Source organism: Crassostrea angulata, chromosome 5, assembly GCF_025612915.1.
Source record: "Crassostrea angulata isolate pt1a10 chromosome 5, ASM2561291v2, whole genome shotgun sequence".
NCBI lineage: Eukaryota > Metazoa > Mollusca > Bivalvia > Ostreida > Ostreidae > Magallana > Magallana angulata.
In genome coordinates, this window is record NC_069115.1 from 20,297,256 (window position 1) to 20,441,434 (window position 144,179).

At 33.6% G+C, this 144,179-nt stretch overlaps 7 protein-coding genes, 2 long non-coding RNA genes and 1 pseudogene across 10 annotated transcripts; 3 read left to right on the plus strand and 7 right to left on the minus strand.

The window, feature by feature from the left end:
• Positions 1 to 12,448: 12,448 nt before the first annotated feature.
• LOC128184706 (neuropeptides capa receptor-like) lies at positions 12,449 to 20,240 on the plus strand. The gene is made up of 4 exons (XM_052854279.1): positions 12,449 to 13,278; positions 18,646 to 19,206; positions 19,404 to 19,535; positions 19,759 to 20,240. Exons 1-4 carry the CDS (start codon positions 12,984 to 12,986, stop codon positions 20,007 to 20,009), a joined length of 1,239 nt encoding a protein of 412 aa, XP_052710239.1. The 5' UTR covers positions 12,449 to 12,983; the 3' UTR covers positions 20,010 to 20,240.
• Positions 20,241 to 22,750: 2,510 nt separating this feature from the next.
• Positions 22,751 to 33,867, plus strand: LOC128184720 (uncharacterized; annotated as a pseudogene).
• A 1,361-nt stretch (positions 33,868 to 35,228) lies between these two features.
• LOC128184719 (biogenesis of lysosome-related organelles complex 1 subunit 3-like) lies at positions 35,229 to 46,446 on the minus strand. The gene is made up of 6 exons (XM_052854298.1): positions 46,348 to 46,446; positions 43,513 to 43,627; positions 41,209 to 41,296; positions 38,305 to 38,324; positions 37,957 to 38,078; positions 35,229 to 35,628 (listed from the first exon to the last, which is right to left on the minus strand). Exons 1-6 carry the CDS (start codon positions 46,417 to 46,419, stop codon positions 35,497 to 35,499), a joined length of 549 nt encoding a protein of 182 aa, XP_052710258.1. The 5' UTR covers positions 46,420 to 46,446; the 3' UTR covers positions 35,229 to 35,496.
• Positions 44,670 to 46,078, minus strand: LOC128184722 (uncharacterized). The gene is made up of 3 exons (XR_008243766.1): positions 45,764 to 46,078; positions 45,454 to 45,590; positions 44,670 to 45,025 (listed from the first exon to the last, which is right to left on the minus strand). It is a non-coding gene; the product is annotated as an uncharacterized LOC128184722 (long non-coding RNA).
• A 2,920-nt stretch (positions 46,447 to 49,366) lies between the features above and the next one.
• On the plus strand, positions 49,367 to 51,417 carry LOC128184700 (E3 ubiquitin-protein ligase TRIM71-like). Its single transcript, XM_052854272.1, has one exon. The coding sequence runs from the start codon at positions 49,397 to 49,399 to the stop codon at positions 51,077 to 51,079; it is 1,683 nt and encodes a 560-aa protein (XP_052710232.1). The 5' UTR covers positions 49,367 to 49,396; the 3' UTR covers positions 51,080 to 51,417.
• Positions 51,418 to 65,200: 13,783 nt separating this feature from the next.
• Positions 65,201 to 77,638, minus strand: LOC128184724 (uncharacterized). 2 transcript variants are annotated; one of them, XR_008243768.1, is made up of 3 exons: positions 77,301 to 77,638; positions 72,694 to 72,873; positions 65,201 to 66,281 (listed from the first exon to the last, which is right to left on the minus strand). It is a non-coding gene; the product is annotated as an uncharacterized LOC128184724 (long non-coding RNA). The 2 variants fall into 2 exon arrangements; XR_008243769.1 differs by lacking the exon at positions 77,301 to 77,638 and adding an exon at positions 75,286 to 75,590.
• Positions 77,639 to 79,479: 1,841 nt separating this feature from the next.
• LOC128184699 (uncharacterized) lies at positions 79,480 to 86,354 on the minus strand. The gene is made up of 4 exons (XM_052854271.1): positions 86,214 to 86,354; positions 83,654 to 85,470; positions 82,915 to 83,013; positions 79,480 to 81,271 (listed from the first exon to the last, which is right to left on the minus strand). The coding sequence occupies exons 2-4, from the start codon at positions 85,218 to 85,220 to the stop codon at positions 81,009 to 81,011; spliced, it is 1,929 nt and encodes a 642-aa protein (XP_052710231.1). The 5' UTR covers positions 85,221 to 85,470; positions 86,214 to 86,354; the 3' UTR covers positions 79,480 to 81,008.
• A 434-nt stretch (positions 86,355 to 86,788) lies between these two features.
• On the minus strand, positions 86,789 to 95,196 carry LOC128184715 (N-lysine methyltransferase KMT5A-like). Its single transcript, XM_052854290.1, has 4 exons — positions 94,768 to 95,196; positions 91,415 to 91,550; positions 89,798 to 89,993; positions 86,789 to 87,119 (listed from the first exon to the last, which is right to left on the minus strand). Exons 1-4 carry the CDS (start codon positions 94,934 to 94,936, stop codon positions 87,051 to 87,053), a joined length of 570 nt encoding a protein of 189 aa, XP_052710250.1. The 5' UTR covers positions 94,937 to 95,196; the 3' UTR covers positions 86,789 to 87,050.
• A 1,769-nt stretch (positions 95,197 to 96,965) lies between these two features.
• On the minus strand, positions 96,966 to 102,811 carry LOC128184692 (uncharacterized). The gene is made up of 3 exons (XM_052854264.1): positions 101,010 to 102,811; positions 100,250 to 100,348; positions 96,966 to 98,604 (listed from the first exon to the last, which is right to left on the minus strand). The coding sequence occupies exons 1-3, from the start codon at positions 102,574 to 102,576 to the stop codon at positions 98,342 to 98,344; spliced, it is 1,929 nt and encodes a 642-aa protein (XP_052710224.1). The 5' UTR covers positions 102,577 to 102,811; the 3' UTR covers positions 96,966 to 98,341.
• Positions 102,812 to 106,288: 3,477 nt separating this feature from the next.
• Positions 106,289 to 114,824, minus strand: LOC128184721 (N-lysine methyltransferase KMT5A-like). The gene is made up of 4 exons (XM_052854299.1): positions 114,412 to 114,824; positions 111,074 to 111,209; positions 109,456 to 109,651; positions 106,289 to 106,506 (listed from the first exon to the last, which is right to left on the minus strand). The coding sequence occupies exons 1-4, from the start codon at positions 114,578 to 114,580 to the stop codon at positions 106,432 to 106,434; spliced, it is 576 nt and encodes a 191-aa protein (XP_052710259.1). The 5' UTR covers positions 114,581 to 114,824; the 3' UTR covers positions 106,289 to 106,431.
• Between the last annotated feature and the right edge of the window lie 29,355 nt (positions 114,825 to 144,179).

A 144,179-nucleotide genomic window follows, 5' to 3' on the forward strand; every position in this document is an offset into this window, starting at 1 on the left:
AACAATCAAATGATTCATTTTATGACTCATGCGGGTTATGAAGGTAGCGATCATTGCAGACAAATTTACATAACCCGCTTTTAACGGGTTATGTATTTTTCTTCAATGTCACCACCTTTATATTCCGCATGAATTACCAAAGAATGTTACTGGTTAAAAAGTATAGTATAGTTTATTAGCTCAAAACCACATGGTTTATAGGCATCGTATAAATACATGTAAATACATAATCAATGTGAGAAAAAAAATTTAGCAGTACACAGACACATCTGCCATTATGAGATATTACCATAGATGTACAATATGATAATTACATAACAAAGAATAGAAAATTAGAGAAATGTACATATATGTATTTTATAATACTTAAACTATCACAATAGGACGATAATATACATATTAATTAATATTAATTAATATACATATTAATTAAAGCAAATTATTTCTATACTCTGTGGCTTTCTTCAGAAAAATACATAGTTTGTTTAATTGTTTCTTATTTCTGGAACTCAGCAACTGAACAAGCTTGAAGGAAGAAGGCATTTGACCAGTAATAATTTTTTATATTAATACACTGTAAATGACTGAACTTTGGACATCCTAGAATGAAGTGATTTCCATCTTCAATCCTATTAAGAGTACAAAATCTACACATGCGACGCGAGCGTACAGTTTGATTATACCGACCTTGTTCTATTGGTAGTCTATGTGCAGACAATCTATATTCTGTCAAATAGTGAACAATATTTTCTGATAAACATTTTTTAAGATAATATACTGGAGACCAAAAGGGTCGTAAAAATATTTGTATACGTAACATTTAGAGGAACATGCAAAGAAGGCGTCTCTTTCCTGGATAAGGACATCACATAGTCTTTGCTTAATATCTAAAAACAATAGCAACTTCTCGGGCCTTTCCGGCAAGCTCGGAAAAACACCTCGAATGTATTACCTAGGCGTCCATGACACCCCCCCCTTTTTATAAAACTTGATATTAAATAGAACACAATTTAAGACCAGTTGAGATGTGAGCTATTTTTCATTAAAGTAAACGATATACACTAAAATATAACAGAGAAGCGATATACAAGACTGTCTAGCCGATACTTATTTAAATGGGAAGCGACTCCATTTTGTACATAATTCTAACATCCGGTGATGTTAATACATTCGAGGTGTTTTTCCGAGCTTGTCGGAAAGGCCCGAGAAGTTGCGATTGATCTAAAAACAGTTTTGTACAAACCAAACATTGCTAAAACCAGCAGAGCACAATGAATTTTTTACCATAGAAATCCAAGAGTTTTCACATTGGGTGGAATACATATCCTCCTATATGTTTTTTAATATACAATTTTGCGTATTTAAAATTTTCATCCAATATTTCAGTATTTTTAACTTTCTAAAAATAACTTAAGGGCAAACGACCCAGCTCCGTAAATATCATAAAATTTGGCGTGGAACTGAACACTGAGCTGAATAAGATCATACGGTAAAGCATTTGAACTGACCGATTATCGTATAAAAGTCTCGTATAAACGCAAATAACTGTCATTAAATTGTACACTTTTGGCTTTGTATAGCTTTTTCTTCCACCTATTTTTTTAAGGATAGATTAACCATTCAGAAATTCGCTAAATAAAATTTATTAAACGTGCTGAACCATCTATTTCTTTCAAATATCGTACAAACTTAATGAAATGCGTCTGTACGTAGTTGCATGAATCATAAATTTATAACCTACATGCATGCAGATTCATCAATACATTAAAATCCATGTCGAGTTATAAAAAGAAAAAAATTGACGCGATCACTGTAACCATGTGTCACCGCACAGAATCAATGAACGTCTTATCCGCTGTGTCTTTACCTCGTATAACACTTCCTTTTTCCGTTATTGGAATCGGAAAAGAGAGGATGATATATATGTATGTCTCAAAGAGAAAGCTCATCAGCACTGATCTCTGCTGAATGGATCGATCTGGACCACCCCCCCCCCCTCTTGCTTTATTCCTCCAATTTGTCACTGTTTTATTACATACAGGACTCCCTCTGGAACAAATGTGGCCCTCAACCGTTGTTTGACCTCTGCGTTATACTTCATGTTATATAGATGTAAGATGACATGTGTCAGCTATTTATAAGAATGAACACTGCTCTTTTTTTATGTTATCAACCTCAGAACCACCCCCCCCCCCCTAACACTACCACCACCACCAGAAAAAGTCTTAATTCTAAGACAGGAAAAATAGGCAAGGTGTGTCGAAATGTTTTTAAAAGAATGGGGTATGTGAAAACCGACCTCTGTTTTGTTTGTTTTTTATCTGTTTTTTTTTTTTTTTGGGGGGGGGGGGGGTGGGGTGGGGGGTGAGGTGGGATGTGTGGGTGTGAGTAAAGTGGGACATTTGTTATATCATTTTCTTTTAAAGTTTAAAACGTTCATCACAATTTTTTAAAGTGAACAAAGTGCCAAAGAGCTCGAGAAAGGAATACACGTCTATGTGATTTGAGTAGACTAATCATGGACGCCCTTGCATTGATCGGGGAAATTATCAGACACTATGTTTTTGCACCTTAAACTCACTGCTAATTAATCTCTAAATGCTTGCATAAGTGCATGTTTTGACGCATTTCATCCGTCTTTCTGATAAACGGGAACAATGCACGGTGCAGCAGCCATTTTTAATTGGTTTTGTGATTTATTATATCCAAACTTAATTTGCATGCTGATATATATAAGCTCTGAACTAATTACGTGAGCGTCGAGCCGATCGGGGGAGGGGAGGGGGGGGGAGAGAAAAATGAATAAGAATCACTTGAGTGCATATCTTATGAACTTTATTCTTGTACATTGAGAAGAATACATTGAGAAAATTTTAAGAATTATTAATTTTTTGAAAAATTCATATGGTAAATTTGATCATTTCTGGCGGTACAGTGAATCATTGACTTTCTAGCTTGCGAAAAAAGGAATTTAATTTGAACTTCTCTTTTCTTAACTTCATCATTTACACGAGGAAAAAAAATAAATGGAACTGGGAACAATGATTTCAACACTTGGCTCAAAGTAACCCGTAATAGAGGGTATGCACATATCTAGATCTGCTATATATAAAAATTATCAATTTAAACTGATTTATAAAATTTTATAAACTGTAATAGTTCAGTTTTTTAAAAAATTCATATATAGTGATAAACTATATTATATTGCCATATATTATTTTTTTTATATTTGATAGTACTACAAATCCTGTTTTCTTTCAATTGAAAGTTCTTTTTTTATGATACATTTTGAACATCTGCACTGTATAATAATGTAAGACAATACAAGAATTGACATATTATTCCCTTGACAATGTATATTGATCCTTTTAATACTGGCATAATACACATGTAGCTTTAATTTTTAGGAAGATTTATGAAGAAAATGTCATTAAATCTAAGTTTGATTATAAAAAAAAATATCAATAAATTCTTACAATTCGTCATATTTTCGGAATTTCTTGTAAAGTTACCCGTTATTTCCACAGGATACCATGCACTCTATTTGCATTAGTTCATGCATTTGTTTTAAAAGTTTGTTTGTTTGTAGCATATTTGCTTAATAACGGTTTTTGAAACAAGATGTATCGTAAAAACATTTGCCAGTCGCCGCTGAACTCCTGTTGATTATTCATTGATTGATATGGTTTTCGCAACACGAGCTTACCGATTTTTACACAATAAATCTCAGAGGCTGTGTCTAGCAGACAAACATCGCATTAGGGCCTGCTTAGTGTATTTTGACATCCATTACCATGAATTTTGTTGGGGATAGAGAGAAGGGAAAAGAGAGGAGAGATATGCAGAAAAAGAAATGGAGGTATCAAGAAAGCTAAGAGAGAGAGAGAGAGAGAGAGAGAGAGAGAGAGAGAGAGAGAGAGAGAGAGAGAGAGAGAGAGAGGGAAGAGAGAGAGAGACAGACAGACAGACAGACAGACAGACAGACGAGAGAGAGATTGATGGAGAGAGGGAAGGAGTCTGCACCATAATTCGGGTGGAACCAACAAAAGATTCATTCCGAAGATATCACATTAAAATGTGTTCTACAGGAAATCTGCTTGCTATCAAAAGATATAACAAAGTGGCTCTCTGAACTAAGGTACCTTTTATTTAAAGCTTTTCCTTGAGTTTGATGTTTGACGATAAATCTGGTCAACGTTAGTTTTATGGTGCAAATATTCTGTTCATATTAGTTTTAGCTTCATTAAGTAAAACCATGACCAGCTTCAGAAGATAAATATGTAGCTTCGTGATATAGAAAAAATGATTTGCATGCGTTTATATTTATATATCCCTCACTGCCACTTAACTTGACGTCCAGGACATTGTGTTTAAAGTATCAAGTCTATCGTCTTTAGACGGCCTGATAGCCAATCGTCTGCCACCATATTCTTTTGTTATATTAAATATATGTAGTTTACTGTAACGTTTGTAATAATCCATTTAGAAAGACTATCCATTAACAAGGTGTCTGTCCCCCCCCCTCCCCTCCCCGCCATTAGTGCACTTACGTAGAAGATCATCTAATTAGAATGTACAGACATGTAAGAAAATGCTTAATACATTTTTTTTTCAAAATATAACAATGACCGGGCTCATTAAACTAGCACTAAATATATAGAACGATCAGTTTATCACTTCAGTGTACTTTACAGTTTGATCGGTCTTTTGATGTGTTCATGAATCTATAATGACAAAGGTATTTATGCACAAGTCATTCTTTAACATCGCCGGCAATCTCTACCAATTTTATCAAAGCGACCCGCGTTCAATAAAGCCAGTCTTTCATAGATAGCTTTTAGATGTTTTAATCTCTCTCTCTCTCTCTCTCTCTCTCTCTCTCTCTGGTATCAAGTGTTCACTGTATGGTATCAAGTGGTCACTGTATGGTATCATGTGTTTGACTGTATGGTATCGTGTGTTCACTGTACGGTATCATGTGGTCACTGTATGGTATCATGTGTTCACTGTATGGTATCATGTGTTTGACTGTAAGGTATCGTGTGTTCACTGTACAGTATCAAGTGGTCACTGTATGGTATCATGTGTTCACTGTATGGTATCAAGTGTTCACTGTATGGTATCAAGTGTTCACTGTATGGTATCATGTGTTCACTGTATGGTATCAAGTGTTCACTGTATGGTATCGTGTGTTCACTGTATAGGATCGAGTGTTCACTGTATGGTATCAAGTGTTCACTGTATGGTATCGTATGTTCACTGTATGGTATCAATCGTCACTGTATGGTATCGTGTGTTCACTGTATGGTATCAAGTGTTCGCTGTATGGTATCAAGTGTTCACTGTATGGTATCATGTGTTCACTGTATGGTATCATGTGGTCACTGTATGGTATCATGTGTTCAATGTATGGTATCGTGTGTTCACTGTATGGTATCAAGTGTTCACTGTATGGTATCAAGTGTTCACTGTATGGTATCATGTGGTCACTGTATGGTATCATGTGTTCACTGTATGGTATCGTGTGTTCACTGTATGGTATCAAGTGTTCACTGTATGGTATCATGTGTTCACTGTATGGTATCAAGTGTTCACTGTACGGTATCGTGTGTTCACTGTATAGGATCGAGTGTTCACTGTATGGTATCAAGTGTTCACTGCATGGTATCAAGTGTTCACTGTATGGTATCGTGTGTTCACTGTATGGTATCATGTGTTCACTGTATGGTATCAATCGTCACTGTATGGTATCGTGTGTTCACTGTATGGTATCAAGTGTTCGCTGTATGGTATCAAGTGTTCACTGTATGGTATCATGTGTTCACTGTATGATATCAATCGTCACTGTATGGTATCGTGTGTTCACTGTATGGTATCAAGTGTTCACTGTATGGTATCAAGTGTTCACTGTATGGTATCATGTGTTCACTGTATGGTATCAATCGTCACTGTATGGTATCATGTGTTCACTGTATGGTATCATGTGTTCACTGTATGGTATCAATCGTCACTGTATGGAATCATGTGTTCACTGTATGGTATCAAGTGTTCGCTGTATGGTATCAAGTGTTCACTGTATGGTATTATGTGTTCACTGTAAGGTATCGTGTGTTCACTGTATGGTATCATGTGTTCATTGTATGGTATCAAGTGTTCACTGTATGGTATCATGTGTTCACTGTATGGTATCAATCGTCACTGTATGGTATCGTGTGTTCACTGTATGGTATCAAGTGTTCACTGTATGGTATCAAGTGTTCACTGTATGGTATCATGTGTTCACTGTATGGTATCAATCGTCACTGTATGGTATCATGTGTTCACTGTATGGTATCAAGTGTTCGCTGTATGGTATCAAGTGTTCACTGTATGGTATCATGTGTTCACTGTATGGTATCAATCGTCACTGTATGGTATCGTGTGTTCACTGTATGGTATCAAGTGTTCACTGTATGGTATCAAGTGTTCACTGTATGGTATCAAGTGTTCACTGTATGGTATCAATCGTCACTGTATGGTATAGTGTGTTCACTGTATGGTATCATGTGTTCACTGTATGGTATCAATCGTCACTGTATGGTATCATGTGTTCACTGTATGCTATCAAGTGTTCGCTGTATGCTATCAAGTGTTCACTGTATGGTATCATGTGTTTACTGTTAGGTATCGTGTGTTCACTGTATGGTATCAATTGTCACTGTATGGTATCATGTGTTCACTGTATGGTATCATGTGTTCACTGTATGGTATCAATCGTCACTGTATGGTATCATGTGTTCACTGTATGGTATCAAGTGTTCACTGTATGGTATCAAGTGTTCACTGTATGGTATCATGTGTTCACTGTATGAAGTGTTCACTGTATGGTATTGTGTGTTCACTGTATGGTGTCATGTGGTCACTGTTTGGTATCAATCGTCACTGTATGGTATCGTGTGTTCACTGTATGGTATCAAGTGTTCACTGTATGGTATCAAGTGTTCACTGTATGGTATCATGTGTTCACTGTATGGTATCAATCGTCACTGTATGGTATCATGTGTTCACTGTATGGTATCATGTGTTCACTGTATGGTATCAATCGTCACTGTATGGAATCATGTGTTCACTGTATGGTATCAAGTGTTCGCTGTATGGTATCAAGTGTTCACTGTATGGTATAATGTGTTCACTGTAAGGTATCGTGTGTTCACTGTATGGTATCATGTGTTCATTGTATGGTATCAAGTGTTCACTGTATGGTATCATGTGTTCACTGTATGGTATCAATCGTCACTGTATGGTATCGAGTGTTCACTGTATGGTATCAATCGTCACTGTATGGTATAGTGTGTTCACTGTATGGTATCATGTGTTCACTGTATGGTATCAATCGTCACTGTATGGTATCATGTTTCCACTGTATGGTATCAAGTGTTCGCTGTATGGTATCAAGTGTTCACTGTATGGTATCATGTGTTCACTGTATGGTATCAATCGTCACTGTATGGTATCGTGTGTTCACTGTATGGTATCAAGTGTTCACTGTATGGTATCAAGTGTTCACTGTATGGTATCATGTGTTCACTGTATGGTATCAATCGTCACTGTATGGTATCGTGTGTTCACTGTATGGTATCATGTGTTCACTGTATGGTATCAATTGTCACTGTATGGTATCATGTGTTCACTGTATGGTATCAAGTGTTCGCTGTATGATATCAAGTGTTCACTGTATGGTATCATGTGTTCACTGTAAGGTATCGTGTGTTCACTGTATAGTATCGTGTGTTCACTGTAAGGTATCATGTGTTCACTGTATGGTATCAATCGTCACTGTATGGTATTGTGTGTTCACTGTATGGTATCAAGTGTTTACTGTAAGGTATCGTGTGTTCACTGTATGGTATCGAGTGTTCATTGTATTGGATCGTGTGTTCACTGTATGGTATCGAGTGTTCACTGTATGGTATCAATCGTCACTGTATGGTATCGTGTGTTCACTGTATGGTATCATGTGTTTACTGTAAGGTATCGTGTGATCACTGTATGGTATCGGATGTTCATTGTATGGTATCGTGTGTTCACTGTATGGTATCATGTGTTCACTGTATGGTATCAATCGTCACTGTATGGTATCGTGTGTTCACTGTATGGTATCAAGTGTTCGCTGTATGGTATCAAGTGTTCACTGTATGGTATCATGTGTTCACTGTAAGGTATCGTGTTTTCACTGTATAGTATCGTGTGTTCACTGTAAGGTATCGTGTGTTCACTGTATGGTATCAATCGTCACTGTAAGGTATCGTGTGTTCACTGTATGGTATCAATCGTCACTGTATGGTATCGTGTGTTCACTGTATGGTATCAAGTGTTCGCTGTATGGCATCAAGTGTTCACTGTATGGTATCATGTGTTCACTGTAAGGTATCGTGTGTTCACTGTATAGTATCGTGTGTTCACTGTAAGGTATCGTGTGTTCACTGTATGGTATCAATCGTCACTGTATGGTATCGTGTGTTCATTGTATGGTATCATGTGTTCACTGTATGGTATCAATTGTCACTGTATGGTATCATGTGTTCACTGTATGGTATCAAGTGTTCGCTGTATGGTGTCGAGTGTTCATTGTATGGTATCGTGTGTTCAATGTATGGTATCGTGTGTTCACTGTATAGTATCGAGTGTTCACTGTTTGGTATCGTGTGTTCACTGTATGGTATCAAGTGTTCACTGTATGGTATCGAGTGTTCATTGTCTGGTATCGTGTGTTCAATGTATGGTATCGTTTGTTCACTGTATAGGATCGAGTGTTCACTGTATGGTATCGAATGTTCACTGTGTGGTATCATGTGTTCACTGTATGGTATCAAGTGTTCACTGTATGGTATCATGTGTTCACTGTATGGTATCATGTGTTCACTGTATGGTATCAATCGTCACTGTATGGTAACGTGTGTTCACTGTATGGTATCGAGTGTTCTTTTTATGGTATCATGTTTTCACTGTATGGTATCGTGTGTTCACTGTATGGTATCGTGTGTTCACTGTATGGTATCGAGTGTTCATGGTATGGTATCATGTGTTCACTGTATGGTAACGTGTGTTCACTGTTTGGTATCATGTGTTCACTGTATGGTTTCAAGTGTTGACTGTATGGTATCATGTGTTCACTGTATGGTATCAAGTGTTCACTGTATGGTTTCAAGTGTTGACTGTATGGTATCAAGTGTTCACTGTATGGTATCATGTGTTCACTGTATTGTATCGTATGTTCACTGTATGGTATCGTGTGTTCACTGAATGGTATCAAGTGTTCACTGTATGGTATCGTGTGTTCACTGTATGGTATCAAGTGTTCACTGTATGGTATCAAGTGTTCACTGTATTGTATAGAGTGTTCACTGTATGGTATAGAGTGTTCACTGTAAGGTATCGTGTGTTCACTGTATGGTATTATGTGTTCACTCTATGGTATTGTGTGTTCACTGTTTGGTATCTTGTTTTGGTATATCTTTTGTATGGTAATGTTTTTTAAATTATTAGTAGCGTATGTTTGCTAAATGGTATCATGTGTTTGCTTTATAGTACATCGTATGTTCAATAAGTTATTTTAGATAATCACTGTCTGGTATCGTTTGTTCACTGTATGGTTGTATGTCTGCAATACATCAACTAAACAGCATACCAAACCCACTGACTTTTGTTACCTTTTTCTAGCTCTTTTGGATTAAAGCCTTTCCTCTCAAACGATACAACTTTTGTATCATACATGTAATTGCATTCTTACTACTCTGAATGGCATTATTCCTTGTACATATGGTTTTTAATTCTTGAAATTTGGAAGTCACAAATACCATGTCACCACGGTGGCTATCACTGCGTGCTATATCAGCGTGCTATCATGTCATGCGTTATCAGCTTGCTGTCACTGCGTGCTATATCAGCGTGCTATCACTGCGTGCTATATCAGCATGCTATCACTGCGTACTATATCAGCGTGTTATATCAGCGTGCTATCACTGCGTGCTATATCAGCGTGCTATCACTGCATGCTATATCAGCGTGCTATATCAGCGTGCTATCACTGCGTTTTATATCAGCGTGCTATCACTGCGTTCTATATCAGTGTGCTATCACGGCGTGCTATTTCGGCGTGATATCATGCCATGCGTTATCAGCGTGATATCACTGCGTGAATGCACGCTCACGGAGCATCATCCTTTTACAGTCAGTGAATTGATCACTTGAAATAGATTTTGATAAATGGCTGCTCGTCGCAACTCCTGATGCAACTAATAGAGTTTTTACAACCGCAGCCCATTAAAAGCAAAGACAATAGGCCGTCTGACCGGCCGATGATCCCGCTATCAGAATCGGTCGTCCCGGTGTATACGCATTGTATTGCTGGTCATTGTACCAATAATTACTTGCAGTTGGATGAAAACGGGATGAAACACAAAAAAAATATTTTTACAAAATTCTATATAATTATTCTCTTTTTCTTCAATTTACAGTGCATGATCCTGCTAATTTTCAAATTTGTTATCGGCCGGTCAGACGGACTATTGTCCTTGCTTTTAATGTTCGCATCTAGAAAAATCTTTTTGAACACTTTTTAAAAAAATACTATTTTGATTATTGAGTCAAAATCTTTAAGTTTTATTTCTTCAGTCTGTTTAACCACTTTTTCGAGGTTTGTTCGCAATTTTTCAAAGGAGTTTGGTTTTTTTTTGTTAAAGTACACAACAAGTCGATAATTATGATGAAGTTTTTGCTTTGCTCACTAATTACTAGTAGTTGATAAATTTGATTGATTTTCTTTTCTTGTTTGAGTGCATGGGTTCTTTGATAGATCGAATTATGGTTATCAAATAAACTATGATAATTAGTTTGCCACCAAATTAATTATTCTATGTATTCCTTTACCTGCAGCATTTCTACCAAAAGGATTAACTTTTATTGAAGATTATGATTAATGCACTTTGATTTCTTTCATGCGACAATATGAAAAAAAAAAAGTTTACATTTGCAGGAAAAAAGCTCAGCAAGCTAGCGAAGGTGTGATTTGAAATTTTTCGAAAACATTCATATTAATTAATTTTGTTTCACAAATTTACAAAAAAAATTACTTGTCAATTTAAAATTTATTAACAATATTTCAAGTACATGACATGTATAAGCCATGACCTTTTCTGATTTCGGTCAAGGCTAAATTTAAACTTGTAAAGATACGTATACCCAGCAATTATATTAGTATATGATTACATGACCTTTCTAATTTTGGTCAAGGTTAAAGTCAATTTTTTTTATTATCTTGGATAAGGATCGCAAGATAATATTTTGTACCAGTTTAAGAATACGGTGTTTCACGCTTCGAGTCAAGGTTGAAATGAAACAATTCATATGTACCATTGGTAAGGATTTCAAAAAACGTACAGAAGATTCCTAGCTTTGTTAAAAGTTATATTTGAAATTTTTACAAACTCTTACAGACAACAGATTCGGAAACGGAACAAAGATTGTTACTAATTTTTGCGGGGATTGCTTTGTTTTGTTTTTGATAATATTCGTTGTTGTTTGTTTTGTTTGGTTTTTTTTTTTTTTTTTTTTTTTTTTTGCTTGTTTGTTTATTTGTTCGCTCTGCATCAAACAAACTGTTTCACAGTGTATTGCAGGAACAAATTATATTGATCGATGGAAAATAAACAAAAAGTTAAAAGAAAAACGAAAAAAATCCACAACAAATAGACAGCAGCTTATTTGAAAATAGCTAGATTTATAAGTCTGTTAATGCTCATTTTGAACTCGCAAAGGGATCTATAGAACTCATAAATGATTCAAAGAGATAGCTAGAAATAAATTGTATAATCTATACATTCTTTCCAGAAAAAACTTGAAACATTAGATAATCCATTTCAAGCATTATATCAGGTTTTCATTGTATTAATGCAATTAATTCTAAATTCAGTTTGCACGTGTATATGTCGATTACGTAATCGTGGCTGAGACGCCTCCCTCATAAATGTTTGTCGATTATACTCCATTCGATTGAGATATTTCAAAAACAGGGATTTCAAAAAGTGCATTCAAGCTATAAAGTTGCCTTGCGTTTTCTTTGACTTTTTTTTTTTTAAATGTTGACGAGTTCTTTAGCGTACGATTGAACTCTGTTATGTATCTAATAATTCTCCTCTGATGAATTATCTCCATCAAGTTCATGTTTACTTAATAGGCGAATATTTATTCATAATTGTTTCGATGATTTTCCCAATTTCGATTGCTGTAAGTCCAGATTTATCAAAACGTATTGCTTGTCTCTTTAACCCAGAGAACATACTAATTATTAACTTACCGTTTCAAAAGTTCAAAGAGTCAAGTATGAATTTTATGTGAAAGCGAATCGCATGTAAATCAATAAAAGATTATAGAAGCTGCACCCATTATTTAGATAATCGATTGAATTGGGGCTACTCATAAAGTACAGCATACATTTAAGCTTTAGCATCAGTTAATTGTATGACAGGGACCGACGACTGTTCAGCGGGTCTTAGATTCTAATGACTAAGTGATCAAAAGTGAGAGAAATAATTCATGATCGAGTGAAGTCGAGGATAATTCGAGTCCGGATCAATTCGGTGCAATAAAAGCCAGGCGCGTGAAAAAAAAGTGCGCTCACTAGATACATGTATATCTGATGCACGCTGCTTACTCAAGCGTGTCCAAGGAACTGACAAAGCTTTACCCCCCACCTCAAAATAAAAAAAAAATGGTCGACTTCAACGTCTCGGAGATATCTTTGTGTAGGTTCGGTGATCGTTCGGATAGGAAAGAGTTACTATGACTGTGCTTCAGATTTTGGGAAGATTATGAGATCTTTATGTCTTTTCTTTATAACATTATACTATTGATTTTAAGGTAAAAGATAAAAGGATAGCGTGCAAAGTCAACGCATTAAAAGAGTGCAGTACTAAAAGAAAAAGGGAGAAAAAACATAAACCGGCATGGATAACGTGAGTTTTGGTCCGTCTCCGGACTTTTCCAACGGATCCGGATTTTTAAACGGATCGAATTCGGATTTTGATGAATTCGGTTACCTGGAATCACACCTTGGACCCCGTTATTTAAACACCCCTGTACTGGCCGTTCTGTCCAGTGTGTATGTTGCGATTTTTCTGTCTGGGACCGTGGGCAATGTATGCACGTGCATCGTGATCGCCAGGAACAGGCACATGCACACGGCGACCAACTACTACCTATTCAGTCTGTCCGTCTCGGACTTGGCCACGCTGTTTCTGGGTATGTCTTTGATTTTGATTTTTAAGAGCAAATTAATTCTTCTTTTTTGACTGTTTTCTCTTTGATATTTCTTTTTACACTATATCATTTGTTGAATTGTAATTTCGAATGGCATTATAAAAATCTTGAAAAGAAACTGTTTCAAAAATCAATTTTTAATATGAGTCTTATTTATAATGATCATAAATTTTAAATATTCCAAAGCTAATTTCGTCGAAATTCTCTCTCTCTCTCTCTCTCTCTCTCTCTCTCTCTCTCTCTCTCTCTCTCTCTCTCTCTCTCTCTCTTCAGAGAAAAAGTTGTTAATTTGATTCAAATGGGTGAATTATAGTTAAATTTTGTGGAGTTCTTTGCCAATTTCCGGTTAATGATTTGATCGTAATTTATCCCAACATCCGTGTCAGCTTCATAATGCACACATCTCAAACGCTATAACACGCGAGCTCATCTTATTCAAGTTGACGGGAGAAATCTCGTTAATAATTCACTTTAAATTTTCTCCTTGCTGCATGTGCAAATCCCAAAGTCGTGGATAAAATGCTGGGTTTTTTTTTCATGTATTTATATTGATGCTCGTAAATTCTGCCATGAAGTAAAAGGGTATAGCGTTAAGAGCTATCGTTTAGAGGAAGAATTTTCATTCTTTTTTCTTTCTTTTTTCAATTTTAAAATATACGTGTATATGATTACTGATTGCTCCCATCGAATCAGAACGGTACCTCTACCCCCCCCCCCCTTCCTTAAATATTGAAAAAAAATAATTATCAAAATTAATTAGAAAATTTCATCTTAGGAAAAATGTTTCCATTCTATTCTGAATATTCTTTTGTAACAATTCTCAAATACACAGGATAAAATTGATTTTAAGATTTTACATACTCTTTTCTCTTTACCAAAACCGCAATGCGCATGTACATTGTACCACAAAAGTTCAATAAAAAGCAAAAATCGATCAAGTGAAATATTAATTACGGGATATATACGATAACCCAGCACCGAGTCGGGTTGGAGGAATGATGAATTGATATGTTCATGAACGAAAATCCTATATAACGCCGGCATCGAACTGTTGTCAGAAATTAGTTTCTCAAGAACCGAAACAATTTGGTAACACTTGTTAGAGGACAACAACAAAAATACATTCATAGTTATGTGTAAAACATAAAGAATCTTTTTTTTCTCTGTGTTTTAATAGTATATCAAGAGTATAACTACCTACAGTGGGGAACACTAATGACCCCAAACACTTGGAGAGCTGCTGGTTTCAATAAAACATCAGAAGAGACAACATGTTGAAACTCTTCTGAAATCCTGAACAAGGTTCTCCGCGTTACTATTAATTTGCGTACAATAATCAAAGTACTAAAGGGACTGAAAATCGCTTTTTATTTATTATCTTCAACATATTTTTGAGTTTATACTATGTTAATATTATCTGCAATATATTTTTAAGTATATAGTACAAGTTCTTTCAGAAATCGCGTTTATCGACCGCCTAGCTATGACGAGATTTTAGAAAAACATAATTCATTTATAAACTATATACTTAGGATTAATCAATTGAATTAAGATTCCTGTATATATACAATCTTGATGATTAACTCTAAGCATGCGTTAGTTTGCTTACACAGTTCTGAGTTCTTTGTATATTAACGTTTTTGATCTCGATTAATTATTTGCACTGCCTATGAAAAACATACCCGAGTTTTCTTTGAAGAAACATCCACTTATCATTTTCAATCATTTTTTTATCGAAATATATTGACGATATAAGTTTTCTTAATGCTTCTTTACTGCAATCGAAGAACTTTGATTTTGACACAGCTATCCTAGGCCCCGAGAGAACTGTTGCGGATATCATTAATCCTTTCATGGATCACGATTTGAACTTTTGAGATGCGGTCAAGCTCTCTTTTAGAAAGTGGAATCGACAATAGATTATACACGGCTGCTTCGCTTTCGTAATGATCAACTTATGGGGTTGTTTTAATAATTTGAATAGACGTAATGAATACTCAACCATCTAAATTCTTCTTTCGGTTCTTGTCAGGTGGTTTTTTTTTTAATAATTAAGAGAAAATTGTGAAAATGCATATTGATATTCTTTAGAAAACTTGTATTCGTTTACTCTCAAATTTGCTAAAATTGTCGGTAAGAATAACCCTAAAGACGAGAAATTACATTCGCTACATAACGCAGAACGCATCCCCTAAAACGTCTTCCTTGATTGCTGAATTTCCGCCAATCACCATTGTTACACAAATTCTGACAAATTAGCCAAGAACAGACCTCTCTGAATAGCGTTAAATACTTAAATGTGATTGTATGTATCGAAAATCGTTGGTGAAAAAAAAAAATAGGAAATTTTCTTGGAAACTCCGATGTGAGTTCGCTAAAAGCTGCTGATCGCAGGGTCTAATTACTGCGTCGTCGGCGCGTCGGAACTAACGTTGACGGCTCGCTTGACACTTTCTCTTTCAGTCGGTTGAAGTTCGTGCCCTTTTGCCGACTAGATTCAAAAGATGGCGGTGCCTGTTGATTAGTTTCGTTTGCACGATCTGTCATTCTGTATATATGATTGGCCACTTGTAGCGCCAGCAACAGGGGGTTAAATTGATATACCATTGATTACCATTTTAACCCCCTCTCTCTATCTCCCTCCCTCCCCTCTCTCTCTGTCTTTCTTTCTTTCTCTCTCACCCATCTTTCTCTCTCTCTGTCTCTGTCTCTCTCTCTCTGTCTCTCTCTCTGTCTCTGTCTCTCTCTCTCTCTCTCTCTCTCTCTCTCTCTCTCTCTCTCTCTCTCTCTCTCTCTCTTACTTTCTAATTCAATACCAAATATTTTTAACACTTCGACACACTTGTCAGGCCTTTTTGTACGAAGATACGAGATGTAGGAGGTGATACAGGGGTGTAACGTCTTTTTCAATTAAGAAGGATTAAGTCCGCATTATGTTTAAGCGGAGAGTCGTGTTCGTTTTAATAGCCTCTGTCAGATCCTGCTACTAACGATGTTTTCAAAAATTGACATGATCGAACTCTGCAACCCCCACCATATACATGTACTCTCTCTCTCTCTCATTCTCTCTCTCTCTCTCTCTCTCTCTCTCTCTCTCTCTCTCTCTCTCTCTCTCTCTCTCTCTCTCTCTCTCTTACTTTACTTACTTTTTTTGCTATGTAAAGTTCAGATCGGTACATTCAAAATAACTCCGTTTCTCACTTTGTATGTGTAAAATTAGAACGGACACTTAATTGCTCCGGATAAAACAAATAGAGCTTCCTTATTTTTATAAGGAAGGTGTTGATTTTCTTGAAAAAATATCTTGTGTGATCATTTTTCCTTTCGCAAATCTTATTCAGAAAAATTACCGCTTTAAAAAAATAATTATCATATTGAACGTTTATGAGATACATGTATTTAATAAAATTCTTTTTAAAAATAAGTATATATCAGATATCTATTAATTGTGAAGGGGTGAATTGTCCTGGAGTCTTAATTGTGCATTTAAAAGAATAAGATAAAATAAATGGTTTCTGCAGTGAGCATTAAGTGCAATGTAAACTCTACATGATATTGATTCTTTATTCATTGTCGGCTCACCGAGAATAAGTATTGTTTTGTGAGTTAAGCTCCTTATTGAAGTAAATGAAATTCGGATATTAAATTGAAAATCCAAAAAAAAAAAAATATTGATTAAAAATGCCGTCAAAATAACAAGTTTTTGCTGTGTACTTTTAACAGTTTTCAATGATCTCCATCCGATTAGCTGTCGCGAGCACACATTTGATGTACATTTAGGTAATATCAATTTTAGGATCATACTTAAACATATGAGATAAATGTTTATTATTTTCACGCTCTGATGAACATAGCAATAACAGTGTGTGATATATTGTCATTGTGTGGTGAGGAAAGAAAAACATGAATACCTTGTATATATCAAGGAAGGAAAAGAAAGGGGTAAGGGTCAGAAGACCCTTCCCATGAAAATTTTACACTTATTTTATTTATTCAGTATAACGTTATCAAATATACGCATCGCCCCAAACGCCTTAGGCAAACAAAACCATTTTGACCCCCCCCCCCCCTCCCTCCCGTTTAATCCGTGCTTGTTTTTTTTTCTTTTACAACGCACACTACTACATTAACTTGTAAGTTCAACAATAAGAAAGTTCGAAACATTATGACGAGGTAAAATTCTAGAAGAGTGTTAGTGACAATATTTCACCCCCAGAAAAAAGGGTTAAGATCAGGGGGCTGTTTTTTCTCTTCAACAAATTACAAATGTATGTTTCATTGAATTGGTATTTATTTTTATGAATTTGTCATGTTGTAAATTTTGAATTTACTGGGTGGGTGTAAATACAAAATTTACAACATGACACTGTTGTAAATTTTGTATTTACACCCACCCAGTAAATTCAAAATTTACAACATGACAAAATGTTCGTTATTGATGAATACATGACTATAAAAGTAATCAGCCATGAGTTCATGAACTTACTGATGATTGCATATTGTTAAAGTAACTTGCGCCAAATTTCGAAAAGAATTCATTGGAGAGAAAAAAAAGAACTACAAAAGAATAATGCACAATTTCTGATTACCGGTCTAAAGCAGTATTGTGAGTCTTATACTCAAATGAAAAATAATTCACTATACATAGATTGAACTGCTGCACATACAAAGAAAAGTGGCGCATTAGTAAAAAGGGCCGCTCTTTCAAAATTATTCCAATTGGAAGTCAAATGAGCTATTGATAAAACTCATCATAATTGTTATGCTCTTTTAATGATAAGGCAAAACAAATCATAATTCATCACACAATGTACTGTTAAAGAGCGAACATTTGTTGAACCATGGCCTAGATAAATTGGTTTCTTGATTTCATGAAATAACGTCTGTCTTGTTTGCACATTTTCTGCCATGTGACGTAACAATACCCAAATTGTGTGCAACCGAGACGCCCCGGATGTCTCATAATCCCAAGAATCACGTGATTAACGTTTGTGCGAGACATCCAAAGAGTTTCAATTGACAATTCCATGAACATGATGAATCAAAGTACTGAACGTACTGGAAAGACATTAGCAAGCTTGTTGGTATTATTGGCGTTAAGATTACATTTTCAGGTAATGTAGAGATCATGTAGAAGATAACAACATTTTGCTGTAAGACTAGCCAATAAATAATATTGCCTGGAATAAGGGTATACACTTGGAAAAAATTATTAGTACATGTATATATATATATATATATATATATATATATATATATATATATATATATATATATATATATATATATATATATATATATATGATAATTTTTTAATTGTAAAATGCAAATAACTTCTATTGATTTCAGCTCTTCCACAGGAGCTATACATGATTTGGGAGGCCTATCCCTGGCGACTGGGAGAGGGATTTTGCATCATCAAAGCATTCATTACAGAAATGTCTGCATACGCGTCCATCCTCACCATAACTGCCTTCACAATAGAACGATGGGCGGCCATATGTCACCCAATGAGATTCCAGAAGTTGTCCAATTTATCACGAGCTGTCAAAGAGATCGTAGTGATCTGGATTCTGTCCATTTTGTGTGCCCTGCCTTACCCCATTCACACACGGACGTTTTACGAGATGGCACACCCCGTGACGTTTCGTCCCCTTGTCGACTCCATGGTTTGCAGCATCCCCCATCAATGGCGGGAAACCATGAAAGTGTTCCTGCAGTTTTCCTCGTTCATATTTTTTGTCTTACCCATGACACTTATAACACTAATATACATTCGGATTGGGATAACACTGTATAATTCAGAGGTTATCGGCGTTCAGCAGAACTCACTGGGACCGGAAGGTGGCGCTCAAAGTAAGAAGTCGTTCAGTGCAACAAAGGCCCGGAAGTCCGTATTGAAGATGCTAGGTAATACCTACTATGATAACTTGTAGTCATTGGTTTTTCTTACTTGATGTCAAAATTTCTAAATTTTGAAAGAATATTCTTAAGACGAGTTAACTTTTTTAGAATTATGAAAAAAATCCCCTGTTCTGGAATGAAAGTAACTATATTAAAAGTACATTGCGATGGATTTAATGATTCTATTTCTTTTGTACCTTCAGTTGCAGTAGTGGTGGCCTTTTTCGTCTGCTGGGCGCCTTTTCACACTCAGAGGCTGTGGACGATCTACATGAAGAAAGAACACTGGACAACTGAGCTACTGGAGCTCCAAAATCATGTGTTCTTCCTGTCAGGTTTGGTGATATTTCCCTCTCTCTCTATCTCTCTTTCAATAAATTTATCTCTTATCATGTCTGTTTGTTTGTCCGTTTTTCTGTTTCCTCTTTATCTTTTTTCTCGGTAAAAGTTTTTAACAAATAATAAAAAAGACAAAAATAAAGTTTTGAAACTTGTATACTGGAATGGGAAAAAAATCAAAATGTTTGAAGCTACATGCTGATGTTTTGTCTTGCCTAGGTGTGCTCTACTTCTTCAGTGCCACGGTGAACCCCATTCTTTACAACGTCATGTCCAGGAAATACAGACAGGCGTTTAGACAAACTCTATGCGGGGGGCGTCCCCGAAACCCGGACCCCCGAAGTACCTACGTCTCTTCCTACAGCCCTTCCCGTCAGAAAACCCTCGGCTACAACAAGATGTCCAAGTCTGCAGTCGGACGGTTCAGCATTGAAGAAACGGAAAACACGTACGCTGAAAGCCGGTCTTAGTGGAGATGTTTGATACAGGTGTATGATACATGTGTATGATTTATAGGTGAATGATACAGGTGTATAAAATAAGTGTTTGATAAACGCGCATTATACATGTGTATGGTACAGGTCTTTGATACACTCAGGTATATAGTACAAGTGTAAGACACAGGAACTGAGTATATGGTACGCGTATGCGATACAGATGTATAGTACAAGTGCATGATACAGAAATATAATACTGATGTATATTACAGGTGTGTGGTGCAGTTGTATGATACATGTGTTTGATACAAGTGTATCATACCGACATTTGATACAGGTGTATATTACATGTGTGTGATTTAGGTGTATGATACAGGTGAATAATACAGGTGTCTGATACAGTGTATGGTACAAGTGTATCATATTGACATTTGATACAGGTGTATATATAACATGTGTGTGATACGGGTGTATGATACAGGTGAATAATACAGGTGTCTGATACAGTGTAAGTATGTTACAAGTGTATCATACAGGTATGCGATTATACGAGTGCATTGCTTATACCTGTATTAATGTTTATTATCTTTTTATGGGAGAGAGACAATATAAATGAAAGAGAATTGTTTGGCTTATACTTGATTACAGGTGTATAGGTAAACGCATACACACCTGTGTAATCTTGTGGGAAAGAATTGAATTCAAAATGTAATTTTAAGGTTTGAATGAAATATTTATTTGTTACATTAATTTTATGCATCTGTCTAGGGAGTGAAGTACTGATCACGTGCATGTGCACATTTTTGATATATAATTACATATGTTTGTAAATGAACAATATATTATATCATTGCTGGAATCTTGTCTCAATCAATATGATTTACCATAAATCTGTCTCTTTCCTTTCGTTACGAAAATTAATGTTCGCCTATATGTATACTGGATAGACCATTATGTTTTGACCATTTATTTTAATCAAAATGATGTTTCAAATAAAAAAAAAGCGTACATGCAACCGTTTTATTCTTTATTGAGTTCATTGAAACTTTTTGTTTAAGTTACTTCTCGGGTCTTTCCGTCAGAGCTCGAAAAAATCACATGGATTGTATTAACTTACCGGATGTTAGAATTTTTTTTTAAAATGGTGTCGCTAATTCCCACCAATTTTTCAAAAGTATTCATTTTGCTACACAACCTTTTATAAATGTCAATGCTGTGCTATATTTAGAGCATGTCATTGGCTTAAATGAAGTATATCTCACAGTCAACATATCGTAAAATGTATTGTATTATATATCAAGTTTAATAAAAACAGGATTGTCATAGACGCCTACGTAATACATTCGAGGTGTTTTTCCGAGTAATGTCGTGTAAGGCCCGAGAAATTACGACTAAGAATTTCGCTTGACTTGTGTCCATTTGGTTTATTCGAAATGAATAAAAAAGTCTATTCTGATTGGTCAATAATTAAAATATACAGAATTATTGATTGCGCTCTCAGGCGCACAGTAGGGCATTCCGGGAATACTACTGTTAATGAACTATAACATGTAAATTTCGTTTTAACATCAATAAATAATTTTATTATTTGTGGGGTATTTCGTCTAACCAGTACATAAATAACAATAAGTAACAGTAGCTTAGGTCTTATTATGGAAGTTCGGTAGATATAAGTTATTTCTGAAATTTTGATAAATTAATGGATAGCTTTTCTGAACTATCTTTCCTGAATCATTCCATCAAGACAACAGACATGTTTATAAGCTTGCCGGAAAGGCCAGAGAAGATACGATTACTACAAAACAGTAACTTTGATTCTTTTGATGCATTTTTTTTTTTTTTTTTACCTCAAATTGAAATTACAGTAAATACAGAATGATTGAAGCACAGTTAATGAGTTATAATGAGACCCCCACCCCAACACAATTTCAGTGCACCAACGTCACTTCCTTTTTAATTATTAATCGGTTCAAAAATTAAAGCAATGGTTTAGAAATATGATACATACTTCCGTGTTTTATGATTGCTTCAGTGGTAGCTCACCTATGAATAGATCATTTTAAACTTTTCAGTTTCTAAATTTTCGATTCACTGCGATTAAACTGGATGTAAATCAGTCAAGCGAAATTCTATTTAAGGTATTTTTAGGTTAATAAACATCTTTTTATTTGGTTGAACAACATTGGACCGGAACAAATCTATGCATAGATTTAAGTAAAGTATTTTCAACGATTCATCGCGACATTTCGATCGTTTAAGAAACGCCAAGAACTCCTCAAACCCGATTTTGCGTCAAAAAGAATGCACTACCCGGCCTTCTTTCTCAAACATGCACATACAATACATTTACAACAATTTTCAGTGCTTGTGAGTCGCTAAGAATTAATTTATTCATCATCTGTTGATCAATCTCTATACAGCTTATAATAAACTCGATCTGTAGTTTCTATGTGTGATGCTATATTACAAGTTTCAATTCAATTCACCAAACCAGAACGAAATTTAAAAAAGTGTGAAAAACGAATTTGAGAACTGACCGACATATATATTATCAAAGATTATATATACTCATTAAATACTAATCATCTCCTGTTAAAACGGTGGACTAAAAAAATTATGAGAGAGGGCTATTGGTACCGTAAAAAGCACAAAGGAGATTTAACACATGAATTCTATAATATTTTAAGGGGGAGGGGGGGGGTTCCTGTATTGAAAAACCAAGAGCGTTTTGTATGTTTGCCGAATTACTGAATCATGACGATCTACTTGTGCACAGTAACCAGGGAGCGGAGACACTGGGCCGGTTATTGCCAGGGTAAGTATTTTTATCTTTAAGCTGTGAAACTCTAGATATTGTTAAAGTGTAAATGACAGATATTTGTATTTATTTCATATCTATACGACATCCAAAATATCACAGATACCCCGATACCTAAAGCATGCATTTTGTGTTTACCTTTGTTCTCCGCTATACGTGGGGTATCCGTACGACAGCCCGGTGTCAACATAAAAACACGATTTTTTTTCTACTCTGTTTGGAAGTAGACAAAAAAAACCCCTGAAATATACCATTCATGTGTGCTTATGTAAATAATGTTGGTATGATAGAATGCAATTTTGAGCTATTATTCGTGTACCCAAAACAGATATGATCAGGATTATGCAAAGGGTTGGGATTTCATGACAGAATCTAAAAGGATTCAGGGGTGGTATCTTAACATCCCCTCCCCATCTCTGCTTATTTGAGATATTTTTGAACCACTTTGAAAATTTTCCAAAAAATAAAAGTAAACAATAACCAACCTTTCCAACTGTACTCCCTCGAAATTTTTCTGTATCCGCACCTAGATTTTCTTTACTAATTTGATTTGAGCATATTTTCATTGTTAAAAAAATACAACTGAGATTGGGCACAAGTTCAAAAACTTAGACCGCCCTCTCCCGATACAAGAATATTAATCAGTACAAATAATGTTCACACAACTTGTAAGGTCAATAGATCATATGACAGTTATATATAAAATTTGCAATGATCGATGTACAAACATCAACTAAATCTTTTTGTGTCATTGAGATAACGATAAACTAAAGGAAATAAATGTTTGTATTCACTGACACTAATTGAGCTGTCGCCCCAAAGTAGGATATGAGTATTTACCATGTTTAAATTTACAATATGGAAAATTTCATTAAGCAGAACATTTGTAGCCTCTTTATATTTGTTACAAGTGAAAAAATAATGGTAAGTGTCTTCAAGCTTTACACACGAACAAAGTGGAATTGTTAATAATACTACAACGAAATAGATCACTGATAAGTGCACAATTATGACGAAGTTTAGTATGAATACTATTCAAAATTGTTCACCATTAGTTAAAAAAATCAGATCTTGTTCTACAGGTAATATCATTCTGATTTATGACAGCAACATGTATTTTTTTTTAAAATGCGAATGGAGTCGCTTTCATGGACATCCGTTGAAAGCTCATTTCCATTCGTTATAACAACAGTTGGAACAATTAATGATTTATACAAATCTTTACGAATAATAACTTAAGGTGGCTCGATACACCAATATATTTCATGACGTATCGATATAGTTTATTTTGAAAAAAATCATAATTTCACAAATACGAGAAACTGATAGTTCCCCTATATCAATTCATATCATCCTTTTGTATTTTTTCAAAGAAATAAAAAAGAAAAAAAATGTATTGGTTGCTAAAAATTCAATAAGGTATTTTAGAGCTTTTGAATAATTCAGAATAACTGTACAATACAATTTTCTATTCAAACATGTCAAAGAGTTTTAATACATTTTGAATAAGGATAATTTAATGTTTAAAGAAGGCCGACTTAAGTATAATTGCGCATTCTAGTGTATTTATTCCTTTTTCAAATGCTAACAGATAATTTTTGACAGTTTCTGACAATATTTGTGTTACATTCAAATGATTTAAATTTCAGGTTTTTATGATGTTTATTTCAGTTGTTATGGGCATTTTTCCATTCATTAATTAAATATCACTTTAACAGCAATATGATTCTTTGATTACAAAGAAAAAAGACTAGTTAAGGACAATTTTATTTTATGTTTAATGAAGAACAATGTATGAGTGTGCTTCTATATATATATATATATATATATATATATATATATATATATATATATATATATATATATATATATATATATATATATATATATATTATGGTTTGCAATGGTATATGATTTTTATCCAACGAGTTGTGTGTTTACTATAGCATTGGCGAGAGGATAAAAAACACACAACAAGTTGGATAAAAATCATATACCATCGCAAATCATGAGAAATTCTTTTTATCACATGTTTTACCACAAGTTAAACCTCAATTTTTTGTTAAACCTTAATTTTTCTGTAAACATAATAATTGTTAGCCGCACAACACATAAACTTCAAGACGTCTACAACTTAACGGATGAAAAAGAAGTTCCTTGAAAAAAGAATTATTTTCGAATAAATTTTTATGAATTCATGACAAATAGATGAAACAACATTTAATGTTTCACATTTCAACTCAACACCCCTCAACTGAATTAATTTGTTTATTTTTTTCATTCTACATCAATCAACCGCCTAAACCTACGTAATGTTTAATATATATATATATATATATATATATATATATATATATATATATATATATATATATATATATATATATATATATATATATATATATACTAGTACATAATTTTTGAAGATATATCGTAAATTTATTGTTAAATATGAACTAAAATATTCCTTCTGTTAGATCCAATATGACATAAATATACAATTGCTTGGAATCCAGCTCTTATGAATTAAGTGGGACACTGGCTTGTAAGTCTGATTTTGATTGCCAGTAAATTAATTCATCTAAATCAATAGACTAAAAAAGCAGAAAATACCAAGTTACCTGTAAAACATTTTAAAAATTTTTAACATTTTTTTCTTCAGGGCATTTAGGACGGTGCTAATTTTATCATAATGAATTGCAGCGATTTGAGATAGGCGCCCCAGTCTTTAAATCCGCCACTATATATTATCATGTAAGGATCATATGGGGAGCTAGAGCGCCTGACCAGGCCAGGAATTTTCAGTAAAAATACCTGAATCGCCATATTGTGAAGTGGACTGTGAAGGTTCGTAGTTTGTTTATAAACTTAGTAACTGTTGCTAAAACTATGAATAATATATATGCATGTATATATGTATATAAAAAGTGTTTAGTAGATTTTATTAGAGAAATTAACGGGTTGTATACACTAGATGATGTCAAAATGAACAAAGACGTATCTATTTACGTATGTTTAAAGTCTATATTAAAGATCATGAACCAGTCTGGTATGCGTACATTTGCAAGATTTAACCTGGGCTTTTTTGTGACTGAGGGTAACAGAATAAGATCGCAGTACAAATTGACAATTGATTAATATTGGATAAATGAGTTGTTACAATTTTTTTCAGAAATAATTTAAAAGTCCATTAAAGTATTTGACCATGGACCGCCATACTTGGGCCCAGGATGTGTTACGGTGTCATCTCTGTGAGACCCCGGGCCCCCCTATGAACTGTGACATTTGTCACATACATCTGTGTAAAGCCTGTGTGGGGGAACATCTCTCTGATGAATCCAAAGAACACAGAATTGTAACATTCAAAATGCGGGGATTTGCTCCTGAATGTTCAAAACATTCCAAAAAACTATGTGAACTTTATTGTGAACAGTGTGGCATTCCTATTTGTGTGAAATGTGTCTCCTCTGATGAACATATAGGACACAAACAAGTTGAAATCTTGAAAAGTCTAGAAACCAAGAAAGAGTTATTACAAAGAGATTTACAAGAATTGGAAAATTCCATTTGTCCTACATACCAAGAGATTGACTCTTACATCTCAGTACAGAAAGCTGATCTGAATAAAAACTCAAAGAAATTTTCAGCTGATATTGACAAACATGGAGAGGACTTGCACAGAGAAATAGACATTGCCATCAAGAAACTGAAATCTGACATGGATGCAATAGAATCTAAACACCTGGTTGTCCTTAATAACCAGGGAGATGAAATCAAACGCACCATTTCTGAAATCACACAGAGCATTATGGACCTGACGAAACTACTAAACTCCAATGATGTCAGACTTGTCTCTACCTACAAATCCAGGAAAGCTGAATTCAGAAGATTGCCTCCTAAACTTACAGTTTCTTTACCGAGATACACCCCTCAAAAGATTACCAAAGAACAAATTTATCAGAAGATTGGTTCTCTATCAGAGTCATCTATCAAAACAGAAGAACTTGGCTTTACAATAGATTCTACTGGTGCTGAGTCCTCTCCTCTGGACAGACTGCTCATTGATGTACCACGGATCATCACATATATAAACACTGTGTATGGAGAATCTGATAAATAACACAGTGTGTCCTGTCTGAGTGATGATGAATTGTGGATGCGTGGTGAGGACAACATGTTAAGACTCTACAACCTCCACGGTAAACTAGTAAAGTCAATCCAAACCAAGTCAGGGGAGATACCATGGGACATAACAGTGATACAGAGTGGTGAACTAGTTTATACTGATGCCAATGATAGAACTGTGAACATAGTGAAGAATACACAGATACAGACAGTGATCAGACTACAGGGATGGAGACCTCTCAATGTCTGCAGTACCTCCTCTGGTGACATCCTGGTTGTCACCCTGAGTAATGATAGGAAACAAACAAAAGTTATGCGTTTTTCTGGCTAAGCAGAGAAGCAAACTATTCAATACAATAAGAAAGGACAGCCTCTTTATTCCTCAGAGTTCTCTGATCACAATAATTATCCTAAACACATCTGTGAGAACAATAATCTTGATATCTGTGTAGCTGACTTTAGAGCCGGTGCAGTAGTGGTGGTCAATCAGGCTGGGAAACTCCGGTTTACCTACAATGGTCCTTCCTCTATTTCAAAGAAATCATTTAAACCAGTCGGCATCACCACAGACAGCAAAAGTCGGATCCTGACAGCAGACCGTGACAGTGACTTTATCCACATCCTTGATCAGGACGGACAGTTCCTCCGCTACATTGACAACTGTGATTTAAAACTCCCATACGGTTTATGTGTGGACACCAGAGACAACCTGTTTGTGCCCGAGAGGGACACGGGTAAAGTGAAGAAAATTCAATATTAAGTTTAAACAAACAATAATTAATATAAAAAGTGACTGCATTGACGAAATTATTTGTTTACAAGCTGTTTTTATTTATAAAATTGATATAATATAGAAACTCGATATCTACAATGTATATTTAATGTAAATACTAAGATTGCGTGTATTTATAATATCCCAAGCATGCGCGGGAATTAACCATAATTCATATAAATATGATACAATGCTTAATTATGTTGAACCAGATATTTTGTCCATTTTTAGTATGTACTGTCTCCGAATTGTTTTCTAAATTTCTTTTCTTAAAGGGTACAAATCCATTACCCAGTCTAGAAATTTCACACCTCTTAACTGGTAAATGGATTTCTGAATAATTAGCTACTCTATTATCAGATAAAACAGACTGTGGAAAATCAGGAGCTCATATGCTACATGTAATACATGCGTATAGTGTGTCTTTCAGTGTTTTAAGAATCATGCATGAGACTATCACAACATAACCACTAACGTTTAAAATAAATGCATGAATTGTTACTTATTTACTTACTTTTAAATTACAAAATTTACAATTCAGCAATTTAATTTTTTTTTAAATGTACATGTAATTAAGAAATTATTTAGGAAGTAATTACGTTGATAATTTATTTAGTCTCAATTTCCTATCTATTAAAAATGATAAAGTGCAACTTTCTTTCGAGCGCTACATGGTTACCATTAATAAGTTGTTATACTGACGCCGAATCATTATGAAATCTGAATCAACTTGAAAAATAACAAAAGATGTAAATAAGTGTAAAATTAAATTCCATTACCTTTTTTTTAATGAATACGAGACAGACTTCATCATGCCCCATCTCGGATTTTCCCCCTGACTCTGTTTATTTATCATTTATTTTCCTGTATTTGTTTTTATATGGATTCAATTTTGATTGTTATTGGTTCGAAATTAATATTAATGAATAATCGACCGACAGAGTGGTAATTTTATGTCTCATACGAGGAATAGACCTCGCGTTACCTTTCACAAAATATGTATTATCAATAGTATTAGCTCATCTGAGCTGAAAGCTCAAGTAAGCTTTTCTGATCAAAATGTGTGCGTTGTCTGTCGTCGTCGTTGTCGTTTTTGTAAACTTTTCACATTTCCATCTTCTTCTCCAGAAACACTGGGCAGATTTCAATCAAACTTGGCACAAAGAATCACTTGGTAAAAGGAAATCAAGTTTGTCCAAATAAAGGGCCACATCCTCCTTAAAGAAGAGATAATTTAGAACTATTGTAAATGTGTTTGTATTTTCAAAAAATCTCCTTCTAAAAACTATTAGCAAGAAAAGCTGTAACTTGTATGGAAGCATCCCCAGGTATTGCAGATTCAAGTTTGTTCAAATCATGGTCCCTAGGGGTAGGGTGGGTCTACAATGGGGGATGCATTTTTACACAAGAATGTACAGAGAAAACCTTAAAAGACCTTCTGCTCAAAAACTATTTGGCCAGAAAAGCTTAAACTTGTGTGGAGTGATCCCCAGGTAGTGTAGATTCAAGGTTTTTTTTTTCAAATCATGAACCTCGAGGGTATGGTGGGGCCACAATGGGGAGGGGGGGGGTGGGAATTTTTACATAAGAATACACAGAGAAAATCTCTCAAAATTCAGGTTTGTTTAAATTATGGTCCCCGAGGGAAGGTTGAGCCACAATTGGGGGATGAATTTTGACATAGGAATATAAAGAGAAAATCTGTAGAAATCTTCTTATCAAAACTATTAGGCCAGAAAAGCTCAAATTAGAGTGGAAGCATTCTCAGATAGTGTAGATGCAAGTTTGTTTAAATAATGGTCCCCAGGGGTAGAGTGGGCCCAAAATGGGGGATGAATTCTTTTCATAGGAATATATAGAGAATATCTTTAAAAATCTTCCTCTAAAAAACTAATAGGTCAGAAAACTTTTGTGAAGGCCTCCTAAAATAGTGTAGATTCAAGTTTGGTTAAATTATAGTCCCCGGGGGTAGGGCGGTGCTACAATGTGGCTACAATGTAAATTTTAACATGAGACTATATAGAACACTGTGCCAGATAATTATGCCAGTGCCAAGGTGGCATTTTTGCACCCGTCTACGCTGCATATATCGAAAAATTGAAATATGCCATATGATAGACCAATGATAGACCATTGCTTAAATAGTTAACATCCACATTTGTTATCATTGTATCTCACCTGTCAGGTGAGATATTTACCTTTCAAAAATAAAATCCTTTAGGAAAATAATTTTTCCCATAGGAAAAACAATATTCCCATAGGTAATTTGAAATTTCCTATCGGAATACAAGAACTTCCTATAGGAATTTCAATTCCGATAGGATTTGATTAAATCCGAGAGGAAAACTTAATATACTGCAGGAAAACTACATGTCTGAATCAAATTCCTACAGGAAATACCATTCTCCTATAGGAAATATAATTCCTATAGGACTTTTTAAAAATCCTACAGGATTGTCAATATTTCCTGTAGGAGAATCAATTCTTCTATGGGAATTATCATTTTCCTATGGAATGTTAATTTTTAAAGGTAAATAGCTCACCTGTCAGGTGAAAAACACTATAAACAAAAGTGGTTATATACTCTCTAGACAATGGTCTACCATTTGATATATATGGATTTTTCCGAAACTGCATCTTAAGCGGATGCAAAAATGCCACCTTGGCACTGGCATAATTATCCGGCACAGTGTTATAGAGAAAATCTTTAAATATGTCATGGGAAAGTTTTAAGTCCAAAAAGCAATAACAGATTAAAGTTTGATCAAACCAAGGTTCTCTGGAGAAAAGTGGGGCCACAAAGTTGGAGGGGTTATATAGGAATAGAGACAAGCATTCCTTTTAAAGGAATGATCGGCAATAATGATATATAGATTGCTAGAAGCAATCAACATGATCAGTTTGATGTAAAATAATTAAAAAATACTGTAATTTTACAAAATATAGCCTAGAATATTTTGAATCTGTACACCATAATTTCATCATTATAAACCGTCAACAAATTTAATTTTAAAATAAATTTGGGGAAAGCCGTTTGATAAAACTCCTCATCTAGTTTTATATTTTTAACGTAATTATTAAATGTTTATGTATCTTCTTCTTCTTCAGATTACTAGGTAGGGCTCTTCAAAGAGCATTAACACGTATACAATGAAAGAGTTGTATTAAAATAATTTAATGCGACTGAAAAACATTGAATGTCATCATAACTTGCTATTGAGGTCGTATTTTAACGTAACCTTGTTTATAAATCAAGCCGTCTTCCTAGCTACTATTTTGCAACTTCAATAAATCGAAGTCAGTTCATGGAGCATCTTCTTGTGATCGAGGTCAGTTCATCGAGGTCAATTGCATTACTGAATGAATCTTTCGATCGAAATTCTTACGAGTGAGACAGAATGTGCATTCTTGAATTAACAGGTCGAACTGTATTTAATGTATGTTTGCATCTCTTATGGTAAATGAATTGATATAAAACTGAGTAAAATTTTATGTAAATACTAAACCAAAGCTTTAAGTTTTATAAGAACTACTTTGCCGGATGCCTCATATGGACACAACAGTGATCGGCCGAAGCCGTCTCAAGTGTACACCTTGGTATTTACATATGTACCATAACATATGTGGATAAGTATCGGCAGCAAGATCTACTGTACTTAGTGGTCAAGATATTTTGATTTTGATACTGTAATTCTAATTTGTTTAGAGTAAAGGCTATTGTTGCTCAGGTGAGCGATGTGGCCCTTAAGCCTATTGTTAATAATGTCATTGGTACCGTAAAAAATACTTTTCGGTATTAAAAAAAACCAAACAATACCTGTCAATGATAATCTGTGAGTTGTTAATCCTTTATTAATAAAGGTTAATTACAGGCATTTGTAATTTGAGTTGACTCCATTGCATATTGATAGTACGTCATAAAAAAGCATTAAGGATCGAGATTCTATGTGAATTTAAAGGGGGTTACTGCATTTAAAAACCAAGAGCGTTTTACATGTGTGCCAAATTACTGAATCATGACGAACTGTTTGGTAAACGATCCGTTTGTGTACAGTAACCAAGGAGCGGACCACTGGGCTGGATATTGCCAGGGTAAGTATTAAATTTTTATCTATAAGCTGTGAAACTCTAGATACTGATAAGGTATACATGACAGCTATTTGTATTTATTTCACAGCTATACGACATACAAAATATCACAGATACCCCGATACCTGCATGTACATTTTAAACAAGCATTTAGTGTTTACCTGTGTACGGATCTGCACGTGGGGTATACGTATGACAGCCTGTTGTCGACATAAACACATGAGTATTTTCTACTCTGAATAAAAGTAAAAAAAAGAACCAAACAAACAAAAATCTTCGAAAACCTAATCCGGGGGGGGGGGGGAGTATATAACTACAGTTTCACTCCTAATTTCCTTATTTACATATCATTTTGTTACATACTCCCAAAAAAGTGGGGGGGGGGGGGGGGGGCAACTCCGTGATAATTCAATTTTTTATTTGTTAATTTTCAAAAATTTGTTGCTGCGAGAAAAAAAAAAGGGGGGGGGGGGGCTGATGCTACGTGCCTGTAGCAGCTCTAAATCATTTCATATGATCCTATAATATTTTAATCAAAAAAAGTGAAAAAATTGTATTGGCTGTTAATAAGATATTTTGGAACTTTAGAATAAATTTAAATGAATGCGCAACAAAATTTTTGAATGAAACATGTCAAAGACGCTTAGATGTAAGTTTTAATATATTTAAAAAGAAAAAAAAATACTTTAAAGGCTAAAGCATAAATATATATGTAATACGTGATTTTAAAAAATTGGAAAATAACATGCGATAAATGTTAGGTGTATTATTTTTATCAGTTTAAGATTGCAATTTACTTATCTTATTTAATTGGCATTCGATCTACATCATGAACAAATTATGTCAAATATTCACATTTCACAGCAGGCGCCAGTTATTGACACTACACTGTTAGACAAATTAAATTAAAATCATACATGTACCATGTTTGTGAAGGATCATATGTTAACTTACTACTTTCACGACTCAATACAAATGTCATTAATGATTTATACAAACAACCTTTTTTTCATAGGCAATACAGATGGGAAAGAGAGATCTTCTTTGTCTTCTGCGGACATACCTGCAGACGCCACTCAAATCCCAGCCCACCTTATCTTACCACCAAGTAAACGCCCTCTACCGGGAGCCGGGCATCCTAACCGGATATCGCCCATCTGGGCATGGACTTCTGTACTATCTCGCCAGTGTCTTTCAGATTCACAATGAGACCGTCAATATCTGGACCCACCTCCTGGGCTTTCTCTTGGTCCTTTACCGGTGGCTTAGTCTGTCGGCCGATCCTTCCTTTGATCCTGCATTCCACCCCGTCCTGTCGGCTTTCAGCCTCTGTTGTCTAGCCTATACATTCTGCAGCACCATGGCGCACACTTTCCACTCCAAGTCGCCCGAGACTCACTACCTTTGTTTCCAGGTGGACTACGCAGGCATCGGCTTTTACACACTGGGCTGTAGCATCTACGTCTTTCATGCTAGCTGCCATCACCCTTATACTGACGTTCTGGGTGCTTATTACCTCCCTTCCGTGGTGCTAATGAGCGCCGCCGGATGCCTTTGTTGTTGTATTGCCAAACTTAAGTACTCACGACCTTACCCTTTCCGCAGGAAGTTATGGCAGCTGTTTTCGTTTGGAACTCAGACCATTCTTGTTTTTTCTCTTGTGCTTCCTAGATATGTTAACTGTTTTCGCCATCCCACGTGTCAGCTGACGTCACTGAATCACCATAGTTACGTGGTAGGCTTCATAACAGCGTCGGTTTTCTTTTTCTCCAGTCATTTACCAGACAAACTCGTTCCCGGAAAGGTTGATATAATCGGACAAGGCCACCAAATTTTTCACGTGCTCTGCACGATAGGGACGTTGTTGCAATTTGACGTCATAACATGGGATGTTCGTCACTATGCCACGCCCAATATGGCGCCTGATTCGGTCGCCATTAGTGTGGCAATGCTTTCTTATTTTGTTCTAATTTTATGTATATTATTTATTCTCCGTCCATTTGTTGTCAAAAGGGTTAAAAAGGATTTATTAATGCAGACACATATTGATTCCAAAGGCAAGTAAATAAAATATTCTACTTTCTTGCGTTTCTTTTTTTTATATTGAAAGTACTCTCTAGTAGTCTGTAAATCGCATCGTCTTGGGATTTTCCACAAATTATACAAATAACCATGTAGATATTATACTTTGATTTTCAGATTTTCCTTTATTTATCTTTAGTTTCTATATTTTTTATAAGATTTTTAAAGTGTTTCTATATATATACTTAATATGTAAAACCTGATCTCCTCATCGTGGCCCCACTCTACCCCAAAGGACAATAATTTGAATAAACCTGAATCTACACTAATGGTTTTACACTGGATTAATAGTTTTAGAGAAGAATATTTTTAAAGATTTTCTCTTGATATTCCTATGTAAGAATTTATTCCCTTCCCCTCCCCCCCCCCCCCCCTCATTGTGGGCCCACTCTTCCCCAGGGGACCATGATCTAAACAAACCTGAATTTATAATATCCGCGGATGCTTCAACACAAGTTCCAGCTTTTCAGGCCTAATAGTGTTTGAAAAGGAGATTTTTAAAGATTGTTTTTATTTATTCCTATGTAAAAATCTATCCTCCAATTGTGGCCCCACCCTATCCCAGGGGACCATGATTTGAAGAAACTTGAATCCAAACTACCTGAGGATGCTTCCACACAAGTTCCAGCTTTTTTTTACCATATTGTTTTTGGGAAGGAGATTTTTGAAAAATACTAACAAATTTTCAATCATTCCAAATTATCTCCCCTTTAAAGAGGATGTGGCCCTTCATTTGAACAAACTTGAATCCCCTTTATGACAACAACAATGACAAAACGACAGACAATGGACAAATTTTGATCAGTAAAGCTCCCTTTGGCCTTCGGCTCAGATGAGCTAAAAAGTGGTGGAAGCAGAAACAGTGGACATAGTATGCACCAGATTTTATTGCTATTAAATTTCATGACACCATTCCTTCACAATGCTGAAATTTTTCTCTGGTGCTTGTACATGTACATGTAACTAGTAAACTGGTGCCCAAGGGCATTCGATCCATTATTTTTGTATATTACTAAATTTTAACCTGTGCACGCAGAGGTTGATCGAGTTAGAGAAACAGAATTTGAAATAGCTATAGGAGATAAGAGAATAATTACTACAATAGTGCCCTTTTTACCATCTTTTCTCTTAAAAAGAGTGTTCTGTTAGACTTTATTTAGAAAAAAGAACATGTTAAAGAGTGCCCCCCCCCCCCCCCCCCCCCGCGGGTTGAATGGTATTTACATCCCACCCCCAAATATTCTGTTCATAATGTAATTTTTGTGCATGTAGATGGAACATAAAAAAATAAATTTTAATGCCTTAACCACTTCATCCAAAATATTAGTTTTCATTCTCAATATAAAAAAAAAAAAATTTTTTTTTTCTATAATATTGTTTATTACACAGGTATTATAAATTAAACAATGATATTTATAATCAATATACATGTAACTTAATAAGCAATTTAATTATTTTTAAATGATTTTTACATGTAAATACATCTTCGCTAGCCAAGGGTTTCTGATCCAAACCACTTCTCACAGCGGTGCGGATCAGAAACCCTTGGCTAGCGAAGATGATGTAAATAATGCTATATACAAATTTCTCTCTCTCTCTCTCTCTCTCTCTCTCTCTCTCTCTCTCTCTCTCTCTCATTGTGACACTGATGTTCCACTGACATTAATATTGATGTCTGGTAGGATCATACAGGAAGTTATGATGTCTACCCTGTCCTCCAAGTGAAACAAGTCATTGGTCAGGTTCCTCATATTGTGGGAGAGATCCTACAAATACATATATTAGAATGGTTATAACATGTAAAAATATAGAGAACATATTTAAATAACAATAACATATATATCTACAAGTACATAGACCATCATAAAGTTAGTGGGGCTTACCCTGCCTACATCCAATGCTTGACTTAAACAATTACTGAAGCACTTTAAACCTAATAATAATATGTACATGTACAGAGATTCTTCATTGGAGAGAAAATGGGGGAACTGTGTGTTGACTATTTCAAAAATTAGCTAGGTAATTTTCTGGATGAATTTACTTGTACTAACAATTTTTTAGACATTGAGAACATAAAACAATTTACAGGGTTCTAGTTTTAAAACAATTACCCATCTTCCCAAGTCAATGGTTTCTGATCTGTTCCGCTCTACATAAGCCCTTGATCGAATAGGTAGAGTTTTACTGGGTTAGAAACCTCGCATACTGGTTGGTGTCATACAAATTTGCATGATCCAATGAGAAATTTTGTTTCAATAATGATATCAATTGTGCATTGATCAATGTTGAACTGTTGTCAAATATATTTTAGACAGATTAGTAAGTACTATACTCTGTCCCAAGATATTCTGGATTTACATTTGGCTTAATTGCTTGATATTAATTAATACCTAAGGGTTCAAATGATGTTCATTCAAAAGTATGACAAATTTCCAAGATTTCTTAGTCAAAACGCCCCTCTTAGCTTATCAGATTTCAATACAATGCTAAAAAATGTGATGTCTATGGAGATTTTGTATTGCAGCAAGCCCGGATGATAATGTTGTAAAATTGCATGATGTTTTCCGAGTGTATTCCGAATGGAGAAAAGATGTAAACATTCCCAATTATAAATCTCCATAAGGAATCTGTTTTCGTTCCTGTGAATTTTTCCGAGTGAAAGATGATAATAAGTCAATGAAATTATCTTGGAAAATATCCCTTTTAACTATTTCAATTGCACTTCTTTCACAGGTATGTTTATTTTTATTAAAAATCGTCCAAATGTGCTGCATAAATATCTTGGGACAGACTATAGTAAGTATTTGACTTACTGCTATTGGTTTTTAGTCCAAGTGAATTCATCTACAATTTTTCTACAAATTTGATTTTGTTCATGGGAGCAGCCATATTGCTACATGTATATTGTTTCTGTTTATAACACATTCTCTGATTGGTCAGAACAAGAGGTCACAAAAGTTCCAAAATGAGTACACTCCATAGATGGCGTTATTGTTTACCCGCATATATATTGTCTTTTCGGTCAAGGGTGTAGAGCGGAGCGATCAGAAACCCTTGACTTGGGAAGATGACAATTATCATATACACATACTTCGTATATACTGGTTTTAATTATTCTATAATTTCTAAAAGCAGTGTTACTCTTTAAATACAAAGCATCTCCGGTAACAATAAATAGGTTATATTTGATGAATTATCCCCCTTTGTCCATCTGAACACAAACATTTCCATTACGATTACAATAAAAACCAAGTAAGGAGATCATTGATTCTTGATTAATTACAAATGATAATTGCAATAAGTTGATTTATGGGCTACATGTAACTACCCCAATAAGTCTCTTTGAATTGTTAGCTATATATACCTACCCTAATAAGTTCATTTGATATAAAGGCTACATATACTTTCCCCAATAAGTGCATTGAATATGTTGGCTACATGAACCTACTCCAATAAGTGCCTTTGTTATGTTGGCCACATGTACCTACCCCAATAAGTGCCTTAGATATGTTGGCTACATGAATCTACTCCAATAAATGCCTTTGATATATTGGCTACTTGAACCTACCCCAATAATAAGTGCCATAGATATGTTGGCTACATGAATCTACTCCAATAAGTGCCTTTGATATATTGGCTACTTGAACCTACCCCAATAATAAGTGCCATAGATATGTTGGCTACATGAATCTACTCCAATAAATGCCTTTGATATATTGGCTACTTGAACCTACCCCAATAATAAGTGCCATAGATATGTTGGCTACATGAATCTACTCCAATAAGTGCCTTTGATATATTGGCTACTTGAACCTACCCCAATAATAAGTGCCATAGATATGTTGGCTACATGAATCTACCCCAATAAGTGCCTTTGATATATTGGCTATATGTACATGTATCTACCCCAATAAGTGCATTACATATGTTGCCTACATGTAACTACCCTAAAAAGTACCATTGATATGTTGGCTACAAGTTACTACCCTTGATTTTTCGGCTACATGTACCTACCCCAATAAATGCCTTTAATATGTTGGCAACATGTACCTACTCCAATAAGTGCCTTTGATATGTTGGCTACATGTACTTACCCCAATCAAGGCCTTTGACTTATGGAGTTGGAGACTTGTGTTGTGTAGATCTTTGGCAGACACCAGGTACATCTGATGGACAGAATCCACCAAGTGTCTCCTCAAACTCGCATTCTTCTCTCCTATATGTCATAACAATATGAAAAATTGTGCACTGTGACCTTAAAAATTGCAGTTTTATATTCTAAATGATTCTTACATGTATATATTGAATATTTTAAATTCAAATTGATTGAAATTACTGTTGGAATTTAAAAAGAAAGTGTTTACAAAATTTGATGAAAATATGCCATTAAGTAAAATAGCTAGATGAATGGCAAAAAGTTTTTGCTTGGTCCTTGTACTTACTTAACTTCTTGTGGAGCAGACTGGAAAAAATCAAAACGAGCGATGAGCAAAATGTTAACTTAGAAACATATCTACACTAGTCTTATATAAAGCCATATTGCATACCTTAATATGTTTTACGGTGCGACCGTTGGGGCGAGCGCAGCTTGTGATCAAATAATGAATTATCACGGATAAATCAATAAAAATAAAAGTATCAACGAAACGTAAATGAATTTGAATGCAAAATAAAATATAAACATGCGGCATTGCCTATTTTTTCTAATAAAATTTCATTATTCATAATTTATAAGATTGTTTATTTATTTAAATAGAATTTATCTCAGATACAATGATGTTGAATAAAAAAGATTTTAACATAATGTTTACTGCAGTTTATTTCCTCTTTTCTAGCAGCAGACATTTTTCTTAAACTTACATATAAAAAATTGACTTATCACAGAGTCCCCCCCCCCCCCCCCCCCCCCCCGGTTTAAAAAAAAATATAATTTACGTATAAAAAAAAAATTGCTGATCATATAAGAAAAACGGTTTTGGACCCCCCCCCCTCCCCCCGGGAGGATGTAATAATGTAATAAATGTGAAAATAAAGATACCATTGAGCAGTTGAAGAGCTAAAGGCATACTACGCACTCCCCTTTTGCTTTTAAATATTTTTTGAATGATGCTGCCGCGCCCCTTTTAAAAAACGTTCCTGGAAATTACTGTAAATATATAGTGAATAAAATAAATGTGAGCATTCATCCAAATGAGAGCAAGTTACAACTGTTTCCTATTAAAAAAAAAAGGTATCCACATTCGTTAGCTTTGCAAGAGTTTGAGAAGATTTTGGTATTTATATTTCAGCAGATTTACAATAACTACTTTTGTTATACTTTCATGTTAAATACTGAAATCTGATTGGTTAAGACGCAGTTAATAATATTTACTATTACCCTCAGCGTTAGCAACGCACTTGGCAACGGGTAACATTATATAAATAGTGCCTGTTTGGGAGGGTAACAGTTGAAATTGACACCCCGAGAAAACCATTGTCAACCGACGCGAAGCGGAGGTTGACAATGGTTTTCGAGGGGTGTCAATTTCAACTGTTATCCTCCCAAACAGGCACTATTTATTTTGTTATACTAAATGTCTTTTTTAAAATTTTTAAGAAAATTTTACTGCTTTTATATAGGAATAATGTGAATTCTACAGCGAACCGTACGCGCATAATTTTCGCGCATGTAACATTTTTTAATGTTACCCGTTGCCAAGTGCGTTGCTAACGCTGAGGGTAATAGTAAATATTATTAACTGCGTCTTAACCAATCAGATTTCAGTATTTAACATGAAAGTATAACAATAAAAAATGTTACATGCGCGAAAATTATGCGCGTACGGTTCGCTGTAGAATTCACATTATTCCTATATAAAAGCAGTAAAATTTTCTTAAAAATTTTAAAAAAGACATTCAGTATAACAAAATAAATAGTGCCTGTTTGGGAGGATAACAGTTGAAATTGACACCCCTCGAAAACCATTGTCAACCTCCGCTTCGCGTCGGTTGACAATGGTTTTCTCGGGGTGTCAATTTCAACTGTTACCCTCCCAAACAGGCACTATTTATATAAGAGTAATTTCCCCTTATTGTGACGTCAAAGTTCACGTCGGTCAAGTGTCGTCTGTCTCTTTGAAAAAACCCTGAAAAAAAAAACTAAGTGAAATATACTAGCTGTTTTGTTTACTTAAAAAGCATGATATTCTTGAAATTACACAATTTATCTGTTTCTCAAAAGTTTTACTTTGATTCTCGCGAGAAGGAATCGAGTCTAGTGAGATCGTCCGACATTGAAAAATTGCATTGTGGGTCGAAATTTACTTACTGAAAAATTCTGTGGGATCAATGTGCAAGAAATCCATTGTGACGTCACTCGAAGGAACGACAACTCTGTTAGTCTTATGTAATGGAATTATTTTATTTACAATGCACGATGTATAGTCTTTTATCTTGTTCTCGTGAGAGTGTGAAATGGGAAACCATATTTACAGGGAATTACTGGGACGATTAAAACAAGGCATTACTGGTCCGATTTACTGACGCCAAAAAAATCTGTTGAATGAATGTGCAACTAGTCCGAATTTTCTATTCACACACGCCTTGCCGGTAGAGCTCGCTTCGCACCGGCGCTGCGCGCCGGCGAGCTGCGCTCGCTATTATTTTTGTCATTTTCACTCTTACTTCATTAAAACGGGGGTACTAAATTATTTGTTGTGGTTAAATTTATAAGATATATAAGTGCAATTTACACTTACTTATTTAAGATTATCATAAAAAGTAATATACATGTACTGTATTGTTATCAGTTTAAGCGTTACACATTTTTGAGATTAAAATAAAATACAGTTTGCAAAAGTTTTCATTTTCATTGAAAATAATAAACAAAACAATAAGTAAAATATTAAATGTATTAAACAACCATAATTGATTATAAACTTTTTCAAATCGATTATCTCTTAACATTGCCAACCTTTCCAACTTTCGACATAAAATTGATCAACGTGACAACACTGCTCTTACTTAACAAATTCTTTGTATATAACATGTTTCTTAAACAATGCTCCATTCAAGCAAATAAAACATGGACGGAAAAATAGTGTTAGCATCTCTTATATTCTTGAATATCCCTATATATCTTCATTACCTGGTACATGTACATATTGATTACTTACCTGTCATACTTTGGTTTACTGGAGTAGAGTCTGGTCACTGAATATGACCCAGTGTCCCACCCACCCCTCCCTCTCTCTCTCTCTCTCTCTCTCTCTCTCTCTCTCTCTCTCTCTCTCTCTCTCTCTCTCTTATTTTCTTGTATACACCTGTATATCTACATTATCTGGTACATGTACATATTGATTACTTACCTGTCATACTTTGGTTTACTGGAGTAGAGTCTGGTCACTGAATGAGATCCAGTCTCCTCTTGTCCGGTCCCACTATCTCTGTGTTCTACTATAAACATTAAAAACACACAATTCCATTATTCCATATTTTAAAAAATGTTTTGACACTTTCCCTGCTTGATCTATTCATGTATTGAAGTTTCTAAATCAAGCAGAACTAAGATAAGAGATTATGCAAACAATTTCAATCCTTCAGAATTAATGAATTAAAGGGGTACAAGATTTGTGAGAACATCAAAAATCTTGAATCACCATGTGTCAACATGACTTTTATTTAGCAATTGCTTTCTGCACAGTTTGGCAGAATTTTAATTTTCTTTTCTATACTTCTCCTTCCTACATGGAAAGATAGCAAGTAATGTATGAATACATGTATTATACCCACAAGACCCCTCATATATCAACTCAGAATGACCAAGTTTAAAACATGCATACAATGTAAACAGTATATTCATGTGAAGGGTACATATACATGCATAAATCAGAGCTAAAAAACAATTTTATTCAGTTTGGAAATTACTGAAATTAAAAATATTATAGCATTGAATCATGATTTTTTGAAGTATACACTCTCATAAATGCAGCGGTGTGTGCATACAAATTGAGTAACGCGCGAATAGGGCGTTATGAAAATTTGTATGCACACACCGCTGCAGTTATGAGAGTGTATACTTCAAAAAATCATGATTTAATGCTTATATTTACATTTTTTAACTTCTTGCCTTGTCTGCAAATGTGATTCATACATGTACCTTAAAATTCCTATCTTATCCTAAGGGTAAGTTAATATTAATGGAAGAGCCACAGTAACAGCCACAAGCGTGAACTTCGATTTTCGCTGGTGACGTTGCAGTTTACAGCGTTCAACGTTTTTGACGTCATAATAAAACTTGTCAATTTGACCTTTGACTACTTGTTGCATTTAGAGGCTTTGAAGATCACTGAACTTAATGGAAAAACAAAGTAGAATGTAAATATTTTTTTTTTAGATTCCTTATTTAACACGAGTACTTAATTCTGAAATTCAACCTTTCTGCATCAAATCAAGAGAATATTAAATCAAGAACCTCAAATGTTATCATAGTTTCATTTAATTAGTTCACTCTGCATGAAAAAAAAAAACAAGATTTTAAAATTTGCAAGATATGCTTCTCGCGATTTTATCTGGATATTAATTTGACGCACTTAAAGTAGTCCGAGTATCGCACTACGTCATAATACGGATTTTACAATATTGGTTCGACTTTTACAAAGCGTTTTTGATACCCGGTATTGATTTTGCTCTACATCGCTGTTGTAAACAATGGCAATAATAATCAATTAGAACGGTAATATATGTATTCTATGAGAGATAGAAATTATTAATGTTGAGAAACTCGATTCTGTTAAAGTAAAATGAAAAACGAAGTTTCTGATTAACCAGGATCTCAGGTATGCTTATGTCTTCTTTGTTATGACACCCCCCCCCCCCCGAATTTTTCTTTTTCTTTTACTAAAACCGGTTTAAATTTAGAGACAGAAGCTATTTCGAATTTAATCAATCGTCAATTAATTATTGTTTAAATGATATCTAACATTGTTGACAGATCTAGGCAGAAAACTGTTACAGTAGCAAAATGTGATTTTTACAGATTTTTTCGTCAGGGTCTACTTGGTTTAGAGCTTATAGCGTGAAAAGTAATCCGTCAACATATAATTTATTTTACCAAATCTTTTTTCTAAGATGTCAATCTATAGAAAAAACACCATGAATTTAAGTTTGAGTCCATAAAATAGTCAAAAAATTACCAAACGCGATACTAACATTGCATTTTTTGTATTCTATTTTGTTACATCAAGTCCATAAAGCGTTCTTACTTACAAAAATTTGCGCAAAATTATTGATGAGATATGGCTTAAATAAATATTTATACTCTATTTTGTATGTTCAGTTCTAATTTTCCCAAAATTGGTAATTATTTTTAGGAAAAAAGGACGTATGGCAAATTTCATAATTGTCAATAATTTTCGCAAGGGGGTACACCCGTCTGAGAGGTGATAACAAACAAACTAGCATGTAAACATACATATTTTCTTTTGTATATGTATTGCTAGAATGTATATTTATCATTTAAAGCTAAGCTTTTAATGATTGAGCCATTTAGTGCCGAGTATAGGACTACCTTAATTACATTGTAGGTATCTCAAGTATTCAACATTTTTTGCCTTCATTTTCCTCTTTACAAACTCAAGATATTGCACGAATCAGCTAATTGACAATGGTACCTCTAAGGGCGGGGATGGGTGGGTCTGTCTCCCCCTCGTCATCTGACTCCAGGGCCTCTCCCGATATAGATACAGCATTCACTAGGTTCTGGTCTGACTGTCTTACATCAGGAACCTAATGATTACAGAGAATTTATTTTATATCTTAATGTTAACTATATATCATAGGAATAATCAAAGCTGGGACATTGGTTCAAATCTTGCTATGGTCGCCATATTGTGAGATCTGTACTCAGAAAATATGTCACAGTCCAAGTAGCTGAAATAGTCAGATTCTTACAGCTTTAACATTTTTGTTTTATACAACTGTATTTATTAATAATAAACATTTATCTCATCACTATTTCACATCTATTTCAACATTAGACAGAGTGCACTGCATTATTGAGCATTTTGCCGTTTTGGTTTAGATAAGGAAGATTTCCATAATATCTAGCCTCAAGAAACCCAAGTCTCCTGCAATGAGAAAGTGCGTCTATGCTTAATAGAAAAGAAACACTAAGAAACAAAAAATAACTCAGACTAATTGCAAAAAACTATATTAAAATGGATATTTTTGTATTTTTTTTTTTATATCTTTGATGTTTTTAAATTCTGATCTATTTATCAATTTTGATTTTTATCGATTGCCTTCTTAAATAAAGGTCTTAATGATAGGATATGACAAAAGAAAGGGGATAATTTGTGTGTGTGTAATACAATGGTAAAAGCAATTGTCGTCCCAGGGAACTTGATGTGACCTCTGTAATGGGAGCGCTACATCATCCGGCACTAGTACAGATGCGATCAGATTTAGAAAAGTTTTGAAAAGTTGTGCATTTTGATAATGGTGAACGCCTTACACGGTATTTTTGTAACAGAATTTCTGATTCTTGGAAACAAAACAATACGAGATTCTTTAAAAAAAACAATCCTGGTCTGGTCCGTCATTATTTCTCCCTTCCCGTTACATTTGGTGTCGTGACCAACCCCTGGAACTGACAGATGAACTCCTGCCAGGGGAAGAGCCTGGGGTGATCTTCGGGGAGTGAGGAATGTGACCGTCAGACCGGTTCGAATACCGGCGCCAGATAGCTCAGTTGGTAGAGCACCTGACTAGAGATTCAGGGGGCCCGGGTTCAAATCCCGGTCTGGTCCGTCATTATTTCTCCCTTCCCGTTACATTTAAGGTGGATCTCTACACCAAATAAGTGTAGGAGATTTTTGTTGCATGCATTTGTTACTAATACTAGGCACAATATTGAACAATAATAGACCTCAAAATACAATACTCTATTTTCTAGAGAATTTTTAAAATATCAGTCTGGTTCCAGATAACCCCTTATCTATCATATTTTTAAACATTTCTGTTTTAAAATTCTTATGAAAGTGAAATGTCATTAAGTTTAGAAATAAAAGACAAAATCATCATGAATGAAGTTTGTATGATTTTTATTGGAATCCACATAAATATGAAACTTAAATATAAAAAAATTCTTTTAAGGCAAACTGCTGGACAAAATCCCACAAAAATCTGAAAATATAAACAATATTCATTGGTTAATAGGATGAAAAAAAGAAATTGAATGAAATTGAAAAATTAAAGAAAATACTGAATTATTGCAAAAATCTTGGTATGAAAGATCCTGTTTATGAGTTGTCTTTCTTTATTTTACATGGTCTCAAATATCTTGGGACCATTTCTTAATTAATAAAATTCACGAAGAAAAATTAAAAAAAAAGAAAGAAGGAACAAGTCTATGCTAAATATGTACATGTGTATATATAAGATTTGTAGTGCTTATGATAATATTTGAAGATGAAAAGTTATATTTTTGATGAACGCATTATACATGTATATATTTAACTATTCAAAACAAAATATTAGTAGTGAAATTGTCTTTTACTTTTTTATATACAATAGTAATTATAAACAACAACCAAAAGCATATTTATACATACATCAGATGTCCATATGATAGTGATACACATGTACGTGTGGAAATGAAAAACATGCTCTTTTTCAGAATTCTGTCCTTCCCTCAACTGGCTTGCAAATACGGGCTTCCACTGCTATTGCTACATGTACCTAGCTTTATCTATTTAAATCAAAATACATTAGTTTAATGTCTAAGTTTCAATGCAAGTAGTTTACTGCAAATGTTTTACATTTGGGAAATTGGGATTAATTCAAGAGATCGTACTTCGGTACTTTCGTTTTATATTCATCGTACATATATATAGTTTAAGTGAAAATATGATATCTGCTTACCTATATCGATAATCCGTCACAAATATATGATCGTCTGTTGCAGATGACATGACTAAAATGTATTGCCAATAGCGGTGAAACAGTAAATTATTTAAATTCCACGTTTTCCGTACAAAACAGCTGATAATCAATGTTAGTTGAAAGCTTTAAACAGGAAGAAAATTGACATACTTATAAGCGTTTTGGTGACTATTCCTATATCATCTCCCTCGTTAGAAGAGTTCAATTTAACGGTGTATAGCTAGTTTGTACCACGACAAAATATTATCAATCCGGAACAAAATGGCGTTTCGAACGGATGTCAGACATGTTGTGACGATGTAGCCTTCCACCTTAAAAGCATTTATTTGAGATAATTACAGTATTTCTATAAATGGGAAAATTTGCCTTTAAATAGGCATTAAAAGTTTTCCAAAAAAAATTCATATGTCCCAGAGAAAGGGGGGGGGGGGGAGGTTCCGACCCCCGGAACCCCCCCCCCCCTTTGGAACCGCCAATGGTCGGACCATTCATTTTTTCACCGAATCTCGCTGAGATTATTTTCAACACATTATGGATAGGTAACGTTAAGTATTGTAGGTCACCTCTTCCACTTCTTCCTCTTCGTCTGATTCTGACGCCTCTCCATCCACCACTGTTCTGATCGCTGGCTCCATCAAAGATCTACAAAGTATTAATTCATGAAACTGTGGGCAAGCTTACGTACGCGGCGCGGTACGCCCATTTCCATTAAAATCGAAAGTAGAAATAAAGCAACTGAAACCAATCCGGTAAGACAAGCGAATATCTCTAAATAATTCCGTAACATTGGCGGATCCAGAGGGGGGGGGGGGGGGGTTCCGGGGGTCGGAACCCCCTCTTTCTCTGGGACATATGAATTTTTTTTGAAAACGTTTAGTGCCTATTTAAAGACAATTTTCCCATTTATAATAGAAATACTGTAACTATCTCAAATAAATGTTTTTAAATTTGCTTATTTAAAGAATTTCGTACTGCGTCCCATAATTTTGTTCTTATGTGGAAAAAACCCTATCGATTTTTTATCGAAATAAAGTACATTGTACTCCCCTTCAGCATCCGGTGTTTACTACACTGAGTAAACATGTGGAAAATTAAAGAAAAAATTCATAATATTAAGCAGTATCGCTAAAAACACAGATTTATAGTAACATCTACACTGTATTTTCTACTCTATTTCTTTTAAAAAAATCATTATAGTTCATACAGTTTTGAACTGACAAGCCATCGAGTAAAACGACGTTCAAGTATGAGTACACGCATTCGTTTTAATTTAAAATGCCGCTTTCAAAATTGTTTAGTTAATTAACTTAAGTATTTATAATAGATGAGTTTTACTTCGTTTCAGAGGAAAACTACAAAGAAAATTACTTGACCCGCTTACGCGGGTTATGCTATTTTTCTGGAATGCTAGCTACCTTCATACCCACATGAAACACAAAAGAAAGCCGTTTTTGTTTTGTTTCCAAAAGTCGGAAATTCTGTTACAAAAATACCGTATAAAGGGTTTATATGTAAACTATTATGAAAATGCCCAACTTTTCAAAACTTTTCTAAATATGATCGCATCTGTACTCGTGCCGAATGATGTAGCGCAACCGGCCATTACACAGTTACAGAGGTCACATCAAGTTCCCTGGGACGACAATCGCTTTTACCATTGTATTACACACGTACCATCTATTCAGCACATAAATTATCCCCATTTTTTGTCATATCCTATCATTTAGACCTTTATTTAAGAAGGCAATCAATAGAACTCAAAATTCGATAAATAGTTCAGAATTTAAAAACATCAAAGACATAAAAAATTACCAAAATATCCATTTTTAAAATAGTTTGTCGTAATTAGTCTGAGTTATTTTTTGCTTCTTAGTGTTTTTTTTTTCAGTGAAGCATAGACGCACTTTCTCATTGCTGGAGACTTGGGTTTCTTGTGGCTAGATAGTATGCAAATCTTCCTTACCTAAACCAAAACGGCAAAACGCTCAATAATGCAGTGCACTCTGCTGTTGAAATAGATGTGAAATAGATAGTGATGAGATAAATGTTTATAAAATACAGTTGTATACGCACGGAAAACGTTAAAAAAGTCCTTGTTTATTGACAAATGATGAATTTTGCACATTTTGGTTTTCATCAAATGGAACCCCCCCCCCTTTTCCAAATTGCTGGATCCGCCTCTGCGTAATGAACAAAATTCTTCCTAAATGTCCAAGTATTTCTACAATCAAATAACTGACCCACTTATAGGCCTGCATGTACTATATAAATGTACTTATTGCGAACAAAGAACGGTGGGTCAGGGGTTCGGGCCCTCTGATAAATTAAAACTTTTTACTTTAAAATTTATTTAAAAAGAAAGTTTTGAATTGGTCACAGACATATGTTTTTGTGAAAGAACTTTTGTATTACGTATTTACGTTCCTACCTTACGATACAGTAATACAATTTCATGATCTAGTAGGGGGGGGGGGGAGGGAAGAGTCCGGAACCCATCGGAAACTTCAGACTCATTAAAACCACATAATAAATTACCAATCATAGGCCTCAAACACAAACACTAAAAAATCACCTGAGGCGATACGTATGTACTTTTCATGGATTCCCTCTTATAAGCAAACTATATTCTCTCTTGAAACTTCCCTGGAGAAAAATTCTGGATCCGCGCATGATATATTTACTGTAAATTTAATTTTTTATTTTCCGGGGGGGGGGGGGGGGGGTCTAGACCCCCTCCCCCCATCTCTAGATCCGCGCATGTGTATAATTTCATTTCTCAAATTGAACCACTACTATTACATGTAACTCATCTCATCATTATCAGAGTAGATCGTTCTTTTTTCAGAAACTTGGAAAAGTAATAATCAATCATAATATATACTCCAGCAGCTTTCCAATCCAGAAACTATCTTAACTTTTTAAAAATGTTCTTTCACACTTGTGACAGTAAGAGAAAGTTTTTTCATTATCGGTTTCTTGTCGGGTTTTTTTGTTGTTTTTTTTTTTTTTTTTTTTTGGGGGGGGGGGGTTAAATATACATGTATATGTATGTAAAACCTAAGACACTAACTTTCGCCAGAGGACTGTTTCTGATATGACAAACTTACAAACCTTATATCACTGCATTTTATCACGTGATGATTACACGGACAGGAAAAGCGCCAATCGCAACTTCTCGGGCCTTTCCGGCAAGCTCGGAAATGCCCGAGAAGTTGCGATTGGAAGAGCGCGTCACACCGCCATAGTTAGCAAACGTACAAACCAGGAAGTAGAAATACATGTACTGCCATGTTGGAGAGTCAAGGTTTGTGGTTGATCAATGAGTTATATATACAACATTTGTTTGTAGATTTTATCGGGGAAATTTTCTGTTTTATGTCTAACGCTACACTGTAAATAAGGTCATAAAAAATGAGCAAAGAATTTTAGACTATTTAAAGGTCATAATAAAGAACGTATACTGGTTTTTTTAACTTCCTAAAGTTCATTTGGGTTTATTTTCTTAACAATAATATCGGTTGATGTTGATATTGAAAAAATTATTTTATTTAACCTGATGAGTTATTATTTTTCTTCAGAATTCGCTAAACAAATCTATCAAGGTGTCTGATCATGGACCGCCGTACTTGGGCCCAGGATGTGTTACGGTGTCATCTCTGTGAGACCCCGGGCCCCCCTATGTACTGTGACATTTGTCATATACATCTGTGTAAAGCCTGTGTGGGGGAACATCTCTCTGATGAATCCAAAGATCACAAAGTGGTAACATTCAAAAAGCGGGGATTCGCACCTGAATGTTCCAAACATTCTAAAAAATTGTGTGAACTTTATTGCGAACAATGTAACATTCCTATTTGTGTGCAGTGTGTCTCCTCAGGTGAACATATAGGACACAAACAAGTTGAAATTTTAAAAACCCTTCAAAGCAAGAAAGATGTACTACAGAGAGATTTAGATGAATTAGAGAAATTGATTTATCCTAAATACCAAGAGATTGTATCTAATATCCCAGTTCAGAAAGCTGATCTGCATCAAAACTCCAAAAAATTAACAACAGCTCTAGACGAACATGGAGAAGATTTGCACAGAGAAATAGACATTGCCATCAAGAAAATGAAATCTGACGTGAATGAAATGGAATCCAAACACCTGGTAGTCCTTGATAAGCAGGAAAATGAAATCAAATACAGTATTTCTGAAATTGAACAGAGCATTGCTGATCTGAAGAAATCACTCAACTCCAATGATGTCAGCCTTGTCTCTGCCTACAACTCCAGGGTTGCTGAATTCAGAAGATTGCCTCCTAAACTAACAGTTTCCTTACCAAGATTCATCCCTCAGAAGATTAACAAAGAACAGATTTATCAGCAGATTGGTTCTCTGTCAGCGTTATCTATTAAAACAAAAGAACATGATTACGCAATGGATTCTCCCGGTGCTGAGTCCTCTCCCCCGGGCAGACCGCTTATTAATGTACCACGGATCATCACAGATATAAACACAAATTATGGAGAATCTAATAGATTACGCGGTGTGTCCTGTCTGAGTGATGATGAAGTATGGACGTGTGGTGAGGACAACATGATGAGACTCTACAACATCCACAGTAAACTAGTGAAGTCCATCAAAACCAAGTCAAGGAACGGGCCAGATGACATATCAGTGACACAGAGTGGTGAACTAGTTTATACTGATCCCGATGATAGATCTGTGAACATAGTGAAGAATACACAGATACAGACAGTGATCAGACTACGGGGGTGGATACCTGGCTATGTCTGTAGTACCTCCTCTGGTGACCTCCTGGTTGTCATGATCACTGATGATAGGAAACAATCAAAAGTTGTGCGTTATTCTGGCTCAACAGAGAAGCAAACGATTCAATACAATGACAAAGGACAACCTCTTTATTCCTCAGATTTCTCTGATCAAATTATTTATCCTAAACACATCAGTGAAAACAATAATCTTGATATCTGTGTAGCTGACTTTAAAGCCGGTGCAGTAGTGGTAGTCAATCAGGCTGGGAAACTCCGGTTCATATACACTGGTCCTCCCTCTATTTCAAAGAAATCATTAAAACCAGTTGGCATCACCACAGACAGCCAAAGTCGGATCCTGACAGCAGACCGTAACAATGACTTTATCCACATTCTGGATCAAGACGGACAGTTCCTCCGCTACATTGACAACTGTGATTTAAAACTCCCATACGGTTTATGTGTGGACACCAGAGACAACCTGTTTGTGCCAGAGAGGGACACGGGTAAAGTGAAAAAAATTCAATATGTTTAAACAAATAATAATTAATAAAAAAAAGTGACTGCATTGACGAAATTATTTGTTTACAAGCTGTTTTTATTTATAAAATAATATAATATAGATGGTTGATATCTAAAATGTACATATGTATCTTCTAGTATGTGTATTTAAAGAGGTTCGTTCCTCTGTTTGTGGGTAGCCATTTTGGGTTACCTCGAGTCTGAAAATTATGCATCATTTATAAATACTTCTTGATAATTCATATTTTATAATGCCAAATAAACTATTTTGAAGGAAAGAGTGAAGATTTATAGACTTTTGTAAGGGACTATATTTTGTGGTGGAAGGTTTTTTTTAAAGAAGAAAATAAACATTTTTCATAACTTAGTTGTTTTAGAGAACCGTAACTTAAGCTTCCTTATTTTCAGTACAGACCAAATTTCCAGATAGTTTTTGCATTTGTATATCTTCAAGTTGTCCGAAATACATGTTTACAATTTTTACAGTTTTTCAATATTTCTATCGACATATATTGGCATATTAAACTGATAAAGCATAAAATTCAAGGAAAAATGAATTCCAATTTTTGCCTAAAATCAGCTTATTTCATGCCATATCGCATCATAGACCCATACTTTTGGTTTTATTTTCTGAATTTAAAAGACTTTTCTGACAAGTCTTATTTAATTTGAGAAAAAAGTTCGAGACTTTTTAATAATTTTATTGCATGTTGAACTGTTAATGGCTAAAATAGTGTTTTATCAGTGCAAAAAGGTCAAAGTATCAATTAGGTGATAAAATTTCAAACTTTTTGTTTTTTTTCAATTTAATTTTATTTATTTTAAATACTATAAAATACTATAAAATTGTATTTGATGGCATGGTTCTTTCGGTTTAAAAAGTAACAGAGATTAAAATGATTTATGTGCAATTTGCACTTTCAGTGCAGAAAGGTCACATTAAATACACCGTAGCACCGAAAGAAGCGTATAGACTCCACAATTTTATTTTGAATATTTTGGTTAATCTATGTGTGTACATTTTTAAAAAAAAAACTTAACGACTTTTGATCGCAGGATCCAACGTCCTTAATGGAAATAATAAGATTGCACGTTTTTATACTGGATAATATCCCGAGCAAGCGCGGGAATTAACCATTATTCAAATTAATTAATATGATATAAAGCTTAACTATGTTGAACCAGATTTCTTTGTTAATTTATGTATGTACTGTCTCCGAATTTTTTTTTTCGAAATTGTTCTCCTTAAAGCGACGGAAGGACGCATCTTGTTAATAACAACCAACTTTTTCCAACCAAAAATTTTCCGATCGGGTTCCGTATTTTTGTACTACTCACAAATGTATAAAATATCGGAAAATTACAAATTTCTCCATTATATCAATTTGATTATTTCATTAAAATTAGTAATTGGCGGTCCGTTATTTGATATACATTTAGATATTGTTACTGCGTTTCTGCGGGATACTTCTTTTTTTGATAGAATTAATATCATGCTTATTTTTATATGAATTAAAAGTAAATTTGCATGTAGAAATATGTGTTATGCCTTTTAAAAAATATCACACATTTTTTGTTTTACTCGTAAATGAAAAATAGGTCATACTTAGTGAATTGTCGTGTTTGGTGCGTTTTTATCGAGACTATAATCTATTCGGAAAATTTCGGAGTTCTTCATTCTTTTCAAAACAATGTATTGGGAGCGGTATGCGGGGCATACTAAAAACCTGAAATATTAAAGACCTGAATGTCATTAAATTTTATATAAATTATATATTTGAATTTCTATGAGCCGTGTCAAGTGAAATGACTTTGTGTGTGTATTTATTATATTTCCATGTAAAATGTGGTAGAAAATATCATGAAATGACGCCCACATCAATTAGTTACGCAAAAACATGACCGAAATGAAAATTTGAATTGACTGGAAAATTGAACTTATCCATTTCTATTTTATCACGTGGTCCCTTGAAATCATATAAACTAATGCATTCAGTTTTTATTCAATACGATGCAACAACAAAAAAAAAAACAAAATGATTTGCAATACATAATCTCCAAGAGAATAGTAAAATTTTAAACTTCAAAACAAGTTGCTGAAAGTATATTAAAAATTACCATTAAAATTAGTACAACCAACTCTTATTTTTCTTCTTAGTGGTGTGTGCTTATGTAAACAACCAATGATTCATACAACAATTATATTTTTTGCGGCCCTTTTGACGCTTGCGTCAATATGATTTCTTGTTGTTTATGATCCTTAAATATATACATTGCAATGAGTTACGGGGTCCCGCCTTTTATACTTTTACGCATGCGTATTTACTATAAACAGAACATATGAAAGGCTCGCGAAGATTCTCCTGGACTTTGTGGATAGAAAATATGTCTTTTTTACTTCCATGTAATATTTGTTTTTAAACCAAGTTTTTAAAACAGAAGTATTATTTTCTAAGTATGCATTTTGCGTTTTCTTTAGATTATCATCACAGGAGTTGCTACAAACTAAATTTATTTCGTTAGTGAGGCCCATTGAGAGTTTATTTGACATATTTATGTCTTTAAAATACACTGAAATTAATTGGTTAACCATTTATAATTTATCAAGAAAGTGATAACGTGTTCCGTTAAGAGACTCCCTTTTATTTCTTATTCCATCATGACCGCATTCGGGAGAAGATCTTGTAGTTTTCAGCATGTGTCAAATTCCACGTGGTACAAATAAACGATATAAGATTTTTTTTTTTTAATAATTTATTTCTTTTTCAAGGAACAAACATACAGAAAAGACATTCAGTCACACACACACACACACACACACACACACACACACACACACACACACACACACACACACACACACACACACACACACACACACACACACACACACACACACACACACACACACACACACACACACACACACACACACACACACACACACACACACACACATACGTGTAAGCGGTGCCAATCCAACACCTGCATTCCCCACCCTCCAAATTGACACTATCATTTGTACTCACTCAAATTAAAAACGAAAAACACCATTGAACTCATTTTTGTTTCAGGATTGTCATGATCGGTTGCAATTTCTTCTATTTTTACTTTTCTTTACCTTGACTTGGCGCTAGCTAAATAAACACTCGATTTACACATCCAATTGAACACCTCTTAAACACACGTTCAAGTGAACATCTTTATACACACTTTCAATACAACTCCACAAATCCATATACACCCAATCAATTGAACACCCCATTAAAACGCGTCCAAAATCTCTATATCACATATATTCCAGAGTATTGCATTAAAATGAACTTTATTTATTTTACAACAATTGATTTACAACTTATATTATTATTTGTTGGCACGGATGTAAGCGCGAGCGGGTAATTGACGTGGGAGGAAGCCGGAGTGCCCAGAGAAAACCCACGTGTCCAAGCGGGCGACCGCCATACCCTTTCACATCCAAACACTGTCGATCATGGGGATCGAACTCAGGTCGCAGCAGTGATTAGCAAGTGCATTGTCAACTGCGCTTCTTGGAAAGTCAAATATTGCATTAACAACATTAAGAGCAGACGATATGTATGTGTACTCGTTCATGCTCCCTAATTACATGTAGTCTTAGAAAATGTATTTCTTTTTCATTAGCAACATCTGTATATAAACATTTGTCTCTTTTCACAAAGAATTTGATACATGATAGAATTCACTTTCATTTACCATATTATGTAACTTTTTAAAAACATTTGCATATTAATATCTCAATTTAAATATCAATGAAAAAATTAAACAAATGTATCAATCTAATATGGAAAAATAAAGAAAATGAATAGAACATTGATGGCCATTCCGTATACCTGTAAAGCCCCTAAAAATTAAACCTTCAAAATTAATTAAAGCCCTTTTCACAGTTGGCGCACGAGCTGAAGCGACAAAATATTCAAGCGACCGAAAAAATAGATATAGTTAGCAAACTGTTGCCAAACTAATCGCATATGAAAAAGTACTCTATGAAATTCGAACGATTCGGAGCGACCGTTGTGCGACATAAATGCATTGAATCTTGCGATATATATTGCGTCTATATGCAAGTGTTGTACAATGAAAGCGAGTGTTTAAGATAATGCGAAAGGATCGCATGAAAGACCAAATGATCAGACGATTGAACGTGCAGCAATGCCATAGGGCGAACGACGCTCGTCCGATCATGCGTATCATCATACGAATTCTCGTACGAGTCAGAGGGGATATCTACTGTATACCGCCAATTTCCGATACCCGTCAGTAGGGATAGTTGAATGCAAGACAAGATACCGCCCGATAAGATTAGAAAAGCAACAGCCAAAACCAAGGTTAATTGTGTCCTAAAACTGTATAAGGGGAACTATTCGCCTCAGTTTTATTTTCGCTCATTTTGCTCTTTTTGTCAGTAAGCGGATTAAAACTTGGCAAATTCTAATGTCTCATATCATCTCTATTTTACAACAACATTGTTGGGGCGAATGCAAGGCAAGGCAAACCCGTAAGTAGAAGCGAAAATATCCCGGTGCGAAAATAACACTGTATCTTGTACGTACTAGTGGCAAAGCATGTAAACTAAAACCAAAAATCTTGCATTGATAGTAAAACGTTGCGAGATTACATATTCACGTTGAGCAACAGTCTCATGATCGTTCTTATGAGAGTTCTTTTAATTGACAAAGTTAAACCAACTTTTAATTATAAAAAAAAACACACTTATACCCGTGTCCGGTATTTCAATGATTGTAAAGATAACCGTTCGTTGGTTTGACACGTAGTCAAAGTCAAGAACTGTCTGACTCGTCTATATCACAGCAGATAAAACAAACTGAATTTTATAGATGGTGTGAACTACCTACTGCAGGATTGTATATGTGTCAATTTCAGTCTAAGAAAGATGTTAATGAAGTGTAATGTCAAAGAAAATCTCTATTGTAGTAAGTTTTAAACATTGCTTCATTCTACCCACTTAGTTTACAAATTTGAGTATAATTTTTTCTATTACTCATACATATACAGACTTAAACACGTACATCCCAGGCACGTAGCATCGATTATCTCTCAAAAATAATTTGGATTACATATGAATCAACATGCACATGGAGTCCCCTCCTCTTTTTGGGAGCACGTAAGAAATTAAAGTAAATTGAAAGAAATTAACAATGAAAATGTGCTATAAATTGATAAATACGCCCCCTCCCATATATAGCAATACATATAATTTTCACGATTTTGAAAATTTGCATTATTCTCCATATTGTCAAGATTTTTTATATAAGGTCCCCCCCCCCTTCAAACATTATGCAAGCAAAAATTCAATTTCAAATTGTTGAACTTTCCGAATTTAGAAATATTTTCCAGCCGATTGAATTTTGATATTTCTTGTTACCGGAAATGCCGAGGCAGGGAAAGGAAATTCCGAGGTCTGTCTGTCTTGTATTAATAATTTTAAGTAAGGGACCAGTTAAATAATTCAATCTTAACATAGCACGGGAATCACAGATATCCAATTTTGAATGTTTACGATGCACAAAAGAGATTGATAAGTTGAATCAAAATTGATGTCTATATATATATTTTAAAAATTCCTCTAATGAAATGTGTGTGTCATTAAAACAAACCTGAAGTGCAATGATTTTGCTTTTGTTTCTTATAGTACCATCAATACAAATAAGTGTCAATAATACAATGTAACATTAAATCAAAAAATTAGACACATCGTAAAAATTCTTCATTTCAAGTCAAATCCGGTTCACCCCCCCCCCCCCCCCCCCCCCCGGTTTTCGACTAAATAATTCGCCGCCCCAATACGAAGTACCTTCCAAAGCTCTCTCTCTCTCTCTCTCTCTCTCTCTCTCTCTCTCTCTCTCTCTCTCTCTCATGTACAAATACTTTATATATGTTTAGTACTTCTAAATGTAGCATGCGGTAATATTGCCAGTGTTTAAAATCGTGTATTTCAATTTTTACTGATCATTGATTGTCTTGTCTCTGATTCGAAGTCCATGATAAAAAGTACTGTGTGTGATATACCTTGTATTGTCTCCTTTGTGTATCAGTACAGAACACATTCTTTTGTTTGTCTGGGATCAAGAAAAACCTCGGAAATAACAGACAAGGCTCAGACTATACACGCGACAGAGTGACCGCGGCGAGGATTGAATATTGGCCACCTATGTATATGTCTTGAAGTATCAAAATAAACAGCTGCAAACGACGGGGAATTACGGTTCACCGGAATTACACCGTAAAATAAAGGAGTTTGAGATTTTATGTTACTATAAAAAGTGATTTCGCCCGGGTCTACATTGAAATCAAATCATAGTAAAGGATATGAATTTTGAACAAGGACTACATTTATAAAGTGATCGCTCAAAATCGGGAATTAGAAATATGTATTGTAATAGCGATCAAAATCAGCATGATCAGTTTATTCCATATTTTATTCGGGTTTGTAAATGAAGTTCTATTTCGTTTTCTCTACCTACGAGAGAGAGAGAGAGAGAGAGAGAGAGAGAGAGAGAGAGAGAGAGAGAGTACTAATACATGGAGTTATTTTTAAAACCTCACAGCATTTTACTGTGTAAGCATTAGAATAGTTTACCGATCTATTTTTTCCCATACTGTACAAGAATATGCGATATGATATATACACTGTCTTGTTTCAAATTAGAAATACCGGTAATTGAACCTATGAATGCTCTTTAGTCAATTATGTTCTGATAGGGCGACTAAAATGATTAATTAAATGAATAAAAATGAACATGTTTTTTTATTTTAAAAACATTACATTTTACGGCCGACTACTATTTCATTTCGGAAGAATACTTTAAATGTAAGCGACTTTTTTAAATTTTTGAATGATAAATTTATTTAATTAAAACATATGAGGTCCCTTGCTTTTGGCATGTTAAACCAGTATACAATGTACATACAATAAGTACAGAATACATACTCATCCTTTGTGTTTCTGTATTTTCCCTTTACAATTAATTAAGGATGCTTTTTAAATGAGAAAGTCTGATCATATACAATTGCATCATTAAAATTTTTTTATACCAAATGAATGCAATGTCACTTATGTTTATATTTATTTTTAAATATGATTACGCCAATTGTTTAATAATGAAGGTTTTTTTTTAATTTTCGTATTAAGTGCCGACCTCAGGGTCTCTCAGGGTTTTCTCAGTACCCTCAGTGCAAACCTCAGGGTCTCTCAGGGTTACATCAGTATTTTCAGTGCCGACCTCAGGGTCTCTCAGGGTTTTCTCAGTGTCACTCGGGGTTTCCTCATGGTTTTTTTTTAAGTCTCAGGGTTTTTTTTATTACAGTAAGTGATATATTGATGTAATGCAAATACAAAATATTCCTATGTTGACTTTGACTTTAGTGAATTGTAAAAAAAGTAACACTTTCAAATGGGCATCACTTTTACACACGTTCAACTGAACACCATTCATTTGCAGTGTAATTAAAATGCTTCTGACCATTATAATAATAAGGATTATCCATTCAGATTTTCAAATTAGACTGGGTATCGTGTGTCCACTTAACCATGCTCAATGCATGTGAATATAATGCAAAGTTCCCAATTAACTTTGGGAAAATGACAAAATAAATTTACACTTCCAAATAAGCACCTCTTTTACACACGATCAACTGATCACTTCACACACAGTCCTCAGGTACACGTTCACAACTGAACACCTCAACATCAAATCTATTCATCATCAATGAAATCATTGACACAAATTATATAGCTAAATAATCTACTGCTTTAAGCTCCACACAAACTCATAAGATGCCCGAAAATATTCGTTTTATATGCAAACACATGTAACCATGTTAACAGATAAATATCGCTGCATCATTACATATATTACATATGGGAATGAGTTATCCTCTCCAAAAGATTATTGACATATGTTTGTTTTTGTCATGTATGGTTTTTTTTTTCATTTGATAGATGTATCATCCAATATTGAATGTCTTTAAAACAAAATATTAAGAACATTTCGCTACTTTTATCAAATGATGTTTGTTGCCTTAAAAAAAAGATGAAGCAATTCTTGATTAGTTGATTCAGATGGAATTTGAAGATATTGGGGAGAAATACTAAACTCGCTACTTTAATTGCAAAATTTAATACAAACTGTGTATATTTTGACTCAGACTTGAGTGAATTGTGAACAAAGTTACACTTTCAAATGGGCATCACTTTTACGCACGTTCAACTGAACACCATTTATTTGCAGTGTAATAAAAATACTTCTGACTTTAATAATAATCAGGATTATCTATTTAATTGTTCAAATTAGACTGGGTATCGTGTGTCGACTTAGCATACTCAATGCATGTGAATATAATGCAAAATTCCCAATTAACTTTGGAAAAATGACAAAATAAATTTACACTTCCAAATGAGCACCTCTTTTACACACGATCAACTGATCACTTCACACACAGTCCTCAGGTACACGCTCACAACTGAACACCTCAACATCATCAATGAAATCATTGAAATTGCATGACACAAATTAGATAGCTATATAATCCACTGCTTTAAGCTCCACACAAACTCATAAGATGCCCGATAATATTCGTTTTATATATATGCAAACAAATGTAACCATGTTAACAGATAATAATCGCTGCCTCATTACATATATTACATATGAGAATGCGTCAATATTCTCTCCAATAAATCATTGACAATTTTGTTTTTTGCCATACTTGCTTTTCATTTGATAGATGTATCATCCAATATTGAATATCTTTAAAACAAAATAATAAGAACATTTCGCTACTTGCTACTTTTATCAAATGATGTTTGTTGCCTTAAAAAATTTGAAGTAATTATTGATTAGATGATTTACATGGAGTTTGAAGATATTGGGGAGCAAAACTAAGCTCGCTACTTTCATTGAACGAATTAGCGTTCCAAAATTTTTCCCTACCATTATAATATTTCATTTTAAATATCGATGATATTTTATTTAATAAATGTATCAATCAAATATGAAACGATAGATGCTCAGTTTTGAACCAAATATCGAAATATCGAAGGCCGTTCCGTAAATAAACATTTAATGAGCTTGTAATTGCCCATTTGAGCTGTAAGCAGTAGTGAACAAACTTTAAACTTACAGTGAGCACTATGTTTAAACGCTTAACTGAATTTAATGAGCGGTTGGTAAACGGTAACGAAGTCAGACCGTGAACTAAGCGCAAACGCACGGCAAAGTAATCCTTTATTTCACACAGAATGCAAGCGAATTGTTCAAAATAATTCGGGAATTATTCTTAGACTGCAATAAAACAAGAAAAGAGATAAAACATTGAGTTGTTTTTTGTTTTGTTTTATTTACGGAATTAAACAAGAATATGGGTTTTGGATTTTAATGAAAAAAAATCGGCCATATCCAGGTTTATCCAATCGATTGCTCATTTTAGACTGTGAGTCGTTTTCAGATTTTCTCACGTTATAAAAAGCATATCTAAGGCATATGAATATAATGCAAATACAAAATGTTTCTATTTTGACTTTGACTTGGGTAAATTATTGGGTAAATTATCAAAAAAGCACCACGTTTACACACATTCAACCAAACATCGTTTAAATGCATGCAATCTAATTAAAAAGCCTTTGATTTAAGTTATAATCTGGATTATCTATTTCATTGTCTATACCAGACTGTGAATTGTTTACCGGTACATGCAAAATCTAAATATTCCAAGTTGATTTGGGTAAATTATGAGACAAATTACCACTTCCAAATGAGCACCTCTTTTACACACGTTCAACTGAACACTAATAACCCACAATTCCAGTAAAAGACATATTTTGAAATATCTCAGGCTAAATATCGATTAAACAATTGTTTGAATCCACTTTGTGTTAAGAACCAAAGAGCAATGCATCTACCACAGTGGCGTCGTAAGCAAATTGAAAGGAGGATAGACCTATAAAAAAAATCTTGACAAACAAAACAAATGGTCTTTGGTTCTGGTTAGGTATAACTTTGCAAAAAAATGATTGGGGGGGGGAGGGGGGGGGGGGTAAGCCCTCTCCCCAGCCCCTCCCTCGGTGTACTGACGCCTATGTACTGTATACATCCCGTGAAATGTTCCACGTTCCAACTTGCGCTGTGAGCGAACGGTGAGTATCGATGAGCGAATGCAGAGCGAACGGTGACCGATTACTGAACAGAATATGAAAAGCGGTGATAATGAATGGCGATTGAATGCAGACTCTGAACTGAGCGCATGCGCGGATCAAGAACATTTTTCAAGGGAGGGGGGGGGGTCCGAATTGAAAGTTGGGAGCTACACTACTCATCAAGCCAAAAAAAAACAACTAAATCCCAAAATCATGAACCTCCTAATCCGTGGGAGGGGATGGGGACGTAGTATACCTATAAAATTTCATAACCCCCCCCCCCCCCCCCCCGCAAAAAAAAAAATTCCCTTAACCATGAAATTCCTAATCCGTGGGGGGAGAGGGGGGGGGTGCCGACTACACCTTTAACTGCAATTCTCAATATATCTCTTAATATTTCCGCTTCCGATGCCTTTCCAAAACATATATGTGTTTTCCGGGGGGGGGGGGGGGGGGTTCCAAGGCATATTTGCGATAATTCTAAATTTAATAACTTTTCTTTTTCCCGGGTGGGGGGGGGGGGGGGTCCGGACCCCTCCCCCGGCCCCCCTCTAGATCCGTGCATGGAGCGCAATCGTCTTCATTCATTTACAGATTTTAGCAAAAATATGGGCTTTAGATTTAATGAATAAAATTTCGGTCATACTATTGCCAGGTACATGAACATCCATCTGACTGCGCAAATTTCGAAAATAAAGTTACACTTTCAAATGAGCCTTCTTTTACACACGTTCAATTAAACACCATTAACACAATCATCAATTCAATTTCTCAAACCCACACACAACTTAAAACTTCAATAACAAATATTTTAACGATCTCTGAAATTTATGAACAACTCAAAGATTTGATAATTTTCCATACCGTTAAAGACTTCTTGAAACATTGTTGGAATACGGTGAAGGGCGAACTGAGCGCAAACTTAAATGCGAATTTTTGAAAGAATTATCAGTTCGTTGATAATCTTGTTTTACAGTATCTTATTCACTGTAGGTAATGTGTTCGCCTTATTTCCATACCTTCTTAAGATATCAAACCTTTTTATATTGATTAAGAAACGTGCTATCATTATTAGAATAAATACCATAGCATCGGGAAAACTAGCCGCAATTATAGGCATAAAAATTAAAACAGAGTTAATAAAATTACACGCTTTCCTGGTCTTAATAATTTTCCTTATTGTAATTCTTAATTATGCAAAATACATGTATTGACTGACTTGACTTACTGACTTATTCCTGTTCGCTCCTTGGGGAGCATAGGGCCGCAGATGTAATACATGTATTGGTCAGGGTCAATTTCCGCCAGTGCAATTATCGCTTTTTATGTCCAATGCAAGTTTCATAGGTTAGAATAAACAATGAAGTATATGTAAATATATTAGAAACAATTTAATGTAACATGTAATAACGAAGAAAATTCCCAATTTTTGATAGTCTAGTTCTGTGTACCTGTGTTCACAGGCGTGGTTGACAGTCGGTACCTTTACAAAAGCATGGGGGAATGACTTGTACGGGCTACCAGCTTTTGTATTCAATCCACGACGATGTTATTTTTGTAGTACATTGACGACATTTTACTTATTAGAATATACATGTATTTTAACACCAGGTGTATGTGAGCGCGATTAAAGCAAACAGCACAAAATGCGGAAGTTGAACGCGCTTGAGCGCACGGCAAATAATTCGCACGATGAACGAATTGTGAGCTAAATCAAACATATGGGAATAATTGCGTTTTACGGATTGTAATTCAAACGGAGTTGATTAATTACATTGATACATTTATTAATTGATTTCTTCGATATTTTCCGTATGTATTTAGCACAAGTGTTATAAGGATTAAGCAGAATTTGTAAAGCATTGAACAACAAAGTTTATAAGAAATAACACAAAATAAATTAGATTTGCTTCAATTTTCCAGTGGCGTCGGAAACAAATTGAAAGGGGGGGCTAGACTTTTCATCAGAAGCAAAAATATTTTAACACGTTAAAGTTAAATTTAAAAGTGTCCCCAAATCATTAAAGTTTTAATCCGTGTGTGGGGGTGGGGGGTGGGGGGTGGGGGGGGGGGTGTTGTACAACAATAACAGCCATTTTCAATATCACTCTTAATTTCCTTATTTTTACCTCTATTCCTTACATGCTACCAAAACTGTGGAGGAGGCGAGCAGATTTGTGATACTTTAGCCCATCCCTGATGCTACGTGCCTGATAGTTATGTCAAACTTGGCAAAAAAAGTGGAGGTGGGCTCCCCTCGGTTCCGACGCTTATGCCTTCCTATGAGCTAGACAGTTAGATATGTTACAAAGGAAATGTTATTGTTATAGTAAACATTTTCTCCTTTTAAATGAAAAGAAAGTTATGGGAAACTTAACACACAGTGTAATAAGAACTTGATACATGTATATCATGTATATCATGATCATCGATATCTTGTTCTAATGAAATATCATGAAGCATCGTTATTTTTTTTCCAATTAAATGTGATACTCAGCCTTTAAAAAACATCGTTAGAGTAAAACCCGTTAAATCCTGTTGTTGTTGTTTTCAATTTGACTTCAACGGCTACATAAACACTCAACATATGCTAGTCTTTTACACACGTTCAACTGAACATCTATACATTCTCTCAACCACACACTTTAATTTGCATAAGCAAAATAAAAAGCTGATGCGATCCCCACTCGTAAAATAACTATTGACGGCTAGATTAACACGTCGAAAGAAAATCGCAAAGATGCATACGCATTCCAAATTTGGTCAGATAAGTTATACAGAGGAATTAAATCCGTCTTTTGATGAAATCATACCAGTGTTAATGCGGTTGTGTTTGATGTCCTGTCTGGTCATTTGACAGAATACACCACCAGGTATACAGTGTATATACATGTCATGTATGTATGATATACCTTGAAAACCTAGAAAACTAAAAAAAAATTGCATTTAATCTTAACTTTTATAAAAAGATCATGTGGAAGATCATTAATACCTCTTGGAGCCGATAAACATGTAAGGGCCCATTGCTAATTAAAATTCCTAGTTCAATTCAATTTTAAAAGTAGTCCGTCCTCATTATGAAATTCCATCAAAATACAAGAGCTGAAACATATAATACACCTACTTAATATTTAACAGGACATATTCAGACAGGATAATGCTCCAAACAATATGCAACCTTGATACATGTACTACCGATTTGTTTCAGAGGTTGTGATATTTACCGCTATATGTAAGAGAGTACATGTGCCCCCTTCACTGGATATGTACATGTACGTTTGAAACCCACACACAAGGAACGCAATGCTAGTGGCATATATATTGCATATATGTGTATCATTTTGAATCCAACAGTAATATCGCTTGAAATATTGAACCATCAAATCAAATATTGAATTTTGAGATTTAAAAAAATTGTCCCTTTTACATGTAGGATCAATTCTTGCTGTAGAATGTCTTTTGAACAAATTATGTTTGCGATATATCGTGAACCTTCTGATTTTTATATCCTATAAGAGAGGAGATACAAACTATTTTTCAATGCAAAATGTTGAATCCCCTTTGATTTTTAATTCTTAACGAAAAGAGGCTTCGATATTAAATATTTTCACCCCCTCTATTCCGTTCTGGTTTTTTAATCTTATGGGAGAAGGGTTTCAAAATATTTTAGTTGGGATAAAAGGAAGCTTGAATTTTAGATAAATTTGCTTCGTGTCATCTCTCACATCAAATCTGTCCTATACTATAGTCCATGTAAACTCAGAGAGTTTATCGCTAATCCACTAGTATCTTTTTGCAAAACATTAGTAAATTATTTGATTAGTGCCTCCTTCTTTTTTTCAAATGCTTCCATGTACACCTCTCAACCTTTGCTCTGTATCTAGGACCACAGAGCAAACTACCTCCTATATACACATGTATAGCAATAACAAAGATAACAAGTATCATTTACATTTATTGGATCAATTGGTACATGTATATGAATTAATATTCGATCATGAACAAAAACAATTACAGAGGAGGGGCAGTCTGTAGGGTAAGTGTAAAATGCAAACTTATTAACGTAGAATACTCATGTGCATAGGCACTGACCCCCCCCCCCCCCTTCCGCTCAAGAAAATGAAATGGGATATACCGTATACATTTTTCTAGTATATAATTATGTAACCATACCCCATCTGTCAAAATATGCTGCAGTTTACAAAATGAATTAATACAACAGATTTTATGGTGCTTGAAATTATCAGCAAATGCACAAACATATACAAAATGCAATTGTATTTGTGAACATGAACATGGATGAGTACAAGTAAATCAGTGCACACAGAAACCCATCTATGGTATATAATTCAAACAATATTGTTACTAGGTGATTGTATTATGGCCCCAGGAGACTACTATATATATAAGTAAAAGGAATCAAAGAAAAAAATCTCTTCGTATGTCCTTCATGACAGTAACTGTAAACAAAGAGTGAAAAAAATCATCTTTATGATACAGTGTACCATACACCTGCTTTCAAGATCCAACCTAGATAAAGTAATACAGAATACCTATACACATATTATCAATTCTGATTATATCCATGTCACTACATCAGCTATATATGTATACTTGATTAAAAAAGTCATATACATGTATTTATACATGTACAATCATGCATATGCATAAAAAACAACTGAGATGAATTGAATATATCTAAAGACTGTAATTTTTCCTTTACTTATAGGATCATCAAATTTTAAACTGTCTGACTTATATTTGTTAAATAATGCTTAAATGGTATACTAGGTTCATATTTGGCTATTGTGTTGACAAAGCTATTATCAACCACGTGTAAATTCAATCAGAATTAATATGTCTTTCCAGTCATCAAGAAGTCTTGTAAAATTCTTCATAATGATACTTTTAGTAATTAGGTAGGAGTCCTATACATGTAGCTTGGTGCTGACCCTGGACTGTGGCAAAACTGAGACGGTGGACCACTGCTGCCTTCCCACATTGTTGCTCAGAAAACCGGTACCTAGAACATAAAAAAATTACAAAAAATCAATATTATAATTATAAATACTGACAATCAGTATTTCACAAACATAGCATTAATTTACATGCATATAATAGTTTTCTTAAAATGTTATTTTTATGTACTTATAGTGGTACATGTACATGAAAGACAGTACACTTATATTTGCTTTATTACATGTAATATATATACAAGTAAATATAAGACTATGTGTATACCAAGCTGCATACAAATCAGTACAGAACTGCCAAGTTTTAGAATAGCTAGAGGTATAGCAGCCTCTTTCATAAAAAAGCTGTACACTTGTACATGTAGTATTTACTCTACACTCGATGTAAATCAAGACTTAAGGTGGTATGGGACACTTTCATGTTGTGATGTACTATTTATATAGTTTTTTCCCAAACTGCCACCAAACAGCGTAGCGTAGTGGGCGGTTAGATGGTTAACTTTTTTAAAACATACAAGTATATTTTGGTTAAATATATGGTAAAATTTGAAAATTCTAAACCGGTTAAAGTATTATAATTACATGCTTTTAATACTGACAGATGTCCAATAACACCTTATGGTGGTATGGCACACCTCCATTAATCTGGCATATTTCTGATCAAAATGAACAATAAATTAAGTTAGATCCCCCCCCCCCCCCCCCGAAATTGTAACCTAACAGCATTATAGCGCAATTAGTTAGAGCATTAACTACGAACCTGTCGATAAGTCATGAGTTCAAACCCGCTGGGGCTTTGAAACTTTAAACATTTCCAAAATTTAAAAAAATTGTTTTCTGGTTAAATATTGTGAAATATTATTTATCATAAGGTTGTCATAAATTTTGTTGTGAATGAATAAAAATGCAGAGGCTATAATAGACTGCTGTGAATTGTATGATACACTTTTTGTGCATTTCTACATGTGAAATCAATAAAAATCATGCATAATAAATATTTTTTTTTTTTTTTATTAAATTTTTATTGTCATTTTCATAATTATTACAAGGAATTCAAAAAGACAAAGCAAATATTTATTGGCACTCACACACCCTTTCATACACTTGCACACATAAATATCAGAAACACATTCTAATTGTTTACAGGAGAATTAAATTTCAAAAATATTTTTCCAGTTTGACCATTGTTTGTCAAATTTTAACATTTCACATGATTTAATTGATATGTATCTTTCAACCTTATATTTGAAATAGATATGTTGTAATAGTCCCTTTAAGTGAGGGATCTTTTTTTGTTTCAAACAGTTAAAAATATACTGTTTGGTATACAAAATTATAAAGTTTACAACTTTGTTACCCTGATTTAGAGGTATTTCACCAAATATTACATTATTAACATTAAATCCAATTCTATTTGTAGTTTTACAATAGATATGCATGCTGAGTTTATTCCATAATGGCAGTATTTCTAAACATTTAATAAATACATGTTGAATTGTTTCTACATCTTCTTTGCAAAAAGAACAACAATCATCAGTGCTTACATTAATTTTTTTAAGATAGTATTTTGTAGGCAACATTCTGAAAAGAATTCTGTACTGAAGCCATTGTACTGAGGTATCAGCACTTGTTTTAAAACATACTTTAAAGAACTCTTTAACAGAAACATTAATTTCTAGTTGCATGGATAGTTCAGTGTTCCATTTCTGAATGGAACTTGGTATAATATCTTTACTATTAATAAGATTGTACAAGATTTTCGAACATTTTTCAAACAGTAAAACATACTCAAAGTAAAATGGAATGTATGGATAGTAGTATTTTCTAACATCAGATCTTTTTATAGACTGAGATCTAAGGAAACTAGATATTGCATTAATAACACTGTTGTATAGCATTGTACATACATTAGACAGTCTATAATTTTGTGCAAAATCATGCTGTTTCAAAAACTGACCATCTTCATTTAGAAAGTCACCTATAGTTTTAATACCATGTTCATACCAATTATAAACAATGATAGGTTTATAACCAACACATATATTTGTATTGTACCAGATTGGCAAAGCACATACATTTGTTGTAGATAATGAATAGTCAATTGTTCTTAAAACTTTTAACCATGAGTGTAAAACATCTTTCCAAAAATTATTACTATGATTTATTATGTTTTGTACATATTTGTCACCAAAGTCTAACAAATGCTTTACCACTTTGTTGCCATGAATGTCTAAAAATATATCCGTCCATGGTTTGTTATCTTTTGTTAACCTCTTTATCCATGAACATTTTAATGACACTAAAAAATTGTTAATATCCAACATTTTAATACCACCTTTTAAGTAGTCTTGAGTAATGAGTTGTCTCTTGACTTTATCTATTTTTGAATTCCATATAAATTCATAAAAAAGATTGGTAAGGGAAGAAATAATTTCTTTATCTGGACTTGGTAAGGAAATAAAAAGGTGATTGAGTTTTGGAAGAAGTAATGTTTTAACTACAGTAACTCGACCAAAAGGAGTAAGAATTCTCCTTTTCCACTGTTGTATTAAAGCTTTGATTTTAGGTATTTGAACACTATAATTTAGACTAACAATTTTTTCTAACTCAACAGAGAATTCTATTCCCAGCAGATTGAATTTTGTACAACCCCACTCCAGTTTCCATCTTGTATGATGGTATACTTGTTTAGAAAATTTTTTTGAACCTATCCACACAATTTTTGTTTTTGAACTATTTATCTGCAATCCTGAAAAAGTTGAAAAAAGATCTATGGTATCCAGAGCAGCAAAAAGGGATTCTGAAGAACCATCAAGCACCAAGGTTGTGTCGTCAGCATATTGGGATATTTTATGTTCTTTTCCATTGGCTACAATGCCTCTAATATTTACATTTTGTTTAATAAGGATAGCTAATATTTCTGCACAAAGAATAAAAAGATATGGGGCAATCGGGTCGCCTTGTCTACAACCTCTATATATAGGAAATTGTTCAGATAGCACACCACACTGTAAAACAGAAGCTGTGATCTTGGTGTTTAGGATTTTTATCCAAGTGATTATATTTTCACCGAAACCAAAATATTTTAAAACTTTGTAAATAAATTTCCAGGATATAGAATCAAAAGCTTTCTCAAAATCTATGAGCACCAGTAAACCAGGTATATTTTTAGACTCAGTGAAGGATAATAAATCATAGACAAACCTAGTATTTTCACCAATATAACGACCCTTAATGAAGCCAGATTGGGTTTCCGATATTAAAAAATCTAAGGAGTATTTAATTCTATAACTAAGGCACCCTGAAATAAGTTTATAGAAAACATTCAAAAGAGTAATTGGGCGCCAGTTTTTTAAAAATTGCCTAGGTTTGTCACCTTTTGGAAGACATGTAATGATTCCAAGTCTTTGCGATATAGGCAGCTCCCTATTAGCAAAAATATGATTAACAGCTAAAACAATATGGTCTTTGAGATCCCTCCAGAAAAACTTAAAAAATTCTACTGTAAAGCCGTCACTTCCCGGTGATTTGTTGTTTTTCATATTTTTTAAAACAGTAAGTATTTCATTCTCAGATATACTACTCTCTAAAACTTTAGAGGTGTTTTTGTCCAACTTTGGAACCCCCAAATTTTGTATTAAATTCTCTAAGTTGCTATCTATGGTATCTGAATCTTTGCTAGCATAAAGGGTTTTATAAAAAGTTCTGACCTGATCTAAGATTTCAAACTGATCATAAATAGTTTTATCATCAGTTTCTACTTTTTTTATAGTTTTATTCAAAAAATTCCGCGATTCTAAAGAACAAAAATATTTGCTAGGCTTTTCCCCTTCTTCAACCCATTTTGCTCGTGATCTAATGATATGACCCTGTAATTTTTCTTTCCTTAACCTTTCGAGTTTCAACTCATAATAAATATTGATAATATCACCAGTATTAACAACAGCGTCTGTGTAAAGGAAACCAGTGGTTTTATTTTTGTCACAATATATTTCACTTAATAATGTATGATTCTATTTTAAGTTGATTACTATTAATACATTAAATCCATGAGAACTATCGAAAGGAATGCAGATCGTGACGTTTAAAAGTTAACTATGACATCATATCGTATGAGGTACAAACAAGTAGCTCGCAGGTTTACTGCTTGTGAGAAAGCCTTCCCTGAGAACTGCTTGTGAGAAAGCCTTCCCTGAAAATTTATAAGATTTGTCTGCGTGGTTATAATGTTATAATGTTTCAAACACAGTGTCCATGATAAAATCATTGGCAACGCCATTTCAATGAAACATACATAGTAAATTGCATATCTTAAACGGAAAACACATTTCAGAACTACGATTCAAACTTTTAAACGATTTAGACGTACTTAATTGTACTCAACACAACAACAGAAGAGATAATGTTGAATCAATTCATAAAGAATAATCAATATGTGTTCGCGGCCAATTTTTCGCAAAACAACTTCAAATATTGAAAAGATTTTGCAAAACCCTATATTATCATCATAACGTAAGCCCGACGTCATCATTTTCTTACGTCTGAGAACCAAAAAATAAAAATGAGTTGATTGACAAGACTAGCATATTTACTCATCATTAGAACATGTAAATACTCTGAGTCAATAAATGCAAAATTAATTACCATACAACTCTTGTCATAATCAGTTTGTAATCGCATACATTTATTAGCTAAAGCCAAATAAATTTTAATAGAACCTCTAGTTAGATCAGTGGTTGAAAATACAGAAGTTATAATTGTAATTAAAGAAGCGAAGCTTATGCATACGATTTACGGCAATTTATTTTCTTGTCTAAATATGATTTTAAATAGAAGAGTTCAAACGCACAATCATACCTTATTAAACAAAATGTAACAATGTATTTCACCTGATTTTAAATGGTTAGCATGTGATAATTATAAATGTTTATATAAACTACATGTAAGCTTTTTGAGATATTTCCTTTTATGTTTTTAGGGATCATTTGTCATTTAAAAAAAAAAAGTATGGGTTTGCTATGACCGATTGATGGTCAACATTTTATGTTAAATTCTATTGTGACATCAGCAAACCCGAGAGCTACCTTAAATCGGGAAGCCTTTACATACCTGCATTTGTAGTCCCCTATCTGTTTATGTACATGTCAGTCACTCTCTCTCTCTCTCTCTCTCTCTCTCTCTCTCTCTCTCTATCTTTCTCTCTCTTGGGAATTATGTTAGGAAACAGCATTTCAAATTTTGGACAATATGTGTATTTCATAGCATTGATAATTATACAACTGATGTTAAGCCGAGCTGTTCTGTGATTGGTTGAGCATTTAAGCTGATAACAATTTTTTATTTTAACAGGTACGTGTTGTTTTCTTTTGTCAAATACTTATATTATACATGCAATGCTTAGTTTGATTGCTCAAAATCATCAATTTATCATCAACCATTCAATAAATTAATCACATTATAAAAAAGATGCATGTGTTTATCAAAATCCAGCTTTGTATATTTTGCTAATACAGTTATACTTCGATATGTCGAACACTGAGATTTCAAATACAATAGTAAGTGTCGAAGTGATTTTTAGGTCCCAACCACTTTTTGAAGTATATCACCCTCGATATCATAAATACTCGGATATCTCGATCTATCTAAACAGTCCCATCTAGTTTGAGATAGGAAGTTTGACTGTAATTAAATTTAATGCATTAATGTGATTAATTTTAAGAATAATTTAACAAAAAGACATGTTTATTATTTTACTCTGAAAAGTTATTTTATCTATTTATGCATATTTCCTATCTTACTTTATTATCAATCTATTTTTTTCCTCTCATTTCCAATTCAAATTGTTTTATTTTGAAAAAAAATGTTGGGGACAGGTCGTGTACAAAAGATAACCACATTTTAAATGAATTTGAAAAAAAATTACAGTTAAGATTAGTTTTGATTTTTTATAATTTTATATAAATACCAAATCTTCGACTTTTAGAGTTCTTTCAAAATTTACAAAGTACATGTCATAGCAAACAAAACTTGGGTTATGGGCTATAATTAATATGCACTCAAATAAGGCTAGCTGATCTGATAAAAAATTAACTAGTACTTTATTAAAGTTTGGTTTTTTTTTTTTGGAGGGGGGGGGGGGGCATAAAAAATATGAAAACTAATTTAAATGTTGCATGCTAAGTAATTCAAGTTAGGTAATGGGTTGAAAATTACTTTCAAAGTGTTTACATAAACCTGCTATACAAATTGAAATGATTTGAACCTCTCTGCTTGGAAGCTAAAGAGAGAGAGAGAGAGAGAGAGAGAGAGAGAGAGAGAGAGAGAAGAACCACTGGACAGACATACAAACTGAGAGAGTAAGACTACATATTGCTTTACCGGTACTTATATAATAATATATGTATATTAATACCGTACTCTAATCAAAACTTTGTTTTAATCTATTTCTGGAAAATGACTTACCAGCTCAAGATAGGTTTAGTCCATTGATACACAAAGTGATCGACATATTCACTTCTGTCCAGACTCCTAATTTTTTATTCTGCATTAGACCTCTTGAGAAAAATCCCATGAAAATCTCTATTCTTTGTCCAAATATGTGGGTAAGATCCATCTTTGAGCAAGTATCAAATACTGATAAATCTGTTCAAATAAATAAATGGATGCATGTCAACATTGAAACTTTTTCCCTTACCATTCATTACATTTTTAAAAAATTAATTAAATTAAAACAGATTTTATTGTGCAATTCCTATTTCAAACATATTTGAAACATTAACTTCAAGGTAATAGATGATTTATATGTATAAGGGATGTCCATTTTACTCGGTTGACTTAGTCGATTAATTGGAGCATTAAGTCAAGCAATGGTTAAGTACTCATTGATTTATTTGAAACTGTGTGGGCTCTTTTAAAATCAAATAATGCTACTTATATAATAAGTAGCTTCCAGCTCCTGCACTATGTATCAAACCCTGACTACTATTTAGGCAAATACATGCACAAAGCACAACATAATACTATTGTTATTATTATGCAGACTGTTAAATATACTGACATGCTTTGCTATAAGTAGCTGTGACGTCTAAGTGTTGACTAGTCCCTAAAAATAATCACCGGAAAAGCAAGCGTTTGTTGTTTTTTTCTTCAAATTAATCAATTGATTTGATTGTTTATTTAATCAACAAGTTGTTGTAAAATTAAAAGTCAACAAAGGTTTATATGTTCTTTTCAAGAAATGAGAGACGTTTGACCTTACCGAGAAAACTCGAAATGTTTAGCAGACGAAATCTCATTGAATTTTTTTCTTGTACATTCATTATCAAGTGTCATTTAAAAAAATGTTTTTGTGATCCTCATGTAGAATTTCTTTGACAAATATGTTCAATCAATTTGTTCAAAAGTTTATCAGAAACTTTAACTTTAAAATTACCATCAGTAATGAAGTGTTTTAAAAAGATTAATAATTTTAATTGCTTGATGTCAGTCGTATATATCTACGTTTTTTATATATAGATACCGTCCATTCATTATCAGCTAATATAGCGTAGCGGTAACGCATTGGGCTTCATACTGGAATGATTGTAGCGTCGTGATTTCGAAACCCGCTGTCGTGCTTGGAAGTTTATCATTGAAAACATTTGCCGTGCTATGGAATGCACCTAAAGTTTTATGCTATAAGGCAGCAATGGCGTTCCATACCGTGCTCTATTTCGGCTATATGCTTACGCTATATAAATCTTTTGTATATTATGCGAAAATAAATAAGTATTGAATATATATAGCGACAAACTGACATAAGGCATAATAATGTCACATACAGTAACACCATGTCATAAACTCAAAAGCATTAATAGTTTTAAAAACTTTTGATAATTTGCATCGGATGCATGATTTCAAATAAGTTGTAAAGTTATTGTTATGAAAATATTCATTAGCAAATGTCATAGCTTTTTATACCTTTTTCTTAATCTGATGCTTACACATAATTGAGGTCTGTCCATATCATCTTAGACAAATCAAATGTGACCTGTTTCATGTTATGTCATTGTCCCGTGCCAATCAAAGATTAATTATTAAAAAAACAAACGCCTTGAGATGACATCTTTGCAAGTTGAGGATTTAAGATCCATTCTGCTCCTCTTCACAAGGCAATGGTTTATCATAAATCCTTGACTTGCGAAGATGTGAGATTAATATATATACTGATGATTAATACATTAATACTAAAATGATTATACAATTATCTAATCCAATACATAACTGATTTGGAGTGCTATTCTACTAGTACTGACTGATTTTATTTAACTGGAAGAGGGCAGAGATTGTTATGCTACGACATACTGGTATATGTCAGTGACACTGCATGTATAGATTTATTTCTCTGATATCGGCAAATACATGTATACTGGTGTGCGACCAGTTCTCATCGAGTACCATTTCTCGCCAGTACATTGTGATGTCATATATCAACATATAAAATCATATACGAAAAATGACATCACAATGTACTGGCGAGAATGGGTTGCACGTCAGTACAGTTTTTAAACATTTCACAAGTTATTTTTGTAAAGGTAGTGAAAAGTATTATTTATTTATCAATTATATGTAAAGATGCATGAAATTATTTCCTAAATGTCTTAAAAGGTACATGTAAAATATATCATAACTTATAGGATCAGGATGAAACAAACTGAGCAGTATCTGCGACAGTGCTTGTTTTAATAATAAAAAAAGATGCATCTTTCCACAGATTGGATTTTCAAGAACACCTGCATGTACATGTATAAACAAACTATTAACTGAATAAATTAAAGACTTTACATTGAATTATAGGGCCTAGCATGAATTACATGTATATTGAACATACAAAAGTAGCATCTTGTCACCATGGTCAAGATTACATAAGAATTAAATCCTTTCCACAACAAAGTGACAGCTTGTAGAGAAAATTCGAACAATTAACATAACAATAACAGCTGTAGGCAATTTTCTCAACGTGTTGTACATTTATAAACACGAACGACCACCTTATAATAGGAATCATGTACTCACCACTAAAAAAAACAACTGTCCCAGACTCTTAATTTGATATATAATCTCCGAACACATGACTTCCTTCGAAAATATAGGTTTTACGGTGTTTTGACCAATGGCTGATTCGCCCCGGGTCATTTTATCCTAACTATTTTGATGTATACTTACTTGTACATTATCGCGGTGGTATCAGTTTCATGATGTGATTTATTCATATACGCTCAGAATTTTGTTTTACATTTTAATCTTTTCTAAGAGTGCATGGAAGAATTGTACATGTACACAGAGGCATACTATTATGTTATTCATGTCTCTGTTCAGAGCGAATATGATATTTATTCCATAAAATTAAGCACTAGAGCAGGACAAATAGCTTCTGTTCTCATATTTTGAAATTTTAGTGTTGTTGAGAAGTAAAGTTGAGATAAAACTTTGAATATTGTTACAAAACATTGCATTTGATGTTTATAATTTATATACATGTACAATGTATATGTGTATATCTATTTTAATTTTTTGTTCCGTTTTAAATTTTGTTTTATTTACAAAGTAAACTTGTAGTCAAACAACAAGAAAGTAAAACTTAGTATGGCATGTCCAGATGTAGTAAATTACATCGTAAATCTGGCATGTACAATGTATGTACATGTGTTAGTATATATATCTCTATGAATAAACCTACACCATCTAAAAGGGTTACAGATCAATTTGACCATGTTTACTATAACTTTGTTCTAAAGCTTTTTTAAATTTATTTTGTTTTTATATTTAACCAATACAGCTTCTGCCTTCTCCAAAAATATGATTAATGAAATGCTAAAATTTCAATTCTTATCATTATTTCTGTTTTAACAACAACAACAACAACAACCCCCCCCCCCACCCCCCCTCCAAATACCATTTAATATATGAACTACATTATTCAAAGATAAATCTGATGAATTGTTATGTATGACGTGGTAATACATGTACAAATTTGGTGTTATATGTATCCTCAGCATGTATATGATTTATAATCAGCGAGACTTAGAGTCAGAGTGAGTGAATCCATTGCTTCAAAATGATTATATTAAATAACAACCTTGTCCTGTTTGTATCTGTCCATGTTTATATCATTGATTATTTTTCATATTCTATAACTGTCTGATCTTTGAACACGTTCACCAAAACTTCTTTTGACCAATAAACAAGCACATTGCATTGTAAAAAAAAAGTTAGTAGCAAATTCACAAGGGACGAAAGCACCCGTTACCTATATCGAAAGTACTCTGTCGATTTTAATCCATTGTTTAAAAAAATAGCTACATTTCTCATTTTCTTCAAGAACTAGACATATAGTAAAGCGGTTTTCATAAAAGAAAACACAAATGCAAAATAGAATAATTATTACATTACTTCAATAAAATGGTTTTGCTGTATCGTCTGACCAGGCAAAACCACCGTACACTTACACTTTATATTGTATTGAAGCATAGTTTTACGAGAATAATCCTGTAATTCATTGTTAAAACATACCTAGCATTTATCTTCCTAATTTACTTTTTTCTCCTTACTTTCAGACCGTAGAAAGTTTCCATTGGAAACGGAAGACGTTAATCATATGAATATAAACAAATGAGTCTATAGCTAGATCTAGTGTTATATTTATATATTGTTTGTTATCTTTTGCCTTGGGCTTATATAATCCACATTTTTTTCAATGCTTATATATCTAAATGTAGACAATTTTAAACATCGTCTAAGTAAACAAACACGATATAATGAAAACGCATTATCAATATTAGAATATAAGTCGTTGTTTTAACCAAGTGGGAATAAATGATGTAGATTTTAGTACAAAAATTATCTATTATAAATGTTTTACAATGTAAATATTTTGTTAATAGATAGAATCTATCCAGCTCGTAGTTTAGAAAAGGAAATGCATTCGTGATTTGTTGTTAAAAAACAGTTTTAGAAGCGATACACGTGTATCATTAATTGATTTCTTTAAGCCATCATTCGAAACTAAATCATAGAATTCAAAAACTTACCTTTAAACATCACTGTGACATCAAATATCCAAGGAACATGTCACTTGTAGGTCACAACATATTTCACTTCCGCCATTATAAACAACTTTCGATATGACATTTGCGCATGCGCAGATTTTTCTGTGTAAAGGGGGAAAATGGAGCATAAAATTTCACACACACTGTGTGAAAAAAATTAGGAAATTGGTGTCAAAGAAACACTCATACTTTTTTTATTTTTTCTGGTGGAATTTAGTGAGAGGAACACGAAAATGACGTTATTTCAACTGAACACCTGAGTTCGGGTGTCCATTTGATTTTCAGGTGATAAGTTGATTGGTGTGTAAACTTGGTATTCGGCCAACTTCACAGGGCATACAAACACACACACACACACACACACACACACACACACACACACACACACACACACACACACACACACACACACACACACACACACACACACACACACACACACACACACACACACACACACACACACACACATACGTGTATCAACCCCTTTTTGGGGACCTTGTCAAAATATCTCAAATTGGGGACCAAGAGATTTCACAGCATAGTTGACATTGTTCAACTCATTTTATTCTGTTTGTATCCTGATTTGAGTAGATAAAGTGAATCGTTGTGTTTAAACGAAATATCAATGGATTTTGAAAACGGGGACCCGGAAGTGCCAATCTGAGGACTTGAGTGTAAAGTATGGGGACCCTGCTCCTTATAATCAAACAAAACTGAGGACCTTTTCTAGATTAGACTAAATTCTTTAAAAAAATAATGGAAACGTTAATTGCAGAAAAAACTTACACTACCAACGTTAGCGTTTTATGTATTTTTTCTGCAATGGCGCCATCTTAATATCCCACATGGATCCCCATTTTCTGAGGATTCATACAATGATATATGATTAATTGATAATTGATCATTTCAACATTCAACAAATGAGATTTAAAACGTTTGAAAAATGTTATGTGATTAAAATCTTAAATCGCGAGGAATACTTGTACTGATAACATAAAAACCTGAAATCCTAATCCTCACATAACTACGTGTATAGTTTGGGAACTTAGGCATGATAAATCTATTTATTTATTTTTTTAAATATATTTAACTGAGAGCCAATAACACACACAGTACACCTTTTGATATTGACATATGAATCCAATTTAAATTAAACTGAGGACAAAACACACACGGTACAACTTTGGGGAATTACACATGAATAAAGAATACACTAAACTGAGGACCTAATACACACGGTACAACTTTGGGGACTTACACATGAATAAGGTATACACTAAACTGAGGACCTAAAACACACGGTACAACTTTGGGGACTTACACATGAATAAAGTATACACTAAACTGAGGACCTATTACACACGGTACAACTCTGGGGACTTACACATGAATAAAGTATACACACTAGACTGAGGACCTTATACACACGGTACAACTTTGGGGACTTACGCATGAATATAGTATACACACTAGACTGAGGACCTAATACACACGGTACAACTTTGGGGACTTACACATGAATATAGTATACACTAAATTGAGGACCCAATACACACGGTACAACTTTGGGGACTTGCACATGAATATGGTAAACACTAAACTGAGGACCGAATACACACGGTACACGTTTGGGGACTTACACATGACTATAGAATACACAAAGTAAACATTGCAGACTTTAACAAATATTAAGCTTTATATTGAAATTATGAAATATAGACGATTAAAGTCACAATTTACTGAACTTTCAAACGTTTCCAGGGCAATTTTGCACCTTTTTTTCGCCGATCCTACATTCACCACTAGAAGCAGTGTGCATTTAGAGAACATTAACATGACAAATTATGCTGTAAAACCTTCCGAGATATCTAATTCTGGTCCTAATACTGAATTTAAAAAAATCATACATGTACAATTGTAATTTCTTTTCCACTTTGATCCACGGATTGTCAACATCCCCACATTCATTATGCTTACAAATCTGCCTGATAAGAAACTACAGTATTGCGCGAAACTTAAATGGCAATAAAAATTATAATTTATAAACTTTTGTTCAGAGTATGTGCTAAAGGCTATTCAAGGTATTAGCTGAAAGTTGCATTATTCTTCTTCCGTAGTTATTATAACAAAAATAAGTATTTTAATGTCATTCAAATCAAAATTTTAATTGTACGCAGCATGATCACAATACCACGTTTTTGCAGCACAATAAATTTCTGAACATTACAGCTCATGTGAGCCTCGTATTAACATATTTACATTTTGATGTAATGAATAAATTTCTTACTGCTCTACAACAAATTAACACTAATATAAGTAATCAAAATTTATTGGCAAATATTTTCATACAATTGATAAAATTGCAATTAAAGTTGCAATTATAGTTATCATTTATCATACACTTTCAATCCATTCATGTCAGTTTAAAACTCCACTTAAACATAGCATTTAATGCTGTAAGAAGTTTAAATTTAAAAAAAAAACATCTCCATCCAAATTAATTAACAAATTCTATGTAAAACAATATACTATTTGATCATACATAAATCATTGATAAAATTGTAGTACTTAACAGTTAATTAACATTCTCTGCATATTGATTACAATACTTAAAATCAGCCAATTATTTATTTCCAAATCTCCAAATCATCCCAAACAATCAAATACCTCGTATGTATAGTGCATGTGCATACTAGCTGTAAACGATGCATCATTCATATCATTGTCAACTCTCAACATCCACAATGAAGTAATTCATTTCAACAGTATGAAATATGTCAATATCTACTTCTCCAACATTTCATCAGTGCAATTTGCGAATTTACAAATTCAAATTATTCAGAGTTTACTAATGCTGTCAGTTCACTCCAAAACCGAAATTGTAAAACACTATATATATATACATGTACATACAACATATTCTCTACATTTTGATTAAAATAACCAATTCTTATATCTATCATTAAAACATTTCAACAAATCTACAATTCTTGTGAATACAGTACACATTCTGTTGTTCATACAACTATCATCAATGCACATCAACAGTACAATTAATTTTTATATAGCAAATCTAGCTCATTAATATAATTTGCAGTATGCAAAGTTACTAAATATTTTCTTAATTTCTAGTACATTATATATTTGTCAAAATCTATTTCCAAACATCAAATCAAATCAATTACCAATTATTGTATAATTCATACAATTACTAACTGTAACCATAGTCATTCATACAACCAACAATGAAGGTAGATATACCGGTACACAATTTGCTCATTAATACTACATGTCCAGTCACTGTAATATTTATTCCAATCCCTCTGTATTTCAATGAAAATGCTAAAATTAATCAAGGTCTATACCCAAAATATCTGGAAAAAAAAATTTGTCATTTCAAGTTAATGTCAACTAAAAACACAAAACCATATTAGTTTTACAGTTGTATTAATCAATTCCAGCTAAAGTTATCATGGCCCTTATTCTTTAGTTATTTTACAAAGGTGAATGCTCATCACAGCAACAAACATGACAACAGTATGTATTGGTAAAGCTATACATGGAGTATTTTCTACAAATTTGCTATTCCTCACACTTCTGTGCTTTATACAATATATGAAAATTGATGTCCACAAGCTATAATGAACTTGTAATTACTTCATTATCAAAGTAAATAAAGACAAAATATCAGCATTTTCTTTGTTTTTTTATAAGGTTGTACACTTGATCTTTCACATTTCTCCAAGTTCTTTTGGAAAGGATTTTATCCTTTTTTAAAACATTCTCGATATCGTTCTTGCCAGGAACTTTGGACATTGCAATAAAATGGGAAAAATGCTTGTTGACTGAATTCATTTCAGATGGATTCCATGGTTTTTTCTGTGTTTTGTGACGTTTGCCTGCAGAATTTTCATCGGTAGATCTGCCATCAGAGGGTGCTTTTCTTTTCCCTAAAATTACGAGTTTTACAATATAAATTGGTTGATGATATGGTTGGAATGTGAAAAATGCAAATAACTAAGAAGACATACAGTACCGCAACATTTTTTTTCACAAGATAAATGATAGAATTTACGCACGATAGGACAGGCTTAATGCATGATAGAACAGGATACATGCATGATACAATAGGATTTATACACCATAGGAAAGGATATACTATGCATGTTCATAATTAACGAATAATCACGATATATGATCTTCACGATTTACCCGAAAATGGCATAATTTGATAAAGAAAATGTAGGAAATAAGAAATATTATGCAGAATTTCATTTTATTAAAAAAGTCAAATTATTACGAGCTGCGTCGTTAGAATAAATTCATTGGAAAAATAAACTAAAATGATGTATGAATTATCTTTATCAATAATCAAAATATAATGCGTGTTCTTTAATAATATATAATCTATCTAAATATTATCATTTTTTTTTATTGAATTAAATAAACAAATTAGATGACATGCAAGTTAATGTTTACACAGTAATTCAAAACACTCTCTGCGTACGATTTAATATGTCAGACATACAGTTACATATGTTATCTTGTTCCAAAGAATTTTCGATTGTACACATTACCCTATCATCTCCAAATGTTACTTATGTCTTCTTTTTAAAAATATCTTTCGACTTAAGAACTTCAATACATATAGCTTAATATTGTTAATTTGATGGAATGTTTGATAAAGATTTGCATTATTTGTTCCAATATTATTGTTAACGGAGCGATGAACGACTTATAACTTTAAAATAAAATAGCTTGCTTACGAAAAGGCAGGATACAGCTAACACAATAGGATACATGTAAATAGAGAAACTGATAAAATATAACGATAAACCTGATAAGATTACTGTACGTTAGGATAGGACTAATGTATGATAGAACAGTTTACACGCGCGATACAATAGTATTCATACATTGATAAAGGATTGTAAAATAAATAACTTTGCAGGTACCATAATTTCATCTCTCATTCTGGCTAAATATTTTTAGAGAAGTAAAAAGGAATTTGTCATCTGCATCTATCATACATGTGTATGTAATATGAAAGATACTAAGTATATAAAAACTTTCTGTATAAATTACATGGTCTTGACATGTACTTGATTTTTGACTGAAAATTCTTCACATTATGAGCAGACAGAAAATATGGTAATGCCAGTGTCAACTTTATTCATGAGTCGTATTTAAGCTTTGTTTTTGTCTTGTTTTAAGAAAACAAATTAACTAAGAAAATTGGTTGTTTTTTTTGTAAATCAGAATTTGAAATCTTTCCACTCAATTAGAAACATATTTTCTAACAAATATATTCTTGGGAAAAATGTCAGTATGATAATTAAAATACATCTGTTGGGAACTGTTTTGTTATGGATGGGGGAGATGTAAGAAGTTTTTCAAAGATGCATATTGTTCAATAAACATTTAGTTTAAAACTATGACCCTGTGTGGACTGAAGCTTGACTGTTAATGTACCCAACATTTAATCTTGAGAACTGCTTTTTTTTTTCATGCATCTAGTTTAAAGTAGAATTATAATATACCGGAAAAGGAGAATATACCAAAAATAAATGTGTACTGAAATAAGGGTACAGACCTTGAGCGCTTTTATTATGAAGACTGTCTTTATCAGTCTGGTAATCCATTTCTCCATCACTCTCATCAGCACAGGACCCGTCAATTTCCTTTACCTCCTCTGGAAAAAATAATCAAAAAACGATAAGAGTAAGTTATGAACATTAATTCTTATATCATATATACAAGAAATTAGAATTCTTACCTTCATTAACTAATAAGAGGCCTACAGGCCTTGACAGTCACCTGAGTACCATATCATTTAGATTAACCTGGCTGAGGGTCTCGTTTTTGCATTTTAAGCTTCATTTTGGAGTCTAAACCCTAATCCAAATTTTAATTTTGGTTAAAAGAAACTTGCAGACTTTAACGGTAAACTTTTATAACACTCAGTTTTGCTAATAATGCACACGTGCAGTTAATTCCTAAATTATGGCAGCAATATGTTACATGTACCCATGTGAATTAATTGACCTAAAAAAAAGTCATTCACTATACGGCCAAATTAATTTATCCCCCCCCCCCCACGAAAAAGCCCCAGTGAATTTCACAATTTTACAGTACAACAGTCCACAATAAACATACTATACTAAACCAAATCTAAAATCAAATGTTATCAAAAGTCTATAGATCAAACTTGCACAGGAGGAATAAATAATCACCATTGAAATATAACAAATGAGTTCATTTTAATAATCTATTCACAACACTGAATCCTTCCCTGTCTATATGCCTATGATCATTTAAAGAAAACAACTCACCCTGATTATTAAAGAGCATCTCTGTGACATTTTTCCCCTCGTTAATTAGCATCAACATCTTGGAGATCTTTGTTTTTTGAATGATATCCAATGGTTGCCGATAAATTTCTCTGTGGACTCTTATGTCATGGCCAAGGAATTTGGCTAACTGATCCTGACCGTTTTCACTAAGCTCATGGATTTGTGCCATTGTGGCAATGTGTTTTCTGAGGTTTGTATAGGTTATAATGTTTCCATAGCGCAATTCTATTTTCCCACATATTTCATTCAATACGTCACTTGCCCTTAGTGTTCGTGTGGAGGGTGATGGTCTAGCAAATAAATATTTTCCACATACATTTGCATCACTTCTTTTCTGCATTAAGAGATCAATGCATTTAATCATCTCTGGAGTAAGTAATATTGCAACTTTTCTTTCCTGTTTGCCTTTGAGTTCAATTCGAGTCAAAGAACGACAAAGCTCAATTTCCACGTCTGACAAACTTGATTTAAGTTCGTCATCGTAGGGAACACTGTTTTGTGCTTCAATAGCTTGCTTGTAATTGTCTACAGTAATACGCTGCACATCGCCTCCACGCTTCCTGTTAAAGAGAGTTATGTGACATAGCGTCATCTTTGCCAGCTCAATGTAGAAAGCTGAATCATTCGACAATTTCATCAAAAGTTCTTTGATTTTTTCTTTTAGGTAGGAATTAAGCTTGTACACATCCTCGCATAGAGGTAACATTTTTGGCGCATTATACTTTTTCTCACTCAAAGTTTGTCGTGCACGGGAAGAGATGAGATCGTTCCAATCAGACTCATACAACTGAATGAAAGCTGAACCATTCTCTTGTTTTGTTATATCTGACTCAATAATTCCGTCTGATCTATAAATCCTTGCACATCGTTGAAGACTATACCCTATTTTCAGTGCAAGGGAAGGAGTTGCATACATATGTGTATCTTCACTAAATCCAGCAAGGGACTTCACACATGACACAACATTGTTAAATTTCTCAGGACTAAAACAATCCTCAATCTTCTGGATACCCCATACAGGTGTCTTTTTGGCTTCTCCTATTAGTCTGCCTAGTTCTCTCATTCTGCAGCTGATGTGGTTAGATGTATGTTCCTGGATGTCCTTATTTTCATACAGGCGCTTTCCAAATTTCAGTATGAGTGGATCGCGATATATATACATATAAATGTCATCTTGAGACATGGATAATAAAACATCTTTGTAAAATCCTCCATTAATATGTTCTGGAATAGGTAGTAAAAAACGACCTTCTTTCACTCCTTGATTTTTTTTATCAGTCTGCTTACTAACACATGTCTTAAAATGATCACTCAATGAAGTTTTGGAGTACAAACCCTTGCAACCACTACATGGTATAAATTCACTATGTGCTCTGGTCTTTTGCTCTCTATACTTCGGTATTAATGTTCCAGTTCCATTTTTCAGAACGTTGAAGTTGTGATCCCAGTCTCCTTCATTTCTTAATGTTTTCCAAATTTCTTTTCTTTCGGCACTGTTTTTGGGTAAGGAAAGAGCCTTAGCTACAATAACTTCATTTTTGTGCATTGTTTCCAAGTGTCTAGCCAGTTTTGGGTACAATTTTCCACAAAATTTGCATGCATGTTTTTTGTCCCATTTCTGCTTTCCTTTCTCTGTGTTGGTTTTCTGTACAGTGATAGTTTCCAAAGGGATAGATATTGGCACAACAATACTTTTCTCAGAATCATTACTGTCACTGACATAATCGGGAGGATTGGATGAATCTTTCAAATGTAGCAAGGAATGAACTGCATTGTCATCTGTATCACTAGAACCCCTATCAAAAGGAATTGTATTAATTCAATCTGACAAATAGCAAAACTCATGTTTCTATAAAGTTCACTACTGATGTACTTAAATTTAGCAAATTCATAAAAATATAAGAAATACTAGACATGATCTCATTGCGAGCAACACATAGGTTTTCTGTTTGATTATGAATTAATGACAGGGTTCAACTAATATGTTGACATTATTTCATTTCTAAAATTTAATAAATCCACCTTAATTGGGCAAAATCATAACAAATACAATAATTTTATTAAAATCCAAAAATCTTAAGAAGGGCTTAACTAAAAGCCCGAATGATTTTATGCATTACTTAACAAAAACTGGGAATTAAAAGGCTTAATATAAAACAAATCATTTTACTAGGTACAAATTAACAATTCTTCTGAATCAGATTTGGTACGAGTTACTATATTAATTTTCTCAGACTAATTTTTGGCCCAACACTGCAGAATTAAGATTTCCAAAAAAGGTCATTTTTAAGAGGCAATATCTCTGCAATGTGTTGGAATCACTTCCAGTGACATTCAGAACTGACGGACAACCTGCCCATAATCAAATTTGGTAAGTTTAAAACATATTTTGATGAAGAAAAAAAATCCAAATTTTTAATTTGAAATTTTTTTAAAACAGTTTTCCAAAAATGCCATTTTAGCAGACCAGAAGTGACGGATGATCAGGGTATTAGCTGAAAATAAGGAATCTACAGTATATTCTTGTTTTTGTACATACCTAGTTTCAAAAGGGATAGATATTGGAACATCAATACTTTTCTCAGAATCATTACTGTCACTGACATAATCGGAAGGATGGGATGAATCTTTTAAATGTAGCAAGGAATGAACTGCATTGTCATCTGTATCACTAGAACCCCTATAAAAAGGAATTGCATTAATTCCATCTGACAAATAGCAAAACTCTGTTTCTAAAAAGTAAAGTACTGGTGTACTTTAACCAATAAATTTATAAATATAAATAATATTGAATTTGCTATAGGTATGTTAATTTTTATAGTGATTACTAAACAACAAATTAAGACTGATGAACCCAATTCTGTATAAAATTCAAATCATTAATTATACTCTTATTTTTATACAATCCTTTATAGACTTTACAGAACCTATTCTTGTAAATAATGATCAGGTAGAAAAAAAAGAATCTGCAAAATTCCATTTTTTGAAGTGTCTACTTACTGATCAGTATCTTCTATAGGTAAATAATCAGAATCATTGGAATCCGAAAAAGAAAACTGATCATCATCACCAACAAAATCATGGTGTATAAAGCTGTCAAGTTTCTCTGGAGAATATGTGGCATTCTCAAGTACACTGCTGTCAACTTTTTCTGCAGAATCTTTGGCATTCCCAGGAACACTGCTGTCAGGTTTCTCTGGAGAATCTGTGGCATTCTCAGGTACACTGCTGTCAAGTTTCTCTGGAGAATATGTGGCATTCTCAGGTACACTGCTGTCAAGTTTCTCTGGAGAATATGTGGCATTCCCGGGTACACTGCTGTCAGGTTTCTCTGAAGAATCTGTAGCACTCCCAGGTACACAGCTGTCAGGTTTTTCTAGAGAATCTGTGGCATTCCTAGGTACACTGCTGTTAAGTTTTTCTGGTGATTCCGTAGCATTCCGAACTAAAAAAAAAGAATATATGTATGTCACTTTTGGACAAAAATAAAATTAACTAAGGTTGTCTAACCAATCACGATAAACAGTTTTATAAAAAAGAATGCAACATAATTATAAGATGAGGGCTTTATTTATTTAACTGGCATGGTAAGAAAAAATCAAATTTAATAGCTAATTATGTAAATTAATAAAGAGGACTTATCTAAAATCGACAGGGGTCTTTTTAAGTATCCGAATATCTAAAATCGACAGGGGTCTTTTTGAGTATCCGATTGCAAAGTTGTATAGTGAAAGTTTATTTTGAAGCTGACAAAATATATTTTATTAATATTTCTATTTAAATTTTCACTTAACCAATTGGTCAATGAAGTTCCTAGTTTCACTTGCTTCTAATAAGATTTTACGTGCCCCAAGCAATCGAATAGTTGTGAATATACCGGTAAATCCCTGAAGTCTTTATTCTTCATTACTTCCATTTTTTTCAATGTTACACAATTTATTGTAAATGGACATGTATGTATGACTTCTAATAGCAGCTGTATGCTTGCAATACAACAAAGTGGACAACTGTATCTTTTTTACATGTCTTAATGGTAACTGATTAAACTGACAAAACTTAAAATGAACTGGCGGGATTTATATCAAGGGTGATAATTGGTAACTAGTTAATTACCTGGTACATAACACAGCTTATTCAAGTGCAAGTCCCCATAGCTGTACCGTGTGTATCAGGTCCTCAGTTAAGTGTATACTATATTTATGTGTAAGTCCCCAAAGTTGTACCATGTGTATTAGGTCCTCAGTTAAGTGTATATTACATTTATGTGTAAGTCCCAAAGTTGTACCGTGTGTATTAGGTCCTCAGTTTAGTGTATACTATATTCATGTGTAAGTCCCCAAAGTTGTACCATGTGTATTAGGTCCTCAGTTTAGTGTATACTATATTTATGTGCCAATCCTCAAGTTTTACCGTGTGTATTAAGTCCTCAGTTTAGTGTATTCTATATTCATTGTGCAAGTCCCCAAAGTTGTAATGTTACTCAACATGATGGAAACAATTCAAAATTGAGCAATTGGTTAATCAGATGAAATAAATAAACTCATGCAAATATAATCAAAAGAAAAAAAAACCTCTTCACAATGCTTAAAAACTTTAAATTCAGCAGGATTTAGACTGCTACTGCATATATAGCTTTCAAATTGTCATATACAGTCTAGACTGCCATAGCAACTCTCTGTCTTATGCGACCATATCAAGACCCACATAACATATTTTTCATTGATAAATTATGTCTTGAAACAAGTTATATCTTATTCTATACCAATATCAAAGACAACAAAAATGCTAAACCGGCTAATCTTATAATTGCATGGTTAATCTGATAATTTTTCTCGGGCAAATTGACTATCAGATTAAGTGGAACCCTCGGTATCTAGATTCTCATCCTGATTTGGATTAAATAATGGGGCGGGTGGGTGGATTTATTTTATATTATCTTTTAAAAACTATTATTTTCACCATTCATGTCCTAGAAATTACAACTGCTCTATTCCTGAAATATTTAAATTGTTAATGCTAATATGAGTATACAAACCCATTTGTAATCTTTTAATTTCAACTTAACTGCACATGCAGAAAGACATTTGTATCTTTATTATAAAAACATGACTGGAATCGAATGTTTATCCATGTTAAGCAGCCATTGCAATGTTTGTATGTACCGAGCTTGATATTTTTTCCCTGAAATACACTGGAGCGGGTCATTTTCAGAGAGGTGGGCGGGGATGAGAATCTAAAAAGTAATTTTATGTTGCCTAATGGCCATGAATTTTAAAATACAGCTTATAATTAAATCCTAGTTTTAAGATAAAAGATACCGTACATAATATTTTATCTATTTGAAACAATGTACTAAGTTAATAATGATTAATGTTGGATTGTCACATAAGACAGTCTAGATTGTATATAGATTGACTTTACTCCAAAGGACAAGTACTGTGAAATCATTAGAATTTGTGGTGGCTAAATATTTGTAGTATTTGTGTGTAGCACTCCCCCACAAATTTACACTCTTGACGAAAACACATTTTGAAAGAGTACCTGGGTAAGTCATCATACTTAAACTGAAAACCAATGCATCTATGAAATTTCATCCCCACAAATGAGCAATAACCCATAGTTCATGAAAATTGGCCCTCACAAATTCAAATAATACCACAGTAGTCTAATGATAACGAGTTACAACCTGTAACAAAACAAATAACAGAATATAATGCACAAAAAATGAAAAACGTTTTAAGGATGTGTATTACATGCACCTCTTTTGGACATCTACAGAAAAAAAATATATGTTGTCATTGGACAGCAAAAAAAGAAGGCCACATGCTATATCTGGTATTTTTTGCCTGACTTTATGACGTCAGGCATATCAAAGGTTTAAAAGTTGCCTTCTCAGAAACAGTGCAGACAGTAAGAGCAAGCAATATCAAGATTTTCAAAAAAAAGATTGACAGACAGACTAACTGGGGTAACAACAATAACATTCTTTACAAAGTGTGGGTATAATTATGATTACTTAAAGTGTAAAATACATACAAATTTAAACATCAACATGTGAAAATCTTTCATCGACTATTAAATCACAAAAACTTCCACAATCAACATATGCAATGGAGTAATTACCTTTCCTCTCCAAGGATAGATGTTGCCTGGGCCATAGTCATATACCAGTTCTGTATTTGAGGATAATGGCCTTAGAGAGAAAAAACAAATGACTGGCTTTTCATCAATCTCCATCACTTTTGGTCTACAATTTGGATGGATATGATCATCATTTAACAGACGTCCAAATGATCCATCTTCTTTTGAAGCATCAACCCTTGATGAAAATAAAATAAGCAACATAAATTTGAACCTTGCATAACTGGTATTGTCACAGTGAAAGATATGAAGACAAAATATCTAAAATTGCAAATCACTTCATAAGTTCTACATATATATGTGTATGTAATAAAATATAAAAACAAGGCTTTATATACCTAAAAGGGTATACTGAAACATTTTTAGAGCTAGATAATCACAGTTCACTAGGGCTGTGTATTGGTAAAGATTTTCTGATACATTACGATACTCGCTAGACTTATTGAAAGCAACGGAGTTTGATGCAAACTATCCATGTAAACACTGAGGAGATCCAAAAAAATACAATAAACCAAGAGGTTTCTCACACAGCCCACAGATTTTTGCTCTCTCTGGATTTATCATACGTTTTCAGAACATCTCAGTGATTATATGGAGAATTTACGTCACTCAAAAGTAACCTTCCTATTTCTTTCGACAAGTTTGGCAAGTATCTAGTACATTTTGGAACGATGTGTTTATTATGCGACAGACAGATGTAGTTAGACGATAGGGATAATTCATTTGATCATTTTCCCACCTAGATCTCATCAGAAATCGTTGGAGATATTAATATAGAACTTGTTTAAAAACATATGTTGAAGTAGTGATGTTCTAATCATTGATTATAATCTAAAATTAGTAGATTATTACCGCATTCTAAGTGCTCGATTATAAAAAGTTTCATTACAATTAATTGGTTGGGTTTTTATTTCCCTCTCAACAAGCGCATATCATATAGCAGAATATTTGAGACCCAAACTATCAATACACCAAAAAGGAGCTGCGGTTTAAAAATGGCTGATATGTCAGACGTGCGCTATCCCTACCCGTGAAATAAAGCACAATCTCTTGTTTGGACATTTTTTTGTTTCAAGAAATTGAGTGTTGAACCGTCTAGCTACTAAAGAACACCTTTTGAATACAGCATTTTTATGGCAAGAAATATTAAATAAATTGAAATATCAAAGGCCTATTAACAAGTCAGTTAATTGTATCTTGTTTCTTTACATTTTTTTAACACTTAACTAAGAAATATGACAAATTTTGATTATTATCGATAATAAGTTAGTTGCAGAGAGTCGATTATTGATTATGAAAATCTCACCGATTCCTATCACTAGCTTGAAGTGAGGACCTCCTATAAATCCAAGACGGCGGGTGTCGTCCTTTTACTTTTCTAATTTACATTGAATATACTTTTTAACATGATTGAGACTGGGGTTTTCAGTGAATTTTATCTATTGCAATACACACACCTTAGATTACCAATTTTAATCAATTTTTCCTTCAACAAATATCTAGAAACTCATTCTCCAACAACCAAGCCCTTGTATTCTTAACATAAACAATTAAACATGGTGAACATGATGTACAAATTAAGCAGCAAAAATTTCTTACCAATAAGGCTTTCCTTTGAATGTAAATTCAAAAATATATGTGTCATCTACATCTGGTTCTTTCTCTAATAACTCTCCTTCATACGGTAATAGGAATTCATTTTGTCCAAATTCTTTCTTTGTAAATACACCTCTTCCTGAAAATAAATAAAGAACTTCCATTAGGGGTTGAAATTTACAAGATATACTTGCTGTATGCAAATTAAAAAATGAAATTGTGCGCTAAAAGAGACATGTGGTTGCCAACTTTTGCGAGTTACAAAATAATGGTCTAGCTTTTTCGGATTTTGAGGTTTATGATTATCCATTCAGATTTTAATTCAGAAGCTTACACTAAAGAAATTGTAGATGTAGAAACATTAGTTAGGGTGTTTTGAATTATCCCAGAATTAACCCTGTTAAACACAATCAGTTGTTCTCTTCTATCTTTATCCTAAAACAAAGTCTCAATACAAACCCTAAAATCATTGAATTTCACAATTACAAACAAGTTCAAACTATACTCAGAAATACTAAATAGAATTCAAATGTTGGAATATTGACAGACTGTTTCCATGTACAAATTGTTAGGTTAAGAAATTATTTATACCTTCACAAATTAACAGAATCATGATATCACTGCATTTTTCACAGCCCCTTAGGCATCTGACAAACACTGCATTTTAACAGCCCCTTAGGCATCTGACAAACATTTTATTATTTTATGTAGTAAAATGATCAATTTTAAAATTATATACAAGAATGGGTTCCTCAAATTATACAAAAAAAAAGATTTTATTCCAATGCAACCTAGTTCAAAATCACTTTATTGTATCTAATTGTTAATGATATAAACAATTTTTAGGATTGGTCTAATGTGTGGAAAACATTTTTTCCTTAAATTTAAATTATTTTGCAGAATATTTTTGTTGTACTCAATCATTAGGGCCTATATATTTTTACAAAGTTCCCAAGATAATTTCATTGTTTCCTGACTTTTTTCTAAACATTTTTAGGGTTTCTAGACCCTTGAGATCAACATGGGACCTATCAATATGTAAACCATCAAATTGAATTAAAATATTTTATCCTGCAACTACTTCTTGCATTGACCAAATAAAGGTAACCCAATAAACCAAAGCTATATTCGGTAAATGCCCCAATATAGCCTCATGCATTTAACTAACGTTCAAATACACTATGACATCATTTTTCTTGCTTGGTTTACGCCATGGTGTCATGGTTTCAACTGCAGATAGGCAGCAAAATCTGACGAATTAAGCTTATTTGAGATGCAAAATGTGATATTATGTTACAGGATAAACAAAATACATGATGACGTCTTAAAATATGGGCGATATTTGGGCTCAGTCCAAAAACATGAAGAACGCCTGGCAAGCTTTCTTTCCCTTGCCCAAATACCATAGATTACTAATTAAATGGAGGAATTAATATCCGCGTAAAATCGCAAGAAGCCCCCTCCGCAGAATTTATAGTCTCGTCATTATTTTCTGAGAGTTGAGAACCATAAAAAATATATATTTATTCGTGCAATTTGATTCAAACCAGTGGGATTGCATGGTCATGATCCATCACTTCTAGTGTTGTCAAATTGGTTGGAAATGATAATTGATTAATCGGTCAATCGGTTGTCTCTTACAAACTGATGATCGGCAAATAATTGAATCCATTACAAATTGTCTTCAATTCATTTAAATGAAACACTAAATAAAAGCTAATAAATAGGATGTATGCTGTATTGTTATCAATGAAAGTGTTACATATCTTTTGAGATTAAAAAAAAACTAGTTTGCAACGGTTTTTATTTCACTAAATATATAATTATTTTATTTATCTCAATAGGAACTCAAAAATATTGTTAACAATGAGATTTTTAAATACAATTGAAGGTCAAAGGTGATCATTGCATGCTTTTAACATTAGATTTGTTATCTCTGTCTAAAGATATCCTTGATTCACATTTTGCTTATTTACTTGATATTTGTTAAAACCTCTGGGTTCAAAACTAATGACATTCATTCAACAGTATGAAAAATTTCCAAGTTTTCTCCTTTGAAACACCCCCACTAGCTTATCAGGTTTCAACACACAGCTAAAAAATATGATGTCTATGGGGATTTTGTACTGCAAAGTGACCCGCATGACAATGTTGAAAATTCTGTGAGGTATTTAAAGTGACTTCCGAATGGATGTTAACATTCCCCATTTGGCCCTATAATTATCTTGTTTACCATAACTGACCTTCTTTATATTTCATGCAAGAAGTAACTGGGAGGCCATTATACAATTGCCCCAAAACTTTTAGAAGTTTGAATGCAAAGTCTATGAAAGAGACACAAATTGATGAGTAAAAGAGACACAAATTGATGAGTACCCGTAATCTTTACATTGCATTGTTTACAGACACAGTTCAAAGTTGAAAACTATCACTGCTCTAAAAAGCGATTTTGTTTACATGCTGAAAAAAATACACATATATGAAAATTGTATGTCAAAATAACTAAACCACGCTATTTTGAATAGCTTTATTATCTACATAAGTTTTAGAAGCTATACTGGCGTGCGACCAATTCTCGCCAAGTACCATTTCTCGCCAGTACATTGCGACATCATTTTTCATATACCGGTATTATTTTTTGTTTTGATAAAATGACTTCACAATGTACTTGCGAGAAAAAGTACTCAGCGACAACTGTTCGCACGCCAGTATAGCTAAATCAGGAGATTGTGTTGGAGCTGTATAAGCCATAAGAAATAAATTTTGTTCCTGTGAATTTTTCTGAGTAACAAATGATATTGTTTCAATTAAATTATCTTGACTATTTTCCCTTTCATCTATTTTAATTGCACCTTTATCACAGGTATGTGTATTTCTATTAAAAACTGTCCAAATGTACTGCATAAATATATTTGGACAAACTATAGATAGATGTGGTATGTTCACAATTTTTAAACGTTTTAAATAAATTTCTAAGGCCTATCCCCCCCCCCTGGAAATTAAAATTTCTTAAATTTACACAGTAAGATGACCAAATGTATGCCTTGGAACCCTCCGCCCCAACCCCAGGGAAAACTAGGCCTAGCATACAACCGAGAAAAAATCCTGGATCGCACTTGAGCGTAAAATGCACAAAGATATTTCTTTCATGATTTGCAAGGGGATTTTAAAAAGTATACATTGTGCATTTCTCGGAAAGTTCACTATACAACCCGTCTTAATAAGATTTTCATTTCTAATGTTATGCAAATCGTTGGAAGAAAATCACCGAGTGCGAGTACCCCCCCCCCCCTTCCACAGCACATCGTATTTCAAGTTTACATCATAAATGCCATCGAAACATGTAATCAACATACCTTTATTCGGAGTTTCTTTAATATAAAAGGCATCCCGGTCAATGATTCTTTGACCATGTTGACCTGGCCTTCCCCGTTCCCTCCGACTTCTTCTCGACATACTTTTCCCCCGCTTCAACAAAATGGCATTTCCGTTTTCTATACACACGCGCATGCGCATTTCGAACATGTGTATCGTCAGAGGTGCGTAAGTGAAGATGGCAACTACAATCCGCACGGTATCTGTGTAATCACATGTCTGATGAAAACCCGAAAATGGGACTAGATACTTTTCGATATTTTTTAGGTTTAGAACATGCTATTTTTTTGATTTAAGCAATAAAAAAATATGGGGACTTAAATCAAGTCCCCAGACTATTTGAGGTCCCCATTTTACGACTTGCGTATCTGAGGCAGGCCCCCAGTTTGGCAGAACCACACACGCACACACACACACACACACACACACACACACACACACACACACACACACACACACACACACACACACACACACACACACACACACACACACACACACACATACGTGTATCAACCCCTTTTTGGGGACCTTGTCAAAATATCTCAAATTGGGGACCAAGAGATTTCACAGCATAGTTGACATTGTTCAACTCATTTTATTCTGTTTGTATCCCGATTTGAGTAGATAAAGTGAATCGTTGTGTTTAAACGAAATATCAATGGATTTTGAAAACGGGGACCCGGAAGTGCCAATCTGAGGACTTGTGTGTAAAGTATGGGGACCCTGCTCCTTATAATCAAACAAAACTGAGGACCTTATCTAGATAAGACTAAATTCTTTAAAAAAATAATGGAAACGTTCATTGCAGAAAAAACTTTCACTACCAACGTTAGCGTTTTATGTATTTTTTCTGCAATGGCGCCATCTTAATATCCCACATGGATCCCCATTTTCTGAGGATTCATACAATGATATATGATTAATTGATAATTGATCATTTCAACATTCAACAAATGAGATTTAAAACGTTTGAAAAATGTTATGTGATTAAAATCTTAAATCGCGAGGAATACTTGTACCGACAACATAAAAACCTGAAATCCTAATCCTCACATAACTACGTGTATAGTTTGGGAACTTAGGCATGATAAATTTATTTATTTATTTTTTAAATATATTTAACCGAGAGCCAATAACACACACAGTACACCTTTTGATATTGACATATGAATCCAATTTAAATTAAACTGATGACAAAACACACACGGTACAACTTTGGGGAATTACACATGAATAAAGTATACACTAAACTGAGGACCTAATACACACGGTACAACTTTGGGGACTTACACATGAATAAGGTATACACTAAACTGAGGACCTAATACACACGGTACAACTTTGGGGACTTACACATGAATAAAGTATACACTAAACTGAGGACCTTATACACACGGTACAACTTTGGGGACTTACACATGAATAAAGTATACACTAAACTGAGGACCTAATACACACGGTACAACTCTGGGGACTTACACATGAATAAAGTATACACACTAGACTGAGGACCTTATACACACGGTACAACTTTGGGGACTTACACATGAATATAGTATACACACTAGACTGAGGACCTAATACACACGGTACAACTTTGGGGACTTACACATGAATATAGTATACACTAAATTGAGGACCCAATACACACGGTACAACTTTGGGGACTTACACATGAATAAAGTAAACACTGAGGACCCAATACACACGGTACACGTTTGGGGACTTGCACATGAATATAGAATACACAAAGTAAACATTGCAGACTTTAACAAATATTAAGCTTTATATTGAAATTATCAAATATAGACGATTAAAGTCACAATTTACTGAACTTTCAAACGTTTCCAGGGCAATTTTGCACCTTTTTTTCGCCGATCCTACATTCACCACTAAATTATAATTTATAAACTTTTGTTCAGAGTATGAGCTAAAGGCTATTCAAGGTATAAGCTGAAAGTTGCATTATTCTTCTTCCGTAGTTATTATAACAAAAATAAGTATTTTTATGTCATTCAAATCAAAATTTTAATTGTACGCAGCATGATCACAATACCACGTTTTTGCAGCACAATAAATTTCTGAACATTACAGCTCATGTGAGCCTCGTATTAACATATTTACATTTTGATATAATAAATAAATTTCTTACTGCTCTACAACAAATTAACACTAATATAAGTAATCAAAATTTATTGGCAAATATTTTCATACAATTGATAAAATTGCAATTAAAGTTGCAATTATAGTTATCATTTATCATACACTTTCAATCCATTCATGTCAGTTTAAAACTCCACTTAAACATAGGATTTAATGCTGTAAGAAGTTTAAATTTTAAAAAACATCTCCATCCAAATTAATTAACAAATTCTATGTAAAACAATATACTATTTGATCATACACAAATCATTGATAAAATTGTCGTACTTAACAGTTAATTAACATTCTCTGCATATTGATTACAATACTTAAAATCAGCCAATTATTTATTTCCAAATCTCCAAATCATCCCAAACAATCAAATACCTCGTATGTATAGTGCATGTGCATACTAGCTGTAAACGATGCATCATTCATATCATTGTCAACTCTCAACATCCACAATGAAGTAATTCATTTCAACAGTATGAAATATGTCAATATCTACTTCTCCAACATTTCATCAGTGCAATTTGTGAATTTACAAATTCAAATTATTCAGAGTTTACTAATGCTGTCAGTTCACTCCAAAACCGAAATTGTAAAACACTATATATATATATACATGCACATACAACATATTCTCTACATTTTGATTAAAATAACCAATTCTTATATCTATCATTAAAACATTTCAACAAATCTACAATTCTTGTGAATACAGTACACATTCTGTTGTTCATACAACTATCATCAATGCACATCAACAGTACAATTAATTTTTATATAGCAAATCTAGCTCATTAATATAATTTGCAGTATGCAAAGTTACTAAATATTTTCTTAATTTCTAGTACATTATATATTTGTCAAAATCTATTTCCAAACATCAAATCAAATCAATTACCAATTATTGTATAATTCATACAAATACTAACTGTAACCATAGTCATTCATACAACCAACAATGAAGGTAGATATACCGGTACACAATTTGCTCATTAAAACTACATGTCCAGTCACTGTAATATTTATTCCAATCCCTCTGTATTTCAATGACAATGCTAAAATTAATCAAGGTCTATACCCAAAATATCTGAAATTTTTTTTTTTGTCATTTCAAGTTAATGTCAACTAAAAACACAAAACCATATTAGTTTTACAGTTGTATTAATCAATTCCAGCTAAAGTTATCATGGCCCTTATTCCTTAGTTATTTTACAAAGGTGAATGCTCATCACAGCAGCAAACATGACAACAGTATGTATTGGTAAAGCTATACATGGAGTATTTTCTACAAATTCGCTAATCCTCACACTTCTGTGCTTTATACAATATATGAAAATTGATGTCCACAAGCTATAATGAACTTGTAATTACTTCATTATCAAAGCAAATAAAGACAAAAAATCAGCATTTTCTTTGTTTTTTTATAAGGTTGTACACTTGATCTTTCACATTTCTCCAAGTTCTTTTGGAAAGGATTTTATCCTTTTTTAAAACATTCTCGATATCGTTCTTGGCAGGAACTTTGGACATTGCAATAAAATGGGAAAAATGCTTGTTGACTGAATTCATTTCAGATGGATTCCATGGTTTTTTCTGTGTTTTGTGACGTTTGCCTGCAGAATTTTCATCGGTAGATCTGCCATCAGAGGGTGCTTTCCTTTTCCCTAAAATTACGAGTTTTACAATATAAATTGGTTGATGATATGGTTGGAATGTGAAAAATGCAAATAACTAAATAGACATACAGTACCGCAACATTTTTTTTCACAAGATAAATGATAGAATTTACGCACGATAGGACAGGCTTAATGCATGATAGAACAGGATACATGCATGATACAATAGGATTTATACACCAGAGGAAAGGATATACTATGCATGTTCATAATTAACGAATAATCACGATATATGATCTTCACGATTTACCCGAAAATGGCATAATTTGATAAAGAAAATGTAGGAAATAAGAAATATTATGCAGAATTTCATTTTATTAAAAAAGTCAAATTATTACGAGCTGCGTCGTTAGAATAAATTCATTGGAAAAATAAACTAAAATGATGTATGAATTATCTTTATCAATAATCAAAATACAATGCGTGTTCTTTAATAATATATAATCTATCTAAATATTATCATTTTTTTTATTGAATTAAATAAACAAATTAGATGACATGCAAGTTAATGTTTACACAGTAATTCAAAACACTCTCTGCGTACGATTTAATATGTCAGACATACAGTTACATATGTTATCTTGTTCCAAAGAATTTTCGATTGTACACATTATCCTATCATCTCCAAATGTTACTTATGTCTTCTTTTTAAAAATATCTTTCGACTTAAGAATTAACTTCAATACATATAGCTTAATATTGTTAATTTGATGGAATGTTTGATAAAGATTTGCATTATTTGTTCCAATATTATTGTTAACGGAGCGATGAACGACTTATAACTTTAAAATAAAATAGCTTGCTTACGAAAAGGCAGGATACAGCTAACACGATAGGATAAATGGAGAAACTGATAAAATATAACGATAAACCTGATAAGATTACTGTACGTTAGGATAGGAATAATGCACGATAGAACAGTTTACACGCGCGATACAATAGCTAGTATTCATACATTGATAAAGGATTGTAAAATAAATAACTTTGCAGGTACCATAATTTCATATCTCATTCTGGCTAAATATTTTTAGAGAAGTAAAAAGGAATTTGTCATCTGCATCTATCATACATGTATATGTAATATGAAAGATACTAAGTATATAAAAACTTTCTGTATAAATTACATGGTCTTGACATGTACTTGATTTTTGACTGAAAATTCTTCACATTATGAGCAGACAGAAAATATGGTAATGCCAGTGATGAAGTTTATCAACTATATTCATGAGTCGTATTTAAGCTTTGTTTTTGTCTTGTTTTAAGAAAACAAATTAACTAAGAAAATTGGTTTTTTTTTGTAAATCAGAATTTGAAATCTTTCCACTCAATTAGAAACATATTTTCTAACAAATATATTCTTGGGAAAAATGTCAGTATGATAATTAAAATACATCTGTTGGGAACTGTTTTGTTATGGATGGGGGAGATGTAAGAAGTTTTTCAAAGATGCATATTGTTCAGGAAACATTTAGTTTAAAACTATGACCCTGTGTGGACTGAAGCTTGACTGTTAATGTACCCAACATTTAATCTTGAGAACTGCTTTTTTTTTCATGCATCTAGTTTAAAGTAGAATATACCAGAAAAGGAGAATATACCAATAATAAATGTGTACTGAAATAAGGGTACAGACCTTCAGCGCTTTTATTATGAAGACTGTCTTTATCAGTCTGGTAATCCATTTCTCCATCACTCTCATCAGCACAGGACCCGTCAATTTCCTTTACCTCCTCTGGAAAAAATAATCAAAAAACGATAAGAGTAAGTTATGAACATTAATTCTTATATCATATATACAAGAAATTAGAATTCTTACCTTCATTAACTAATAAGAGGCCTACAGGCCTTGACAGTCACCTGAGTACCATATCATTTAGATTAACCTGGCTGAGGGTCTCGTTTTTGCATTTTAAGCTTCATTTTGGAGTCTAAACCCTAATCCAAATTTTAATTTTGGTTAAAAGAAACTTGCAGACTTTAACGGTAAACTTTTATAACATTCAGTTTTGCTAATAATGCACACGTGCAGTTAATTCCTAAATTATGGCAGCAATATGTTACATGTACCCATGTGAATTAATTGACCTAAAAAAAAGTCATTCACTATACGGCCAAATTTATCCCCCCCCCCCACGAAAAAGCCCCAACCCCTGCCCCACTCCCAGTGAATTTCTCAATTTTACAGTACAACAGTCCACAATAAACATACTATACTAAACCAAATCTAAAATCAAATGTTATCAAAAGTCTATAGATCAAACTATCAAACTTGCACAGGAGGAATAAATAATCACCATTGAAATATAACAAATGAGTTCATTTTAATAATCTATTCACAACACTGAATCCTTCCCTGTCTATATGCCTATCATCATTTAAAGAAAACAACTCACCCTGATTATTAAAGAGCATCTCTGTGACATTTTTCCCCTCGTTAATTAGCATCAACATCTTGGAGATCTTTGTTTTTTGAATGATATCCAATGGTTGCCGATAAATTTCTCTGTGGACTCTTATGTCATGGCCAAGGAATTTGGCTAACTGATCCTGACCGTTTTCACTAAGCTCATGGATTTGTGCCATTGTGGCAATGTGTTTTCTGAGGTTTGTATAGGTTATAATGTTTCCATAGCGCAATTCTATTTTCCCACATATTTCATTCAATACGTCACTTGCCCTTAGTGTTCGTGTGGAGGGTGATGGTCTAGCAAATAAATATTTTCCACATACATTTGCATCACTTCTTTTCTGCATTAAGAGATCAATGCATTTAATCATCTCTGGAGTAAGTAATATTGCAACTTTTCTTTCCTGTTTGCCTTTGAGTTCAATTCGAGTCAAAGAACGACAAAGCTCAATTTCCACGTCTGACAAACTTGATTTAAGTTCGTCATCGTAGGGAACACTGTTTTGTGCTTCAATAGCTTGCTTGTAATTGTCTACAGTAATACGCTGCACATCGCCTCCACGCTTCCTGTTAAAGAGAGTTATGTGACATAGCGTCATCTTTGCCAGCTCAATGTAGAAAGCTGAATCATTCGACAATTTCATCAAAAGTTCTTTGATTTTTTCTTTTAGGTAGGAATTAAGCTTGTACACATCCTCGCATAGAGGTAACATTTTTGGCGCATTATACTTTTTCTCACTCAAAGTTTGTCGCGCGCGGGAAGAGATGAGATCGTTCCAATCAGACTCATACAACTGAATAAAGGCTGAACCATTCTCTTGTTTTGTTATATCTGACTCAATAATTCCATCTGATCTATAAATCCTTGCACATCGTTGAAGACTATACCCTATTTTCAGTGCAAGTGAAGGAGTTGCATACATATGTGTATCTTCACTAAATCCAGCAAGGGACTTCACACATGACACAACATTGTTAAATTTCTCAGGACTAAAACAATCCTCAATCTTCTGGATACCCCATTCAGGTGTCTTTTTGGCTTCTCCAATTAGTCTGCCTAGTTCTCTCATTCTGCAGCTGATGTGGTTAGATGTATGTTCCTGGATGTCCTTATTTTCATACAGGCGCTTTCCAAATTTCAGTATGAGTGGATCGCGATATATATACATATAAATGTCATCTTGAGACATGGATAATAAAACATCTTTGTAAAATCCTCCATTAATATGTTCTGGAATAGGTAGTAAAAAACGACCTTCTTTCACTCCTTGATTTTTTTTATCAGTCTGCTTACTAACACATGTCTTAAAATGATCACTCAATGAAGTTTTGGAGTACAAACCCTTGCAACCACTACATGGTATAAATTCACTATGTGCTCTGGTCTTCTGCTCTCTATACTTCGGTATTAATGTTCCAGTTCCATTTTTCAGAACGTTGAAGTTGTGATCCCAGTCTCCTTCATTTCTTATTGTTTTCCAAATTTCTTTTCTTTCGGCACTGTTTTTGGGTAAGGAAAGAGCCTTAGCTACAATAACTTCATTTTTGTGCATTGTTTCCAAGTGTCTAGCCAGTTTTGGGTACAATTTTCCACAAAATTTGCATGCATGTTTTTTGTCCCATTTCTGCTTTCCTTTCTCTGTGTTGGTTTTCTGTACAGTGATAGTTTCCAAAGGGATAGATATTGGCACAACAATACTTCTCTCAGAATCATTACTGTCACTGACATAATCGGGAGGATTGGATGAATCTTTCAAATGTAGCAAGGAATGAACTGCATTGTCATCTGTATCACAAGAACCCCTATCAAAAGGAATTGTATTAATTCAATCTGACAAATAGCAAAACTCATGTTTCTATAAAGTTCACTACTGATGTACTTAAATTTAGCAAATTCATAAAAATATAAGAAATACTAGACATGATCTCATTGCGAGCAACAAATAGGTTTTCTGTTTGATTATGAATTAATGACAGGGTTCAACTAATATGTTGACATTATTTCATTTCTAAAATTTAATAAATCCACCTTAATTGGGCAAAATCATAACAAATACAATAACTTTATTAAAATCCAAAAATCTTAAGAAGGGCTTAACTAAAAGCCCGAATGATTTTATGCATTACTTAACAAAAACTGGAAATTAAAAGGCTTAATATAAAACAATTCATTTTACTACGTACAAATTAACAATTCTTCTGAATCAGATTTGGTACGAGTTACTATATTAATTTTCTCAGACTAATTTTTGGCCCAACACTGCAGAATTAAGATTTCCAAAAAAGGTCATTTTTAAGAGGCAATATCTCTGCAATGTGTTGGAATCACTTCCAGTGACATTCAGAAGTGACGGACAACCTGCCCATAATCAAATTTGGTAAGTTTAAAACATATTTTGATGAAGAAAAAAAATCCAAATTTTTAATTTAAAATTTTTTTAAAACAGTTTTCCAAAAATGCCATTCTAGCAGACCAGAAGTGACGGATGATCAGGGTATTAGCTGAAAATAAGGAATCTACAGTATATTCTTGTTTTTGTACATACCTAGTTTCAAAGATAGATATTGGAACATCAATACTTTTCTCAGAATCATTACTGTCACTGACATAATCGGAAGGATTGGATGAATCTTTTAAATGTAGCAAGGAACAAACTGCATTGTCATCTGTATCACTAGAACCCCTATAAAAAGGAATTGCATTAATTCCATCTGACAAATAGCAAAACTCTGTTTCTAAAAAGTTAAGTACTGGTGTACCGTATTTTCCCGACGATAAGTCGGTATTTTTTTCTCTGAAGCAGAGCACTCGACTTATCGTCTTTATCGACTTGTCAAAGGCTTGAGGTCAGAAAATTGTGAAAATAGTATTAAAAACCTTGGTTTTAATCATCTTGAGCAGGCTGTGTTATCGAAAATTACGTTGTTGAATTCAATGTTCATCTTTAATTATTATCATTTTCACTCATCTGTTAACACTAGAGTACATATTAATAACAGTTATTGAACAATGGTGCATTGTCTTTAATCAATTAAAAGTTTTACCGTTCCGTTTTTATAAACACATTGTCACATGATTCCATATATCACTATAGTGGGAAGATAATATTGCGCAGTAAAATTGAAACCAAACTTGAATGGAAAAAAATATTGCAGTAGGTCCGGGGAATGTTTCAAAGTTTTATTATTTTATTAGTAAAGAGTTGTTAGTGGAAAGTATAAATAAGAAATATTTTATGGTCAAAATCAATTTTAAAATACGTAATCGGCAATTATCAACTCTACTGTTTATACGGTAGACTGATCCCGGTTGTGTTAATAATCTTGCTAAGGCTGACATCTATAGGCCTACGGCAATTTCACTCCCTGTGTACATAAAGAGTACCGTTATAAGAGTGATTATAGTTCATTAATTAATTATTGTCCAATTCTTTATAAAAAATTTAGGAAACGTATGTATGTCGTATATAGTCATTATCAAGTCGTACAAATGATCGATCTATTCTAACAGTGTCTCTGTAAAACAATAGCGTGTAACTGTATTACTGGATACAAAGTAAACAAGTTTCATCAAATCATAGTAATTGCTAAGCTTTCTGCACTTGAAATCCCCCTTTGAAGTCCGACACGAGACAGGTGCATGCCTCTGACACCGGAAATTGTTAAACAAACATTGACCACGCGCCGAGTCAACAGGTGGCTGGTTACGTAATGGCGAATACACTGGCGATGGTCATAGTGGATAATTATTTTAATGCATGGGAATAAAATATTTCTGTCAAAGTAAGTTTAGTTTTGCATAACACGCGATATCGGGAATTGTTTACAATGCAAGCGACTTTGTAGATGTTGTCGGTATTTGAAAATATGATGCATAAGTATAAAGAGTAATTGTCTAAATGTTAATCATTAATAATAATTGGTAGCAATATCGGGGACATAGTGGTATTATACACTGATAATGTTACTGCAGTTTTATACACCATTTTGAAGCGATAAGTTCGACGTGTCGTGTGAATCGACGTATCGCAGGATTTTGTTAAAATTTTGGCTAAAAATGAGCAATTCGACGAGTCGTCCACATCGACGATTTGTCGGGAAAATACGGTACTTTAACCAATAAATTTATAAATATAAATAATATTGAATTTGCTAGAGGTATGTTAATTTTTATAGTGATTACTAAACAACAAATTAAGACTGATGAACCCAATTCTGTATAAAATTCAAATCATTAATTATACTCTTATTTTTATACAATCCTTTATAGACTTTACAGAACCTATTCTTGTAAATAATGATCAGGTAGAAAAAAAAGAATCTGCAAAATTCCATTTTTTAAAGTGTCTACTTACTGATCAGTATCTTCTGAAGGTGAATAATCAGAATCATTGGAATCCGAAAAAGAAAACTCATCATCATCACCAACAAAATCATGGTGTATAAAGCTGTCAAGTTTCTCTGGAAAATCTGTGGCATTCCCAGGTACACGGCTGTCAAGTTCCTCTGGAGGATCAGTGGTATTCCCGGGTACACAGCTGTCAGGTTTCTCTGGAGAATCCGTGGCATTCCAAGGTACACTGCTGTCAGGTTTCTCTGGAAAATCCTTTGCATTCCCAGGTACACAGCTGTCAAGTTTCTCTGGAGAATCTGTGGCATTCACAGGTACATTGCTGTTAAGTTTCTCTGGAGAATATATGGCATTCCAAGGTACACTGCTGTCAGGTTTCTCTGAAGAATCCGTGGCATTCCAAGGTACACTGCTGTCAACTTTTTCTGGAGAATCTTTGGCATTCCCAGGTACACTGCTGTCAAGATTCTCTGGAGGATCTTTGGCATTCCCAGGTACACTGCTGTCAAGTTTCTCTGGAGGATCAGTGTCATTCTCAGGTACACTGCTGTCAAGTTTCTCTGGAGAATATGTGGCATTCTCAGGTACACTGCTGTCAACTTTTTCTGGAGAATCTTTGGCATTCCCAGGAACACTGCTGTCAGGTTTCTCTGGAGAATCTGTGGCATTCTCAGGTACACTGCTGTCAAGTTTCTCTGGAGAATATGTGGCATTCTCAGGTACACTGCTGTCAAGTTTCTCTGGAGAATATGTGGCATTCCCGGGTACACTGCTGTCAGGTTTCTCTGAAGAATCTGTAGCACTTCCAGGTACACAGCTGTCAGGTTTTTCTAGAGAATCTGTGGCATTCCTAGGTACACTGCTGTTAAGTTTTTCTGGTGATTCCGTAGCATTCCGAACTAAAAAATAGAATATATGTATGTCACTTTTGGACAAAAATAAAATTAATTAAGGTTGTCTAACCAATCACGATAAACAGTTTTATAAAAAAGAATGCAACATAATTATAAGATGAGGGCTTTATTTATTTAACTGGCATGGTAAGAAAAAATCAAATTTAATAGCTAATTATGTAAATTAATAAAGAGGACTTATCTAAAATCGACAGGGGTCTTTTTGAGTATCCGAATATCTAAAATCGACAGGGGTCTTTTTGAGTATCCGATTGCAAAGTTGTATAGTGAAAGTTTATTTTGAAGCTGACAAAATATATTTTATTAATATTTCTATTTAAATTTTCACTTAACCAATTGGTCAATGAAGTTCCTAGTTTCACTTGCTTCTAATAAGATTTTACGTGCCCCAAGCAATCGAATAGTTGTGAATATACCGGTAAATCCCTGAAGTCTTTATTCTTCATTACTTTTTCCATTTTTTTCAATGTTACACAATTTATTGTAAATGGACATGTATGTATGACTTCTAATAGCAGCTGTATGCTTGCAATACAACAAAGTGGACAACTGAATCTTTTTTACATGTCTTAATGGTAACTGATTAAACTGACAAAACTTAAAATGAACTGGAGGGATTTATATCAAGGGTGATAATTGGTAACTAGTTAATTACCTGGTACATAACACAGCTTATTCAAGTGCAAGTCCCCATAGCTGTACCGTGTGTATCAGGTCCTCAGTTTAGTGTATACTATATTTATGTGTAAGTCCCCAAAGTTGTACCGTGTGTATTAGGTCCTCAGTTAAGTGTATATTATATTTATGTGTAAGTCCCAAAGTTGTACCGTGTGTATTAGGTCCTCAGTTTAGTGTATACTATATTTATGTGTAAGTCCCCAAAGTTGTACCATGTGTATTAGGTCCTCAGTTTAGTGTATACTATATTTATGTGCCAATCCTCAAGTTTTACCGTGTGTATTAAGTCCTCAGTTTAGTGTATTCTATATTCATTGTGCAAGTCCCCAAAGTTATAATGTTACTCAACATGATGGAAACAATTCAAAATTGAGCAATTGGTTAATCAGATGAAATAAATAAACTCATGCAAATATAATCAAAAGAAAAAAAAAACTCTTCACAATGCTTAAAAACTTTAAATTCAGCAGGATTTAGACTGCTACTGCATATATAGCTTTCAAATTGTCATATACAGTCTAGACTGCCATAGCAACTCTCTGTCTTATGCGACCATATCAAGACCCACATAACATATTTTTCATTGATAAATTATGTCTTGAAACAAGTTATATCTTAATCTATACCAATATCAAAGACAACAAAAATGCTAAACTGGCTAATCTTATAATTGCATGGTTAATCTGATAATTTTTCTCGGGCAAATTGACTATAAGATTAAGTGGAACCCTCGGTATCTAGATTCTCATCTTGATTTGGATTAAATAATGGGGCGGGTGGGTGGATTTATTTTATATTATCTTTTAAAAACTATTATTTTCACCATTCATGTCCTAGAAATTACAACTGCTCTATTCCTGAAATATTTAAATTGTTAATGCTAATATGAGTATACAAACCCATTTGTAATCTTTTAATTTCAACTTAACTGCACATGCAGAAAGACATTTGTATCTTTATTATAAAAACATGACTGGAATCGAACGTTTATCCATGTTAAGCAGCCATTGCAATGTTTGTATGTGCCGAGCTTGATATTTTTTCCCTGAAATACACTGGAGCGGGTCATTTTCAGAGAGGTGGGCGGGGATGAGAATCTAAAAAGTAATTTTATGTGGCCTAATGGCCATGAATTTTAAAATACAGCTAATAATTAAATCCTACTTTTAAGATAAAAGATACCGTACATAATATTTTATCTATTTGAAACAATGTACTAAGTTAATAATGATTAATGTTGGATTGTCACATAAGGCAGTCTAGATTGTATATAGATTGACTTTACTCCAAAGGACAAGTACTGTGAAATCATTAGAATTTGTGGTGGCTAAATATTTGTAGTATTTGTGTGTAGCACTCCCCCACAAATTTACACTCTTGACGAAAACACATTTTGAAAGAGTACCTGGGTAAGTCATCATACTAAAACTGAAAACCGATGCATCTATGAAATTTCATCCCCACAAATGAGCAATAACCCATAGTTCATGAAAATTGGCCCTCACAAATTCAAATAATACCACAGTAGTCTAATGATAACGAGTTACAACCTGTAACAAAACAAATAACAGAATATAATGCACAAAAAATGAAAAACGTTTTAAGGATGTGTATTACATGCACCTCTTTTGGACATCTACAGAAAAAAAATATATGTTGTCATTGGACAGCAAAAAAAGAAGGCCACATGCTATATCTGGTAGTTTTTAGGGCTGGGACGATACTGTACTGAGCCTATTCTGTACATATCACGATACATGAGGTGCGATACGATACATATCACGATACATTGCAATTAAATGAAAACATGAATAAAAGTTTAAAATTTATTCAACCTGCCGATGTATTACCGCATGTCCAAAGTTATTTTGTTATATTCATAATGAGCGTTGCACAATTTACAAATTACTTTAGTCTCGTGTACACTAGTTTTTCATAAACAAGTACTCCAAAAGTTTTCCACACTCCATATTTAGCTTCCTAACAGTTTTGACAACTTTACGAGGTTTTCCGCCATCTTTGTACTTTCATATTAGGCGCGCGGACTAAAAATAGCCGATATATGAAGCTCGGATATTTTTGAAAAATTAAAAAAAGTTCGGTAAGGTATCGTTGTATTAATGGTAAATGTATCGATCCAAATATCGTCAAAATAAATACCGCGATGCACCGGTGCATCGGTGGATCGTCCCATCCCTAGTAGTTTTTGCCTGACTTTATGACGTCAGGCATATCAAAGGTTTAAAAGTTGCCTTCTCAGAAACAGTGCAGACAGTAAGAGCAAGCAATATCAAGATTTTCAAAAAAAAGATTGACAGACAGACTAACTGGGGTAACAACAATAACATTCTTTACAAAGTGTGGGTATAATTATGATTACTTAAAGTGTAAAATACATACAAATTTAAACATCAACATGTGAAAATCTTTCATCGACTATTAAATCACAAAAACTTCCACAATCAACATATATGCAATGGAGTAATTACCTTTCCTCTCCAAGGATAGATGTTGCCTGGGCCATAGTCATATACCAGTTCTGTATTAGAGGATAATGGCCTTAGAGAGAAAAAACAAATGACTGGCTTTTCATCAATCTCCATCACTTTTGGTCTACAATTTGGATGGATATGATCATCATTTAACAGACGTCCAAATGATCCATCTTCTTTTGAAGCATCAACCCTTGATGAAAATAAAATAAGCAACATAAATTTGAACCTTGCATAACTGGTATTGCCACAGTGAAAGATATGAAGACAAAATATCTAAAATTGCAAATCACTTCATAAGTTCTACATATATATGTGTATGTAATAAAATATAAAAACAAGGCTTTATACACGTAAAAGGGTATACTGAAACATTTTTAGAGCTAGATAATCACAGTTCACTAGGGCTGTGTATTGGTAAAGATTTTCTGATACATTACGATACTCGCTAGACTTATTGAAAGCAACGGAGGTTGATGCAAACTATCCATGTAAACACTGAGGAGATCCAAAAAAATACAATAAACCAAGTGGTTTCTCACACAGCCCTCAGATTTTTGCTCTCTCTGGATTTATCATACGTTTTCAGAACATCTCAGTGATTATATGGAGAATTTACGTCACTCAAAAGTAACCTTCCTATTGCTTTCGACAAGTTTGGCAAGTATCTAGTACATTTTGGAACGATGTGTTTATTATGCGACAGACAGATGTAGTTAGACGATAGGGATTATTCATTTGATCATTTTCCCACCTAGATCTCATCAGAAATCGTTGGAGATATTAAAATAGAACTTGTTTAAAAGCATATGTTGAAGTAGTGATGTTCTAATCATTGATTATAATCTAAAATTAGTAGATTATTACCGCATTCTAAGTGCTCGATTATAAAAAGTTTCATTACAATTAATTGGTTGGGTTTTTATTTCCCTCTCGACAAGCGCATATCATATAGCAGAATATTTGAGACCCGAACTATCAATACACCAAAAAGGAGCTGCGGTTTAAAAATGGCTGATATATGTCAGACGTGCGCTATCCCTACCCGTGAAATAAAGCACAATCTCTTGTTTGGACATTTTTTTGTTTCAAGAAATTGAGTGTTGAACCATCTAGCTACTTAAGAACATCTTTTGAATACAGCATTTTTATGGCAAGAAATATTAAATAAATTGAAATATCAAAGGCCTATTAACAAGTCAGTTAATTGTATCTTGTTTCTTTACATTTTTTTAACACTTAACTAAGAAATATGACAAATTTTGATTATTATCGATAATAAGTTAGTTGCAGAGAGTCGATTATTGATTATGAAAATCTCACCGATTCCTATCACTAGCTTGAAGTGAGGACCTCCTATAAATCCAAGACGGCGGGTGTCGTCCTTTTACTTTTCTAATTTACATTGAATATACTTTTTAACATGATTGAGACTGGGGTTTTCAGTGAATTTATCTATTGCAATACATACACCTTAGATTACCAATTTTAATCAATTTTTCCTTCAACAAATATCTAGAAACTCATTCTCCAACAACCAAGCCCTTGTATTCTTAACATAAACAATTAAACATGGTGAACATGATGTACAAATTAAGCAGCAAAAATTTCTTACCAAAAAGGCTTTCCTTTGAATGTAAATTCAAAAATATATGTGTCATCTACATCTGGTTCTTTCTCTAATAACTCTCCTTCATACGGTAATAGGAATTCATTTTGTCCAAATTCTTTCTTTGTAAATACACCTCTTCCTGAAAATAAATAAAGAACTTCCATTAGGGGTTGAAATTTACAAGATATACTTGCTGTATGCAAATTAAAAAATGAAATTGTGCGCTAAAAGAGACATGTGGTTGCCAACTTTTGCGAGTTACAAAATAATGGTCTAGCTTTTCGGATTTTGAGGTTTATGATTATCCATTCAGATTTTAATTCAGAAGCTTACACTCAAGAAACTGTAGATGTAGAAACATTAGTTAGGGTGTTTTGAATTATCCCAGAATTAACCCTGTTAAACACAATCAGTTTTTTTCTTCTATCTTTATCCTAAAACAAAGTCTCAATACAAACCCTAAAATCATTGAATTTCACAATTACAAACAAGTTCAAACTATACTCAGAAATACTAAATAGAATTCAAATGTTGGAATATTGACAGACTGTTTCCATGTACAAATTGTTAGGTTAAGAAATTATTTATACCTTCACAAATTAACAGAATCATGATATCACTGCATTTTTCACAGCCCCTTAGGCATCTGACAAACACTGCATTTTAACAGCCCCTTAGGCATCTGACAAACATTTTATTATTTTATGTAGTAAAATGATCAATTTTAAAATTATATACAAGAATGGGTTCCTCAAATTATACAAAAAAAAAGATTTTATTCCAATGCAACCTAGTTCAAAATCACTTTATTGTATCTAATTGTTAATGATATAAACAATTTTTAGGATTGGTCTAATGTAGGGAAAACATTTTTTCCTTAAATTTAAATTATTTTGCAGAATATTTTTGCTGTACTTAATCATTAGGGCCTATATATTTTTACAAAGTTCCCAAGATAATTTCATTGTTTCCTGACTTTTTTCTAAACATTTTTAGGGTTTCTAGACCCTTGAGATCAACATGGGACCTATCAATATGTAAACCATCAAATTGAATTAAAATATTTTATCCTGCAACTACTTCTTGCATTGACCAAATAAAGGTATTAAACCCAATAAACCAAAGCTATATTCGGTAAATGCCCCAATATAGCCTCATGCATTTAACTAACGTTCAAATACACTATGACATCATTTTTCTTGCTTGGTTTACGCCATGGTGTCATGGTTTCAACTGCAGATAGGCAGCAAAATCTGACGAATTAAGCTTATTTGAGATGCAAAATGTGATATTATGTTACAGGATAAACAAAATACATGATAACGTCTTAAAATATGGGCGATGTTTGGGCTCGGTCCAAAAACATGAAGAACGCCTGGCAAGCTTTCTTTCCCTTGCCCAAATACCATAGATTACTAATTAAATGGAGGAATGAATATCCGCGTAAAATCGCAAGAAGCCCCCTCCGCAGAATTTATAGTCTCGTCATTATTTTCTGAGAGTTGAGAACCATAAAAAATATATATTTATTCGTGCAATTTGATTCAAACCAGCGGGATTGCATGGTCATGATCCATCACTTCTAGTGTTGTCAAATTGGTTGGAAATGATAATTGATTAATCGTTCAATCAGTTGTCTCTTACAAACTGATGATCGGCAAATAATTGAATCCATTACAAATTGTGTTCAATTCATTTAAATGAAACACTAAATAAAAGCTAATAAATAGGATGTATGCTGTATTGTTATCAATGAAAGTGTTACATATCTTATGAGATTAAAAAAACTAGTTTGCAACGGTTTTTATTTCACTAAATATTTAATTATTTTATTTATCTCAATAGGAACTCAAAAATATTGTTAACAATGAGATTTTTAAATACAATTGAAGGTCAAAGGTGATCAGTGCATGCTTTTAACATTAGATTTGTTATCTCTGTCTAAAGATATCCTTGATTCACATTTTGCTTATTTACTTGATATTTGTTAAAACCTCTGGGTTCAAAACTAATGACATTCATTCAACAGTATGAAAAATTTCCAAGTTTTCTCCTTTGAAACACCCCCACTAGCTTATCAGGTTTCAACACACAGCTAAAAAATATGATGTCTATGGGGATTTTGTACTGCAAAGTGACCCGCATGATAATGTTGAAAATTCTGTGAGGTATTTAAAGTGACTTCCGAATGGATGTCAACATTCCCCATTTGGCCCTATAATTATCTTGTTTACCATAACTGACCTTCTTTATATTTCATGCAAGAAGTAACTGGGAGGCCATTATACAATTGCCCCAAAACTTTTAGAAGTTTGAATGCAAAGTCTATGAAAGAAACACAAATTGATGAGTACCCGTAATCTTTACATTGCATTGTTTACAGACACAGTTCAAAGTTGAAAACTATCACTGCTCTAAAAAGCGATTTTGTTTACATGCTGAAAAAAATACACATATATGAAAATTGTATGTCAAAATAACTAAACCAAGCTATTCTGAATAGCTTTATTTATATCTACGTAAGTTTTAGAAGCTATACTGGCGTGCGACCAATTCTCGCCAAGTACCATTTCTCGCCAGTACATTGCGACATCATTTTTCATATACCGGTATTATTTTTTGTTTTGATAAAATGACTTCACACTGTACTTGTGAGAAAAAGTACTCAGCGACAACTGTTCGCACGCCAGTATAGCTAAATCAGGAGATTGTGTTGGAGCTGTATAAGCCATAAGAAATAAGTTTTGTTCCTGTGAATTTTTCTGAGTGACAAATGATATTGTTTCAATTAAATTATCTTGACTATTTTCCCTTTCATCTATTTTAATTGCACCTTTATCACAGGTATGTGTATTTCTATTAAAAACTGTCCAAATGTACTGCATCAATATATTTGGACAAACTATAGATAGATGTGGTATGTTCACAATTTTTATACGTTTTAAATAAATTTCTAAGGCCTATTCCCCCCCCCCCCCTGGAAAATTAAAATTTCTTAAATTTACACAGTAAGATGACCAAATGTATGCCTTGCAACCCTCCGCCCCAACCCCAAGGAAAACTAGGCCTAGCATACAACCGAGAAAAAATCCTGGATCGCACTTGAGCGTTATGCACAAAGATATTTCTTTCATGATTTGCAAGGGGATTTTAAAAAGTATACATTGTGCATTTCTCGGAAAGTTCACTATACAACCCGTCTTAATAAGATTTTCATTTCTAATGTTAAGCAAATCGTTATGGAAGAAAATCACCGAGTGCGAGTACCCCCCCCCCCTTCCACAGCACATCGTATTTCAAGTTTACATCACAAATGTCATCGAAACATGTAATCAACATACCTTTATTCGGAGTTTCTTTAATATAAAAGGCATCCCGGTCAATGATTCTTTGACCATGTTGACCTGGCCTTCCCCGTTCCCTCCGACTTCTTCTCGACATACTTTTCCCCCGCTTCAACAAAATGGCATTTCCGTTTTCTATACACACGCGCATGCGCATTTCGAACATGTGTATCGTCAGAGGTGCGTAAGTGAAGATGGCAACTACAATCCGCACGGTATCTGTGTAATCACATGTCTGATGAAAACCCGAAAATGGGACTAGATACTTTTCGATATTTTTTAGGTTTAGAACATGCTATTTTTTTGATTTAAGCAATAAAAAAATATGGGGACTTAAATCAAGTCCCCAGACTATTTGAGGTCCCCATTTTACGACTTGCGTATCTGAGGCAGGCCCCCAGTTTGGCAGAACCACACACACACACACACACACACACACACACACACACACACACACACACACACACACACACACACACACACACACACACACACACACACACACACACACACACACACACACACACACACACACACACACACACACACACACACACACACACACACACACACACACACACACACACACATGTGTGTGTTGGTTTTACCGATGCTCCGAGGACGCGAGTGTATAAAAACACCTTTACTCCGAGGACGTAAATTTCTCCCGAGGACTTTTTTCGGGTCCTCGGAAAGATTCTGTCCCAATCAACTCAAAATGACGAAATATATCATGTGGTGAAATTTGGTGAAAGTCCTCAGAAGGTCGGTAAAATGTGAATGTGCGTTTCCCGGTCACACAGTTTTATCGGACGCCATAACACACACTTGTTGTTTTTCGATGCGCGCGCATCTCGGCGGCGGAAGTGATGATCAATCAAGATCTCTGGAGGTCGTAGTAAGTATTTACAATATTTTTATATAATATAGATTGTTTTATCAATGGTTTAAGAAGCGAAAGTGATAATTAACAATAGTTAGAATATTCTTATACATGTTTAGTTGTAATTCAAACGCCGGGGTGTTAAGGAAGCATATGGAATCTGAGTTACATGCAATTCCGTGAAATCACAAATCTTAGTTATTATGTACATATTTAAATATCTAAGCAACGAAACGGAGATCAAAAACAAATAAAAAATACTGAAGACAATTTTTTTTTTCCAGAAATTAGTTTGTATTACATGTACGTAGATTTACACATTGATGACGTCATGACTAAAAGTTGAATGTCGTGTGAATTTGATCGAAAAACATTGTAAACATATTCAAAATATAACTAATCTAAGAACTCTAATAAAGTATTGTGGTGTGAATTATTGAGAATTGAACATAAGAATACTTGGGGAGATGTTAGTTTTATCAATCATTCGCTAAAAGGTATGTAAATTTGCTTTTATTTCTCGGCCAGGCTTTCCTCTGTCGTTGTTTACGATATAAAAATCCGACTAGAACAACACTACCCCGTATATATTGAACTTGAAATTTTATACGTATCGTTAGTTTGATCAATGCTTAAATTGAAAATAGCTAGAATCCCATGTTGTGTGTTGTTTTGATGCAATTTGCCGTTTTCCGTGCAAACTATAAAAAGGTTGGGAAGGTTTTTCGAGAACCGGATAAATAACTTTTTAATAAGGAAGAACATAGAATTCTAGCAGGGGTTTTGATTAAACTAAGATGTTTTGCTTTCACTTGTTATGTTTATTTTATTTTTGAAACCGCGGGGTAGTGTTGTTCTATCTCATTTTATGTTAAGGAATATACGTAAGCTATTTATAGTTGTCACGTGATAATGCACCAATGTGGCAGTTATGTACAACCCGATTTTATTGCACTGACATCTATTTTAAAGGATAATACTAAGTGTTTGATCTTATTCAAAATAATTATTAAATTTCACGATTTTGAATATAACAGTCAAAATAAGACGCGAAATTGCCCATATGCTTCCTTAACACCCCCGCGAACGTAAACAAATCCAAATGAAATGTTTTGAAACCTACATACTCTCTATGATTATATTGATCTATAGTTTCATTGTGCTTAGTCTATCGTTTAAAATCTTTTTATCCGGTTCAAATTCTTTATTCGATTAGACTAGTATATACCATACAAAGTATTTCTTTATTTTTTTAATTACAAAACACTAATTCCATAATTTCAGTTACAAAACGAGAGAAAATGTGCTGTTTGAAGGGCATGGTCATTACATTAGCCAAATATTTTCATATTTTGATGTTTAGAATACTTCTTTGAGGAGTTTTCATAGCCAGCAAAAAATTGATTCACTCGTCGGATTATAAAGTGATAGAGAGCTCACAAATCCTAGTTATATAAACATATATCAAGCCATGATTTCGGTTACATATTAAACGCCGAGTTCAAAATGTAATTATTTTTTAAACAAATTCTAATGTATCAAACCCTGATAACTGTTAATTTGTGTTAAAAACGAAACAGCAAAGATAAAACAGAGTTAGAAACAGAATATTAACTGGATTATTTAACAAAAGATCTGACATCTACCCTCCTGCCCCTCCCCCCTGAATAAATAAATAATAAAACACTATCATACTGTGACTGATATTGTACCAGAAAATAATATACAAACATGTTCATTTATTTTAATATCATTAATAATTAATATAAAGGCATTAATATTTATTTGTTTTCAGAAACTATAGAATTTATCAATTATAGTGAAAAACATGTGCTTTTTTAAACTTTAGTTAGTATCATGAATTCTAACGCATCTCAAAGAAATATTGGTCATATAAAATCCTTAAAGCTGCTTTGTCCATTTTTTTGGTTTTTACAGTATCAAATAATTTTCCATAAAAACCAATTATCTTAGAAAGTTATGCACTTTCTCCTATTTACACCAGCAGAGTCGGTCTCCTTTCAAAGTTAGAAATATTCAAAGTAAAAAAATTAAGGTAGCTCCATACTCGTAAAATTCTCTGAGGAAAGTTGAAAAACCGAACTGATTTCGACTTAATAGACTTAAATGTCATCAATTGTTAGAAAAAATATACATGTCATCACACTTTTTGAGATGCCAGATAAACATAAACTAAAGCATACTTTAGCATTAGAAAAATGTATTTTTTTCTGTTTAAAGTAAAATCTTGTAGGCAGAAATTTGTTTTTCTTGTTTAATTTTAATGTCAACTTTATCAGAAAACTAAAATAACAAAAATATTTTAAAATTAATCATTGGAATAAGAAAAACTATAGCATTTAGACATACAACTGAGAGAAAGGTCAGAAAAAGAGTTATTTCCCCTTTGCATAGATAAAATATATAAAAATTTGGAAATTTAGAATAAAATTAAGTGCAAAAATATCTTTAACCTACCAATAATTCTAATTACATCCATGTGATTATATTCACATAAAATAAATAAAACTATCTTGCACAATTTTTAAAGAATTCAAAGTTTTACAAAAAAGTGTGACGTCACAGAACACTGGATCTACTTTAATTTCTTTTTGGGCAAATGAAAACACAAACCAAAATGCATCATGGGAATGTTTAGAAAACGGAACCGTTTAATTTACTAATTTCACAAACTAATTTCACAATATTTTTTAATACATGTAGATATATTTATATTCATTTATTTATTTAAAATTTAGCCTATTGTAGTTGTAAACTGTGGCTATCATTCATGTGCGTCGCGGATCTACAGTGAATCAGGGGTCCCCCCTCTACCTCTGGAAATTTCTGCATTTTAATTGAATTTTACTCTTTTACTCCCACTGCACAAAAAAATTCTCTTACACCCCTGATTGTGGAAAAATGCAGGGTCCGTGCATGGCTCGATAGTTTGTCAGCCCGAATTTTCGCGAATCTTTTAACAAACATTCGTTTTAACATAATGCTATTAAGTAAAAGATTTACATCTATGTAAATGTCAAGATATATATTGTGAATTAATGGCGAGTTGATTATTATATCAATCCCCATGTTTGTTTACATATCGGAAACATCCCTAGTACGAATTAATTTTTTTTTCGTCAGAAACGCCGCCACTGTCCAGTTGACCATAGCATCACAAGTTACTGTGGATTCTGGTTATTTTAAAAGTGAAAATCATGAAGAACTTTCGTGTATTATTTAGGGATGGAGGACGGGTGCCATGTTTACATTCGCAACGTAAGTAGGTCAGACTTGGTCAGATTACAATATTCAGCTGTTACACATACTTGATACTTATTCTCTTTTGAGAAGTGGACAGGCATAGCCTACATCCACTTCTCTTCGCAAGCCCTCATGTTTTGATTCTGGAAAACGTGTAAATGTCGGAACCAAAGACGGTTTACGCTTCGACTCATGTTTCGACTCCAGTTTCCCTGAATTTTCGTAACAGACCTACTATTTCTACATTTTAAACATTATTGCATCCATATATCACAAAAAAATCAACACTAACCCGCTGTCAAATCATTTTCGCAACTTCTACATCCCGGGTTTAAATTTTGTGTATCACATTGTTTATCTAGGTCAGTGCAGATTAAATGTTTATGTTTCGGATAAAATTGGAAACCTATTTAAAACAATAATGTCGAAAACGTAACTGAATCAACTTAATCTTACAATGTGCAAACAAATACTGAGTTAAATAATTACAAAGTGGTATTTCTTCCCTTTTTAATCATCTCTTATGGTGACAAATTTTGTTCTACATCTGTTTTTAACAATAAAACGAACATTGATTAATATAGCATACAAGAAAGATTAAAATAAAAGAGTTTTCATTGTTTTATGTGACAAAGTTACTTGTTTTATCGTATGCATTTTGTTAATTTGTCTTAAATTGTAAAACCGTTCTGTATAGCTCTGTAAATTTTAAGAAAAATACCTTTAATCTAAAGTCTACAATCGAAACACTATTTTCCGTTTTTTCCGACTCTAAATTTTCTACTTTTTAAACCACCTTATAGCGAATGATCTCATAGTTTAAAACCGGAATGTAGAAGTTGAGAAAATGATTTGAAAGCGGGTTAGTGGTGATTTGTTTGTAATATATGGATGCATTTATGTTTAAAATGTAGAAATAATAGGTCTGTTACGAAAATTCAGGGAAACTGGAGTCGAAACATGGGTCGAAGTGTAAACCGTCTTTGGTTCCGACATTTACACGTTTTCCAGAATCAAAATATGAGGGCTTGCGAAGAGAAGTGGATGTAGGCTATGCCTGTCCACTTCTCAAAAGAGAATAACTTGATACTATGATATTTGTTAATCAGCTGTTCAAGTTCCTGCATTTTTTACTAGGGAATAACAGTTAATATAATATATTCCATGTTGAACTGTGCAAGACGAACTGCTACACATGCATGATCTATGAGTAATGTAATTGCAGGTTTTGGTAAATGTGAAATTAAGAAATACAGGTAAACAGAATGAATTTAAACATTTTCCAATCATGAATTAACTTAATCCATAAACAGGTTAGCATATCTCAACCTCAAGGCTTAATATTTTAGACCTAAATCATATGTGATAGAAGATGTCTGTGTATAAAACATGATTTTTTATGCTTTGAACATGTTGAACAGCTGTTGAACATGGGTGAGGCAATTTATACATATACTGGCGTGTGACCAGTTCTCGCCGAGTACCATTTCTCGCCAGTACATTGTGATGTCATTTTATCAACACATAAAAATTAAAATTGGTTTTTGGTCACGTGACACGGGGACGTATGACGGTGCTTATATCGGCTCTGTGTTTTTGACATTTTCTAAAGGATTTATTGTGTATTTTGATAATTCCTTTGGATGTTCATTTGGATGCATAACTGTGAGTGAAACTTTGGTGTTTTTTCAGTTAAATAATATTTTTGAAAGCCAAAATTAACTGAATTGAAAAACTTTTGTGTGAGCATCGCTCATACCTGTATTACCTGTATTATACTGGTTACTTACACGGGCTGCCGACCCTAGATACACTAGGTACGCTCAGTGACCAGTGACTATCTAACGGTACTATGGATCTCATAAAACCGGTTTATCTGAGAGACAGGGAGATCCAATGTGGGTCTACCCGTATCTCCGACTTTGATCTATCTATGTCTGTAACCAAAAGCATCAGTGATCTCACTTGCGTACAAAAAGATAGAGACTTGTGGAGGATATATGTAAAATCTAAAGAAAGCAGATCAAAAATTCTAACAGAAGGAATTGATATAAGAAACACAAATGTCAAAGTTTATGATACAAATCCTTACTCAGCCGGTCTTAATGACCCATCTGATAACGTCATCAAAATTACAGTCAAAGGTGTACCATTGTCCGTCGACGACAATGAAGTTCTTAACATGCTAAAAAACTTCAATGTGTCATTCACTAGTGACATCAAATATGAGAAAATCCGCCATCCGGTAACCAGGAAGATGACGAGCATCCTTAACGGCAATCGGTTCATTTACGTGAAAGCGTTAGACGAGGGCGTCTTCCTTCCACGTACATCCACCTGCGCCGGTCTGCGCTGCTCCATCTATCACCATGGTCAACCCTCTACAAAACATAACCCCCGTTGCACCAACTGCTGGGAGGATACTCACTTTACTAGAGATTGTCCTAACAATAAAAGATGCAAAGTTTGCAAACATGAGGGTCATCTACCAGGCGACGAATCGTGTGAATTCCACGTTGAATCTGAAAACAATGTGCTTCCCTTCGCCGGGCGTGATAATTGTCTTTCCAATTTCTACCCCTGTGAGTTGAACGTGTTTGGTATCTCACACAAATCGGCTGAACATGCATTCCAGTACATAAAGGCAATGCGCAGCGGGGACATCCCTAGAGCAACATCAATTCAATCAGCTGCTACTGCACTTGATGCCAAAAAAATCGGAAAGCTTATCATTCCGTCTCCAAGCTTTATGGAAAAACGGATAGCCATTATGACAGAAATTCTGGAGGCAAAAGCTGATCAAATCCCCGAATTTTCTGATTTATTAAAAAAACACAAAAAGTCCGTCTTTGTTGAGACCACGTATGACGATTTTTGGGCGTCTGGACTAGACAAAGAGGCCACCATCCACACTCGTGCATCCGCTTGGCCGGGAACAAACAAGCTTGGCATTATCATGTCTGAAATCGCTGGGCGCCTACGTCGCTCTCCAGGTCGTTCTCACTCTGCTAGCGGACCAAAGACCAGGACCGCGTCGAAGGATAAATCTAAAACTCAACAACTACAGATCTCAGAGATGATCCAGGACATTCGCAAGACTCAAAACTCTGGCGGCTCAGTTACCAAAAAAACAGCTACGACAAGCCAGGTTCGCGATTCGCACGCGCGCACCGCCGAAGGTTAACGCTGGACTCGATCCCTTTCGGACTCTTACAGGAACTCTGACCACTATTGTGATTTAAGGACTCAGATTACACGGTAAACTAAAACTACCTTAGACTTTTGTTTATTATCGATTGTTTCATGAGTAACATGGCATTGATCAATTTTATATCTATTAATGCAAGAGGCCTTAATACGAAAGAAAAAAGATTAAAGTTCTATAATTGGTTACATGATTCAAAGATAGATATAGCTCTCATCCAAGAGACTCATTTTACCCAAAAGAACGAGTTTAATTACAATTGTAACTGGCGAGGAAAATCTATTCATTGTTTTTCAGACTCTACTTATAGTAAAGGTGTATCAGTTCTATTTAAGAAAGATTTAGATATAGATATTATTAATAGGCACAGTTCTAATGATGGACGTAAAATCTTGATTAATGTAAAAATAGGCGAAACTGATTTAACTTTGGTAAATATATATGCCCCTAATAATGAATCACACCGTATTCAATTTTTTAAAAGAATGAAAACATTTATTAATAATAATTCGAATAATATATCAAATACTATCTTGTGTGGTGACTTCAACTGTAAGCTGAATAGTACTACTGATAAGAGTTCAAAACTTTTGAAAGAAATTATTAAGCAAATGAAATGTTTAGATCTATGGGAAGAAAAAAATAAACACTCCGATGGATTTACTTGGTGCGATGCAAATAACACACCAAGAAGTAGGATTGATTATAACAGAGTATTATTTAAATTCGGAATTAGTTTAATTCTTGGAATTTAGAGAAACAGTGAAAAGTAGCCTTAGTCACTACTAATTCATCAACTAACCGTGAATTTTAAACAGTCAGTGTAATACAGGGCATTACTTCAAATGCCCTTAGTTTCTTGATGTGGAAACTTAAATTTATCAATATCATTTATATTACATAAGTATTCAATAAAAAAAAAATTAAAATGTCTGCAGCTATTGATTAATAAAAAAACATTCAGTCATGTATATTTTACACACTGTATTTATTCTTTCAAAAATATATATGTATTTTTTTTTGTAGATGGTATGATCTAAGTTCTTTTGTTAGGTGCTTGAGTAAAAATTCTTCAGGATTCACTGGAAGTTAGTAAATCCAGGATTTGCTAACCCCTATTGGGCGCATGCCTTAGGTTTTCTTTGGGGTTAGTAAATCCAGGATTTGCTAACCCCTATTGAGCGCACGCGTGCGCTGTCTTTGGTTAGTAAATCCAGGATTTACTAACCACCCCCCCCCCCCCCCCCGACCCTCTTGACACACGTTCCAGTCCGTCCTTTTAAGCATTCAGTTGAAGAGATAATCTCCGACTTCTTTAACATATCCTCTTTTATTGGTCAACAAAGATGCACTTCCCAATCGCTCTCGTAAAATCATAAAATGATAGCCATCATACTTCGCCATGTGCACTACAATGTCAACACATCCGCATTGCCGATTCGATCGCCCGTTTTGTTGTGAATTACAATATGTACCTACCATTGTTTACCTTACATAGCGATATCATTATCCTAGCGCGGTGGAATATATAGCAAACTTGTAACATAAAGCCCCTGTCAAACAAGCAGCCATCACTGCAGAAGGTAGTAAATTTAGCGTCACTTCCGCATTTCCTGACGTCATATTCAACAGTGAAAAAAAATTGGCGGATCACGATAGGCCTAGTTATTTTTATCGTGATGATAATAAATGCTATAACTATATGCTTCAATCCTCTTTCTCTATTATTTATAGATAATTTTATGAAATATTTCTATTTTTTCAACTACAATCATTATGATATAAAGGGTTACGATAACCAGTTGAACTGTTTACTTTATACATACCCCCCCCCTTCCCCCTTTCCCCATGCATCTACGTCTGTACGTCTGAATTTTATTTCCGTCTTTTATGACAATCAATTTTCTGGATAAGCAAACTATTTTAATATAAAGTGTTTTGTGTCTTTATATAGGTACATGGTAGATGTTTAACAAGCAGTGGTAAAATCATTCAGAACATTTGCGTTATTTTCATACTTAAACACCACCATTACAGTTTTAACCCCCCCCCCCCCCCCCCAACTACCTCATTGATTTGTTGGTATACATTTTGTTTATGTGTTTTGTTTTTCTGTTCTTTTAATTCGTTTTGAATTGTTCATTTGCATGAATTTATGGGCTGCTTTCTTTTTAAATATACATATAACACGTTATAGATATATAATTGAGGAAAAAAAATCAAAATGAAATTTTTGATAATACACTTATCATTTAATATTTATTCATTTGATGAGATATCGGCGCTTCTGATTGGTCGAAAAATTTCTTTGATACCTGCATCAATAAAATTTTTGCCGGATCTACTTTTCTCAACTGTTCTGATCTAACACTATTTATAGAACGGGAATTTCCAAGATAAACATTGTCAAGAAAATGTAAAGTTGTGTCTGTTTTATTGTCAGCAAACAAAATGCAACCTTGTGAATATAAAAAATTGAAAGTTTAACCTTCAAAAATAAACAAAACACATTATTTGATTCACGAAATAGAAAATTAAGCGTCTTCCCACGATTTCGTCTGCTTGAGATCAATCAACATTTACAGCGAGGCTGGCTGCTCCTTTTCCATGAATATTATAACGAACATATGGGCCTATAAACTTTCACGGTAACACTGCTGTTCAAGTTTGGTAACGATAACTTTTAAATTTACACACGTACATGATCGGTCATCAGAATAAGCGTCGTAAAGAAAATCTATGAGATGCATCAACTCCTTCTGCGCATTCCAAGCGGCTGATCTACCATTTAAGTACATCACTGGCTATCTATTTACCACAACGTTTACAAAAGTCGCTTATACATACTATTCTCTGTCGACATATCAGCTATTTTCATCCACGATCGCCTTTCCTTGGATGGTTATGTCAAGTTGCATGTTCCAGCGATCTCACATGAAAACTGGTTTATTACGAGTTTTTATGCACAGTGAATACTATCACAAGCTATCGCATGTATTTTCCTTTCGTTTTCAATTCAGCCGGTTCAGATTTTAACTCACTATTTGTGTTTAATCCTTTAATTCAGCTCAATAGCTCTGCATCAGCTGAAGGCGCATCCATTTTGAATATTGTTGCTGTTGTTGTTTTGTATTCATACGCGTCGCTTCATTTACATTATTTACATTTTTGATCAATGACACATCACATTTTTTTATTTGAAAATGTTTTATTAAATGATAAGAAATGAAGATAATAATTTTTCTATTGATCGACGTATCAAAGAAAAAATTGACCGGAAAACTTTTTCATCAATGCGCTACGCGCATTGATGAAGTTTTCCGGTCAATTTTTTCTTTGATACGTCGATCAATAGAAAAATTATTATCTTCATTTCTTTAATCAGTGCTAAAATGATGTATTGTTAACGTTATACGTTGTAATGCATTTTTGAACTGTAACTATAACTTTATCTTTTTTCCCTCCATTTCCACAAGCTGACGACATTTCCCATTGTTAATGTGAAAAGCTGTGTCAAGGATCTGGCAGAATCTGCACCATTCCCTATCAAAATATTAATTCAAAGTTTCGAATTTCAGGATCCGCCCATGGATATTTCTACCAAATAAGAGTGCCGATTTAGTGTGCACATCTTCCAAAACTTACTTCAAACTGACGTAAGGCTTACTGTTACGTCATGAAGCTAGCACTGAGCTGTTCAAGATCGATTCGGCTTTACAGCAGCGCACCAGAGAGAGAGAGAGAGAGAGAGAGAGAGAGAGAGAGAGAGAGAGAGGAGTTAAAACATTATTTTCAAACTTCATTTTCAGATGTAAGTTAAGAATCATGGATTTGCAGTTAAAGACAAATAACTAATTTGTCCAAAAAAAAAAAATCCGTAGCCTAATTCAATGTATTCCATACAATTGTATTCCAGTGCATGCCATATAGCAATTTGGATTACTTATTTACCGGTAATATACATGTACAACGAATGTTGGCTTTCAATTAAATTTACTATGGGCATTTCTATCAAGTAAATACACAGAAAAATTCTGAGGTTCCAAAAAAAGTTGATATAAATTCAAACGAAATATATATTAATAGATCTTTAAATGTGGTAAATCAATTGAGCACGACAACAAATAATAACTGGAAGCCCAAATACCCCACAGAATTTCAATTCTGTTATTTCACGAGGTGTTTCTCCGAGCTCTACCGAAAGAGGTGTTTACATTAGAAAATATCTATAGCCTGTTCCAAGATATTTTTGCCGCATTTTTCTTTAAATTATTCGATATTTATAAATGCCTCTTGGTTCAGATGATGTTCATTCAATAGTATGAAAAAATCCCAAGATTTGAAACGCCCCCTCTATCTTGTCGGGTATCAATACACGGCTAAAAATAAAAAGTCTATGGGGTTTTTCCATTGCCAAGAAGATGAAGACGCCCGGATGATAAGGTTGAAAAATTGCGCGAGGTGTCCCGAGTACTTCCGAATGGAGAAAAGATGTCAACATTCCCAATTATAAATTTCCGTAGGAAACCTGTGAATCTTTATGAGGGAAAAATGATAATGTGTGAATAAAGTTATCTTGGGAATTTCCTCTTTCATCGATTTTAATTGCACTTCTGTCACAGCAGGTATGTGTGTTTATATTAAAGATCTTTCAAATATGCAGCATAAATATCTTGGGACAGATTATAGTACTCCTTGCAATATTTTGAATTTATTCATATTTCTTTGTTTTCCTTCATTCTTTTTTTTGTCGTCCTAAATCCAACATGCAGTCGACTCCATTGTTGTACATGATCACTTCCGGGTACATGTGTATGTCCACTTCTCGGTATTTCTAATCACCTTGTAAAACAACGAGTTATATAAAATATTGACCCCCCCCCCCCCTTGCACGTAAAGTCAGTTTCGTCCAAAAGAAAAGTTAACATTTTGGTAATAGCATGTAAATAGAAAAAAAACGTTTGTTTAATACTCTTCGCCGGGGGAGTATTGGCAAAGGCAATGCCAAGTAGGACTTTTTTGTCTTCAACAAGAAGTAACGGCTTTTCGACATCCCCTTATTCCTTTATTGTTTAAAATATCAGAAAAAATCAAATAAGGTGTCGCTTACGATTTTGCATATTATAGCATGAAGCATCTAATTCCAAAACTTCTTAGTTTATAATTAAAAAATAAAATAGATACAAGGGTCTTTTTAACATTTTGTATTTTTACATGTGTTGACCGGAAGCATATAAACTGGAAGTCCAAAAAGGGACATACGGGAGAACTAAGATATTGCTACAATAATTAACATTAAATTCATATTTTTTAAAACCGAAGAAACTTTGTCAAGAAGAATAATAACAAAACAGAACGAAAAAAATAGGTTTTTTCGACCGATGGTCGAAAAGCCCTAATTACTAGTATATCATAAACCTAAAGATATAAACATATTCATCTTCGCTAGCGAAGGGATTTTGTTCCACTTCGCTCCCCATAACCCTAGGGTTTATGGGGAGCGAAGTGAAGGGTTTTTGGTCCACTTCGCTCCCCATAACCCTAGGGTTTATGGGGGAGCGAAGTGGACCGAAAACCCTTGGCTAGCGAAGATGAAACATATTTGACTTTAAAATGAGTTGTTGTCAATAAACTTTTTAGTCGAAACAACGAATCATTGAAATATCCGACATGATAGCATATATTTTGTCAACTAAATAACAACTACATTTGTATGAATATACATGTATGAGAATACCAGTATGTTTATTATCTGTTTACCCCAAAGAACAGAGGCGTACAAGGCGTTGCATATCCCCCACTCGGAGCAATGAAGACGAAAGAATTTTAATTCAAGTTAATAAAATATTATTTTTTGACTTGTATGCATTGTTTTCATGATAAATTTCACGATGTAAGTCAATATTGTGCGTTTATTCTCTAAAAACGACAGGTATTGGTTTCCAGATTAAGCTGCACATCATTTTTTGCCTAAATCATGGATCATTCACCGTTTTTAATTGCAAAATTAGGTACGAATGGGTCTTGACTCCATCCTAAAAGTACTTTTATTTAAAGAATAAGTTTGTTTTCATTTTTATTATTGATTTAATAAAATGGAATATAGACCCATGATGGGTCCAATTTGTGATTTTCACCTGAATCGTTTTCCTTTATTCATTATTGTAAAAGAGTTCAATTTATTCACCCGTGCTTTTATGTGTCAACGTAGCTCAGTGTGATATGCGGAGGCTCGTAGTCCATCCTTCTCTTTGGAGACGGTGTTCGAATCGTAGAGACGTTTTATTTTTAATTCATTATCCTTTAAGTAAAACGTGTTTTGCTTTTTTATTGATTATGAGAAAAGTATCTAATACCATTTATATAATGACAACAAATACGTAATGTTCATGTTCTGTACATATATTATCGGGAAAAAATAGCGCTAGCACAGATATGAAATCATTCTGTAATGCTTAGAAAGCATCAAACAAAACAAGGGATGTAAGTACCAAGGACATGTATTATTGTTTATTATGTATTTGTCAGAGAATGCAGTTCTATATTATACATGTACATGTTCTGATGCACAGTTTCAAATGTATAGATATTTTTATATGATCATATGCCATTTCAAAATCCTCGGTAGGGGGGATTTGTCAGGCCTTGTACGCTCTTGTCCTTTATCAATTTTTCATAAGAAAGATTTTAATTATTTTGAAAATGTACAATGTGATTTGAAAATTGCTTCAATAAAAAAAACCTAGTAAACAGTGTATATGACTCTTGGATCTGGCTTGCGTAGTATAGTCAATAATTTTATGCTTCATGTTTAATTTTCAAATTACTGAAATTCCCGACTTCTTGTCAATTACATGCACACGAAAAACTGCTTTTACGAAATCTACGCTGTTTTTTTCGTCGAACAAATTAGTTTGCTGGTATTCCCCGCAATAGGTCGACTTTAAAATCATCACATACGAGTATTTGAGGACTGAAATTCAGCATGAAACAATACACATACATTGAACTATATATGCTTTCAATAAGAATACTTCGTACATTTAGTTTTTAAGTTCTTGACCAAGATGATTCCCCCAGGACTTCGTGTTGAATTAAAGAACATCACAGACGGAATTCTGTATAAAGAAAGGAAGAGCTCTCTTTCGGAACTCCACTCTCTTACCACCATCAACAACTTAAATATATCCAGGGTCTTCAAAGATCAAGAAAAGAACACAAACACGGATATATGTATATGCATGATTTAAAAATCATTTGGGATTTGGGGATCCTCGGGCATAACAGTTTCAGCATTCATACTTGATAGCCGCAGACTTTTTTTACATCACAATTAGTAGAGTTGATCTGTCATCTCGATGGAAGTGAATGTGTGATGTGTTGGGACTTAACACTTACTAATGCACCTACAGGGGGGGTCCAGAACCCCTGTGAAATTCAAATTTCTTTTAATTACATTATAAAATTACGAAAAATATTCCTCGGACCCCCCCCCCCCCCGGGCAAATACAAATAGTCGTCGGACCTCCCTGGAAAAATTTCTGGATCCGCGCATGTTTACTAGTTCTTACCCCTGAGAATATTTTAAAGTGGGACAACTGTCATGTTGTTAATTTTGAATTTACTGGGTGGGTGTAAATTCAAAATTTACAACATGACACAACCCCCACCCCGCCCCACCCTACCAGCGAATCCAAAGCTTATGCGTGTATTTAATAAAAATGCTGGTTCGCTGTACTAGAATTAACCATATTCCTTGCCTTCATATGTTCTATAAAAAATGTATTGTGGACAGCAAGATTCCTTTTAAGGTGTCATTACAGTAATTCACTGAACGTTCACGTCAAAACATGGCTGAAGCAAAATAATTCCCGATTTATAATTATTTGTATATTTATTATATACTTTGAATTTGGGGCGTTCCGCCTAGGACAGGAGCTTTTTTTATGAGATAAAAAAACAACGTGTAAGAAGTCTAACTGTCCCTGTTTTGTAACAATGCGAGGTCATCTGAATATATCATTTTCGATGCGTGTTTCCGGAGGGGGGGGGGAAATATCGGGCTTAATTTTCGAGCACACGTGTAACTTCGACGTAAACAAGGTATCATGCTTTGCTGGATGCACGTGTGTTTTTTGCTTTGCTACTAGATTGTAAATAAAGTATTGTTTAAAACGATGCTAAGAGGAGTTTTCCCAGAAGTTCGTTTTGAATTTTTAATCTGTATCTAAAGTTGCGCAATTTTGGTAAGAATTTATAAGTTGAAATTGATATTTATAATATTTTGCAAGAGCTTGGTGTCTGAGATATTTGAATTTGAATGAGTTCGCGCTATAGCGGAGGAGTTAACACTCATAATATCACATGATACTCAATATCGCTGCTCAAGAAGGAACTTGTTTCTAATTCATGACAATCAATATCACATGCATGACGTTTTTTCTTTACACTCCCCCCCCCCCCCCACCGCACACACAGATACACATACCCGATCCTTTTCAGCACTGCACCATAATATCATATATTTACATTATCCAGTGTCTTTGCCTGTGATAACACTACGTATCGATTTTGTACTTAATATTAATATATATAATACAGATGACGCCAAATTGAGGCGCCAGCGGGGTTTGTTTATTTATATTTCGGGCTTTATTAGATTTGATCACGCCCTGACCAAAATTATCACGTCATAATACTCAAAGAATGATTCCTTATTCCTTTTTTAACCCGGAATGCAGTGACAAGATTAACTCAAACAAGTAGTACACATTGCATGACCAAGTCAGCATTTTTTTTCAGCCGGACATTGTAATTTTTAAGAAATTAAAAGGACAGTTATTTGCGTTAGCTGATCGTTCATTTTCATAGGGATTTACTGTTTTACCTAACTTTTATTACTGGCAATACTTTACTTACATTATTTAAGTTAACAAACTGTGTTTTTATTGAGTTCGCGGAGTTCATGAATAGCTCTCAGTGCGCTGTTCTTAAAATTCATCGCAAGGACAACGATTTCTCGGAGTGAGGCAGTAACAGATTTCCCTTACCTCAAACTCTCTCTGAAATTTTTATTATGTACGGCTCACCGTTGAATGTAATTTTCACCTTATAAAAATTGAATCTAAATCAACAGAAAATGGACTGTTCTATATATATGCTAAAAATACCTTGATCTACTGTTGTTTATGATATTGGTATTATTTTATCAGTTGGCTTTATTTTCATTTTGAATTTCCTAATTTCACAAAGTTTGCATTCAACTGAAGAAAAAACATTGAATACAAAAAAACTCCTCGAAATCGAACGATGCCACGCTAAACTTCACCTTTGTTTGAGTAATAAGATCAAGAGCACATCAGTCATCAAAGAAAAACACCATGATACAAATGTGATGTGATGGTGGTGTAGATATTGAACCTTGCTGCAGAAATTGAAGTTTATATAATATATTAATTTTAAGATTGAAGTATTGGGGAGAAGGGGTCTGCGGAATGGTATTGTTTGCCTTGTTTACATGACAAAGAATTGTGAGCCATGTATATTGCTTATAACTCTACGACTGACTCAAATTTTATTTGATTATTAAAATGCATTACTTAAGCATCTATACTACTATATCACATTTGCATGAATAAACCCAGAAAGTCAAACGATGATACAAATACGTGTAAATTTTCATTCAATCATTGAAAATTCGCAATATTTTCTGTTCATCAAAGAAAATACGGGAGATAGCTCTAAATCAGTACATTTAATATGAAAATTCCAGAAAGTTCCGAATGTCAACGTTATTTGAAAATTTGAAGCGAGTAAAAAACGAATGTCTTCCGAATATAGTCTCTGTAGCAAAGAAAATAGGGTACGTTGATGAAAAAGTGTTGAATTCTTCTTTAATATGAATTGTATTTCAGATGAAAGGAATTTACAGCTTCAGAATGGTTTGTTATGAATAATTTGACGGTTATTTTCATTGCAGCTTCATTAGCTTTCCCCAAAATCGTTTGGAGCTATTCTACAATTGCTACATTACGGGTATGTGGGATGCATTTTAACTGTGGTAAAGGCCTGTCCCGAGACACAGATTATTATAACTAAGCAGAGGGTAGTGAAATTAATGGCATTAGTGTAGGCTTAAAGCTTTTAACATCAACAATATACATGTATCGATGTATCTATTTCGTAAAGGTCCAATGTCATATGCAATTTGAACATGTGCACGCACGGGTCAAAGCAGGCACGTAGCATCAGGGGAGGGGGGGCTGCCCCCCCCCCCACTATTTTTTTCCCTTAAATTTACATACAAAAAATTGAATTAACATGCTTTTTTGCTTTTCAAGATTTTTTGGATGAGTCTGCCCCCCCCCCCCCCCTTTTCAAAAACGATGCTACCTGCCTGCAAAGTATAGTTGTAAATAAAACCAGAAAAAAAATTTGACTATGCTTCATTTAACATGAACATTTATACCGAGCGCAGCGAGAGGCGGGCGAAGCCCGCCTCGCGAAGCGAGGATTAATGGTAACACGTATATATAAGAAAATCAGTGAAAAATGAAAGTTGAATCAGGGGTACTAAGGCCAAAAAAAATTTCTTCCAGCCCTGGGCGCCGCCATATTGGCAGCCATTTTGTTTTTAAAAAGTTAGTTCGATCATTGATTGACTGGCACTTATCGATGTTTATTGCCCCTAAATTCGATTAAATAAGTTCCAGTGTTTCAATAGAAGGTAATTTGAATTAAAAGAAATTAAAAAGGAAACCAGATAAGTTTCAATGGCGCTTCAATTATGAAACACGACTTGTTCTATGTATGTCTTATCAAAATATCAGATGGAAAATAAAAACATTAACGTCAAGGAACTGATCTTTTTGATACTGAATAAAGTATTCAATTTCATTACATTGGCATTCATATGAATTAAATTGATGAACAATAAAAGAAGAAATTTAAAAAAAATCGGAATCACGTAACTCTCTTCGGTTATTTCCGAAGACAAAACTTGAACGTTATACGTCTGAAATATGACGTCATAATGTAGACTGAGCACGCGACGTTTAGTTTAACTTTGACGAATGATTTGAGTAGGCAACCATGCTAGCGGATCCTACTTTTTGCGTTTTAAATAGATTTTATCTGCACTGTGTTAAATCTGCGCTCGGTCCAACGGTCACACCGTTTACATATTAATTCTTATTGTAACATACTAAACAATTTTTAAACTCTACTGCAGTATATCCTCCTCCGATGTTGATTATAGACGGGATGACTATTCGGGGTTTTTTTTACCTGTCAAGATGCTGGGGTAGTTCTGGCACCCCCCCCCCCCACCCCCACGCACACACACTAAACTTGCCAAATAAAGCAACAATTTCTGACGCTTTGATTTTGTGTGCCTATGGTCCCGTAGGTAGCGACATATTTATGTAGCATTTCAGTAAAGTGATATAACAATATTACGTAATTCTGTTTAGATTCTCTCTCTCTCTCTCTCTCTCTCTCTCTCTCTCTCTCTCTCTCTCTCTCTCTCTCTGGTGCGCTGCTGTAAAGCCGAATCGATCTTGAACAGCTCAGTGCTAGCTTCATGACGTAACAGTAAGCCTTACGTCAGTTTGAAGTAAGTTTTGGAAGATGTGCACACTAAATCGGCACTCTTATTTGGTAGAAATATCCATGGGCGGATCCTGAAATTCGAAACTTTGAATTAATATTTTGATAGGGAATGGTGCAGATTCTGCCAGATCCTTGACACAGCTTTTCACATTAACAATGGGAAATGTCGTCAGCTTGTGGAAATGGAGGGAAAAAAGATAAAGTTATAGTTACAGTTCAAAAATGCATTACGTACAATGCATAACGTTAACAATACATCATTTTAGCACTGATAAGTGTATTATCAAAAATTTCATTTTGATTTTTTCCTCAATTATATATCTATAACGTGTTATATGTATATTTAAAAAGAAAGCAGCCCATAAATTCATGCAAATGAACAATTCAAAACGAATTAAAAGAACAGGAAAACAAAACACATAAACAAAATGTATACCAACAAATCAATGAGGAAGTTGGGGGGGTTGGGGGTTAAAACTGTAATGGTGGTGTTATTGTAAGTATGAAAATAACGCAAAATGTTCTGAATGATTTTACCACTGCTTGTTAAACATCTACCCTGTACCTATATAAAGACACAAAACACTTTATATTAAAATAGTTTGCTTATCCAGAAAATTGATTGTCATAAAAGACGGAAATAAAATTCAGACGTACAGACGTAGATGCATGGGGAAAGGGGGAAGGGGGGGGGGGTATGTATAAAGTAAACAGTTCAACTGGTTATCGTAACCCTTTATATCATAATGATTGTAGTTGAAAAAATAGAAATATTTCATAAAATTATCTATAAATAATAGAGAAAGAGGATTGAAGCATATAGTTATAGCATTTATTATCATCACGATAAAAATAACTAGGCCTATCGTGATCCGCCAATTTTTTTTCACTGTTGAATATGACGTCAGGAAATGCGGAAGTGACGCTAAATTTACTACCTTCTGCAGTGATGGCTGCTTGTTTGACAGGGGCTTTATGTTACAAGTTTGTTATATATTCCACCGCGCTAGGATAATGATATCGCTATGTAAGGTAAACAATGGTAGGTACATATTGTAATTCACAACAAAACGGGCGATCGAATCGGCAATGCGGATGTGTTGACATTGTAGTGCACATGGCGAAGCATGATGGCTATCATTTTATGATTTTACGAGAGCGATTGGGAAGTGCATCTTTGTTGACCAATAAAAGAGGATATGTTAAAGAAGTCGGAGATTATCTCTTCAACTGAATGCTTAAAAGGACGGACTGGAACGTGTGTCAAGAGGGTCGGGGGGGGGGTGGTTAGTAAATCCTGGATTTACTAACCAAAGACAGCGCACGCGTGCGCTCAATAGGGGTTAGCAAATCCTGGATTTACTAACCCCAAAGAAAACCTAAGGCATGCGCCCAATAGGGGTTAGCAAATCCTGGATTTACTAACTTCCAGTGAATCCTGAAGAATTTTTACTCAAGCACCTAACAAAAGAACTTAGATCATACCATCTACAAAAAAAAAATACATATATATTTTTGAAAGAATAAATACAGTGTGTAAAATATACATGACTGAATGTTTTTTTATTAATCAATAGCTGCAGACATTTTAATTTTTTTTTTATTGAATACTTGTGTAATATAAATGATATTGATAAATTTAAGTTTCCACATCAAGAAACTAAGGGCATTTGAAGTAATGCCCTGTATTACACTGACTGTTTAAAATTCACGGTTAGTTGATGAATTAGTAGTGACTAAGGCTACTTTTCACTGTTTCTCTAAATTCCAAGAATTAAAATAATTCCAAATTTAAATAATACTCTGTTTTATGTATTTATGAGTGAAAACTTATCTTTAAAAACTAATAATTTAGCATTACAAAAAATTCCCGGCACCCATTCTAACGGCAATAGAATGTCCGATCATAAATCGATACAATTTGATCTAAATATTTTTGATAACAAAAAGGGGGGTGGTTATTGGAAGCTTAACACGTCTCTTTTAGAAAATAAAGAATACAAAGAGCAAATTTCTGAAATCATAAAAAATATTTCCAACACGCATGAAACATTTATACAAAAATGGGAAATTTTGAAGGACGAGGTTAAACAATTCTCTATAATTTTCTCCGTTAAACAATCAAACAAATTTAAAAAGAAAATATTTAATATAGAAAAAGAAATTGAATATATAGAATCTTTGCCTTACAATGAAATTGATATGATTAGGAAAAGAAACATAGAGACTCAGTTAAATGAATTTTATGATAAAAAGTCTAAAGGTGCTCAGATAAGATCACGTGCAAAATGGATTAATGAAGGTGAAAAGAACACGAAATATTTTTTATGTCTAGAAAAAAAACATCAAACACAAAACGTAATTTATGAACTACAGAATGAACAACAGGAAAACTTAACAACAGATGACGAAATTTTAGGTGAAATGTGTCATTTCTATGAGAATTTATATGATACAAAAAATGTAAACGACGTAGACATTGAAAATTATTTAGAAACTAGTAATATTAAAACGCTTTCTACTACAGCTAAAGACAATTGTGATAAATTTCCAACCTTAGATGAATGTAAAGATACAGTAATGAGTATGAAAAGTAATAAAGCTCCCGGGCTTGATGGATTGCCAGCAGAATTCTATCAATGTTTTTGGGATCAACTATCTTCACTTTTTTTTAATATGTTGAAAGAAATTTTCCAGTTAAATGAAATGTCTTTCTCTCAACGCCTAGCAGTAATCTCTCTTATCCACAAAAAAGGTGAAAAATATCTATTGAAAAATTACAGACCTATCAGCTTGACTAACACGGATTATAAAATCATTGCGTTTATATTTGCACGCAGATTGCAAAAAGTGATAGATGAATATATAAGTAATGAGCAAACAGCGTACATAAAGGGAAGATTTATAGGTACAAATGCTAGACTAATTCTAGACATTTTTGAATACTGCGAAAACAATAATCAAGAAGGGCTACTCCTCTTTTTAGATTTTGAAAAGGCTTTCGATTCTGTTGAATGGAATTTTTTATTCAAAACGTTAGAGACTTTTAATTTTGGAACTAATTTTATTCACTGGATTAAAATTTTATATAAAAACCCAATATTTCGATTAAAAAATAATGGATGGATTTCAAGAACATGTCAAATGCATAGAGGAATTAGACAAGGCTGTCCTATTTCAGCATTATTATATCTTTTCGTCGCTGAAATCTTATCCGATAAAATAAAAAATAATGGGTTAATAAACGGATTTACAGTTAAAAACTCAGAAAAAGAAATTAAAAACATCCAACATGCAGATGATATGACGTTATCACTGAAGAATATAGATTCTCTCAAACAAGCCATTAAAACCATTGACATCTTTTGCAAACTCGCGGGATCAAAAATAAATTTATCTAAAACAGAATGCATCCTTCTTGGCACTCTTAAAAACCAATATAACAATGTTGAAGGAATACATGTAACGAACCAATCAGTGAAATGCTTAGGTATACATATTGGTCATGATAAGATTGAGTGTTACAATAAAAACTGGATGAAAATATATCATGAAATGGAAACGTTATTTGAATCTTGGAAAAAAAGAAAACTAACAATATTTGGAAAATGCACAATAATAAACACATTAGCAATCTCTAAACTTATTTATGTAGCTAGCATTTTGGAAATACCCGACAATGATTTCTTAAAAAATGTTAAAAGGCTTATTTTTAATTTCATGTGGAATAAAACTGATAGGATCAAAAGAAATACCATCATAGGTGAAGTACATGAGGGAGGAATAGGTCTTGTTGATATAGAATCTAAATTTACGGCCCTAAAAGCAATGTGGATTCCACGTTTACTTAGTACAGAACACAATATTAAATATTTTTTTAACAGTTTCTGTAAGGATACAAAAATTGATATTGAATATCTGATGAAAACAAATGAGACGGTTGCCAAAGACTATGGTATAATAAACAACTTCCCAGAGTTCTACAAGCAAGCTTTTGTATGCTATAATTTATGTAAAGATGATACCCAAACCAAAATACCTGCCTTTTCTGCCGAAGCTTTTTTATTACAACCTATTTGGTCAAATAAAATATTCAATTTTAAAGGTAAGACAATCTGCTTTGAAAATTGGATAAAAAGCGGAATTCTATATGTAAAAGATATTTTTGAAGAGAGTGGAACTTTAAAAAGTTCGTCGGATATATTCGATACATTACGCAAAAGAACAAACTGGTTATGTGAATACAAAATAATAAAACAAATTTTTACCAAATTTGAACTCAAATACGATTTTTCAAAAATTCCATACTTACAAACAAAACAAATACAAATAATTTCCGATCAACACAACACCAAAACTTTCTATTCAAGATTAATAAAACGTAAATTTCAAGCACCTTGTACACAATCTAAATTAGAAAAAGAATTTAAGTTGGAAAGCAAAAATGTATGGAAATCAATATATACACAGAAAATTAAAAATACCAAAGACAAAGCCTTAGCTGAGTTTAATTACAAACTACTGAACAATCTGTTATGTAACAATCTTTTAGTGAGCAAATGGAATAAAAATATCACTGCTAAATGCAAACAATGTAACGAAATTGAAAATTCAAAACATCTTATTTTTGATTGTGTTAATGTAGCAAAAATTTGGAAAGTGGCCAGCGAGTGCTTAAATTTTGATATTATTTGGAAGCATATTGTTTTGGGGTTCTACCTGGAAGAAACACAAGTCACCAAATTATATAATTATTTTTTGTCATTTATTGCATATAGAATATACAAATGTAAAATGTATTGTAGACTTGAAAATTTACCCGAATCAATTTTATTGATAAAAAACTCATTCAAAGAGTATATTACGACACACTGTGCAGTTCTGAAAATGCTAAAAAATACAAAAGAAAATGAGCTTTTTCAACTGTTGATATCTAAACTTTGATATTTGTTATTCTTTTCAAAACAATAATATACCCGATACACATAGGGACTGTCTATGTGTATTAGCGCTTTACCCGGGGACGTAGTGATGGACTGTATGCATATGTATGTGTTATGTCCACCGGGTAAGCCAGGGGTTCAACTTATTTTTACTACGTATACCAATGAATGTAACACATTTCAATATATGCATGTATGATTATGTTTTCGGACGATACATTGTATGTTAGTATGTATTTTTTATTATATTTATCACTGTGTGCATAATAATGAATAATGATTTCAATTGAAATTCATATCTATGTATAAGCTATCTTTGACCACAATCTTGTAAATTGTTTTATATAAAATCAATAAAAGAATTTGAAAAAAAAAAAAAAAAAAAAAAAAACACATAAAATTATAGACGAAAAATGACATCACAATGTACTGGCGAGAAATGGTACTCTACGAGAACTGGTCGCACGCCAGTACTTGTTTTAAAATACTGTCAGATTTTCCTTCTTGGCAAGAGTCAATGATTAATTATGTCAGCTGCTCACTAGACTCAGTCGGCTGGTCACCTAAAGGCCGAACATTTTACAAACGCTCCCTTTTTTACCTGTACAAACTTCAAAATAATGCCGCTTGTCAATCAAGTTTGTAAGCAATCGCACCCATGAAGTTTGATTTCAGTGATCGTCCGAGCGTGATCTGGCCAGGTCCAGGTCCGTGGATTTCTGTTTACTAGCAATTTACAACGTCATCTTCGATATCTTCCGTCACATATAAATTTTTTACATAACTGGTATTATCAATGTTTTAAAAAAAATAATTATTCAGTAATTGAATGAAAATACAAAATTTATATTTGAATCATGTTGAATGTATATTACCTAATAAATTCCACAAAGATGAATGAGCAGCCCAAAACATATAAAGTTTCTTTTTTAAAACAAACTTATGAGCTATTTAAGCTGTAGTTACTGGTAACACACTCAACTGGTCACTCGAGTATCCAATGCAGAAAAAATGAAATTCCAATATCATTTTTTTAATTGAAGAAAGTAAACATATTCTAAAGCAACATTGTCTAATGATGTTGTCCATACTTAACACCTCTGACATACATACATTTATATACATATATAGCATTCCTTATTTCAACCTTTTTATATAAAATCTTGTTTCATTGGTAACAAATAAATTGGCGAACTAATTGTACCTAGCTGAAAGGTTTATATGATACAACTGTAACTAAAGATTTTTATAATGGCAAATGACTTGATCCCTATAAAATGATAAATGAACATTATATAGAGCCTGTTTGGGAGGGTAGCAGCAGAGAGAGAGAGAGATATTTAAATTATCTTAGTCAATGACCCAATTGTTATTATTAGTCAGCCCGCAGGCTGACTAATTAAGTTAGGATGAAACTTCAATTGCGCTTGCTTAAATTGGTATTCTGGGAAGGAATTATATAGACAGTTCGTGTTAGAGAAATTCGAAGAAGTTATGAAACTGGTCAGTTTCTAGGTCAAATTGCGCATCGGAAGACTGCCAATGGGAATTGTCTGCAGCCACAGTCCAGACTCCGTGTACCGTATATTTCCCGACCTCTTAGTGAGATTGGAAAGTAAATATATTGGTAGTGGTTTGCAACGAGACCATGAAATTCATAGAGCTATGTTTGCAATGTGACAACTTTAAGCATTAAGTAGGTGCGCAGTCATACATTGCATTTTCACCACTACACGCTTATCTCCTCACCTACATGTACAGCCATATAAAAATAAAGGTGCAAACTAAAAGTGAACCCGCATATTATTATTGTTCTGGAAACTATTTATCTTGTATTTTAATAGATTGTGTATTCTCTTTGGACCTAAAAAATAAAAATTCCGCTGGCTGACTTTCTTAGCTATTTAAAAAGCTAACCTTGTTTCAGGATTAAATTATCCAATTTATACTACTGATAGTCATAAAGGTCTTTAAATTCTATTTGTTATTATAAAAATTCCATAGTTATAACTAGCATTTGGTATTTTCATTTTTCTGTGTTACTCATTTTTCATCTAACACTGTATTTTGTGCAGATATTGTAAAGGAATCATTAAAATAAATATAAAATGATTACAAAAAAGGTACGTAATTATCAGTCTTTGGGTAATGCTAAATGTAATGGTAATGCATTGTAATGCATTACATGTTTTCAAAGTAATGCTAGTAATGCGTAATGCCACAAAATTAGCATTACAAGTAATGGTAATGTAATTCATTACTTTCCAAAATCTAGTGTAATGCTGGCATTACATGGCATTACTTTGCATTAATATGCTTATTTATGAATGTTCACTTTAAAAAATGTGATGAATACATGTAAATGAATAGTTGAAATTGAATTTGACTAAATTTATTTTTTAAGATGAAAGAAATAATTCTTGAGATAAAATTTTTTAATTGTATTATTAAAAAAAGATTTTCAAAATTTTATTTTTGAATTGTTAATATCACTAAATATTACAGCAAATTTTCATAACATTTTAAAGAGTGTTGTTATTAAGAGTTTTTAATCATTTAAACAATTTACTCCAATTAGTTTGCACTTCAATAAGAAATGTGTCAACAACACACTATGCCCCCAGGATAATCTAAGTATCAAAACAATCTATTGTTATAAGAAGTGCTAAATACCCCAACCACCTTCCCTTCGCTATGTCCAAATAGAATAGAAGACAGACATGCACCTTTAAAAGCAAAATGAATGCACTGTCCATCCATGATGAAAATCAATATCACTTCCAATATTATAACCCATTTGAAAATAATTTTACTTACTCTCTCTCTCTCTCTCTCTCTCTCTCTCTCTCTCTCTCTCTCTCGTATATTAAGTACACTGTACATTAGTTTGGACTGATAGAAAATACAAGATTCATGTATTTTTTCTATTATTGCACTTAATATATCTTAAGATAAAGATCGTCAAACAGAACTTTTCAGTCCAAGCTTCGACTGCTCCTGTAAAACATTTATTTAGTATAGCTGGAAAGATTACTAACAGGATGCATTTAAAAGATGAACCCTTTGAAACTTTGATCATAAAGTGCAACAGCAATCTTTTGTCTTAAAGTGTCCTCATTAGAAAGAAATACATTCAAATACAGTATCTTAAGATATATAACTGGGAAAAACCATCTGTTTATGAATTATAATACAATTAAGTGTCCAAAATTATAAAGATTTGTGTAATCTGGGGAAATATCTCTATTTAGCTTTTGATAACCGCAACATTATTCCATAAATTGTTTTTTGTTATGCATGTAATTCTGTGTCTCTATTTCGTATCCTACACCGTATCATGCCAAATGTCTATAGATATCATTTTACTTATGTAATATGTTGTTCATAATGCCACAAGATGATTATATATTGAGCAAATAAAGAATGACTCTTGTATAGTCATTGAATTTGAACCTGATACTGAGCATGAAGCTGTAGATATGTTAAAGAGTGTTTTATATTTGAAACATTTGCAAAAACTCTTTATTAGCTTTACTTTTTTAAAACAAAGTAATGGTAATGGTAATGCATTACTTTACTCATGTAATGGTAATGTAATGCATTACTTCAAGAAAATCAAGTAATGGTAATGGTAATTTAATGCCCAAATTCATGAAGTAATGGTAATCTAATGCATTACTTTACAATGTAATTCGCCCCAAGCCTGGTAATTATATAAGACGTTCATGTGATTTAAACAGTACCGTATTTCACGGAATTTAGGTCGATACGGTTTATTGGGCGAAGGAGGCCGTTTTTAGCCATAATATAAAAAAAGTATAAATAGGTCGACTTCGAAGAATTGGTCGAAAAATTACCGCTAGTTCTAATGAATAAATGGTTTAAACCAATAACGTTATCATATAGTAGCCTTTAATCTTATTTCACAGTTTTAAACAAAAGGGAAATAAAATATATTTCTTGAAAACATCGTAAGAAAATGTCTGAAATTGCGTCAAAATTTTCAAACCAAATAATTCAGTACAGCCGGTTTTAATTTAAGATCGTTTTTTATTACTTCCCTGCCATGTGTACAAACTGGTGTTAACCGGGGGATAGTTACCTAGCCTGGAGGCATGACTACGGTAGCACATGCCACCCTGTGTCTCTATGTGACTTTTTACTGTGTATATACACACGAGTCAACCTCTGATCTTATTGAAGCCTGCAGGCATGAGTAGCACGTGCCGAGAGTTCAACTGTGTATAAACAAAGTCAGCGCTACCCAGACTGATTTCAGAGACACCTGGCTAAAATTTCATCGATAGTTTTATGTTGAATATACAGAAAAAAAACTTGTTCATGTATTCTATTATGAAAACAAATTGTTTTTTTTTTTATTTCTACCCGACGATATTTCCCCCCGAAATTACCCTTTGTACGGTTCTCATTTTACTTTTACCACGCGAAATCGATTTCCTGTTTATCCTAAGCACACGATCAAAATGCATGACAGCATTTAATGATTCAGTCAGTGATCTAAGTAAGAAATGTAAGAAGAAATAAATCTATTTACATTTAATTTTGTTTAAATGATAAATTACTACAGTATATTGATTAAAATCCATACGATTTTTACACAGAAATTCAAGCAGTATTATAGTAAACACTCATGATTTTATTGGAGGGTTGCATAAATTTTTCCAAAAAAAAAAAAAAACATAAATTGGGTGAAGCGATGAATAGGGCGAGGTCCACGTGTCAGGGGAAAAAAGTATCGACCTAAATTCCGTGAAATACAGTATAGCATGTCCGATATCAAAACAGATGATCTCAGTTGGAGGCTATTTCTAAACAATAAAATGTTTTCTTTGGTGCTGAGTCATGTGGATACAATACCCGCAACGTTATTTTTTACAAGATTAACAGACGGATAGTATTCACGCATAATAGATTCTGAATAGGATTATAATGCACGGTAGAACAGTATATACTCGCATGATACGATTGGATTGATTCATGATAGAAAAAGATAAAATTAATGATGTTCATAATTGCTTCAAATGCTCTTCACAATATACCTTATAATTACTGTACAGAATATTGAGTTGTTAATCCTAGCTGCGTCATTTATAGAATATACAAACATAACAAGTTAAAATTTATTAAGGAAAAATATGAGCTTAAATGATCAATAATTTATCAATATTGGTAACATTGTTTTCATTACCAAACACCCCAGCCAATCACCGCAAACATATCTCATCTCGACATCAAATCACATGGAAAATAGCAGGTTTATTTAAGTAAACAACCTCCGATCCTCAGCAATATGTTCGATAACTCTTAATTATCCGGATTTCTTTTATTTGTACCATAAATCTGACTTTTTTTACACACAATGTTAATTAGTATTCAACTAGTGGGCTAGTATAACCATTAGTCACACAACTAAATGCTTCATGGCGTAGTGGATCCACGGAGCACTTCCACTAATATACATGTACCTGCATGCCACTGATGCACCAGTACTTTTTTTTTAGCTCAACTTTTTTCTTTATTTTATTATATCCATCATACTAGGCAAATTTGCAATAACTTTGTAAAATGCATGGACACCATCTAAAAATTCATTTTATTTCATTTATAAAGGTTGATAGAAAAATATCATTGTTATGATATGAAAAAAATACTTTGAGGCTGACGATCTTAGAACCTTAAAATGAAACTCTTGTTTTAGATAAGTATAAAATCGTTTATAAGTACCTTCTTTTTGTAAAAAGAATGCATCAAATAACGATCGAATTGTATTACATACAAGTTAATGCTTACTGATCAGTTATACACTGCGTACGATTTAATATATTCAACCTATAGGTAA

Coding starts and splice junctions, on each gene's coding strand:
- LOC128184706 (XM_052854279.1), top strand. CDS start 12,984: ATGGATAACGTGAGTTTTGGTCCGTCTCCGGACTTTTCCAACGGATCC. Junction 13,279..18,645: donor CTTGGCCACGCTGTTTCTGG/GTATGTCTTTGA, acceptor TATTGATTTCAG/CTCTTCCACAGGAGCTATAC. Junction 19,536..19,758: donor TCATGTGTTCTTCCTGTCAG/GTTTGGTGATAT, acceptor TGTCTTGCCTAG/GTGTGCTCTACTTCTTCAGT.
- LOC128184699 (XM_052854271.1), bottom strand. CDS start 85,220: ATGCACAAAAATGAAGTTATTGTAGCTAAGGCTCTTTCCTTACCCAAA. Junction 83,014..83,653: donor GATGCTCTTTAATAATCAGG/GTGAGTTGTTTT, acceptor TATTTTTTCCAG/AGGAGGTAAAGGAAATTGAC. Junction 81,272..82,914: donor TCATAATAAAAGCGCTCAAG/GTCTGTACCCTT, acceptor TCGTAATTTTAG/GGAAAAGAAAAGCACCCTCT.
- LOC128184715 (XM_052854290.1), bottom strand. CDS start 94,936: ATGTTCGAAATGCGCATGCGCGTGTGTATAGAAAACGGAAATGCCATT. Junction 91,551..94,767: donor TAAAGAAACTCCGAATAAAG/GTATGTTGATTA, acceptor ATTTATTTTCAG/GAAGAGGTGTATTTACAAAG. Junction 89,994..91,414: donor TTCAAAGGAAAGCCTTATTG/GTAAGAAATTTT, acceptor ATTTTCATCAAG/GGTTGATGCTTCAAAAGAAG.
- LOC128184700 (XM_052854272.1), top strand. CDS start 49,397: ATGGACCGCCGTACTTGGGCCCAGGATGTGTTACGGTGTCATCTCTGT.
- LOC128184721 (XM_052854299.1), bottom strand. CDS start 114,580: ATGTTCGAAATGCGCATGCGCGTGTGTATAGAAAACGGAAATGCCATT. Junction 109,652..111,073: donor TTCAAAGGAAAGCCTTTTTG/GTAAGAAATTTT, acceptor ATTTTCATCAAG/GGTTGATGCTTCAAAAGAAG. Junction 106,507..109,455: donor TCTATCCTTGGAGAGGAAAG/GTAATTACTCCA, acceptor TGTCGATTTTAG/ATATTCGGATACTCAAAAAG.
- LOC128184719 (XM_052854298.1), bottom strand. CDS start 46,419: ATGGAGCCAGCGATCAGAACAGTGGTGGATGGAGAGGCGTCAGAATCA. Junction 43,628..46,347: donor AAGAGGAAGAAGTGGAAGAG/GTGACCTACAAT, acceptor TGTAATCATTAG/GTTCCTGATGTAAGACAGTC. Junction 41,297..43,512: donor ACCCATCCCCGCCCTTAGAG/GTACCATTGTCA, acceptor TAATGTTTATAG/TAGAACACAGAGATAGTGGG.
- LOC128184692 (XM_052854264.1), bottom strand. CDS start 102,576: ATGCACAAAAATGAAGTTATTGTAGCTAAGGCTCTTTCCTTACCCAAA. Junction 100,349..101,009: donor GATGCTCTTTAATAATCAGG/GTGAGTTGTTTT, acceptor TATTTTTTCCAG/AGGAGGTAAAGGAAATTGAC. Junction 98,605..100,249: donor TCATAATAAAAGCGCTGAAG/GTCTGTACCCTT, acceptor TCGTAATTTTAG/GGAAAAGGAAAGCACCCTCT.